General features: G+C 42.7%; 4 protein-coding genes and 1 pseudogene across 8 annotated transcripts in view; 3 read left to right on the forward strand and 2 right to left on the reverse strand.

The window, feature by feature from the left end:
- The window catches only part of Plekhb1 (pleckstrin homology domain containing B1), a 14,338-nt gene extending 2,857 nt beyond the window's left edge, over nucleotides 1-11,481 (forward strand). For 2 of the 3 annotated variants that reach the window (XM_059270436.1, XM_059270445.1), the window contains exons 3-8: nucleotides 179-331; nucleotides 870-972; nucleotides 2,133-2,172; nucleotides 5,752-5,856; nucleotides 9,902-10,001; nucleotides 10,531-11,481. In XM_059270436.1, the coding sequence (XP_059126419.1) occupies nucleotides 179-331; nucleotides 870-972; nucleotides 2,133-2,172; nucleotides 5,752-5,856; nucleotides 9,902-10,001; nucleotides 10,531-10,667 (638 nt within the window). In that variant the 3' untranslated portion in view covers nucleotides 10,668-11,481. The remainder of the gene's footprint in view (nucleotides 1-178; nucleotides 332-869; nucleotides 973-2,132; nucleotides 2,173-5,751; nucleotides 5,857-9,901; nucleotides 10,002-10,530) is intronic. The other variant, XM_059270454.1, reaches the window with a different exon arrangement.
- Nucleotides 11,482-14,955: 3,474 nt separating this feature from the next.
- Nucleotides 14,956-51,455, reverse strand: Rab6a (RAB6A, member RAS oncogene family). 3 transcript variants are annotated; one of them, XM_059270475.1, is made up of 8 exons: nucleotides 50,953-51,455; nucleotides 33,489-33,547; nucleotides 31,935-31,988; nucleotides 30,525-30,630; nucleotides 27,982-28,093; nucleotides 23,215-23,308; nucleotides 18,911-18,977; nucleotides 14,956-16,969 (listed from the first exon to the last, which is right to left on the reverse strand). In XM_059270475.1, the coding sequence occupies exons 1-8, from the start codon at nucleotides 51,020-51,022 to the stop codon at nucleotides 16,905-16,907; spliced, it is 627 nt and encodes a 208-aa protein (XP_059126458.1). In that variant the 5' UTR covers nucleotides 51,023-51,455; the 3' UTR covers nucleotides 14,956-16,904. The 3 variants fall into 3 exon arrangements, with proteins under 3 accessions (XP_059126458.1, XP_059126448.1, XP_059126468.1); XM_059270465.1 differs by lacking the exon at nucleotides 30,525-30,630 and adding an exon at nucleotides 30,353-30,458 and having other exon boundaries at nucleotides 50,953-51,450; XM_059270485.1 differs by lacking the exons at nucleotides 30,525-30,630; nucleotides 50,953-51,455 and adding exons at nucleotides 30,353-30,458; nucleotides 46,473-46,497.
- Nucleotides 38,686-39,350, reverse strand: LOC131895229 (cytochrome c oxidase subunit 4 isoform 1, mitochondrial-like; annotated as a pseudogene).
- A 21,340-nt stretch (nucleotides 51,456-72,795) lies between the features above and the next one.
- On the forward strand, nucleotides 72,796-116,158 carry Mrpl48 (mitochondrial ribosomal protein L48). Its single transcript, XM_059270513.1, has 8 exons — nucleotides 72,796-72,924; nucleotides 80,819-80,871; nucleotides 82,655-82,692; nucleotides 90,896-90,984; nucleotides 104,800-104,969; nucleotides 112,886-112,988; nucleotides 114,250-114,339; nucleotides 115,895-116,158. Exons 1-8 carry the CDS (start codon nucleotides 72,904-72,906, stop codon nucleotides 115,967-115,969), a joined length of 639 nt encoding a protein of 212 aa, XP_059126496.1. The 5' UTR covers nucleotides 72,796-72,903; the 3' UTR covers nucleotides 115,970-116,158.
- LOC131916883 (ADP/ATP translocase 2-like) lies at nucleotides 100,691-101,903 on the forward strand. The gene is given in 1 exon segment (XM_059270498.1): nucleotides 100,691-101,903. A coding segment is annotated over 1 exon segment (897 nt). The 5' UTR covers nucleotides 100,691-100,752; the 3' UTR covers nucleotides 101,650-101,903.
- Nucleotides 116,159-119,348: the final 3,190 nt, after the last annotated feature.

Raw genomic sequence — 119,348 nt, forward strand, 5'->3', positions numbered from 1 at the left:
CTGGCAGGGCTGAGAAATATAGAAAAGAGGCCTTGTCCTCATTTTAGAGGGTAGATAGACAAGAAAGAAGTGATAGTCATGGGGGCCAGAGCTGAGGGGACTTGGGGAGCCCATCTGGGGCTCTTGCCCCTAGCAAGGTAGGGTTCAGCATCCCTGGTGGGTCCGGAATATCACGCAGGCTCCATCCTCCGCCGCTGGAAGCGGAATTGGTTTGCTCTGTGGTTGGACGGCACGCTGGGTTACTACCATGACGAGACCGCACAGGACGAGGAGGACCGCGTGCTTATCCACTTCAATGTCCGAGATATAAAGGTCGGCCAAGAGTGTCACGGTGAGCAGACGCACTTCTTTGATGGACCTCTGCCCATGTCGGGGGAGAACTGCAATTGAAAGGCTCTGGGTTGCTTTCAGAGAGTCCCCACAAACACCGCTCTGGGCTTTTGCCCACTGTAGGTCAGTTAGCTATGGGTCTGGTGCTTGGTTGAGTTCCTGCCCTATGCTTTACCCCAGAGGTTAGTCCAGATAAAATACCTGCGGGTACTAGAGAGTGGTGGAAGATGAAATAAGGGAGCTCAGAGAAGTGGTGTAACTGGCCTAGAGTCACACAGTGAATCTAAAGCTTCAACCAAGACTGAAGCCATACTGTAGTACAGTAACAGAGATGCTCTCGGAAGGTGGTAATGTGGAAAGGTTGAAAGGGCTTGGAGGGTATAACGGACAGATTCTCAAAGTATGTGGGATCAGAGGTTAGCAATGACCAGCAAACAGGACCCCAAGAGTCAATTCCTACCACTGAGTGTGGTTTCCTGGGGTGGGGGCAGCTAGGGCCTATGTTTCTGGAATCCTCATGTATGTGTGTCTTCTTTCAGATGTGCAGCCCCCAGAGGGCAGGAGCCGAGACGGCCTGCTGACAGTGAACCTCCGGGAGGGTTCCCGCCTGCACCTGTGTGCGGAGACCCGGGATGATGCCATGTGAGTGGATTCACAGGATGTGTGGAGCGGGATCTTGGGGTGCAACCGGAGAGGGGATTAAGGCCAGTTAGCAAGGTTTTGTCACACAGGCTGAGCACAGGACAATGGTATAACTACTGGTAAATGGTGCATACGCAGAGAACTCGGAGACAGAGGCACACCTGTCTCGGGTAGTGGGTCCCTGACGTTTGGAATCAGACATTTGGCAGCCGGTGAAGTGATTGATCCCTCACTCAGACTGATTGAAAGGAACAGGCATACCCAGTGGCATCTCAAAAGACCTGCTTGTAAGAGATGCCCTGATGGTGGGATTCTGAGCTGAGGGGTAGGCCTAGACCTGCCGTCAGAAAACGACTGGCGGTGTCTGAGCAGGGCACCCCAATATTAGATGCAGCCCATCCTGGGAGGCTGAGGGCATCCTCCTCAGTGCCATCTATTCCCTTACATTCTTTCCCCTCCTACCCTCAGCCTGAGCAGCTGGGCCTCTGCCCTGGAGGAGAAGGAAAGAGATGGGTGTGGGGGTGTGGGGGCAGCCAAGATCTGGGCAGATAGCACAGAGCGGCCTTGTCCACCCCAGCCAGATGCCATGGCAACCAACAAAGGCCCAATTGTCCTGGATCCACTGGACATTCCTGAGGCTTGGGTCACAGCTTTGGGAAACTGGGAAAGTTAGAATGTAGAGGTGGGTTGGAGACAGAGCATCACTCAGACATGCAAGACTCAGAAGTCTTCTAGGACACCCCTGCCCCAACTCACTGGGATAACTGAGGAGAGGAGGCTGGACTAAGAGTAATTAGCTTGCCAGGTGGTGCTGGCACACACCTGTCATCCCAGCACTCGGGAGGCAGAGGCATGTGAATCTCCGAGTTTGAGGCTAGCCTGGTCTACAGAGAGAGTTCCAGGACAGCCAGGGCTACACAGAGAAACCCTGTCTCATAAAAAACAAAAACAACAAAAAACAAACAAAACAAAAACCAAACCCAACCACCAACAAAGAGTTACTAGTTTACCTGAGGGCCCACCCACGTGACTAGGGCAGTAGAGCAGTTGCCTTTGTTTACCTGAGAGTTGGGAGAGGTGGGGGCTAGGGGCTGGGTTAGGGATGAGCGTCTACAAGGTGGGAGCCCCATAAGCCTACCCTGCAAACCTTTCCTTTACAGAGCATGGAAGACAGCACTGTTGGAAGCGAATTCCACCCCGGTGAGCCCCTCCTCTCCTCTCCCCGCCTCCCCCCTGCCCCACATGCCATGGAATCATGGGTGACTCAGACTCGGTCTCTGCCTATTAGTTCAGTCTAGAGTGGAGAGATTTGTGCAGCCACAGTCCCCTGGGGTCCCCCGTGGAGAAGGGAGGAGTCAGCAGGGGCTCCCAGGAGGGAGGGAGAGACGCCTCCATGAAGACTTGCAGGATTGCAGGGAGGCTAGAAGAGAGGGACACGTGTCAGTCAAGACGCCACTCAGAACAGTCCTGTGAGGTGGCCGGCTATTGTCCCCTCTCTGGAGATGGTTAAGACAGGTTCATTCGTCCACACGACAGATATGGATTGGGTTCTTACTATGTGTCAGGGGCCACTCCAGGAGCCAGGGATGGAAGCAAACCAAGGCACGTAGTCTCTGCCCTCCTGCACACAGCCTGGAAGGGGCTAGATATAAACACAGCTAATAATTCATTATTCCATTTTGATATCAGCCACTGCTCTGATGGCAGAGGCACGCAGTGTGTGACCCTTTCGGTGGTCTGATCCAGGTGTGAGTTCACTTGAAGCTGAGACTTGAAGGATAAACATAAATTGGGTGAAAGGTGGGGCTATGGTGAAGGAACCAGTATGTGCAAAAGGCCCGAAGGGGTTAAGATGTCAGGTGGGCTGGGGCGATGGTGGCGCATACCTTTGATCCCAGCACTCGGGAGGCAGAGCCAGGCAGATCTCTGTGAGTTCGAGGCCAGCCTGGTCTACAGAGCGAGATCCAGGACAGGCACCAAAACTACACAGAGAAACCCTGTCTCAAACAAACAAACAAACAAACAAAAAAAGGATGTCAGGTTGGCTGAAGCCCAGGAATGGGGTGAAGGATAGTGGGGAAGGAGAGCTTGTGGGGGATCAAGCCTGTGCCTTGTACTAGAATGTTGGTTATATTATTTTTTACTTGGAGTATGACTTTGAATTTCAAGCTAACCTTGAACTCATGTAGCTCAGACTGACCTCAAATTTGCAGTGATCCTCCTGCCTTAGCTTTCCAAGTGCTAGAATTATAGGCATAAACTGTCATGCCTTGCTCTAAGAGTACTGGTTTCTGCTAAGAGCACCAGTAAGCTGTTGACAGTTTCTAAGCAAAATGAAAGAAGGGGCTGACCAGATCTGAGCTATCTTTTAAAATCCTTGAACTCATTTGTTTGTACGTATGGTGTGCCTGTGTATTTGTGGGTGTGCGCACAGGTGTGTGGAGGCCAGAGGTCAACCTTGGGTGGTGTTCCTCAACAGCCATCACTTTATTTTACTTATTTATTTATTGTTTGGATTTTGGAGACAGGGTTTCTCTGTGTAGCCCTGGCTGTCCTGGAACTCCTCTGTAGACCAGGTTGGCCTCGGACTCACAGAGATCTGCCTGCCTCTGCCACTGCCACCACCACCTGACTCAGCTGTCACCTTATTTTATGACTTACTGGGCTGCTCACTGGGACCTGGGGCTCACCAGTTTAGTAAGGGCCGCTGGCCAACAAGCCCCAGGGGTCCTCCTGTGTTTGCTGTCACGGCTTTTTACATGGATGCAGGGGATGGAAGTCAGGTCCATCTTGTGCTTGCAAGGCAAGCACGTTACAGACTGAGCATTCTCTTCAGTCCCAGACTTGTATTTTCAAAAAGCCATCCTGGAGCTGGTGCGGCAGTGTGGGCTTGTGATCCCAGCACTCGGGAGGCAGAGACAGTATAACTACAAGCTTGGGGTCAGTCTGGACCAGAGAGCCAGACCCTGTCTCAAAAACAAGCACAAAAAGGCCGACTGGTAGGGAGGGAGTGAACGGAAGGGTGAGAATGAATAACCAGGGACCAGCTGGGAGCTGGGGCCAGTCTCCGGGCAACAGGCTGCAGGTCTGGATGAAGTCTTGCTGGCCGCCAGGCTGAGGAGCCCTGGCATTTAGGAGATGCAGGTAAGAGTGCTTAGTGGCTGGTGGAGGTGAGGGTCTGAGGCATTGCCTGAGGCTCAGCATGGGCCCCCACCTGCCGGACTCCAGACTCTGCTTGCCGCTTCTGCCTGTGGCACGGTTGAGACTTCTCTCACCTGCAGAGTGTCCACTGGGAAGTAGCAGAGAAGACAGTTAGAAACCCTCTTGAGTATATCCACCTGCGGAGGGCCAGACACTATGCTAATTACCTGGCATGGTTATGTCATTTCATCTTCCAACAAGGGCTGGGGTGGGTGGCAGTTGGTTTATTAGTCCCACTTTACAGATGGGGAAGCTGAGGTTTAGAAAGGAGAAATGGCCCGTTCAGAGTCTGACAATCCTAAGTCATTGGAGGAGGCTTCACTGGAGACTTGCTTAGTGGGCTTAGTAAGGAGGCTGGCATTGGTAGGAGGAGCTATGTGAGCAGAGGCAGGGAAGATGGATTTGTGTGTGCGTGCTTGCAAATGTGTGCATCTAAGGGCTGGAGTCTGGCCTGGTTGGAAGGTTTACCATGGAGGGAGTGGCATTGGAGAAGTGACATCTGAGGTCATCAGGGTCAGGTCATGAAGGGTCTCAAAGTCTAGTTGGAGAAATAGATTTTTTTCCCCCGAGGCTGCAGTCAGACACTGGGGGCCGCCTTGGGTTTTCAGGTGGGAGGTGGTTGTGAGAAGCTAGAAGTAAGGTGGACCAAGAACCATCAGGGGCAAAGAACCAGGTCGGCTAACCATCCTCTGAGCTCCGAAGTCCCGTCTCCCCTGCCCTCCCCCACCAGCAGGGCCAGTCAGAGGCACTGAAGACTCAGGAAGGAGGTGAGGGCTGACCGTTCTGCACTCTGTGACTCTATGAAGCTGTCTTGCTCCCCTCTGCCTGTCCACCTGCCTGCTGTACTGACCCCTCACCTCTGCCTGTCCACCTGCCTGCTGTACTGACCCCTCACCTCTGCCTGGCCCTCCATGCTCCCTTCTCTTTGCTCCCCAAATACACATTCATCCAGACTCTGGCTTGCTAGGGCTGGTGCTTGTGTTTGTATTTGTGTCTGTCTGTCTGTTTACATCCATGTCTGTGGGCTTCTTTGTCCCTGAGTCTATATAGGAGTGGCCTGTGCTTTGTATCTCCACATGCCCCACTCTGGGAGGAGGCTCGTGGGGATATAGTCACAGATGAGGCTGGAATTATGGGGGTAAAGAGCCTGGGATCCGCCGGGCGGTGGTGGCACACACCTTTAATCCCAGCACTCGGGAGGCAGAGCCAGGCGGATCTCTGTGAGTTCGAGGCCAGCCTGGACTACCAAGTGAGTTCCAGGAAAGGCGCAAAGCTACACAGAGAAACCCTGTCTCGAAAAACCAAAAAAAAAAAAAAAAAAAAAAAAAAAAAAAAAAAAAAAAAAGAGCCTAGGATTCCCATGTGCATGAAACGGAGGCGGGGGAGCGAGAAGGAGGCCATTGTTCCTTCTTCCTGAGTGGTTGACACCCCTTTCCCCGGCTCTGACCTTCCCCAGCACATGAACAGCTGGCATAGGACACTGGTAAGGGCCTGGTAACGTCTCCCAGTCTCCTAAGGTGTAAAGGGCATCTGACATCTCCCTCCCTCTCCCTTCTTGGGTTTCTGTGGCTGGAGCAGGCCCCAGCTGGAGCCACCGTCCCACCCAGGAGCCGTCGGGTTTGCCCTAAGGTCAGGTGTACGACCCTCTCCTGGAAGCCCTGTAAGGTTGAGAGGCGGATCTGGGTAAGTGCAAGCTCAGCCCTTCCTGCCTCCTTTCGGGCTATCAGGATGAGCCTCCAAAGCCACCTGTCCCATCCCTTCCCTGTTCACGGACATCAATGGCTTCCTTCCTCACTGGACCACAGCTGGCTTTCAAGGCCCATGGTATCCGCCCAGACTTGCGGGCCCCATCTCCTCACCCCTGTGCTTGCTCTGCCCTCTGCTGCAGCTGCCCTAGTTCTCACCTCCTGCGGATACCCATGCTGTCCTCTGCTGCCCGAACTCTTAGCTTCTTCGTTCACCTGGCCAGTTGATGCTCACCCTGAAAGAACTACCTCAAAGGCTGCCACCTCCTTAGTGAGGACAGCACTGTCACTAGTTCTTAGCACTGGCTTCATTCTACCTGGCCTAAGAGTCACTTTATTCCCTTCTGCTTAGACCCTCTGAAACTGGAACTTCCTCCAAGGCAAGGACCAGGACTCATTTGCTCTGCCCAGGGAAGCCCAGCACAGGGCTGGGTGAACAGCATGTGCTCAGTCAGTGCTCAGTGATGGGGACAGTCTGTTCGTACCCCCTTTCTAAGGAACTGGTATAAACAGGTCACAGAATGAGTAAGGAAAGAAAGGAAGGGACTTAGTTTGGGTCTATCCTTGCCCTGGATGTTTCTTGGAATCAGAATGTAGTACTTACTTTTCTTATTGCTGTGACCAAGTATCTCACAAGAAGCAACTTAAGGAACGAGAGATTTATGTTGGTTTATAGTTTGAGGGTACACTCCTCTGTTGCGGGGAGGGAGGCATGGTGGTGGGAATCTGAGGCTGCTTGCTCACATTCAGCCAGAGGAAGGGAATGCCAGTGTCTGTTTGGCTTTTTTATTTCCCCTTTTTAGTTTGTCTGGAAGTCTAACCCATACCATAGGGGGGTGCTGTCCTATTCAGAGGAGTCTCTCGTCCTTAGTTAAGTCTCTGGAAACACTGCACAGACACACCCAGAGGTGTGTCTCCCAGGTGATTCTGAGTCCAGTTAAACTGACAATGAAGATCGGCCAGCACACAGGTTCTGGATCTCCACTCTGTCCCCAGGGCTCAGCATAACACCTGGTCTAGTGCTATGTGAGTGGACATGGGAGCTTGTGGTCTTATGTGGTCAATTGCAAACTCTTTTTCTTGCTCATTGATGCTGTGTTTTAGACTTGCTTAGGGACTTCCATGACAGCAACAAATGTTGGTATCCTCTGCGTGCTGAAACCTCCTAAGTCTAGGGTGGGGCCTAGGAACTGTACTATATTTATGTAAATATTTTTTGTGGTGCTGGGGATTAGATACAGAGCTTCACACATGCTAGCAAACACTGCTTTTAACACTGAACTATATATACCCCTAGCCTGGAAATCTGCATGTTCAAGACTGACTTCTGGGGTTGGGTTTGTGTCTCAGTGGTGGAGTACATGCTTAGCATGTGGGAGGCACTGGGTTGATCCCCAGTACTGGTGATGGGGTGAGGCTTCTGGTGATTGTGGCATGCAAAACAACTGAGCCCAGAAGTACTTGGTCAATAGATGCCGTTTTGCAGGAGTCTCCCAGGATTAATGAGCAACATGTTCTGAGAGGTTAACTTAGCTTGATCAGTGTTACTCAGTTCATCACAGACAGGCATGGGACTTCAAGTGGCAAGGCCTAAAAAATGGGATTTGAAAGACCATAAACCTCAGAACACAACACCTTTAGATGAGGCCAGGTTATTTACATGTAACTCACTGATCGGACAGCACTGTCTCCGCCGACAGGAGGGGCTGGACCATGGGAGAAGCCCTCAGGCTTCTCTTCAGGAGGTCTCTGGGGTGACCTGCCTGTTGCCAGGTGCTCTGAGTTTTCTTCTGGGCCTCCCAGAGCTGGAGGGCAGGGACAGGAGCCCTGGAGAGACATGAGGTTGTATTTTCCACCCACTCCAGAGCCTCACAGAGGCCAGCTCACTGTAGCTAGAGGGCAGGCTCATGGAGTAAGGTTGATTCCTCGCCCTCCTTAAGGATTCTTCAGTCTTCTCTGACTTCTCCCCACTCATTCCTTTGAAAAACACCCCTCCCCACCAAGATCACTCTAGTGTCCCAGCTGCTAAAGCCAGTGGCTTACTCTCTCGGCATCAGCCAATAGGCTGTTGGAAGAGCATATTGCGAAGATAGAATCCTAAGACCTTGTGTGAAAGAGAAGGGTGCCAAGAGATGGAAATGCAGCCCAGTGGTACGCGCCTGCCTAACATGCATCAGGCCTTGGGGTCAAACCCCAACATCACACGGAAGAAAATGCTGGGTTTGGTGGCATAGGCCTATAATCCTAGCATCCTAGGCTGTGTATCAAACACCCACTCGCCCCAAAGAGCAAAGGTTCTAGAGTCAGGCTTAGTGGTGCATTCCTGTAACCCCAGCACTTGGGAGGCAGAAGCAGGAAGATCAGGAGTTCAATGTCATCCTCACCTACATAGTGAGTTCAAGGTCAAGCTAGGCTGCATGAAATCCTGTCTCAGAAATGGGGTGATGGCCCAGTCGGGAGAGTTCTTGCCATGAAAGCATGAGGACCTGGTTAGACCCCCAGCACCCAGGTGAAAACAGCAGTGCCTTGCACTATCTCAGTGCCAGGGAAGCAGAGACAGGAGGGTGCTGGGGGCTTGCTGGCCTGGCAGTTAGGGTGAACCAGCAAGTTCCAGGTTCAGTGAGAAACTATCTCAACAATAAAGTTGAAGTGATTAAGAAAGACACCTTGCATCAACCTCTGACTTCTACATACACACACACCTCCATATATACAAAAGGGCAAAATGGAGAAGGAACCCTTTAATTAAGGTGCCCACATGATTTCTTGGTTCAGGTGCATGGTGGTGGCATTTACAGACAAGAACATTTCCAGAACAGCTGTGAGATGGAGAGGTAGCACAATCTGTTTGTGTTAGTAAAGCTGGACACAAACATACCTTTTTTCTGTTTTAGTTTTTTGAGACAGGGTTTCTTTGTGTAGCCTTGGCTATCCTGGAACTAGCTATGCAGACCAGGCTGGTCTCGAACTCAGAGATCCACCTGTTTCTGCCTCCTGAATGCTGGGATTAAAGGCGTGCACCACCACCGCAGGTACGAACTTCTAGAGAGTTGTGACATTCTGGTGTGAAGCCTAGTGAGAGACACAAAGCCAGAAGGGGGCTAAGAGGGAGTGTCCCAGGAGATAAGGGGGCCCTGACCCCCTCCAGGTCTGCTACCCCATGAGTAAAGTGGCAGGTATGGATTGGCAGTTACTGTTAATCACGCATGTATTTACCAACTCCTGTCATGTGCTATCTCCTGCTGGTGACACAAACTGAGGGCCTTGTCCTTAAGTGGCACACATCTGGGGAGCAGGTGGAAAGGTTAAGACAGAGGATAAGGAGGAGACTATCCAATTCACAGAGAACCCAGGAAGAAATACTTCTGAGACCAGGAGGGCTTCCTGGAGTGGGTGACTTGTGAGCTAGGCTCTGGGAGGTTGGTAGAAACCTGGAGGGGAGGGCAGCACTCCCCCCACCTTCTGCCTCAGCCCACTGGGTACTGGAGACAGCAATGCCTGTCTTTAAGGATCAGAGGTGGTAACACAGGACAGCACCTCCCTTGGGACCCGCTCTGCAGTAGATGCTGGATGGTAGTTATTTCAATTACTTCTCTTTCCTACTCTTCCTTTCCTTTGCTCCAGTCCTCCTTTACTTGATGCCTAGGGCTCGGCCACAGTTCTCTCTCCCTGTGACTAGGAGAGTAATCAGGTTTCTCCAAGTGAAAGGATGGTAGAGTTGTTAGACCTATAAAGGGAATTTGGGGGCCATGGAAAATTTGAGCAACGTAGGAAGCCAAGGTAGGAGAAAAGGCATCATTGGGAGCTGGATGTAAAGGTTGAAGTTTTAGAGGAGGAGGGTTATGGACTCTTATGGGGAGGCAGTGCCTTTTCCATTAGCTTCCTGGTACCCGGGGAGGAGGGCGGCCACAGGAGAATGAAGGGGTCAGGACCAAACCCAGACCAGGAAGTTCCTGGGCATTTGACCTGACTGGACTTCCCAGGTGCGCGTCTACAGCCCGTATCAGGACTACTACGAGGTGGTGCCCCCCAACGCGCACGAGGCCACTTATGTCCGCAGCTACTATGGGCCACCTTATGCAGGTAAGTGCCCCCGGCATGCCTACCCTCTGCCCACCACAACCCTGCACCAGACCTTGTCCATGACCTATCAGTGAAGACTAGGCTTCGCCCTTTTAGGGTACATGTACTTTTCAAATCCTCAGAATCCCAAGATTCTAAACAGCCATCCCTACTCCTGCTCTGATCTCCCAGCCTCCACAGACCCTATTCAGCCAGACTGCCCAGCAATGACATTCCTGTGCTGCTGGCGACCCCAGGTGGCTATTGCAGGAATGGCAATCACCTTCCTATTCCCAAGGTCTTGGTTACTAGTGTCCATCCTCAGATATTGCAGAGATCCCCAGGCGCCTAGGGATCCCGAGGTGTCCTGTAGCATAGTCCCAGCACCATGGTCACTAAACATCAGTGTTAATGTTTGACCTGTAGGACACAGTGACAGGTGCGCTCAAAGTCTGTTCCTCTGGCTGCAGAGCAGAATGAATTCATACCTCAACGTGGGATTGGATTAGGATCCCAGGGGCTGACCCTGACCCTCTGGCTCTTCTTACAGGCCCTGGTGTGACACACGTGATAGTGAGAGAGGATCCCTGCTACAGCTCGGGCGCCCCTTTGGCCATGGGCATGCTTGCCGGGGCTGCCACGGGAGCTGCTCTTGGCTCCCTCATGTGGTCGCCTTGCTGGTTCTGAGCCCTGGGGCTCCGACCTCTGGAAGTGCATGCAGAACACAAGACCCCTTTATGGGTCTTGGACTACCCTCTGCTACCTACCATTTAAACCCTGTCTCTCATTTTGACCTTTTCCCTTCCATTAAGCTCTCCACTCTAGCCCATTCCTCTCAGCACTTAGCCTCCTTCCCTCTCCGAGGAAGCTAACATCTTAGGCAGACTTGGCTGAAACTCTCACCTATTGCCAAGCACCCCCATAAACCACACGCAGAGATATTTCTTCTAGATACAGCAAACATGACTTCATTTGGCTCCAAGTGTCTGAGGGATGGAGATCACAAGAAAACAAACAACAAAGCTAGTTACTAGTCTGACAAGGACACGTGGGGGCAAGGAGCAAGGTAGTCTGGGTGCCGTTGGCAGCAAGAATGAGCAGAGAACATCCTTACTCGTCTAAAGAATCAAAGAATACAGTTGGCTTGGTGTTGAGGCAGGGTTTGGACTGTGGTGTCCTCCAGGCCAAGGAGCTTGCTGGATAAAGGTGATGAGCATTTTATGGAGGAAAGTTTCATGATTTGAACTATAATGAGTATCTTGCCTGTTTTGTTAGTACTGGCACATATCCTTTCTCCATACACGAAGTTTGGCACCTTCTTCCCACTACTAGTTTCCCCATGATAGTTGAGCTAACCCCCTGGGTTTCCTGGCTGTGGGACAGGTGAGCTCCTTGGGACCTCCAGCCTTAGGAAGTTGCTTCCATTAGGAAATGCCTTTCTGATCCCAGGAGCTCAGCTCTACTGTGACTGTTACCATCTGAGGCTTTTTCTCTTCCTTCACTCTGGGGGAGGTGGCATTATTTCACTCTGGTGCCTGATCCACCTTGGCACCATCCTGGGGAACCCCTCATGTGCCTGCCTGTATGTGGCAAGCAATCTCTCCATTTGATCCTGTTCCACACTCTTCCACTACCCTGTCCCAGTTGCCAAGAGAAAAGCTACAATCCCTCGACCGGTGGCTAGTATCCCCACTAGCATTCCCTGTAGATGAGGGTAGGCTCCATTGGCTCAGCTGCACACACTAATAAAGACGTGACTGTCCCCAGAACTGGCTCTGCTTCTTTTGTTCCTCCAGGGGATGTCCTGTTTCCTCAGGGCATCTCTGTGACCCACCATTTACTGATAGAGCACATTATGAAGTTGGATGGAATTGGTGACAGCATGTGTGCAGAAGAATTTGTGACAACTCAATTCTTTTTTTCTTCAAGACAGGGTTTCTCTGTGTAGCTTTGCGCCTTTCCTGGAACTCACTTTGTAAACCAGGCTCGCTTCGAACTCACAGACATCAGCCTGCCTCTGCCTCCCAAGTGCTGGGATTAAAGGCATGTGCCATCACCGCCCGGCTGTGACAACTTATTTCTAGACCTCACTTTCCCTACCCGTAACACGGCAGATGGAAGCTGGCCATCTCTGAGGACTCAAAAGGAGAGGCTATGCTAGGGTCTCTGTTCTATGCTCTGAGCTGATGGATAATCCAGAGCTGGTACTGCCTGCTGAGACCTCTGATGTTAGAATATTTGTATGACTGTACACACACGCATACCATAGTCAACAGCCGGAGTGTCTTTATCAATCTTCACCTTATTTTTGACATGTCTCACCAGTTTGGCTAAATTGCCTGGCCAGTAGGCCTCAGGGATCTTCTTGTCTCTGCCTTCCCATGGCTGAGATTAAAGGTTCATGCTGTGTCACCCAGCTTTTTACCCAAGTCCTCATGTTTGTGTGACAAAGACTCTGGTGACTGAGCTACCCTCTCAGCTTCCAGAGTTAGGATTGTTTCCACAGTAGCTTCCCTACCTTAGCAGGACCAATTAATTGTTCTCATAGAAACCTGGTGGCTAGGGACAAACAGAACCGCATCAGGCTTCTGGAGGCTGTCAAGTAGCAGAAATCGCTGCTAAACGGATTTAAGCTAAAGAATGGAACACACAGGGCAGCCAGGGCTGGAAGCTAGATTCATGAATTAAGAATGAGACACCTCTACACTGAGGAAGCTGTCATCTGTCTCAAGCATAGGCACTGAGAATGAACATGTTGTGGGGTATTTGTACACTGTGTGAAAATGTATGCTGTGATTGGTGTAATAAAAAACTGAAGGGCCCATAGCTAGGCAAGAGGTGTAGGTGAGAAGGCGGAGTCGCCAGCCAGGGACCAGGGATGGAGAGGAGACAGAAGAAGCAGGATGGGTGGTACGTGATAGAATGTAGATTAATAGAAATGGGTTAATTCAAGTTATAAGAGCTAGTGGGACAAGCCTAAGCTAAGGCTGAGCTTTCATAACTAGTCTCTGTGTCATTATTTGGGAGCTGGTGGCCCAAAGAAAAATCTGACTAAAACCATAACATCAAGTTGAGCAGGGGCAAATCTTAGAGTTCCATGAACCACAGGGCCAATCCCCCAAGCCTCATCTCACTGCAGTAACTTCCGTTTTCATCAACACTTCCTTCTCGTGGCAACTGTAGTACACTAACGCTAGCTCTGCAGAGAGCCGCACTGTAAGTTCTCCGGCCTGTGGCCTCTATTTCTGTAATGGGGCAGCAGAGTCAGATGTGGCTGATCCAAGGCAGGGATCTCCTTTGTTCTGTACATGGCCAGAGAGTAAATACTTCAGACTTTGGGGTCATAAGAACTGTTTTATGCGTTCAATTCTATCTGAATGGTTTAAAAATATGCTTGAGTTCCAAAAAACCTTAAGTTGATTTAATTTTGGCTTTTCGAGACAGGGTTTCTCTGTGTAGCTCTGGCGGTCCTCGAGAGTGCTGGGATTAAAGGCGTGTGCTGCCACAGCAGGCTAAAGCTCAAGTTTAAAACCAGCAATGGGCTAGTGTGGTTAGAAGCCCTGCTTGCAAGGTCATGTGCCCCCCCCCCCCCAACCTATGACTTTATAACCCATGCCAACCTTGAACTCACAATCCTACTGCCTCAGGCTTCTTAGTACTGCATTTACACATATTCATCATTGTGTCAGCTAAAAGTAATTAGTCATTCCTTGCCTAATAGCAATATAATCTCTTCACCAAGTCAACATCAGAGTATACATGGTATAACTTATGACACAAACCTAGGCTATCAAATCTGTGTGTGGTACAGTCTACTCCCTGCTGGTGTCATAATCAACAGAACACCACAAGCTTAACAAAAAAGAACGTTATGACCAAGAGACATAGTAACCACATGTGGAAGGGTCTGGCTGGTGTAATTTTGGTAAGCAGAACTACATTTAAAAATAACAGTTGCCAGGTGGTGGTGGCACACGCCTTTAATCCCAGCACTCGGGAGGCAGAGCCAGGCGGATCTCTGTGAGTTCGAGGCCAGCCTGGTCTACAGAGCGAGATCTAGGAAAGGCGCAAAGCTACACAGAGAAACCCTGTCTCGAAAAAACAAAAATAGCCGGGCGGTGGTGGCGCACGCCTTTAATCCCAGCACTTGGGAGGCAGAGCCAGGCGGATCTCTGTGAGTTCGAGGCCAGCCTGGACTACCAAGTGAGTCCCAGGAAAGGCGCAAAGCTACACAGAGAAACCCTGTCTCGAAAAACCAAAAAAAAAAAAAAAAAAAAAAAGAAAAAACAAAAATAAATAAATAAAAAATAAAAATAACAGTAAGTAAAACAGCAATAGATATTTATTATTGCCATCATGTATTATACATAATTGTATATACTCTACTTTTATGTGACTGAAAACACAACAGATCATACTAACTTTACCACAGACAACAGATGTTTTGTAGAATCACCCGGCATCATTTTTGAGCTCAGTTGGAACTGTTTGATATGTGGTCCATCACTGACCAAAATGTCATATCTGGTGCACGACTGGTTTACCCTACCTACTGCTGTCTCTCTTTCACACCTTAAAAAGATTTCAGACTCCCTGTTCCCCTTACGTCTGTTCTTGTTATTCATTTACTTATTTTACTTCAAGTGCATTTTATAGCTCTAGAAGGGAAGAAGCATATGCATACTTAGCACACTGGCAGGAATGGGAAACCAAGTCAGTAACGTTTTTGTGTGTTTTATTTATATATATACTTGGCAGCAAAATTGTGTTTGTTTAAAAAAAAAAAAATCTAGACTGTGAACACACTTTACTGCTTCAGCTGAAGAACCCCAAGCCAAATAAAAAGAGCAAAATGAAAAGCTGCAACTGGTTACTTTCAAAGATAACATAAGAAGAATCAAATGCAACAGTTAGGAAGACAATCACCCCCCTTTTCAGAAATCATAATTCCTTCAAATAAAGAATGTGAACCATCTGCCATATTGAACTGATATTTATTTCAGGACATGCCATGTCAAAATAAAACAAAAGAGTCAATCCTTGCTTTAACAGTAATATGTATTATAAAAGCACTTTACAACTCCATCCCATCTTTGAGTATAAGTTACAGGGTATGTGGGCTAATGATTATCTGAAAGTATTTCTCTATTCAGATCCATAATCCAAGTGCTCTCCAAGTATTACAAGGTGACAGTAAGTGAGAAGAGGAGAAAGAGGAGGAGAAGGGGTCAGGTTTTCCCAGTTAAGGATTTTGTTGCAATGAGGAGGTGAGGAAGTGTGAAGTTATTTTTGTTGTCTTTTCATCTTTATACTGTGTTAATGCTTACAACATAAACTCAGCAGGCTTCTCCTGAGCTAGAACTCAGAATGTTTTCCCTGCAAACAATGTATTTACAAATGTGTTTATTAACTTACACAGCAATCTCACAATAACTAGTAAAGATTAAAAGGGTGTACTCCTAGTATATTTGTTTGCAACGTTTCAAGGGAAATACATATTGCCATGGTGATGAAGCTCTAAATACTCAACAAAACACCTAAAAATTCAAAGTTAAAAAAAAGGCAAAGAAATAAATATCACCAAAGAAAAAGATTAATTGTAGCTTAAATACAAAACTAAATTGCTAGTTAACTTATTTATATAGATCTAATAAAAAGCAAAAACAGCTCGAAAGACCCAACATTTTAGAAATGCTAAAAAATAAGGCATAAATCTGCATTATAGTGACTTTTATATTCATTCTCTCCTTTCCCTCTTAATGCAAGCTTTCTTTGATCTGCCTATAGGGGCTTGCAAGGAAATTATTTCCATATTCAAATTTGAACTCAAATGTACAGAGCAGAGGAGTATTTGCTATTCTGTGAGGGTTCTTTTGTTGGTAAACTTTAGATATCATTATGTCTACTAGCTACAACAGTTTTCTTCATGTTGTCAATTTATTTTTTTTCGGTTGGTTCTTAAAGGAAATTGATTTTTACAATGCCTTCTCTTCATAGCATTTTTTAGAAAAGAAACCCAAGTGAAATCTATTGCTTTAAAAGGTGTTGATTTTTTTTTTTAAAGACGATTAAAAAATTTGGGGAGAACTGTCTGAACTTTTATAAATTCTCCATGATGAAATAAATATTGAAAAACAGTTCTGAAGTACTTGGCTGCTTTTCTCTCCCAGAGTCTAGTAAAGCTCATGTGAAAGGGTTACCTGTTCTGGTCAGAAACATGTTTTATGCACCTTTACCTGTAAGCACTCAGTCAATTCATTAGGAATCATTTTGAAGACACAACAGAACCCTTTCCTCATTCAGGCACTGCCCATCATTAATAGCAATAGCTGAGTTCTGACCTCAAAGAAGGTCTAAGTAGTTTATATCAGTGCTCAAGAATAATTTTGGACATTGTGGCTCATGGCCTGGAGCCAATGGCATCTATAAAACTAAGGAAAATTCCAAAGGGCTTGGTTGGACTGCTGTTTGCCACCTCTTGTTTGTTTGGGGAGGGTATGAACAGGGAAAGGGAGAAGCAAGAGATAAGAAAAGCTGGGAGACAGAAAGAAGGTAGCAAATGCTGCTGTGAACACACTGCTCCTTGACAAGCCATACTCACACTGCTGAGATTTTCATCATTTTAAAGTACATTATCATAACATTAAAAAGGGAAAAAATGTTAAGAAAATGTATCATCCTCAAAGTTATCACGAATATGCTGAATTGTTTGGCTTTTAAAAAATATAAATAATGAAGACACTGACTTTTTTGTGCTTGTGAAGCTAATAGATCATCTCCACGAAACAGGCAGCAATGATGAATTGCAATACATTATTACTGAAGGGAAAAGGTTCAAGCCAATATTCACACTGCAGTCAATGAAAGAATATAGGGGCCAAAGCAGTGAGCTTCTGCAGAAGGGTTGAAGATGCCAGGGGAAGATTAGCAGGAACAGCCTCCTTCACTGACTGGTTGCTCCTGAGGCTTTTCCAGTTTTATGTCAATCACTGAAACAAAAGTTAAGGAGTCATATACAGAAAAGTACAATTCTAACTCTGCTGAACTCTGACATCTCTGGCAAGCCCTTTCTACTTGTATTTGACCTCAGACCTATTCAATCATTACTTTTTAGATATATGTATCTCTTATATGTAACAAGATTCAATGAAATGAGCCCTATTCATGGTAATCTATTCTGAGAAAATTATTCTGTATGAACAAGAAAACTATATGAAGATGATATTCCTTAAAGAATTATATATAATAAGAGTTTGACCATACCCTACAAAATAATTCAAATAAGGGGGAAAATTTATAATGTTACTCCAACTCAGTAGAATTTATATTAAAAGTAATAAAAATACTAAAGACTTGAAAAATATTAAACATTTAGAAATGTGAGTCACAGAATACAGTGTCATGAAGTCTTCAGCTTAATAAACTTGGCTTCATGTGAAAATATCCAATCAAAACTCTTAGAAATAACTGATTGGGCTGGAGAGATGGATGGCTCAGTGGTTAAGAGCACTGACTGCTTTCCCAGAGGACCTGGGTTTAATTCTCAGCACCCACATGGCAGCTCACAACTGTCTGTAACTCCGGTTCCAGGGGACTGGACACCCATGGCAAAACAACAATGCACATAAAATAAATTAAAAAAAAAAAAAAAGGAAATAACTGATCATAAGATGTGTTTTGTTATGTCCTGTTCTTACAATAAGACGCTACAACAGTTTCATTCTGAGTTATTTCTTGTGCCAAGTCTGGAAAAACCCAGAGTCAAAGGGATTTAAAATGCAACATCAGGAGACTGGGAGTCTTCAGTTAGTTTGCTTAATAAAAAGCAAGTGAGGAAGTCTGGAGATAAGTTTCAGCAGTTTAGGGTGCTTGCTACTCTTCAGAGGATCTGAGTTCAGTTCTGAGCACTCACACTGGGTGGCTCACAACTATCTATAACTCCAGCTCCAGGGGACCTGATGACCTCCTCTTCTGGCTTTTGTGGTTCTGCAAGCAATCTTAAAAAAAAAAAAAAAAAAAAAGAGAGCAAGAGGGATGGAGCTGCAGCTTTAGTTGGCAGAGTGCCTGCTCTGCAGGCAGGAAACCCCGGTAAAACCCCCGGTAACACATGAAGACATACTTAGCCAGTACATGCCTATAACCTTTATACTTGGAAGGTCAAGGGTCAGAAATTCTGGGGCTACCCTGAAATCAAGCCTGTCTCAAGATCAAAATAAGTAAATAAATAAAAAAAGAGCAAGTGAGCAAGCAACAAAATCTGAATTACAATAAGAAGCTAGGTCCATCTGGATAACTGGGCCTAATTTGCTACAGAAATCCTTTGAGTTTCTGTGCATCTAGGAAACCAATTTCTACATTCAAGATAATAGCCAACTGTGACAGTTAATCTTGATTGGCAACTTGACCAACTTCTTAACATCCAGGAGATGAACGTCTGAGTGTCTGTGAACATTTCCAGAGAGGTTTGAGGTGGAAAGACCCACACTGGATATGGATGACATAATTTCACAGGCTGGGGTCCTGGACTGAATAAATACCAGCATTTCCCTCTGCTTCCTGACTCAGAAGAACATGGCCAGCTGCCTCGCCCTCTTGAGTGAGTGACTCTGCTGCTGTATCTTCCCACTGCATCCTACAGCGAGGCAACACAAACCCTTCCATCCTTCCTGCTTTTGTCAGGTTGGTTTGTCCCAGCAACAAGTAAATAATAACTCACCTAAGTAAGGCTCCAAAGAGGAGTAGTAACAGTAAATTTTGTTTTTTGTTGTTTTTGTTTTGTTTTTTGAGAAAGAGTCTTTCTGCACAGACCTGGCTGTCCTGGAATTCACTGTGTGGATGGAGGCCTGCCTGCCTGCCTCTGCTGGGGTTAAAGATGTGTGCCACAATGCCTGGCTAGCCAGTAAACTTTCCTTAAGAAACAAAAAGGATACTGTCTTCTCGGCTTCTGTCCTGCGTGCTTTCCATTCCAGGTAAAGCTGCAGCAACACGTCGGAAAAGCTGTGGAAGAGAAAGTATTAAGATGATGACCACAGGATGGCAAGGAGAGGATGCAGCTTTTAGGTTAGAAGACAGCACCAAGAAGGCAAACTAACAGGCGGTGGTGGCACACGCCTTTAATCCCAGCACTCGGGAGGCAGAGCCAGGCGGATCTCTGTGAGTTCGAGGCCAGCCTGGGCTACCAAGTGAGTTCCAGGAAAGGTGCAAAGCTACACAGAGAAACCCTGTCTCAAAAAACCAAACCAAACCAAACCAACCAACCAAACAAACAAAAACACGAAAGAAGGCAAATTAAGGCCTTCAAGATAACTGTTAGTAAGGATTTATTACTGTCATCTTAGAGCTACTATACAGTGATAAAAAGTCAATTCATAAAAAAAGAATTATAAGTATACATACACCCAACATTAGCACACCAAAATATAAAATGTTTAACAGATCTGAAACAATATACAGTAACACAATAATAGGACAAGGGAAACTATGTTGTTGACATACACCAGATCTGCAGGACCAGAAAAGGCCATAGTGAATGCAGGGACATGAGGGATCTATTTTATTCCCCATCCCCCTTTCTTTTTTTTTGGTTTTTTGAGATAAGGTTTCTCTGTGTAACAGCTCTGGCTGTCCTTGAACTCACACGAGATCCTCCTGCCTCTGCCTCGAGTGCTGGGATCTAAGGCGTGCGCCACCACTGACCAGTCCCATCTCAATTTTCACCCCCAGGCCCAAACTCATCTAATATGTAATCCTTATCCTTATTCACCCAACGTCTCTCCCAACCTTACTAACTAAAATTAAAGTCTACTCCATACTACTTATGGTTGTTTATCCTTAACAGTTATTGAAGTCAATGGCTATAAACTATGAACTAGATAGTATGACTTCTGCACAGTGGTGTAAGCAAACAGCTACAGTTTCTAAGTCAATATCCTACTCAGGGAACAATACAGAGTTTACACCAGACACCCTGAGCTTCTGGACCACACACTCAATTCTAGCATATCCAAGTCCCATATGAATATTGCAAGTAATTCAACTGGAAGAATATAGAAAACAAACAAACCCATGAAACAAAATAATACCATTTGTAAAACCCCTAAGCAGTAAAACTATGGAAACCCAGATGGCATAACTCCTCTAAAAATTATTAACCCTATAGTAAATGGCAACTAGTAAAACCAGATGAAACCTCAGAGAACTCAATGTAAGATATTATGTTCAACATGCAAACAGCTGAACAAAATAGGTAAGGTGATGGATGATATAAAAGAGGGATTCAACAAAAAGATATACTGCTGTGAGATGTCTTTCTGTATGCTGGAAATATGTGTTGCTCTGATTGGTTGATAAATAAAGCTGTTTGGCCTATGGCAAGGCAGCTAAGAGGCAGGTGAGAAATCCAAGAGAGAGACAAGAAGAAGAAGGGAGAGGCAGAAAAGATGCCATTCCACTGTCCAGGGAGCAGCATGTAATGGCACACAGGTAAAGCAAAGAACACATGGTGACATATAGATTAATAGAAATGGGCTGAGTTCAGTTATAAGAGCTAGCTAGCAAGAAAATTGAGCCATAGGGCATGGCCATGCAATTTGTAATTGATATAAGCCTCTGTGTGTTTACTTGGGTCTGAGCGGCTATGGGACCAGGTGGGGCTGGAGGAAACCTTCCAAATGAAGAAAAACCAATCTGAAATGCTGGAAAAGTATAGTAAAAGTCAAATAAAAAGCTTCACGGAAAGTGTCAGTAATAGAATGGATCAAGGAGAGGACAGAATATCTGAGCTTGAAGAAAACAATGGAAACTCTAGAGTGCACACAAACTCATGGAGAATAAACAACATAACCGAACAATAAATGGGTTCTTGAAGAATTCAAACAATAAATAAAAAGAAGTATTCCTAGAATCAAATGAAAATGAAAACACAACATACCAAACCCTTGAGATACAACGAATGCAGTTCTAAGAAGGAAGTTTATAGCTCTAAGTGCCTACATTAAGAAATCAGAGACTCAAGTGACTTAATGATGCACCTTAAGCTCCAGAAAAAGAACAAGAAGCCAAATTCTAAATCAGCAGAGGGAAAGAAATCACTAAGATCAAGGCAGAAATTAATGAAAAGGGAAAGAACAAACAATGCAAAGAGTTGGTTTTTTTGAAAAGGTAAGACGCTGGGCATTGGTGGCATGCCTTTAATCCCAGCACTCAGGAGGCAGAGGCAGGTGGATCTCTGTGAGTTCGAGGCCAGCCTGGTCTATAGAGCAAGATCCAGGAAAGGCGCAAAGCTACACAAAGAAACCCTGTCTCGAAGAACAAAAAAAAAAAAAAAAAAAAAAAAAAAAAAAAAAAAGGAAAGAAAAGACAAACCTTTAGTCAAACTGACCAAAGGGAAGACCTTTGTAATTAGTAAAATTAGAGACGAAAAGGGAAAAGGGATTTGTTACAACAAATGTCAATGAAACTCAAAAAATTATTAAGTCTTACATAAAAAACATTCCACTACAATGGAAGAGCTAAAAGAAATGAGTAAATTTCTAGAAGCATATGACCTTCCAAAATTAAACCAAAATGAGACAATTTAAATAGATCTGTAACAAGCAGTGAGACTGAAGCAATAACTTATAATCTCCCAACTAGGCTGCTTAAACAAGGATTGAACAATTCCAAAAACAGCTGACATCACAATGTAGATGGGGAAAATCTTATTGGGCCCCACTCCTAGAAGAGCTATAAGCAATTAACAACTTCTGAAAGAGGGAGGATTAGTCTTCTCCAGAAATGAGCTCCCTAAAGGTTATCCAATACCAGGTAGTCAGCCCTAGAAACATATGTGCAAGTAACACTGAATGGACTCAGTAAACTGTATTTATATATTTAGTTGTTTTATATGTGCGATGGTTTGAATGAGAATGGCCCCCATAGTCTCATATATTTGAATGCTTGGTCTGTAGTTGGTGGAACTGTTTGGGAAGGATTAAGTGTTGTGGCCTTATTAGAGGAAGTGTGTCCCTGGGGGTGGGCTGTGGTTTCAAAAGCCCAGCCATTCCCACTTAGCTAGCTCTCTTTCTCTTGCTCAAGGATCAGATGTAAGGAAGTTCTCAGATACCGCTCTGACATCATGCCTGCCTGCCTGCCTGCCTGTTGCCATGTTCCCCGCCATGATGGTCACAGACTCACCTTCTGAAACTACAAGCAAGCCCCCAATTAAATGCTTTTTCTCCCCCCGCCCCCCAAGACAGGTTTCTTTATGTAGTCTTGGCTGTCCTGGAACTCACAGAGATCTGCCTGCCTCTGCTTCCCAAGTGCTGGGATTAAAGGCGTGTGCCACCATGCTCAGCCTAAATACTTGTGTTTATATCCATAGATTATTCATGCTGCTCTGAGCCTTGTTCACAAAATTTTTTTGCAGCTGGCAGTGGCTATAGTGGCTAATACAGAGACTAATAACTGGTCAAACTGCTGAGAATAAGCGTGTGAGTGCTCACTAACTCACCTCCACCCCCAAGGCTCAGTGAACATCTCAGAAAAGGGGTTGAAGGAATGCTGTGAATTGCTCTCTTCTTGATGTGATATGGCCTGTGCATCCATGAACTAACATTAACTGTGGGTGCCTAGATTTGTACAAGTACAAGCCAGTCAAAATCTCAGCATGGGTTGGGGAGGAGCTAACAAAGCCCCACTCTTAGCTGAGGAGCTATTCCCACCGATGGTTGTTGGGGACAGAGAATCCTCCCCACAACCTTTGGGGATGTGGTCACTGGTACTTTGCCATGCCTCTGCCTCCAAAGTTCTGGGATTAAAGGCATGCACCACCACTGTCCAGCTGCCTTTTGTAAAATTTAAATACCAGCAGTTTATAAAGAATGAAGTAATCAGAATGTACTTTTATAGCAAGCAAATACTAGTTTTCATGTATTAGTCTTGACTACCAAATTCTGAAATAAGGAAAATCCACATTTAAGACAATAAAGCAGGGATGTAGTGAGACTATGGGAAGTTCAAAACTTTACACTCAGAAATATTGCAATCATAATGAATTTGTTATTCTGTGTATAATCTGAATAGTTTGTAAATATTTTCTTTTTATAAAAACTATGCCAGTTTTTTTTCTCATTCTCTGAATTCTAATTGCTGTTGCTAAGGGAAATAAAACCTTATACTAAAGATTAGCTTACTAACAATTATTTTACATTTTCTTAATTTAGGATCAAACATTCACACTCAAAAAAAAACTTACCTGCTTTACATTGTATCCTGCTTTTGCACTGGTTTCAATAAACATAACGTTCAGCTCTTTGGCTTTCCTCTCTCCTTCTTCAATTGACACTTGCCTATAGAAAAAAAATTTTAAATGATAAATGCTTATTTATTCATTTGTTTTTTGAGACAGGGTTTCTCTTTGTAGTTCTGGAACTCCCTTGGTATACTGGGTTAGTCTCAAACTCAACTCACAGAAATCTGCCTGCCTCTGCCTCCCAAGTGCTAGGATTGATCAAAGGTATGTGCCACCACACCTGGCAACAAATTCTTATTTTTGAAATATGAAATCGTGAGATTATAAACAAAGTTCTACTGATGTTGGTTATATAAACAGCCATTAGTTTGAAAACTTAACTGTCTGTAGCGTTTGTGTGTATATTTATGTTCCACTGCCATACTGGGAACTGAACTTAAGAGTCTTTTTTTTTTTAAGACACTTTTTTTTTTAAGATTTATTTATTTGGGCTGGAGAGATGGCTCAGAGGTTAAGAGCACTGGCTGCTCTTCCAAAGGTTCTGAGTTCAATTCCCAGCAACCACATGGTGGCTCACTACCATCTGTAATGAGATCTGGTGCCCTCTTCTGGCCTGCAGGGATGTGTGCAGGCAGAACATTGTATACGTAATAAATAAATAAGTCTTTAAAAAAAAAAAAGATTTATTTATTTATTATGTATACAATGTTCTGTTTGCATGTATTTCTGCAGGCCAGAAGAGGGAGCCAGATCTCATTACAGATGGTTGTGAGCCACCATGTGGGTGCTGGGAATTGAACTCAGGACCTCTGGAAGAACAGCCAGTGCTCTTAACCTCTGAGCCATCTCTCCAGCCCAAGAGTCTTTTTTTTTTTTTTGAGACAGAGTTTCTCTGTGTAGTTTTGGTGCCTGTCCTGGATCTCAATTTGTAGACCAGGCTGGCCTTAAACTCACAGAGATCTGCCTGGCTCTGTCTCTCCAGAGCTGGAACTAAAGGTGTGCGCCACCACTACCCGGCAAACTTAGACTCTTAAACATGCTAGGCAAGAGCTATACAAATGAGCATATACAGCTTAATGACTTTTTTAAACTATATTTCATGTGTATAGGTGTTGTGCCTGCATGTATGTCTATTTGCCACATGCATGATTAGTACCTACGGAAGCTTTCAGAAGAGGGCATTGGAGCCCTTGGAGCTATAGCTACAAATGGTTGTGAGCATCATATGGGTCCTAGGTATTGAACCCAGGTCCTCTGGAAAGAGCGGCCAGTAGTCTTAACCTCTGAGCCACCTCTCCAGCCCCTTAATGACTTAAAAAGAAAAAAAGACAAGTGTCTCAGGGTAGGTGTGGTGCATGCCTTTAATCCCAGCACTCAGGAGGGAAGGCAAGAGTAGGCTGATCTCTGAGTTCTAGACCAGCCTGGTCTATAGAGTGAGCTCCAGGACAGCCAGGGCTACACAGAGAAACCTTTTCTCAAAAATAAAAAAATAAAAAATAAAGAAAGACAGAAAGACAGATAAACAGGGTCTCTTGTAGCCGAGGATGACCCTGAACTTCTGATCCTCTTGCCTCAAACCTCACAAGGTACTAGAATTATATGGACACACTGCCATGGCATTATACAGTGCCTTTGAGTGAACTCAGAGCTTTGTGCATGTTCCAAGTTAAGTCCTCTACGAACTTAAGTACATTGTCAGCCCCAATTTAACAATCTGTGTGTAGCTGGCAGTGGTGGCACACACCTTTAATCCCAGCACTCGGGAGGCAGAGCCAGGTGGATCTCTGAGTTTGAGGCCAGCCTGGTCTACAGAGCAAGATCCAGGACAGGCACCAAAACTACACAGAGAAACCCTGTCTGGGGGAAAAAAAAAATCTGTGTGTGTGTATATGTATGTGCAGGTGCTGGTGACTGTACCTGGGTGTATATGTGCCAAGATGAGAAAAGAACAAGTTATGCTTCCCTACAGTTATCTATTACAGGCGCCTGAACAGGGTCTCTCACTACTAGGCAGGCAGTCCTAGCAATCTTCTTGTCTTTGTGCCCCTAGTGTTGGAGTTAACAAGGCATGGATACATCTGGCTTTTTAAGTGCTAGGAATCTGAACTCAGGTCCTCATGCTTGCACAAGTGCTCTTTTTTAAAAAAATTAATCAATTTTACATCTTGACCACAGCCTCCCCTCTCTCCTCTCCTCCCACTGCCCGCCTCTGTATTTGCTCAGAAAGGGGCAGGACTCTCATGGCACACCAAGCTGCCTTGTAAGACCAAGCACTTCCCCTGTATTCAGGCTGGGCAAGGCAATCCAGCATGAGGATGAGGTTCCCAAGAGGCAAACCACCAGGGCCAGCCCCTGCTCCCATTGTTACGAGTCCCACAAATAGAGCAAGCTACACAACTGTCACATATAAGTAGAGGGTCTAGGTCAGTCCTATGCAAGGTGCTTTGGTTGTTGGTTCTGACTCTATGAGTTCCCATGAGCCAGGGTAGCCATTTCTGAGGGCTTTCCTCTGATGTTCCTGATACCCCCAACCCCCAGCTCCTACAATCCCTCCTCCCTCTCCTCAGCAGGACTTCCCGAGCTTGGCCCAATGTTTGGCTGTGGGTCTTTGAACCTGCCTCTATCAGTCAGTCACTGGACGAAGGCTCTCAGCTGACAGTCAGGGTAGTCACCAACCCGATCACAGGGGATGGCCTGTTTAGGCTATGCATCCACTGCTGCCAGGGGACTTAGCTGGGGCCACCATCATTGTAGGCTCCTGGAAGTTTCCTTACAGCAAGTGCTCTTATCCACCAAACTATCTCCCTAGCCCCATAAAACTAAGATTTACTTTACTCGTTTATTTTTACTTGGCTGAACTCTTTGGATGCTTTTGTTTAGAGGTAGAATCTCATGTATCCTTGGCTGGCCTAGAATTTATTAGCTCAAGATTTCTGATAAATGCTGGGATTACAGGCATATCTTAACACACCTGGTTTTAAGCAGTGCTGGGGACTCAAATGCAGGGCCTTGTGTATGTTAGGCAAGTACTCTACCAACTAAGTGATACCTTCAGCCCCAATCTTTTCATTTAAAAACCATTTGTCTGTGTACCTGTGTGGGCACACATGCGGAAATCAGTTCTCCCCTGTCCCCACTTGGACCCCAGGGATCAAACTCAGGTCATCCAGCTTATGGCAAGTGCCTTTACCTACTGAGCCATCACCAGCCTGCCCTTCTTTTCACCTTTAGAAAGTTAGTGATTGGGCTGCATGTGGTGGCTTATACCTATAATCCCAATTCTCAGGGAGGGAGGAAGATCCTGAGTTCAAGGTCAGCCTGGTCTATATGAGTGCTAGGCAAGCCTGGGTTTAAGAGTAACACCCTATCACAAATACACATCCAAAATAAATAAAACAAATCTTAAGAGGCTGGGATGTGGCTCAGTGGTAGAACACTTGTTTTACACACTGTCCTACATTTAGTACTGCCCAAAACAAAAACCATCTACAAAACAAAACCTGCTTTCCCCGCTTAATACCAAATCACAAAGGGGCTGGAGAGATGACTCAGTGGTTAAAGGGACTTGTTGATCTTGCCAGTGACCCAGGTTTGGTTCCTAGTACCCATATTGGGCAGCTCACAACTGTCTCTAACTCCAATGAGTCTGATGCCATCTTATGGTCTGGGTGGGCACCTGAACACATGCAGTAGGTACACACATACACATTAAAAAAAAAAAAAAAAACTTTAAAAATATTAAACCATATGCATTTAGCCTTGTGACTCTAAATTTTACATAAAAACTTTTCATGCCAATTTGCTGCTGTAATTTATGTAATGATTTACCAACTGTTAAAAATGTAAACTGTGTAGTCCAGGCTGGCCTCGAACTCACAGAGATCCGCCTGCCTCCGTGTGGTGGTGGCTCACGCCATTAATCTCAGTACTGAGGCTGAGGTGGGCAGATAGGTTTCTAAGTTTGAAGTCAGCCTGGTGGTCTACAAGAATAAGTTCCACGACAGCCAAAGCTACACAGAGAAACCCTATCTCAAAAGCAAACAATTTTTTTTTCCCAATTATACTACCAATTCTATTTCTGCTACTGGGCAGAAGTAGGCTTAACATCTCCACAATTCTTTATACACAGATCACATTCCAACATTTTAGTTAACAGCACAAGTTCATCACCTGAATTTCAATATTCAACTCACAAATGAGTAAGTAATAAATAGTAAAAGCTCCACTAATTAAACAGTGTGGTCAAGACTAAAGCAGAAAGAATATGCAAAAGACTACTTATGAATGCTGAAAGCCATGCACATGAATTCTACAGTGAATGTTAATACATTTTGCATCTTGTGACTTGAATGAGCTTTGCTCATTTGACTAAGGTGTTACAATCAAGCTATTCATACTCAGCTAAGCCTGGTGCAACCACACAATCAAAAACCCCACATCACTGAATTATAATAAAATTATATGAATGTTTCTAAGAAGACAAGTATGTGTTTTTAATTATTATGAATATTTTTTAAAGATAAGTTACTTGATGTAGTTTGCTCTTTAACAAAACACTGCTCCATTTATTAAACCTTAAGAAAACAGAAAATATTTGCTGGCTTCATTTGTAACAATTCTGTAAAAGAGCTGTTTATGGGCTTAGACAAAACAAATGTATCTCCCTTAAAAAGGGGGGGGTATAAAATGAAAGGTCTGCTTTTCAAAAACAATTTTTAGTAAACAAACATGCTGCTTAACATAGAAACCAAACATTCAGTTATTTCATACCTCTTATCAGCAAGATCTGTTTTATTTCCTACTAGCATGATGATGACATCACTTCCTCTTTCTGTTCTGACATCGTCAATCCATTTTGTAGTTTGCTGGAATGAGTTAACATCTGGCATTGAGAGTGGACAGAGGGATTAGTGTCATTGAAAATGCTACCCCAGTGAAGGACAACACTTCCCACAAACACTCTGAAAGAGGGAGGGGGACAGCACATTAAGACCCCATTTTTAATGTGCCTGCAACGTAACTCCATTTTATCTGATTACAACTGTCTAAATCTAAATGAGTCTGAAGAAGAAAAAAAAAATCCTCAAAGCTCATTTTAGAGAAAAGCTTTTTTTGGACAATAACCAAACTATTGTAAAGCACTACATAATTATAAAAACCAATGCTTTCTGACATCTAAAGACAGCTACAGCAGATAATATGGTGTTACATTGCCACAATGCTTTTTTTGATCACTTATACTAGTACATACCAAACATGACAAAGAAAGCATTTCAAAATGATGTCAGCCAGAAGTCCCAACACATCCAGAAAATTCCTGAAGGCTTTCAACACCACTGTGCTTGCACTGCTTCCTCAGTTTGTGATCACTTTAACCGCACTTAAAAAAATCCTTTCTGAGCTGGGCACGCCTTTAATCCCAACACTCCGGAGGGAGAGGCAGGCGGATCTCTGTGAGTTCGAGGCCAGCCTGGACTACAGAGTGAGTTCCAGGACAGGTTCCAAAGCTACACAAAGAAACCCTGTCTTGAGGAAAACAAACAAACAAAAACAAAAAAACCCACACAAACCAACCAACCAACCAACAAAAACAAAAACAAAACAAAAACCCTTTCTTCTGCCTCTACCTGCTTCTTCCTGGGATTAAAGGTGTGCCACGGAGCCTGGTTCTTACATTTGTTTTATATTAGAGTCTATGTGAAGTGACCTTAAGCTAATTAGTTTGATGTATCAGGCTCACTTCTAACAGAATTCATTCTTGTTAAGTATTCTAGCTAGAATACTTCAATATATTTTTTAGCAGCTAAAGTAACAAATTTATTAGTGTTTTAACCACATTCATGGAATTTCAGAAGAAAAATATGAAAAGCTTTGGTTAAAGTAAACACAAACACTTTAAAGCTACAAAACCAGCCAATGCATTATAATGAACATTATTTTTTTAAAAAAGTAGCAACCTAAAGTAAAGCTGCAAGAGGAGAAAGACTGCATACAGCACATATCCAAAAAAGTTAAGAAAAAAGGAAGAAAAATACATTGTGGAATATAATTTTCTTAGTTTTGCCACTGTAATTACTGTTTAGTAACTATGACTTTTGAGTGAATACACAAAAAATTTCTGGTAATATGACTAGCTGAAATCAGCTGCTTAGACATAACAGTTTTTTGTTGTTGTTGTTTTTCGAGACAGGGTTTCTCTGTGTAGCTTTGCGCCTTTCCTGGAACTCACTTGGTAGCCCAGGCTGGCCTCAAACTCACAGAGATCCTCCTGGCTCTGCCTCCCAAGTGCTGGGATTAAAGGCGTGCGCCACCACCGCCCGGCTAGACATGATAGTTTTACACAAGTCCAAGATGCTGTATAACCTTGTTTTTTCCCTATAAATTATGGACTAGTCTATGGAATGATGTTAAGTATTGCCTTACATGTGTAATAAGACAATTTACAAAGATAATTTCAACCAGAGAGCAGTAACCAATGCCCCATGGAAAATTTATAGTCACTTAAAGACCAAAAGGCATTCAGGTTTTGAAGAAAAGAAAAATACTGTTTCATTTCCCATTTAAATTTTTTCTTGGAGAGAAATGAAAGTTTAATTTGTTAGCAACAAAGAAAACCAGCCACAGAATCCACATATTCTAACAAAAATGACTAACAGAAAAATACACATTATGCTTCTCTGTTTTCTCTACGTAAGAGAATGAGTGGAAGAGGGAAGCAGAGAAAACGCTAGCTGGTGGAAACTTTACAAAGCCTCAAAAGAAGCCATGTAGGATCTAGAATACTTGGCAAGAAGCTTAAATACAGATTATCTTTGAAATCTGAGATAAACTAATGAATAATATTCCTTTAACTCTAATTATGGGATAGTTTATGGATAAGAAAACAGTACAGAAGCCTTGAAAAAAATTCAAAAGTAGATCCAAAAGACAGTTTCTGAAGGTGGAAACACTGGCATAGAGAAATAAAGCATATTGGTACAAACATGGAGGCAAGTATTTCTGACTTGGCTAGTCTGTGATACAGTTTGCTATGATAAAACATTTTACATGCCAGTAAGGAAAACAAGCACGAGACAAAACATGCATGCAGCTAAGCTAAAGGTTGAAAGAAGATTAGAAATGCATAATTCCCCCCACTCACTTGTGATATCATAAACAACAACTGCCACAGTGGAGTCACGAATGTAGCTAGGAATCAAGCTCCTGAACCGCTCTTGACCTGCTGTGTCCCATAATTGCAATCGCACCTAACAACAAAATCAGTCAAACAAGCAAGAAAAGTAAGAAAGGTCAACCTATTGCAGTATACCTACTTGTGATATCGTAAACTACTACGGCTGCAGCAGAGTCACGGATGTAACTGGGAATGAGGCTACGGAAACGTTCCTGACCCGCAGTATCCCACAGCTGCAGCCTGATCTGTGGGATGGGAAAAAATAAATAAAAACAAAAAACAAAACAAAAACCCGAAAAACTAACACTTAAAAAAAGGAATGATTTTTGTAATATGAGTAGTAGACAACTCATGTAGAGTTTTAATGCAGAGGAATGAAAACAACACAAAACTCATTTCTGAGGAGTGAGCAGTATTATGAAGTTGCTTGTTCTGAAGGTACAATACTGAAAATGCTTTGTGAAAGATTTCACACAATCAGAAACAGGGCTTTCACCGCTCCCTGAACTTTGAATCCCAGTGTCTTCCAAATGACAAAAAGTAGGGTTGATGTTCAAATACTGAGCATAAAAGAGATGAAGGTAAATGTTAACAAAAGCTATCAGATGACAGAGTAAAGAAAGGAAATGCTTCTCTGAAAACCTCTCTAAAGCTAAGATGTGTGTTTCCTGGGTCTGTGACTACTATGTGTATGCTTCTTCTACACACTTCTGCCCGGAACATTATGGATAATGGGGGAGGAGAAAGAAAAAAAGAGAATATATTTTTGCAATCTTACATAAAAATGCTTTATTTTTTTTCTGCCACATCCACATTATAGAAAATCCTAAAAATAAGTTTTCTTACCCAGACAAAGCAGTTTCCAAGCTCTCAAATTTTAAGAAAAGCTATATTATATATGAAAACATCCAAAAGGAAAGAAATGACATACTTCAGAAATAAGAAAAAATATTAGAGGTAATGTACTATTTTGGAGTTATTTTGGATACATAAAGTTATTCACTATTTAAGTGATGATAGGAATCTCTTTAAGGAGGAGTAGGCCAAAATATAATTTTCTTTATGGAACACTCAACAATAAGGAAAATAAAAATCTGACAGATAAATATGTATTTCCCCTATTTAACCACTCTGTTACATGTTCTACTCAGACGGTCTTTAAGTTCACAAATTATGAAACCTTTCTGAATAAACTGAGTGGTGCTCAAAAGATCCTCAGTGGTGCTCAAAAGATCTTTAGTAGCTCTAATTTCTTCATGAAAATTCCTTTAATTCTCTTATAAATTGATCTGCTGTTCTTCTCCTAAATCAAGACAGCAAAATAAACCTAGGGACATCAGGATTTTACAAATTTTGACTTTCTTCCTTTGGATATGAAATGAAAGAAATCAGAGTGCCAAAAACAACTCTGTAATAAATTTTTTCTCAAGATCTAATATTGATGATTTTGCTAAGCACTTTTGATAGTGACAATTACTGACTACCGCTGTGATTCTAGTTTTCCAGCCTGGAGTGTTGCAGAAAACTGCACACTCAAAACATTACTCACTGTTCGATCCTCCAAGTACATTGTTTTTGATAAGAAGTCAATGCCAATTGTTGCCTATAAAACAAAACAAAAGAGTTAGCAAGTGATAATAGCTTGGTTGTAGCCAACAGTTTAGGTTATAAATAGGATTTATGAATTTCAAAGAAATAATGAATATACACATAACCACACTTTAGCCAAGTGAGAACTTGCTCTGTGTTGGAGACTAATTACTTCGAGCCCTTTATGTGATCAACTCTCATCCTCATTCATTAAAGATAACTCATACTCATATTAAATTTTTCTCATTTTATAGAGAACAAGACAATGGGGACAATTTCTGGTATATTTTTACCAGAATATTCAAATATTTGAATACAATCTTAGTCTGAATAACCTAATGTTCCCAAGTCAAAATGGCTTTATCTGCCCCCACAGCAATTTTATGATATACTGTTGATGCAAATGTAACCATGCCTAAACTTCCCACATAATGGCTTGTTCTGGTGCTACAGAGAGCCAGAGACCCAGAAGTATGATTTTCAAAGGGACATGACTCTTCTAATATATAAATAATGTATTAAAGTAAGGAAAACAAATTTTCTCTTTATCATTCAATGCTAAGTATTTCCTGTGATCCAAATACAGTGCAAAATATTGTGTGCTTGGTTAAATAATAAAGAATTTCAAAAGGCAAAAACTAGAAAAGAAGTGGACAAGTTAAGGAAGTCTAAAATTAAACAGGAAGATAAATTAAAAATAACTGGGACATGGAGGCTGCAGTGACAGCTCAGCAGTTAAGAGCAGTTCTCTTGCAGGAAAGCAGGTTCAATTCCCAGCACTCACATGGCTCACAACCATCCATAACTCCAGTTCCAGGGGATCCAATGCCCTCTTCTGACCCCACGGGCACAAAGCATGCACGTGGTGCACAGACATAAAAGCAGGCAAAACACTCACATATAAAATAAAATGAATGAATCTAAAGGAAAAAGAGGAAAAAGGAAAGAAGTGGCTGCATGATGGCATGTCCCTCCCTGCTTCTGATCCACTGACAAGTGAACTGAACTAGTTAGTCCACTACAACTGTCCTGTCATGATGGCCTGAATCCTCTGACATCATAAACTGAAATTAATTCCCAATCTCAGACTTGGATGAATTCTCTATTAAAAAAAAATCTAGTATTACTTCTAGTTCCCTCCAAGATATTAAATATAATTTTTCAATAGACTTTGAAAGAAGCAAACTGAGTAAGGCTAGGACTATGGACAAGATCATTTATACTTTGTGTTTATATAACCATTTACACATTACTGAAATTATTGAAAGCACTTTTCCCCCTTTTTTTGGTTTCTCTGTGACAGGGTTTCTCTGTGACTGTCCTGGAATGGAACTCAAGAGATCCACCTGCCTCTGCCTCCCAACTGCTGAGATTAAAGTCATAAACCACCATCGCCCATAGAATGCACTTGTGTATCTGTGATTGCATGTAAATAAATGAACTTTTAAAAATACCTTAACCAATTCTTGTAACATTAAGAAATAAATTGAATAAATTGGCAAAAACAAAATACCTGATAGGTGTTGTCAAAACTGTCATACATGAATCTGGTGATCAAGGATGTCTTTCCAACTATAATAAAAGAGAGAGATTTGAACATATTTAATGCATTAGGTTCCCAGGCACTGCTCAAAGAATTGTAATTACATTGAATGGAAAATATATTCAATGGTTTCATCCAAAGTTTGCTGACAGGGCTTTCTCAATAACAGATAATGATCTTTTCATATTAAGGGCACAGGCAAAAGTATTTACCAAAAGTTGAGGAAAATGAAATAAAACAATCATGTTGATATTCCAAATTCACAAAAGCAAAAGCAGGTATTACTTGAACCCAATGGGAGAAGAAACAAACAATAAAACTCACAGCAGCTCATGCTCAATTTTAGTGACTCAAACGTGATCCATAGGAGTAAAAAGCACTGTAGGATAAATAGTCCTGAGATGGGTCATTAGGATCGGTCTTAGGACCCTAAGATTGTTAAAATGGCATGTGAAGCTGTTCTGAAACTCATCCAGAGCTCAGATCAGTTATGGCCTGGCAGATTCTGTTTCACTGGTAGGGAAATTACACTGGGATTACAAGCCTGTGCCACTGTGTCTGACTATAACTCAACTCAGCATTGGAATTTTTAGGAAAAGTGTCACTTAGACTGAGTACTGTTGAGTACTGGGAATTTCCTCACTAATGACTGCATTCTCCAAGAACAAGAACCACATCTAATTACTTTTCTATTTCTCCTGTCACGTCACATAGACTCTAATATAAAACAATTGTAAAAGCCAAGCTCAGGGGCACACACTTTTAATCCCAGGAAGAGGCAGGTAGATCTGTGAGTCAAGCTCAGCCTAGTCTACAATGTGAGTTCCAGACTAGCCAGGGTTACAAAATGAGACCCTGTCTCAAAAATCTCAAAGCAACAAAACAAAACGTAATAAATTCTTTAAGTTAGAAAGGAACCAGGTAAATAAGCTTCTCAAATGCTCCCTAAATTGTAAATATTTTGGGCAAGGGTTAAAAACCACTCAGTCACTGACATTTCAGTATGATTTTAAAAAGTGTTTTCTTTAAAAAAAAATATTATTTTAGCTTAAATTATGTATGTATGTACCTGTGCATGGGTAGGTGGGGGTACATATATACATAAGTGTGGGTGCCTATAAACGTTAAGGTGGCAAATCTACTAGGAACTGGAGTTAATAGTTGTGAACAGCCTGAAAAGGGTGCTGGGAACCTATGGTGATTATTTTATTTGTATTAAAATGTTATTTGTATGTTAATAAATAAAGTTGCCCGGGGGTCAGAGCTATTAGCAAGCCATAGGAAAGCAGGGCAGTGGTGGCGTACACTTGTAATCCCAGCACTTGGTAGGCAGAGCTGGGTAAGTCTCTGTGTGTTCAGGGATACAGCTATTATTGGACACACATGCCTTTAATCTCAATACCAAGCAAGGAAAACCTGGAGGCCTATACAGACAGGCTGTGATGAGGCGGTCATGTGGTTGGGTTTACAACCAATGAGAAGGCAGAACAGGAACACTATATAAAGACTTTAACACAGGGGTAGCTAGTTCGGAGAGGTAGAACCACTGCAGGAGGAAGGGTAAGGTTTTAGCTCTTAGCTCTGACCTCTTGGCTTTCTTCTTTGCATTGGTTCTGTGTTTCTTATTTAATAAGAAGGTTGGGTACATCTACAGGAACCAAACTCAAGTCCTCTACAAAAACATATGTATTCTTAACCTCTGAGACATCTTGCCAGCCTCAAGTTTTTATTCAATACAATTTTTAGAGACTGGATCTTGACTTTTTTTTTCTTTTTCTTTCTTTCTTTCTTTCTTTTTTTTTTTTCTTGGTTTTTAGAGATAGGGTTTCTTTGTGTAACAGTTCTAGCCTTCCTGGTACTCTCTCTGTGGACCAAACTGGCCTCAAACTCACAGAGATCCACCTACCTGCCTCTTCCTCCTGAGTGCTGGGATTAAAGGCATGTACCACCACTACCCAGCTTTTTTTTTTTTTTTTAAGATAGTTTTTTTTTTTCTTTTTCTTTTTAAAATATATATAGCTCTGGCTATCCTAGAATTCTCTCTGTAGACCAGGCTGGCCTAGAACTCAAAGAACTGCTTGCCTCTACCTTCTGAGTACTAGGATTAAAGGTGTGCATCATCATGCCCAACCAAATAAAGAATCCTTAACAGCATGTGTAAGATCTCAACATTCAATACAACAGAACACTCTGAGAGAAAAACAAACAAAAATAATCAAGAAAACCTAAATAAATAGAAGGATATATGATATAGCTGTTAGGAAGAATCAATGGGGGCTGAAGAGATGGTTGCCCTTGAAGAGGAGGTTCCATTCCCAGCACCTACAAGGTGACTCCTATCCCAGGGGATCCATTTCCCTCTTCTGGACTCTGTGCCAGTCACACGTTCAGGCAAAACATATGCATACACTAAATAAACAAACAAACAAATAAATAAATAAATAAGAATCTATGCTAAAATGACTCCATTTCCCTCTTCTGGACTCTGTGCCAGTCACACGTTCAGGCAAAACATATGCATACACTAAATAAATAAATAAATAAATAAATAAATAAATAAATAAATAAATAAATAAATAAATAAATAAGAATCTATGCTAAAATGACTCCCCAAATCACACACAACACAAGCCCTGATATAACAACCTTTTGAAAAGACTACCAAATCAGTTCTAAAGTTTATTTAGAAATACTAGTAATTTTGAATAGTTAAAGCAATCCTGATAGCATTGAACAACTTCAAAACTGACTATGATCAACTATCAGAGTCCAGACAGTATGATAGTGGACACTGGCTTAAAGACAGAAAAATACAACAATGGAACACAACTGGGTTCAGAAATAGATAAAAATCTCTAGGCAGTTGAATAAACATCTCTATCCCTCTGAGACCAAAGCTCTATTTCCTCTGACTCACACTCTTCTCCAAAAGGGACAGAGATCAGACTTTGTATTTCCTTCCATCATAGCATCTTGAGAATATTAAAGAAAAGTTCTGGTTTTAAAAAGCACTTGTAGCTTAAACCATTTCCCTGAAATGAAACAACAGTATTTTTTTGCCAGACATGGTGGCACATGTCTTTATTCCCAGCACTCAGGAGGCAGATGTAGATGGATCTCTTTGAGTTTGAGGTCACTCTGGTCTACATAGTGAGTTCTAGGACAGCCAAGGCTATGTAGAGAGACCCTGTCTCAAACCCACGCTCATAACAGCATTTAATTCTCAACTATGATACTGTTGCACATACCAGATGTTTTTAGTATTATGAACTTTTATTCTTATTCTCACTCTACAGAAAACTGCAGGGAAAACCTTTGGTCTGTGTGGGTGACACACATCTACAATCCTAGAACTCAAGAGGCAGAGCCAAGAGGATTATTACAAATTCAAAGCCACTATGGTCTTCATTGTAAGTTCTAGGGCAATAGCAAGATTGTCTCCCCACTCCACCCATGCGTGAGCGAGTGCACACACATACACACTTTCTTTGCTCTCAATGAAAGTTAACAAATGGGCTAGAGATAGCTTAGTAGTCAAGAGCACTTTTGTTCTCACAGAAGATCCAGGTTCAGTTCCCAGGACCCACACTGTGGTTTACAAGTATCCCTAACTCCGCGATCCAATAATGTCCTCTACTGATCTCCATAGGCAGCAGACTCATACATATAAATATTTTTTTAACTTAAGAAAGAAAAAAAAAGTAAATTAGCAAATAATGTTACAACTAAAAAACTAGACAACCCTGAAATGTTCAGAAGTAAGGTACTTATCTATTCAGGTAGATGGAACCATAAAGTGCTTGCCACAGTACATACTCTATTGGTTTTGTTTTAATATAATCTTAGGAGAAACCAAACCATGATTCAGTCTGGCTCTATAGAAAATGGATTACTGTGGTTTTTTTTGAGACAGGGTGTCTCGATGTACTCCTGGCTGTCCTGGAACTTGCTATGTAGCCCAGGATGGCCTTCAACTCACAGAGAACTGTCAGCCTCTGCCTCCAGAGTGCTGATATTAAAGGCCTGTGCCACCATGCCCAGCTGTCTCATTGTGTTTTAAAATATAAGAGTAGGCTGGGCAGTGGGGAGGCAGAGCCAGGTGGATCTCTGTGAGTTTGAGGCCAGCCTGGTCTACAGAGCAAGATCCAGGATAGGTACCAAAACTACACAGAGAAACCCTGTTTCGAAAAAACAAACAAATAAAAAACAAACAAACAAAAAACAACAGACAGCCAGGCGGTGGTGGCTCATATTTTTAATCCCAGCACCGGGCAGGTGAATCTCTGTGAGCTCAAGACCAGCCAGAGCCACACAGAGAAACCCTGCCTTGAAAAACAAACAAAAAGACAAAAACAAAAAACCCAGATAAACAAACCCACCCTAGTCTCAGCTAGAGCAGTAAGAGAAGGATCATAGGAAAGGCAGAAACTCTCTCATAGATGACAGAATTCTATACTTAAAAGACTCTGGACTCCTTTTTTGGGGGGACAGAGTTTCTCTGTGGAACTCTGGCTGTTCTGGAACTCAGTATGTAGTCCAGATTGGCCTCCAACTCAGAGATTTAGCTGCCTCTGCCTCTTGACTGCTGGGTTTGAAGGCATGCGCAACTACCGCTTGACATGACATGACTATGGACTCTACCAGAAAACTCTTAGATCTTATACTTTCAGTGAAAGTGTAAGATACTAATTAACACACAGATCTGTAGCTTTTCTCCATACCAATAACAAATTTATTGAGAAAGAAACTAGGGAAATATCTTATTTAAATTGAAATTTTTATTTTTAATTTAAGTTTATTTTAAAAATTTAAAGGAACAAACTGTTTTCATCTTTTCTATTTACTTATTTTTATATATTTGGGTGTTTTGCCTGAATACATGTCAGTGTGACATTTGCATGCCTGGCACCCAGGGAGGTCAGAAGAGGGTACTGGATCCCCTGTGACCACAGTTACAGATGGTTGTGAACTACCATGTGAGTAGGTGCTGGGAGGTGAATCCAGGTTTTCTGGAAAAGCAGCCAATGCTCTTAACTGCTGAGCCAACTTTCCACCACCACCCCGCCCAAAAATTCAAGTATCTAGTAATAAACCTAAGGAAGAAAGTAAAAGATCATCAATAAAAAAAAGAAACTGAAGACACTACACAAAGACTTCTATGCTCTAGATTAGCGGAATACAATGAAAATGGATAAATTACCAGGATAGGCTGGCTCCAAAAGCTACACAGAGAAACTGTGTCTCGAAAAAAAAAAAAAATTCACATAAACTGGTCATTAATAACATGGACCATTGGACACAGAAGCTTCCAGAATGCCGACTGAGGAGAGGAAGCTGGCAAGCAGTGGGGGGGGGTCTCACTTCTTCCACTCGTTCTTATCACAGTCCCAGTTGGTGGAGAAGCCCTGAATGGGGTTGACCTTCACGTCCATCATCAGCTTGGCCACCCAGTCTCGATCAAAGGTAGGAGGGATGGGGCTGTACACATAGTGTTTCTCCCACATCAGAATAAGAGCTATGCCCACAACTGTCTTCCACTTGTTAATACTCCTGTTTATCTCAGCAAAGCTCTAGTTAAAACTGGATGTGGTATAATTGGACTTTCTCATCTCTGGACAAGCTGCCCCAACCAGCCTTCTCCTTCAGGGCTTTCTGGCTGGCAGAGAGCAGCCTAACATGGGCCACATCAGGCAAGGGGTAGTCATGCTTATCAACATAAATAGGGAGAGCATAGTCTTCACTCTTCACAACACTTTCATGTGCTCAAACACACACAGAGGTGGAAATGGCTCTCTTGCCAATTAGGCTAAGTACCCTGGTAGCCACCAACATTCTGCCACTGCTGTTCTGGTGACTATGACTACCCTCTACGCCCCAGTTGCCTGTGACTGGGAGATTTCAGACCCCCCTCCCCACCCCCCCAGACAGGGTTTCTCTGTATAGTTTTGGTGCCTGTCCTGGATCTTGCTCTGTAGACCAGGCTGGCCTCGAACTCACAGAGATCCGCCTGGCTCTGCCTCCCGAGTGCTGGGACTAAAGTTGTGCACCACCACCACCACCACCCAGCCGAGATTTCAGATTTTTAAAATCACCTGTTTCACGTATGTGGGTGTTTTGCCCGTTGAGGACAGAGAATCTGGAAAAGCAGCCGATGCTCTAACTGCTGAGCTTCTCTCCAGCCCTAGCATTTTATATTCTAAAAACATTCTGTATAGGAATCTAATATAGTCAGTTCCATAAATAGTATTTGAAAACCATTGCCTTTCATAAGAATAAATTCCAAGTGACTGATCAATTACCTTTAGCTTAGGTAAATACTCCTTCCTATGGAAACAAGCTTCACACAACATTAAATTCTGTAATGTTTTTCTTCCTATCCCATCATTATAATAGCTTATGTAACACCGAATCAAGTAAAAATATGTGATTAGGATATTCTAATTAAAAAAAAAAGGTTAAGGGGCTGGAGAGATGGCTCAGTGGTTAAGAGCACTGGATGTTCTTGCAGACGTCCTGAGTTCTATTCCCAGCAACCACATGGCAGCTCACAACTGTAACTCCAGTTCCAGGGGATCTGACACCTTCACACAGACAAATATGCAGGCAAAACACCAATGCACATAAAATAAAATTAAAAAAAAAGGAAGATTTTTTTTTATACTGAGGCAAAGAACACCAATTAAAACTAATAAATAGTGAATATTTAATTATCAATAATTATTCTATAGAGCATTATCTGTTCAATATTGAAGGGATATTCCTGAATCTGTGGAATCAGCTCTTCGAAAAAGAATTTGTCAAGTTGGGTGGTGATGGTGCACACCTTTGATCAGCACTCAGGAGGCAGAGGCAGGTAGATCTCTGTGAGTTCGAGGCTAGCCTGGTCTACAGAGTGAGTTCCAAGACAGCCAAGGCTACACAGAGAAACCCTGTCTTGAAAAATCTCCATCTCCTCAAAAAAAAGAATTTGTCTACTTGAAAAAATAAAACATTCTTCAGATGCTTTCAAACTCACTCTAGTATTTCCACAACTTCAGTCAGGAAATTCTTTCATATATGACTTATCTTCAGTGTTTCAACTTAAGCAAATACTCTGTTCTCAAACTCTGTCCACTAATTTTAGCTTTCATCAAAGGAACCTTATCGACAGCCTTTATTACTAGTGTTCTAATGGAAATTTTTCTATCTACCTTACTTCTAATCATATTTATTAATTAGAACTATTCTTAAATTTTTTTTTTTTTTTAAAGATTTATTTATTATGTATACAATGTTCTGCCTACATGTATGCCTGCACATCAGAAGAGGACACCAGATCTCATTATGGATGGTTGTGAGCCACCATGTGGGTGCTGGGAATTGAACTCAGGACCTCTGGAAGAGCAGCCAGTGCTCTTAACCTCTGAGCCATCTCTCCAGCCCCTATTCTTAAATTTTTATTTATTTATTTTTATGTGTATGGATGTTTTGCCTGCATGTTAGTATACAACGTGCATGCAATGCCCTCAGGGACCAGAAGAGGGTGTCTGATCCCCCGGACTGGAATTACAGATTGTTGAATCTATCCCCATGTGGGTACTAGGAATCAAACCTTGGTTCAAGGGCAGCCAGTGAGCTCTTGACCACTGAGCCATCTTGTCAGCCCTTAATTAGGTGTCTTTTGTAAGAATAAAACTTTCCTTTCCTCTTAAAAATTTAGAGTAACATGGACTCATAAATTTTTAATTCTGTAAGTTCAGACCAATACTATAATTATTTTGTTGCTAAAAGTATTTCAGCTTTTTCTACTGGGAACATTTTTAGAATGGCTCTAGTTTTGTTTTGTGGTGCTAAGATCAAACCCAAGGCCTTGCACATATTCAGTAAATACTTTGTCACTGCTCTTCAGCCCTCTCAACATGCTCCCTTCCTCTTTTAAGCACCTCCTTACATTTTGCCATGACCAGAAACTCCAGGAACATCTTATATTTTCCTTGTTCCAGTCCAGAAACCAATCACTCGGAAAAGCTCTTAGAATTAAATGAATTAAAATTGTTAAGCATTCACAACAGGACAGATAGACATATCAAATAACCGAATATTAGTTAACAGTATTACATATGAAAACAAATACACCAATACCTGAAAATAAGAACAAAGCTGGATTTAATTTTTTTAAAAAAGGGGGGAGGGGTCCAGTTTGACTACTTAAAAAAAAATGTTAGTAGTGAAGCTGGAGAGAGAACAGCTCAGCAGCTGCTCTTCCAGAGGACCTTGGTTTGATAGAAGCATGCACATGGTAGCTCACAGTCGACTCTAGTTTGATTCCCAGACATTCATATGACAACTCACAACTGTCATAGCTGAAATCCCAGGAGATCCCACCACACCTTTTTCTGGTCTCCACAGGCACCAGAGACATATATGGTGCAGACATACATACAGGCAAAACTCCCACACACATAGAATTTTTTTTTAATGTTAGTTTTACAGTAAATGAAGATTAAATATTTACTGTTACAGTTGTCAGGAAGTGCTAAGATGGGGTTTTTGTTGCAAAAATAACATTACACATAATTTGCTAGAGATGCCATAATAAAGAACAAGTAGCTTAAGCAATAGAAATTAATTTTTTCACAAGTTAAAGTATTAGCAGTGTTGATTCCTTCTGAGGGTGAACCTGCTCTAATCCTTTTCCAGACCTTCTTCTGTTTTTTTGGCCAATCCTTGGCCTTCCTTAGTGCACAGAAGCTTCAATATGATCTCAAACGTCTGGTATTTCCCCCTCAGTACAAATGTGGTTAAATTTCTCCAGTATTAGCTTAACTATTTCTCCAAAACTCCTCACATGCTAAGACACTGCAAATTATGACCTTAACATGAACTTAGGGATAGAACATAAATTTTAAAAATGTGTATTTTTGTCTTCTTCCAAGTTTAAGGTACATAGCTTGTAAAGCCCTTGTATTTTTCTTATGACAGAAGTAATAAAACTGAATGGACCATTTTTTATTATTTGTAATAAACCCTAAACCCTAACTTAATGTCAATAAGGTGACTTCTGAGAATCCCAAGGATGAGAAACTAGTAGCCAGAACCAATCATATGATTAGAGTTGGAACTTTTAGCCCCATCTTTAGGAAGGGAACAGAAACAGAGGGTTAAGCTAAACAGTAATAGCCAAAGTAGAGAATCTTCCTTATAAAAATTTTAAAAGACAGGAACTGGAGAGGCTCTGGATTGCTAAACACATAGAGGTGTGCAAGGATTGGAAAGAGCATGGTAGCCTTAATCTCAACCCTCTTCCCCACATACTATCCTATCTATCTTTTCCACATAATCTGTGGGGCTATGGGTAAAGAGTTCAGTAGTATGCTATGTGCCTAGCATGAGCCAGGCCCTAGGGTTTAATCCACAGCACTAAAATTCAAGGAGGTAGAAAACACACACACACACACACACACACACACACACACACACACACATTAATTTATAAGCTGGCAGAGCTAAGATTTAGTTTCCTTTTTGGCTAGTTGTTTTGGTTTTGAGACAGGGTCTCTCTCCTTAGCTCTGGCTGGCCTGGAACTCACTATCTAGACCAGGCTGGCCCATCTCTATTTACCTCCTTAGTGCTGAGATTAAAGGCATGGGCTGTCACGCCCAGCAGAGTTTAGTTTTCTTAAATACAATGATGATGCTGTCATCTTTGTTTTTCTATTACTTTTTATGGTGCTAGAAATAAAAAACAGATCAAGAACTCTATTCTGAACTATATTCTTAGCTTCTGGCTTTTTGAGACAGGGTCTGACTGTATACCTGAATTTGAGTCATTATATTCCCCTTTCTTAACTTTGATCAATTAATTCATATTAAGTATGAGTTTTTTGTTACTGTTGCTGTTTTTAGAAAAGCTCACTATATAGCCAAAGCTAGCACTGAACTTGAAATCCTCATGCTTCAGCCTCTGAAATGCTGGAATTACAAGTGTTACAATTATCTTAAGAATGCAAAACACATATGGCTAAACCACAAATTAACTTAAAAAAGACCCCCATAGATCTCACACTGTAGACCAGGCTGGCCTCAACCTTGTGAGCGCAGAAACTACAGGTATTCTTTTTTAAAAATTAGTATTTTATAAGTATAGGTGTGTTGCCTACGTATATGTCTGTGCGTCGCTTGTGTGCCTGGTACTGGAAGAGTCCAGCGAAGGCTGGTGAATCCCCTGGAAATGAAGTTAGAGATACTTGTGAGCTGCAGTGTGGGTGCTGGGAACAAAACCAGGGTCTTCTGAAGAACAACTCTCTTAACCACTGAGCCATCTCTCCAATCCCTGACTTTAACTATTCAAACACACCATACATTGAGTAAGTCTCCATTTTCTGCTTTTCACTACTTTAAAAAAAGGTAATTAAATTATTAAAATTCTTTTGAGTGCTGCTATTCTCTACACAATAAGCTAAAAGTATGGCTATGAACAAGAAAGTCATAACCCAAGCATGGTGGCTCATACTGGTAGTACTAGCACTCATGAGACTATGGCAGAAATATCCCAAGTTCCAGATCAGCTTGTGCTACATGTGTACGTGGGGAGACTGACAAAAACACAGGGACAGAAATCCATTTGCTGGGGCTGAGAATATGGCACAGTTAGGAAAACACTTGCCTAGTTAGTATGTATAAAGTCCACGGTTCAACGTTCAGCACTACACAACAGTGAGACACTGCCTCCTCCAGCCTACCTCCCCAAACTGACAAAAACAGTAATAGTGGGCTGGGAAGAAGCTCACTCAGTAAAGTGCTTGCACAAGCAAGCAAGAGGATCTGAGTTGATCCCCAAAAGCAAGGTTTAAAAGAGAAGAGGGGCTAGCCATGTAGGCATCTTATAATCTTAGCACTGGGGAGGAAGAAGCAGGTGGTTTCTTGGTGCTCCCTGGCCTGTCAGCCAGCTTAGCCTGACCAGAGAGCCAAGTCAATGAGAGACCCTGTCTTAAAAACAGGGAGGACAAGACCTGACAACATCCAATGTTGTCTTCTGACCTGCGGCATGTGCATGCACACGCGTGTACACACACACACACACACACACCCCCCACACGGGGGAAGAGGGGGGCATGTGAGAGAAACAATAATGTCAACCAGGATTATTCTGTCCAGAAAGGTAGTAATTCTACAGGAAATATGGCCAACAAGAACTAAAGACCTAACATTAGAACCTGCACTGCAAAAAATAACTCAAATGGGCCTACAAGTGAAATCCAATATTATCTATAGAACAGGTAAAAAATAAAAAAATTAGTGTTTATCTCTTAAATAGAAGCAAGACAGTCAAAAATCAGTAATTTTTTGATTACTGTTTTTGAGGACTTCAGACAGGACACAGACAAAAAAAAAGGAGACGAATTTACAAAAACCTATGTGGCCAGACAGATGGCTCAGTGGGGTTAAGGGCACTTGCTGCTTTTTTAGAGGATGAAGATTTGGTTTCTGCTACCCACACGGCAGCTCCCAACTGTCTGTAACTTTAATTCCAAGAGATCTATCACTCTCTTCTGGACTCAAGAGGGCACCAGACATGCCCATGGTTTACATATATACATACAGGCAAAATATTCATACACATAAAAATAAAATTAGTGGCGCATGCCTTTAATCCCAGCACTCGGGAGGCAGAGGCAGGCGGATCTTTGTGAGTTCGAGGCCAGCCTGGTCTATAGAGTGAGATCCAGGTAAGGCACAAAGCTACATAGAGAAACCCTGTCTTGCTAACCACGCCTCCCCCCCCCCCCCCCCGCCCAAAAAAAAAAGAAAAAAGAAAATTAGCAGGGCATGGTGGGGCATGCTTTTAATCGCAGCACTGGAAATGCAAAGGGTGGACAATCTCTGTAAATTTGAAGATAGCCCAGCATATGTAGTAAACTCAAGGTCAAACAGTGCTAGGCAGTGAGTTCCTGTCTCCAAAAAAAAAAAACAAAACAAAGGTGCCTCCTGCAATCTAAATTCACTATGTACACAAGACTCCCCCCCCCCCCCCCCCAAGACAGGGTTTCTGTTTGGTCTTTGCTGTCCTGGAACTCACTCTGTAGACCAGGTTGGCCTCGAACTCAGAGATCCACCTGCCTCAGCCTCCCGAGTGCTGGGATTAAATAAAGGCATGTGCCACCACCCAGCTGAATTGGTAGTTCCTTTTTTTTTTTTTTTTTTTTTTTTTTGTGGTTTTTCGAGACAGGGTTTCTCTGTAGCTTTGGAGTCTGTCCTGGACTAGCTCTGTAGACCAGGCTGGCCTCGAACTCACAAAGATCCACCTGCCTCTGCCTCCCGAGTGCTGGGATTAAAGGCGTGCGCCACCACCGCCCGGCGAATTGGTAGTTCTTAAAAACTGTTGAAGACACTAAAGAATTCTGTTCATGTAGATTGCATCAGTATTCACTATACTGAAATCTAACTATGAAAAATTAAAAGTACTTAATAGATCTAAAATAGTAATAAATCTCATTGCATGTCAATATAATTTTTATGAAAAGAACTATTTTACAAACAAAAACTTAATGAGAGTGGCATATTTTAAATTATTTGCAAAATTCCTTAATGTTTAACTCAACAGAAGACGGTTATATTCTTACAGCTGCTTCTGACATGTGTCACATACCAGGTAGGCTCTAAGAAACCACACTATTTACTTATAAGGTAATAAGAGTGGAAAAGCATACAATATCTTAATATTCTGGACCCCTATGGGGTTTATGGATTCCCTCCCCCTTGCAGGTTCTTGTGAGATCTCTGGAGGTCAGTAGATCAGTTTGAGAGCTACTAGATTAGATAGTTATCAGGCCATTTTGTCCTTCTTGTAGCTTCATTTTGCAAATTAAAGAGTCCCAATGGAAATATTTTCTGTATCTTATTTTTAAACCTTAAAACTTGATAGTGATTAAGAGCACAACGTACAAGTTTCCTATGTTAGTACTGGCCACTGACCTTTGGCAAATTACTCAACATCTTTTTATGTTTCAGCTTCCTTATCTATAAAATAAAAACAATAAACAGGACTAATTGTATATAGTGCTACTATGAAAATTAAATGTAAAAATTTTTCTAAGACGTCTGGAAAATAGAGTGCTTAATAAACACTTAAGCACTTTACTGAAAAACTTTAAGTGGTTTAATAGACCCTATCCATAAGGAATTTTCAGAGAATACTCAATACCCAATGCAAGAGGGTGACCTATACTATACTATTACAGTGTTCAATATCACTAGCCTCTTGACACTTTTTCCCTATCTAATACATTGTAGTTAAAAATGTTGACAGAAAAAAGGTATTATGAAGTGAAAAAAGCAGTATTAGGTATGCATGTCTCCTTGCCATCATATTTCCTAATAATCAATAACAATTACATTTGCAGTAAAAATCATTGTAAACCACTTAATGACATTCCTAAAAGTCCCTCTGGACTTCCAGACAATAGCCTGATAATAACAAAAGATTCTCCTGAAGGAGATTTTAGGACTTATGTAGTTTAACATTCCTTTATCACATACTACTAAAATAAAGAGAAAATTGTCAAGATTCATGCCATTAACTAGATCTGTCAAGTACTGAAGCAATTCATCTTCATTATAGAGCAGAATATCTTTCATTTGAAAAGCTAAATAAAAATCATGTGACTATATCATCTGCATTATGTGACATACTTCTACAAATTATACTAACAGCAAATAAATTAATAGCTTTAACAAAAAACTTTAACCCAAAAAGAAAAAAAAAAGTGTAATATGCAGATAAATGCTTTTTTAGTGAAATGGTTAAGCCTCTAAATTACTAGTTCCCCTATCCAAACTCCAGCATTTGGAGTATCCTTGTATATAATCAAATAATGTGAGTATACAACGTTATTACTAAACTATTAACTGCACGAGGGGGAAAACACAGATTTTACCATAACAAAAAATATAGGCAATTAGCTTTGGCTGCTATTACATTTAACTATTGTCCTGTCACCCAATATTTCTGAGCAGCTACCATGAGACTAGTTATATGCTAGGCAACAGGGGTTCAATGAACAAACAAAGATGATAATTTTTATTTATGGAACTTGCATTCTGTTCTGCCTTGGAAAACAGACAAAACAAACACACAAAATATTATAAACGTGGTAAATGCTATTAAGGAAACAAAGAAGGCTATGCCAAAGAGTACAGTCTTTAGAAGCTGAATTGTGAATTCTAACAGACCTAAAAATAAATAATTCATAGCAAGTTACATCAATGTAACATAGACTCTACAGATCTTTGCTAATGCATAAGAAAACTACAGACACTGACCGTGAAGACAGAAATCAATCTTTCAGTGTCAAAACTATTGGATGGCACTACTTAGCAATATGATGACCTCAAAAGATAATTAACCTCACAGTTCTAAACAGCAAAAAGCATGCAAACATAACTCTAAAGTAAGCAAGTGAAATCTAAGGAGATATAACAACTTAATTTAATGTGGTATCTTGGAAGGAAAGCTGAAGCAGAAAAAGATGGAGTTTTTAAAACTAAGGAAATCCAAATAAACAATGAATTTTAGTTAATAAGAAATCAATATTGAGCCAACAATTTTACAAATGTACCTTACTAATGTAAGGCATTAGCTGAAAACAGGGTGCAGGATGCATAGGTATCCTCTGTACTATCTTATTTTCTGTAAATCTAAAACTGTGCTAACATATAGAAACACACACATACATACATAGCTAAATCTAACAAGACATTTATTTAGTAGCCACTTGGGAAGGCAGGGAATGCATGGAAGAGAATAGTTGATAAGTTATCTAAAGAAAGAAATGACAGAACCTGAGAGGCTGATGCAAGATCTCATACCTTCAAGGCCAGGCTGGGCTACACAGCAAGACTGTCTCTCTCTGTCCACACACACACACACACACACACACACACACACACACACAAATATGAAAAAACTGTATTGAAACACATTACTTTGTTTGCCAACTTAAAAAAAATTTCCTAGTGGCTGAGGATATAGCTCAGTATGTATAGTGCTCATCTAGTACCACATAAAACCAAACATAGTGGCAAACATCTGTAATCCCAGCCACTTGGGTGGAGGCAGGAGCATCAGATATTCAAGGCAAGCCTTGTCTATATAGTTTATTGGCTAGCCTCATTACATGAGACTGCCTAAAAAAGAAATTAATTTCAAAATAGGAAAAAAAGAAATGAAAATAAAATGGATTTCGTAGCTCACCCCTGAAATCCCAGTACTCAGAAGCTGAGGCAGGAGGATTCCAAATTTGAGGCCAGCCTAAGCTACCAGAATGTAAACTCTACCTTGAAAAAAAAAAAAGTAATGAAAAAGAAATTAGAAGTCATAAAACTCTAATACTTACAACATAAACACTCAAGAGATTCAAAGGATACCTGGACATAGTACAAGTTAAGATCTCTCATCATGCTAAAAACTTCAATAGAAAGATTAACGGATTTTATGCAAACTAAGTAGTCCAGTACACAATATGAGGCGGGTCAACAAGCTCCCTAGACTGCACAATAAGTACATTCAAACCTATTTATTAATAATGACCAATGAACTTCATTTTATGTATGGGACTGTCCTGAAACTGCCATGTAACACTAACTGAATCAGGATCAGCTTCATAGGTTTCATCAAGTTACTCATCTAAGGAAATGTGTATTTTAAAAATTGTAATTTTATTTTATTTTTTTTAATTGTAGGTGGGTGTTCATGGAGATCAGAGGACAACTTTTGGGAGTTAGTTCTCCCCTTCTTTGAATTTAGGTTGTCAAGCGTGGTGGTGAGAACCTGTTTTACTCACTGAGCCATCTTGCTGGCCTGGAAACATCTATACTTAAATATCCATAAGTAAACAGGAGGGAGACATGATCTTTCCATCTTACAAGGCTGTAAGGAAGTCAAAACTAAACACACAAGAAGAAAAATTATTTCCCAGGTCCAGCTGAAGGCAAAATTACCACCAGTGTTAACTTGCTATAAAGCTCCAAATTGGTATAAATAGTTTAAGCTAATAATCAAACCTAAGAATATTTTCAGTTTCCACTCGAAATAATGTTTTCCATAACTTCATCTAAAATACCAGTAGGCATTCCATGTTTGATTACTTGGAACTAATCCCCCAGTGTCTGAATTTTAATGGTTGTCATGAAAAAACATGGAGGGAAAAAGGAAGATTATAATATCTGAATCGTCGTTTGTATAACACAGAATAAAGCTGTTGGCACATATAATCTTAATGACAACCATCACAAAATTAGGACCCTGTAGCTAATAGGAAATACAGTGACTGCAGAACCTTGACCAGGTAAATGACACTACAATTTCACTCACAAGACCCTACAAAATATTAAGTATAAAATAATCAGTTAGCTCAAATGGTATTCAAATCTAATTTAGAGAGCTAGACGACGGATCTATTACTACCCTATGACCCACAGGCAAGCCTACAAAACAAAGATGTTTATTATTTGAAGCCTTTCTCACATGCATCATAAATATGTAATTGGAAAACACTCAAGAAAAAAATAATTAACATTTCACCCGTTGATCCCTGCTTGTATCATCATGAAGATACTCAAATGATGTTTCATGTTGAAACGAGAAAAAATGGAAGTCAGGTGAGAAAAATTCGAAGTAAACTGATCATGACATAGCATCTGGCAGAGATCGAAAAGGCATCAACACTGCCAAAAGAATCGTCAATGATGAAAATCCAAAGAAACAGGGTTTTCCAACCAGTCCCTACCCAAGGGGCAAAAATCGTCACTGCCAACGCCACCTCTTTTCAAGTCGCTTCGAGTTGAATACATTAACTCTCTGACCCTAACTAATTCTTCATTTAGGTGAAAACTGGGCGAGAATTGTTTTTTTCTATGCCCACCACTTCCCACCTTCCGGGAGACCGGTACAACTCGGAGCAAAGCCTCAGGGGAAAACAACGCCCAGATCCCACCCTCCTTCAGCCAAGGTGGAAGAGGGGCCTGTTCCCCAGAGTGGGGGGGGCTTCCCGGAGTGGGACCTCACTTGCAGCTCCAGTGGGAACCGGGAAAAAGAGCAAGGCATAAGGGTGGGGCTCCAGAAAGCCGGCAGGGGTGAAGGAGACCACGCAGAGCCGAGGAAGAAAGGGATGGACAGGGGGCTGGGCGGGGTGAGGGCTGCGGAGGGCAGAGCGGCCCGAGAGGGCCTGGCTGCGGGCGGCGGTGTCGGGACGGCGACCGGTTAGGGTCCAAGCTAAAAGCCCGATGGATCCTAGCGAGGAGGAGCTGGGGGCGAGCAGGCAGGCAGAGGACCGCGGAGAAGGGCCGGAGGGGGGAGCGAGGCCGGCGGGGAGCCTCAGTGGCCAGAAGGGCCGCACCGGGGGCGGTGCGGGGAAGCCGCGGCCCGCTGCCAGGAGCGGGGGAGCCGCGCACTCACCGCTCTGCTCCCCCAGGAACACCAGCTTGAATTTCCTCAGCGGATTCCCGAAGTCTCCGCCCGCGGACATGATGGAGCCGGAGGAGCCGCCGCCGCCGCCTCAGCCCACAGACCTCTCCCAGACCGCTGCAGCTCTAACCGGCTGACGAAGAGGGCCGAGCGGAAGGGCAGCCGCCGAGTCCTCTCGGCCCCTGCAGGAGGGCCAGGCGGAGGGGCGAGGCTGAAGGGAACGCGACTCTCCACCGACCGGCAGCCGCCGCCGCCGCCGCCGCCCCGCAGAGTCGCCTAGCACCGTGCGAGGCCCGCGGCCGCGAAGGGACGCAGGGCGGTGTCGGAGGCAGCCAGGGGTGCGCTCGGGCTTCGCTAGCCTAGCGCCGTTCCTTCCCTCAGAACGCGGCGCCGAGACGGAGGTGAGAGAGGAGGAGGGTGGCGGGGCGAGCGCCGCAGACGCGTCTGGGACCTAGCACGCGCAGCGCTCGGACTCCCACCGCCGCCGCCGCCGCCGCCGCCACCGCAGCCCAACCCGCTGAGTGCGCGAGCCTCTGGCGCGGTGCGGGGCGAGTCCGGGCGCGAGCCTGCCGCCCCGCCGGCCTCGGGCGTGCGTGCGTGCGTGCGTGCGTGCGCGTGCGCGCCCCCGGCGCTGCCTTCCTGGTTTCCCCGGCTCTCCCTGCTCCTCCTGTGCGGCGGAGAAAGGGGCCGCTTAGGTTTCGACTGGCGTCTGGAGAAGCCAGGAGGAGGCGGGACCGAGTTCCGGGTAAGCGAGGGGAGTGGGGAGGGGGGGGGAGGAACGCTTACGTCACTGACAAGAGGAGCCAATCAGAAAAAGCGGAGAGCGGGCAGCCGCGGAGTGAGGTGGCGGCGCGAGAGCGCGCGCGACCTTCGCGCAGGGAGGGGGAAGGGGGGGGAAGGCATAGGGCCCCGGCGGCCATAGGAAGTGTGGCGCACGATTGGAGGAGGGAGGAGGGAAAAGGAGGTGGGACGGAGGCGGAGCCGGAACCAAGGTGAAACGACCGCAGCAATGCGTGGGTGGGGTGGGGTTGTGCAAAGGTGTATCATAGGTGATAAACGTTTAACGTTGGTTCTTCGCCTTTCCTCAGTTCTGCCTTTCACCCACTTGCTCTGTCTTTCTAAACGTAATTCCCTGCTTGGCGTCTTCCTATATACATTCTCTTCCGTTGCTCCGTGGAGTTTCATAACTACCAGAAGCAGGTCTTCTCCATTTTGTGGGTGAGGAAACTGGAGCCCAGCAGGAGGAAATGACTTGCAAAATCCATATAGCCATGAAATGAAATCCAGGTTTTCTTATTTGAACCTCTGTTACCTCCTTATTGTTAAGCCATCTAATTCTCTGGCGTCTGTTGGCTTGATCCTCTGTTGAGTGGCCCTTGTTCTTAGGTGTCGGTAACGTCACTTGATGACCATCTTCTACATGCTAGAAACAGGTTTAGATGTCATATAAACCAAACCCCTCATATTAGAGATAAACGACTGCCCACATAGGGATGGCCCTTTGGAAAAGGTCACACAACATACTAGTGGGGAGCCTCAACAAGATCTCATATCTGGGGAAGGAATGTTTAAAAGATCATTTCCCCTTAAAGCAGGACCTCTGCCTATGCTTGAGTGGACCTCCCTTAAATTAGCCACTCGAAACATTTCCATTTTTCTGCAGATTGTCAACCTGATTCACGATCCAATAAGATAATGGTGAATGCCATAAGAAAACGTGAACTAAGCATAATGTGGACAATTACATAACAAATATAATTAAATGTAAGTTTTCATCAAAATGGAATCCCTGAAAACAGTATCAGACAGAAACAAAATAGAGTAAATTATGAATTTAAAAATTAAGTAAAAGTGTTTAAGTTAAAAACATATCAAAATCTTCTCAGGCTTTAATAAAAAAAGTCTATGTATAGTATCTTATACACGTTAATGACAAGGCTAAGCAAGAACCTTTCCAAATGCAGGATGTCTGGCTGACCGAAAATAAATTTAGAGAGAAAAGTTCTGAAAGTGTCATCTATTCTGACCTACCAAGGACAGGGCTATATCTTAGAACCTTCTCTACCAAAATGTACTGTCTGGAGCTGGGAATAGCTCAGGATAAAGCACTTCCTTAGCATGCTTAAAGCCTTGGGTTCAACCCTAGCACCAAATCAAGCAATCAATAATAAAGAATTAAAAATAAAAAGAATTACTTCCGGGCAGTTCCTCTCAACCAAGAGGCAGGATTTTTTGTTTTGTTTTGTTTTGTTTTTGTTTTTGTTTTTTAGGGACAGGGTTTCTCTTTGTAGTCCTAGCTGTCCTGGAACTCACTCTGTAGACCAGGCTGGCTTGAACTCACAGAGATCCACCCACCTGCCTCTGCCTCCTTAGTTCTGGAATTAAAAGCGTGCGCCACACCACCTGGCAAGTGGCAGGCTTTTTAATATATATCTAAAAAGAAAAAGTAAAAACTGAGTCATAACATAGATATTTGAGTTTTAAAAATATTTTAAATCACATGAATGGCTCATACCTTTAATCCTAGCACTCTAGTGGCTGGTACTGGATGATGGAGAGTTTGAGACCAGCCTGGACTACCTGGCAAAACCTTGTCTAAAAAACAAAACTAGTCAAGTCTGGTGGTTCTTGATATAATCCCAGCAGGAGGTCAAGCCTGGGTTACATGATTAATAATATTAGGTGGGCCTAAATTTCAGCAGAAGACACTGTCTTAAAAGAGGAAGAGGAGGAGGAAGGAGAAGAGGAGGAGGAAGAGGGAGAAATTGAAGTTGTTGTTTTGATTTTACAAGTAGCTTGGCAGGTTAGATAGGACACCCCCAACAGTAACCCAGAATCCTAGCACACAAAGAACAGTTAGTAACAAGACACTCCTTCTCAAATGCTTTTGCACACAAAAGTGAGAGTGGCTGGTCTCTGACAAGTACCAGGTTTTCTTTGTTTCCTGAAATAGCCTTTAGAGTAACATCTGAGGAGTCTAAGTGCTTTGTACTTCCTCCAGAACTTTATGAATCAATTCCTTCCTGCTGCTTTGTTTCTATAGTCACCTGGACAGCTGGGCTGTTAGGAAGAGAGGCTGGTATAATAGAATTCTGACCTCAAATATTTTAAAGGTTGATGCCTCTCTTTTTGTCCCCTTTCTCTGTCTTCCTGGATCTCACAGTGTTGTCCTGGCTGAACCAAAATTCAAGCAATAATGTATCACTCTAAAGGAGATGGGACTCAGGTGCATCCAGCTAAGCTTTCATTTTCCATTGATGCATGTATGGCTTCATTCTCCTCTGAAGCTTCTGTCATACTTACCAATTACTCCATGTAAGTCACAGATTTTGCCTTCGGAGATCCCCCTCTCCTGAGTATGGGGAATTGAACCCAGGGTCAAGAGTATCCTTAACCCATCTGCAGAGATCTTTCTTTCTTTAAATTTAGTTTTTGTTTCTTTCTTTTTTCTTTTTTCTTTTTTGAAGATTTATTTATTAATGTGTACAGTGTTCTGCCTGCATGTATACCTGCAGGCCAGAAGAGGGGACCAGATCTCATTATAGATGTTTGTGAGCCACCATGTGATTGCTGGGAATTGAACTCAGGTCCTCTGGAAGAGCAGCCAGTTCTCTTAACCTCTGAGCCATCTCTCCAGCGCTGGTTTTTGTTTCTTTAAAGCAGAGCCTCACTGGGTAGCCTTAGCTGGCCTAAAACTCACTATGTAGATCAAACTGGCCTCAAAATTACGGAGGTCCACCTGCTTCTGCTTCCTGGATGCTGGGATTAAAGGTGTGTACCACAATGCTCAGACAGAGATCTTTTTTAAAAAAATTATTTTTGTTATTGTGCATGTGTGGAGCACAACTTTCAGGAGATAGTTCTCTCCTTCCACTGTGGGTTTCAGGAATTTAACTCAAGTTGCCAGACTTCCCATGGCAAGGATTTTTACCTCCTCAGCCATCTCGATGGCTATAGACATCTTAACAGTCTAAAAGGTGCCTGTGTGCATAGTAAGAGCTATAGGGTTCAACACTTGGAAAATTACTTCTGAGAAGAAGGAATTAGAGGTCTGTATTTTTTATCTTTTATTTTTATATATTTATTCTTGGAGAACTGTAATCTGAGACCTGTAAGTATGTCCAGGAATCTTATATAGCAATTGTAATAAAAATGTAACTCACTTTCTTCACCCAGAGAGGAATTTTCTTCCTCCACACCATCTTTTCTTTCTTTCTTTCTTTCTTTCTTTCTTTCTTTCTTTCTTTCTTTCTTTCTTCCTTCCTTTCTTTCTTTTGTTTTTATTTTTGTTGTTGTTTTTGAGACAGGGTCTCTTTATGTAGTTCTGGCTGTCCTGGAACTCACTATGTAGTCCAGGCTGGCTTTGAACTCAGAGCTCCACCTACCCCTGCCTCCCAAGTGCTGGGAATTAAGGCCTGTGCTGCCATGTCATATGAAAGAGGTCTGTGATTTCTTTTTTTGAAACAGGGTCTTTCTGTGTGGCTCAGGCAAGCCTGGAACTCCTGATCTTCCTGCTCAGTCTACCAAGTGCTAGGATTCGAGGCATGTACCTCCGCATCCAGTGATCTTGTATTATTCTTTATGGTAGACACTATTAATTGCCCACCTGAGAATAAACAAAACACACATACTTTTCTTCAGCTAAGGTACAGGCACATGACATAATCTGAAGCAATCAGAAATGAAGGAGATGACCTAGAGGGTTTTAAGACAAAAATTTATTCCTTAATAAAAAGGTGCAGTTGAAGAAAACCTGCTGTTTTTCTGCCTTTGGATATGACTGTTCAAGAAATCGATAGTTATAGTTAATACAGTTCTTGTGAACATTCATATGTAACTGAGTGTAAAACATCAACCCATTGATGACAGCTATCAGGGAGGCCAGAGGGATCATGAGCCAATGTATCAATTCTGGAACTTGCCTTTCTCTGAATTTCTTTTTAGTAAAATGATAAATGTCCTTATAATTAACAATGTCTTTATGGTATATAGATACTTTACATTTCTTTGTATTATGAGAGATGAAATTGTCATCTTTTTTATTTTTTATTTTTTTTTATTTTTGGTTTTTCGAGACAGGGTTTCTCTGTGTAGCTTTGTGCCTTTCCTGGAACTCACTTGGTAGCCCAGGCTGGCCTCGAACTCACAGAGATCCGCCTGGCTCTGCCTCCCGAGTGCTGGGATTAAAGGCGTGCGCCACCACCGCCCGGCTGAAATTGTCATCTTTGATTCTCAAAGCCCTAACACAGTTTCTTGAATGTTATGCCTGTGATGTTGTGTACATAGCTATACTATAGTAGTAGTTATCAAGATGGAACTGCCTTTTCCTGTTTACTACTCTCTAAAAAAGATTTATTGCTCTTATAGAAGCAGGAAATCAATAGAAAGAGAAAAAATGTCCAGGTAAAAGGACTGGAACCACATTGCTCGTATTTGAAACAAATAATAATAGCTCTGGCAGGAATTCAAATTCCATCAAATGTGATGGCCATCCAACCCACTCTACAGTGGTAATCATTGCTAAAAAATAATAGTGGTTCAATAAATAGCATAAAAATGAAGGATGCTCAATAACTCAAGGAGGCCAATTAAAAGAGTACAATTACTATATAAAGTGTGTTTAAGTTGTCTCATTTCAAAAGGACCATACAGAAAAAAAGAGTACCTTATATTAAAACCTTTTGTCAGTAATTAGCATGCGCAAGGCCCTGGGTTCAACCTCTAGCATCCAAACAAACAGACAGAAGCCCCATAGAGGGAAAAGAAACCATCCTCTTTTTCAAGTATATTGAACTGTAGAGTAACCTATAATTATGTACCATGAGACAAGAATAAAGATTATTTAGTGGGAGTTGGAGAGCTGGGCCCAGCAGTTAAGAGTACTGGCTGCTTTTCCAAAGGACCTGGGTTCAATTTCCAGCACCCACATGGCCCCTCACAACTGTCTGTATCTCCAGTTCCAAGGTATCTGGTGTCCTCTTCTGGCCTCCCCAGGAATAAGGCATGCAAGTGTGCACTGATACACATGCAGGCAAAATACCCATAGACATAAAAAAGTTTTTAAAACATTTTTTAACAGATTATTTAGTCAAAGTGAAGGAAAGGGTGATAGAACTTAAATGGAATGACCTTTCCTATAATTATAGCCAACTCACGGCTAAGAAGATATTTCTGCTACAGATTGATCTACAGAATCTATTTTTGATAATTCAATTTTGTTCTGTTCATGTGAATCATGGCCATGTTATGAATAATGTGGTTTTTCAAGCCTGAGAATTGGGGTGTTGCTTCCAGGTTTTGCCATTTCAGCAGGGAAAGATCTTGCTCCTCATTATACTAGGGCCAGAATGTGTAAAACTTGACACATTGCCGGAGCATTCCTCTCCCTGTTCTCTCCCCCACAAATAAAATCTCCTCTAAGACATCCAGGGGAATGAATCACTCCACCTGCTACTAAGAGATACTCACCCTCGCAGTGGAAGAGAACAACTGCTTTCCCTGCTGTTTATAGAAAGAACACAGCATCTCAGGACAAGAAAGTCAGAACAGCCCTGCCGCACTGAAATACCAGCAGGCAAACTGCAGCTTGCAAAGAAGCCAAGAGAACCTGCCTGTCTGTGCATGTGCACGCTCATGTGCGTGCGCGTGCACACACACACACGTTTGAACAGCACAAATTAACTAGGATATTATTATATTACATAAAAAATCAAAAGGTAGGCCACAAATGGTGGTGCAGGCCTTTACATATATTTGTGAATTAAAGACTACCCTGGTGTATATAAAGTGAGTTCTAAGCCAGCTAGGGCTAGACAGTGAGACCCTATCTCAAAATTAACTAACTAAATAGATGAATGAATAAGGCATCGAAATCATTATAGAAATCGTAGCTCGAACTATCCAATGACGTAATGAGCAACAACATCTTGGGAGAAAAATCTGAACAAAGTTGCAGTTCTAAGATGATGAATTCAAGATATTTCCACCTCATTCCTTTTCTGAATCTATTCCAGTTTTTCAAAAAAATAATTCAGCTGCAAACTCAGGCTCTGATATTTTTTACCCAAGAGCCGTAATATTTTACATTGAGAAACAAAGACTAAGCAGAAGTAACTAACTAGAGGGTAGAAAGTGCTTACTGAAGGGGAAAATAACAAGAAGCAGGCCAACTGGCTAAGACAGGCCCAGAAAGGATCAGGAGTGTGAAACACCAGGTACCATGTTAGAGAATTCTCACGTCAGGCTGAAAATGCAGTCAGAATAAGATATTTTCATCTCACTGATCCTACTTTCTTTCTTCCTGGCTTCACTTGACATATAGGTGCTATTTCTGTTGTCCTGGTTTGAGACTGTCAAAGTCAGTGTGTGGGCTGGATGTGGTAGCACACACCTTTAATCACAGCATCCAGGAAGCAGAGGCAGGTGGATCTCTGTGAGTTTGAGGCCAACCTGATCTAAATAGCAAGTTCTGAGGATAGCCAGGTCTACATAGGGAGACCCTTTCTCGACAATAATAATAATAATAATAATAATAATAATAATAATAATAATAAGTAATATAAAAGTGGAGTTTAAGAACTCAAAAGGGAAGATAATTGCTAAGTCTCCTTACACAGTGTGGTATTTGCTTTGCACACACTGTCTGAGTCCTCTCACATGCTCTGGGTGTTTTGTTGTTACTTTGTACTGTTAGAAGGCAGAGAGCTCCATGAATGCGCTTTTCTATAAACAGAAAGAGACCTTCTTCTCTTCACACATTTCTTTTCTTTTCTTTTTTTTTTTTCTTTCAAGACAGGGTTTCTCTGTGTAGTTTTTAGTGCCTGTCCTGGATCTCGCTCTGTAGACCAACCTGGCCTCGAACTCACAGAGAACCGCCTGGCTCTGCCTCCCGAGTGCTAGGATTAAAGGCATGTCCACCACCACCAGCCATTTTTTATTTTTTGAGAAAGGGTCTCATTACGTAACCCTGGCTGGTCTGCAACTTGCTATGTAGACTAGGCTGACTTAAACTTAAAGAGATCTGCCTGCCTCTGCCTCCTGAGCGCTGGCATTAAAGCCTGACCTCCACAGGCTTTTAATGATGGGGAAAAAAAAAAGACACAGCTCCCTCTTTCCCATACACACATATAATCCATTCATGAACCTCCTGGTGGGAGCTTTTCATCTGGAAGAAACAGAACACTTAACTCTAAATGGTGTGAAGAGTAGGGTTAATCACAAGTCTCTGGCTAGGACAACTCCAGGGGTGATTAATGACCCTTAGCCATGTTGATAAGGATCAAGATCTATCTTTCTGTCTTTCTGCTTGCCTTCCTCAGAATTGTGACTTGGATGTTAGGTTCTGGCAAGATGATTGACGTAGCTCCAGTTGAAACAATAAAGTACTATCCAGTCCTGAGAAAGGAAAAGCCTCTATATCTCTAAGTGAAAACATTTCCCAGCTCCCTCTAGGAAACTCCCTATTACATCTCATTGGCTAGATTAGGTCATGTATCTATCCTACAAATATCACTGCAAGAGAAGTGTGTGGAGACCGGAGAAAGATGGCTTGTTGCCACAAACCTGTGACTGTGTCAAGAGGAAGAGAGAAAAAGAAAAGACCCCTTGGCAGCCCAGCACCAGTGTTCACTCTGCTAAACCTATCAGTTTGATTTCCAACATGAGGCTGTGCCCTGGAATATGTAGTTATTTCCTTATTCATTCTACAAACACTTTGATCGCTGTCTACTAACACTCCTGTTTGCACTTAGAGACAGCAAAGAGAAAAAGACCTGGCCCTTGTTCTTGAGTGTCCGTCAGTCTAATGGTGTGACAAAAAGTCTACTGTGTGAAAAAAGTCAACTAAATGTGACACTAAAATGAATATAGAGGTAAAGCCATTTGATAACTTTATTGCATCTGCTTATTGTCCTTTGTTGCTCACTGTTGTACACCAGACTAGCTGGCCCTCGAGCTTCAGGGCTTTTTCTGTTTCCACCCCTATCTCACTGTAGGAGCTCTGGATTATAGACCTACACATCCTATTTTGTGTGGTGTTTGGAGATCCAAACCCAGGACCTCATGCTTCAGCTACTAAATCATGGCCACAGCTTTGACCATTTGAAATGCATTGCTAGTCTCTTTGTTGTTGAGTCCTGTCACACACACACACACACACATATACACACACACTCAGGAAGATCAAGAGTTCATGGTCAGCCGTGGCTGTATTTTGAATTTGACCAAGTCTAGGCTACATGTAACACTGTCTCAGAAAAACAAAAATAATTAAAATAATAATTATATAATTTATATTTCCAGATTTGCTTTATCGTATGATTGTAAATCAATAGTAATTTGCTATGCTTGTGCTCTTGTTTTGCCTCCTGTTAAGAATTTAATGGAATTTAATGATCCCCAACAACTCTTGAAAAGACAATTAAAGGAACTCTGGGACCCTTCGCATCGCTAAGTCAGTTTTGAGGGGTATTATATATTCTGGTAGCAGATGAAGGCATGCTTTTCTGTCCTTGGCTCAACTGTATTTGATATCTCTTTCTTTTTGATATTTTGTCCTTCTGTGGCTTTCTTGTCACCATTTTCCTCTCCTGACTTTACCCCTAATCTCTTGCGATTTCTTCCCAATTACTTTTTCTCAGACTATTCTTTTTTAAAAATTATTTTATCTCATTTTGTGTGTATGAGAGTCTTGTATGTATGTATGTATGTATGTATGCCTATGTACCATGTGCCTACCTTGTGTCTACAGAGGCCAGAAGAGGACTCAGATGCTCTGGGACTGGAGTAATAGACAGTTATGAGCCACTGTGTGGCTTCTAGGACTTGCACCCCAGTTCTCTGTAAGATAAGCCAATGCTCTTAACTGCTGAGCCATCTCTCCAGCCCCCTCTTAATGTTCTTAGATGTGGGGTAGCAGCCAGGTACAGTAGCATGCACCCGCAGATCTAACTTGGGAGGCTGAGGGTGAAGGATCACTAGAAGTCAAGAGTTCAAGGCAATGCAGAGAGCCTCTAAAAAAGATGTTGTTCGCCAGGAGGCAGTGGTGCACACCTTTAATCCCAGCACTCGGGAGGCAGAGCCAGGAGGATCTCTGTGAGTTCAAGGCCAGCCTGGTCTACAGAGCGAGATCCAGGACAGGTACCAAAACTACACAGAGAAACCCTGTCTCGAAACAACAACAACAACAACAACAAAAAAAGATGTTGTTCTATAGGAGACCATCCTGTCTTTCTTTCTTTTTTCTTTCTTTCTTTTTTTTTTTTTTCCGAGACAGGATTTCTCTGTGTAGCTTTGCGCCTTTCCTGGGACTCACTTGGTAGCCCAGGCTGGCCTCGAACTCACAGAGATCCGCCTGGTTCTGCCTCCCGAGTGCTGGGATTAAAGGCGTGTGCCACCACCGCCCGGCCCATCCTGTCTTTCTTAGCCTACCCTCTACCTAGGTGATTATCATTTATCCTTATTACTATAACTGCCACTGACTCACTGATGACTCCAGAATTTCCATCTCCAGCCTACACTTAAGCACTCATCCCCAAGCTGATATCGGATAGTAGTAAAAATACTTATTATCAACAGTGGTTCATCTTTTGGGCTTTAGCCACCATGAAATGCAAAGAGAAAACACATTAAATTATAACATAAATTTTATTCTTATGGAGAAGGGAATTATGATTCAAGCATATCTTACTAAGTTTTTGGGATACTACATGAAATCAGTTATATGCATGATCTCTGCATCTACAGATCATAATATCTCAAACAAGGTAGAAGATAAGGACCAACACCCAAAGTTGTTCTCTGACCTCCACACACACATGCCATGGCACATGCCCACACTTAGATACACAAATATGCAAGCATACACCACACACAAACATAAAATTGAAAAAAAAAACAGTCAAAGGCCTTACACAGACATTTCTTCAGAGAAAATATGTAAATGTTCAATAAGTGCCTGAAAAGATGCTCAATATTGCTACTCATCAGGGAAATGCAAACTAAAACCATAAGATAGCATTTCAAAATACTAGGGTGGCTTTAAAAACTAAAAATAAAGCATTAGCAAGGATGAGGGGCAAATGTCTGTCAAAAAATATCTGTACATGGAGCTGGAGAGATAGCTCAGTGGTTAAGAGCACTGGCTGCTCTTCCAGAGGACCCGGGTTCAATTCCCAGCACTCACATAGCAGCTCACAACTGTCTGCAACTCTAGTTCCAGGGGGTCTGACACCTTTGTACTAATGCACATAAAATAAAGTTAAATAAATTATAAAAAATCTGTACACATTGTTCACAATAGTCAACAGGCAGAAACCACCTAAGAATCCACCAACAAATGAATAGATAAACAAATATTGGTAACATAGTGATGCATGCCTGTAATCCCAGCAGGAGCATCAGGGGTTACTGGTCATCCTTGGCTACACAGCAAGTTCTAGAGCAGCCTGAGCTACATGAGATCGGATCCTAAAGGGAAAGAAAAATAAAAAAAGAAACAAATAGAGATATATACATAGAAGGGAATATTGTTCAGCCATAAAATTGAATAAAGTGTTGACATATTGCATGGATTAATCTTGAAAAAAATGATGCGAGGTGAATAAACTAGAGATTAGTCTTCATATAAAATGTCTACTGTAAGTAAATTCTTGGAGGCACAAATTGAAGATTATCAGGAGCTAGATAAAAGGACTAGTGGGGAGCTAGTGTTTAATGGTTATAGAGATTCTGTTTGCAGTGATTGAAAAAATTTAAAGTATATTATGGTGATGGTTGTGTAACATTTTGAATGTTACGCTCAAAATGGAAAATTTTACATGTATTTTAAGTGTGTGTGTGTGTGTGTGTGTGTGTGTGTGTGTGTCCATCCGTCCGTCTTGTCTGTCCACGGTTGGAGGGAAGATGCTTAGAACTGGTAGTCTCAAAGTCGTGTAAACCCTACAACAAAGAAGGGTTCACTTTGGTGCATCTTGCACTGATTGGCTTTTATTATAAACTTTTAGGCTCTCTGGCTTTGAATAATGAATTATTTAATTGCCCCTTCTCTAAAGAGCTCTAATTTTGAGTGGGCACTAGGACCTCGAAGAGGCTTTGGGATGACATCATCTCTAAAAACTAAAACCCACTGGCCTGCAGGGGCAGTACCAGAGACGTGCACTTCGTATGAACATTAGCTCCCAATTAACCATGATTTTGGTGGTAAATCACATCTTTCCTTGGGTACCGAGAGCTGTGGCCAAGAAGAAGCCCGGGCAGAGTCCGCAGCAGTTAGAAAGAACTGCCCCACCCACTTCTGCCGGCCACACTCAGCATGGCCACCTCAAGTCCCAGACAAGGCGGCGGCCCCTCCCTTCCCTAGAGGGGCGGGCCTTCGGAGACTAATTGAGCTTCAGTGGACCAATGGAGAAGCGGGGAGGAGCCAGCCTTGTAGGGATGAGGGCGGAGGGTGGCTTGTCCAGCTGAGCGGTGGAGGGGTGCAGCTGCCACGTTATCATCCGCCTCAAAGGCTGGATTTTGCCCGGTGTTGTGCCACCGTCAGCGCTTCCGGGTTGGACTCCAGCTGAGCAGATCAGTCTCCACTGTGACCAGGGACTGTCCCTCCCCCTCAAACCCAGACTAGTAAAAGCCTCTTGTCTCGCTCCCTCTAAGATGACTCATCTCCGCGTTGCAACTCCCAGATGAATTGGCAACGCCAGGTGTGACTTGACACGTTTGAACTTCATATATGTATATTTTCTGGTTATGAACGTACGGGCATATTCTAGGAAGTTGGGAAATTATGAAAAGCGATGGAAAAAATAACATATTATTCCATTAACGGAAACAATACTAATAACCTTTGTCACCCTTTTATTTATTTTTTCCTGTTTAAAACAATGGGACAAACTGATTTTGTGTGTTTTTGATGTATACTGCTTATCATTTTAATTGAGTGCATGGGACGCACTTGGGTGACTGTGTCACAATTTTTATGTTTCCTAATTAAGTACTAAGCAGTGGACTCGTCAGCTAGCAACTGGCTGACTGTTCATAACTTCACCACCCCTTTGTAAAGTTGTTCTACAAGAATTACAAGATTTGAGATCCTTTAGGACTTTATAATTTCAGCAGTTCTAGACTAGAAGGATCTTGAGGAACTGAATCATCATGTTTTGGGGGTGGTAATGACCTTTGAAGAAAGAAGGGAATTTTCACCTAAAATTAGGAGTGTCTAACAAACGAGTGGAGCCTTTTTCAAAACTGAGGCTTTTCCATAGAGCATCACCTCTCCTTGCTGTACCCAGTCCATCCCTAGTCACAGGAAGAAAGAAATAACAATTTTGAGCTCTGATCTTCCCAGCTGGGTTTTCTAGGTGTCTGTATGTGGTTTGACTTGCATTACACTTTCTAATTAGGCAGACAGAAGGTTAGGAGACTGAGTTTTCTTTTTTTTCTTTTCTTTTTTCTTTCTTTCTTTTTTTCTTTTCTTTTCTTTTTTTTTTTTTTTTATGTAGGGGATGGAACCCATGGTCCCATGCATTCAATGTATGCTAGTGCTCAATAAATGCTCTACTCCTGAACTACATCACCACCATTTTTTCCCCTTGTTGAGACAGGGTCTTTCTGGGTTTCTCAGGTTGGTGTCACACTTTTGGATTCAAGGGGTCCCTCTGCCTCAGCCTCTTCAGCTTCTGGGGCTATGGGTATACACCATGATGTGCAGCTAAATGGGGGCTTCCCATGGGTTTATTCACTTAATTGACTGGAGAGAAATACTTACCACCATAGTACCGTACCTTTTGGCACTATGATATTAATTCTTAGTACCTTAATACTTAACACCTTTTGGTCCCTTCTATGTGGCCCTGTGAATAAAGGAACCAATAGCTCGGGGTGGTTTTGTTTGTTTGTTTGTTTCGTTAAAATAGGGTCTCATGTAGCCCAAAACTGGCCAAAACTGGCCTCAAACTCACTATGTACCCACGTTTGTCCTTGAACTCCCAATCCTCCTATATTACATTCTTATTTTATTTCTGTTTTAATTAGCTTGTGTGTAACGAGATTCATTATATTTTCACATATATATGTAGCTAGAGTTTTCCTGGTCCTGCCTGGCCCACAGTCAGGACAAATCTCTCTCACCCACCAGTCCCGCAGCTGCTCAGACTTAACCGAGTAAACACACAGAGACTTATATTGCTTACAAACTATATGGCCGTGGCAGGCTTCTTGTTATCTAGTTCTTATATCTTAAATCAACCCATTTCTATTAATCTATAAGTTGCCACATGGCTCATGGGTTACCGGTATCTTAACATCTTCTCATGGCAGCAGCTGGCAGTGTCTCTCTGCTTCAGCCTTCCACTTCCCAGAATTCTCTTCTCTGCTTGTCCCACCTATACTTCCTGCCTGGCTATTGGCCAATCAGCATTTTATTTATACAGAGCGATATCCACAGCATATATATCATGCACTTTGCTCAGAGTCACCATCCATTAGGCAATGGATTTTTAATAAATGAGCAAATTCCTATGTCATAAAATACAAAGAAGTAGGAAGAACATTTCATTTAAAGTTGTTTCCAGACTTATTAACTAGCCCCTCATAAATAAAAAAAAAAAATGGGACGGGGCAAGAGAGATGGCTCAGTGGTTAAGAGCACCCACATGGCAGCTCACAACTGTCTTTAATACAGTTCCAGGGAATCCAACACCCTCAAACAGAAACACATGCAGGCAAAACACCAATGCTCATAAACAAATGAACAATGGGGCTGGATGCATAGTTCAGTGGTAGAACGCTTGCGTAGCATACACAAAGCTCTGGATTGCATCCTCAGAAACACACACTTGAGCACACAGAGTACCTGTGACTTCTAGTCTTAGGCTGTCACACAGGTGATATATGCTGGAGGCTCTGAGTGGTTTGCTGTAGTATGATAATGACTTTTTTGTTTTTGTTTTTTTCAAGACAGGGTTTCTCTGTGTATCCCTGACTGTCCTGGAATTCACTCTGTAGACTAGGCTAGCCTCAAACTCAGAGATTGGCTTGCCTTTGCCTCTGAATTCTGGGATTAAAGGTGTGCACCACCATGCCTAGTTATGATAATGACTTTTATGTTTCTATTTTTCAGTATATATGTGGCTTTGGGGCCTTAGATGGCAGCAATACAAAGGATTCCTTTTTGTTTGCAAGAAATATTTTCATTGGCATGGAACTCACTATGTAGATTAGGTTTGCCCCAAATTCGCAGCAATCTACCTGCCTCTGCCTTTCAAATGCTGAGATTAAAGGCATGAGCCGCCACCCTCAGCAAGAAAAATTTCCTTCTGTTGTAATGTGTAAGGTGTAACCAGTGGCTTAGTGCAGGACCGCCTGAACCAGGTGGGTGGAAGGTAGATGGAGATAGCCTCTCAGATGCCCTGGACCTAATGTCCCTCTGCTGGAGGAGCTCCTTGTGGCAGAGACTCTCAGTGCCCTCACACTGGAGGCTGAATTCAGGTTCTGGTTGTCCAGGAAGACATTCTCTGAAGTGCATAGGGAGCTTCCGTGCTAGTGGTCCTCTGCACCCTTTGTCCTTACCAGTTCCTATGAGCCCACTTGAGCTTCCCTCTTGCAGCCTCTTTCGTCATTTGGTTCTCTCTCCAGGGTGGAGTCATCACCATCACCCAGCCATAACCTGAACAACCAGAAACTCGCTGGTAAAGCAGGGGCTGGCCAGCTAGTGCTGTCTCTTTCTGGCTTTTCTTAGGTAGCCAGCTCTCTTCCCATCTCTGGGCTTTTATATAGACATTTTCTTGTTAAGTATGATTTCCTTTGTGCCAAAATATAGAAGCAGAAAAGCCTTACTGAAGATAATCTTGTTTGTAGTCTGAGGTAACCTTAAATATCTTCACTAAAGCCATAAATTAGAGCTTTAGGGTACCATTGCAGACTTTTTTTTTATTGTAGGTGGCCATAGAATTACTGCTTTAGAGGAAGTTTCACTTGAGATGAAACATCATCTTTTAAAGGGCCTCCCTTTGTTCTTTGTTCCCTAAGGCTTTCTCTGATGTGGTTGTGCTGAGGACCAGAGCAGGTTTATTTTTAAAAGGACCTTTTAAAGGAAAGCTAGCTTGTAAAAATAAATCCAGAAAGGCCTCTTTTTGGTATGTGCTGGGAATGGAATCCAGGGCCTTGCATATGCTAGGCTAGTGATATACCATTGAGCTATATCCCCAGTCTCATAACTTTTGTGTCTGCATATGATTGAAGTTCCTGGGAAAATCTAAAACCTTTAGTTATAGCTAAGAACTTTAAAATATTCACATATGTGTAATTCTATTCAACATTTATTGAGGCCTCATTATGCTCTGTGGCCAGTGGCAAGTGCTAAAGACACCATGAACATGAAGACTAGTCTTCCTCAAAAACTGCTCACAATCCAGTGGAGAAGGTACACAGATGAGCAGTACCCTGCGGTAGAGACGTGGGGAAAGGACTGAACGTGCGTGTGGAACAGGGACCACAGCAGTCTTGGGAAATGGCCGTAAGATGATAGCTAGGAAAGACAGCATCTGACTTGGGTTTTTTGTGTTTTTTTTAAAGATTTATTTATTTATTATGTATGCCAGAAGAGGGCGCCAGATCTCATTACAGATGGTTGTGAGCCACCATGTGGTTGCTGGGAATTGAACTCATGACCTCTGGAAGAACAGCCAGTGCTCTTAACCGCTGAGCCATCTCTCCAGCCCCTGACTTGGGTTTTGAAAGAGGAGTGGGGATTTTTCAGGTACATGAGTACAGAAATGTTATCTTGGCAGAGGAAATTATAGGGAAAAGCAGGGAGAAGTGACAGAGTATATTATGCTTGGAAAACGTAAGATTTTCTTTTGGCTGAGGAATAGTATTTGTGTTGAAAAGTGTGGGAAACAAAACTAGATAAGTATTCAGATTCATGGAAAGTGGCCTATGTTGTCTTGATTACCCAAGAAAAAAAATTTTTTGAGACAGGGTTTCCCTGTGTAACAGCTCTGGCTAAGACCAGGCTCTGTAGACCAGGCTGGCCTTGAACTCACAGAGATCCACCTGCCTCTGCCTCCCAAGTGCTGAGATGAAAGGCTTTTGCCACTGCCTGGCTGAAAGCCTTCATTTTTATTTATATATTTATTCCTTTAAATTTTCTATGTACATATGTGGGGAAGGGAATACATGTACTACTACCTCTCTCTCTCTCTCTCTCTCTCTCTCTCTCTCTCTCTCTCTCTCGTGTGTGTGTGTATGTGTGTGTGTGTGTGTGTGTGTGTGTGTGTGTGTAGAGGTCAGAGGACAACTTTTCAGATTCCTCCTCTCTCCTACCACATGAATTCTGGGGCTCAGACTCAGGTTGTCAGGTTTGACATCAAGTGCCTTTAGTCACTGAGCTGTCCTGCTAGCCCTTTCATTCATTTATTTTTTGGAGACAAGGTCTCATGTATCCCAAGCTGGCCTGGAACTTGCTATGTATTGAGGATGACCTTGAATGGCTGATTCTCCTGCCTCTACTTCCTGAGTACTGGGATTACAGGTATGTGTCACTATGGTGCTGGGGACAGAATCCAGGACTTGGTGCATGCTAGGTATGCATTCCACCAACTGAATTACATCTCCAGCCCAAATCTTAAATCTTAGAGGCCAGACACAAGTAAGTCAATATCTCAAAAAATGATGGATATGTAGGAATTTTCTGGTTATAGATATATGAAAATGTCTTTCTGGGACTTGGCATATATATTTAGGTGTTTGGATTTGATCATATAACCTACTATAGGAATCCACTTGATATTTACATTTACATTAAAATTAGGTTAAGTTAGGAATCCAATCCCTCATTCACATTTCAAGTGCTCAGTAGCTATCTGTGGCTGGTAGATACCTGGTGGGCTCAGCAGATATAACAGATTTCTGTTGGATAGCATTGCTATAAATTTTGGGAGTCATTAGACAATTTTGGGCCAAGGGGTAACATGGTTACATTTGTGTTTAGAAATCACCCTGGTGGCAACAGGAAGAGTAGTGTGTAATAGAATAAGAAAGAGAAGATATTTGTACAATTGTTTTTTTTCTTTTACTTTTTTTTTTAACACATGGTCTCATGTAGTTCAGGATGGATCCAAACTCATTATGTGGCCAATATTGAATTTGAACTCTCCCTCTTTTTTAAAATCAAAGTTAAATTTAAAGATATTTTGGTTACAATTAGTGTGTGTGTGTGTGTGTGTGTGTGTGTGTGTGTGTGTGTGTGTGCTCACAAATGTACATGTCACAGTGCTAATGTAGAGGTCAGAGGACAACTTGCAGGAATCAGTTCCCTCCTCACATGATGTGGGACCCAGGGATGGAACTCAGGTTGTCAGACTTAGCAGCAAGCACCTTTACCTACTGAGTCATCCCACTGACTTAAACTGGCTTATCTACTACCTACTTGAAGACGATACTTAATACTTACCTCAGAGTATAACTCAGAATGTCCTTCATTGCTCATACCTAACCTAACACCAAAGTCTTCCTATTTTACCTGTAGCAATTCTCGTATTGATACCTCTGTATCTTGCTTAAATCACCACCTTACTCTTCCTGGTAGACTCCGTCTCCACTTTCTCCTCCTCTATTTCACTCTTCACTGGTCCTAATTAATCAAAGCCTCTCCAACCCTTTGATCTGTACTTCACAGTTTGACTCTGTCCTGTCTCTCTAATCTCTTTTCTCACCAGTTTTCTCTGTTTATAGTTTAGCCAAACATGGAAGTCTCCTAAAATTCCACCACTCTTTAAACACACACACACACACACACACACACACACACACACACACACACACACACACACTGGATAAATGACAGAGGCAGAGGCAGGATTATGCCTGAGTCTCTATTCTGTGTACATGCACCCATTCCTATATCTCTATTGTGCTACCTATGGAGGTGCAAAAAAGAAATATGTTATAGCAATGGGTTATATGCAGGAGAATGAAGAGAAAAGAGGAAGTGAAAGGTCACCCTCACTACAGAGCAAGTTCAGGGCAAGCCTGGAATGCATGAGACCCTGTCTGAAACAAAACAAAATGACAATAACAACAACAAACACCCATCTCTAAGTAGTTCACCAGACACATATTGCCATAAACCCATCCTGGACTAAATGCTGAGGATGCAAAGATTAAGATACAACCTGTTCTTAGGAGCTCATAGTCTATAAAAGATTTTTCTTTGAGACAGGGTTTCTCTGTGTAGTTTTGGTGCCTGTCCTGGATCTCGCTCTGTAGACCAGGCTGTATAAAAGATCTTAAGGACTTAGATCCTGACTGCTTTATTTCAGCATCTAGCAAAGGATTTATAAATCTAACCTCTAACCTCAATTTTCAGAGCTGATTGACTCTATGTGAATTACTCTGACATTCAATTGTCTAATAATAACTGAGAATAGATACCTTCTATTGAGTGACTACTATGTGCAATGTATAATGCTCAGTGCATCATTTAGCCATGAGCCTGTCTCTTTAAATAATCTTGTGTTAGTTGGGGTTCTCCAGAGAAACAAATCTAAAAGGATATGTATATACACACACACACACAAATGTGTACCTTTGTATCTGTATAGATATCTGTCATGTACCTATTGAGAATTTATTGTAAGGAACCAGCTCATATTATTATGGAAATTGAGAAGTCTCAAGATCTGCAGAGTGAATTGGCAAGCCGGAGACCCATTAGGGACTGAAGGCCTGAGAATCATGAGAATTGATAAATGTAGTTACACTCCAAAGGCTGGCAAACAATATAAAGGTCTTATATTTCAGCCTGAGTTGGATGGCAGGAAACAAATGATATCCCATGTCAAAGGACATCAATTAGTAAACATTCTCTTATTTGTAGGAAGGTCAACATTTTGGTTCTATTTAGGCTTTCAACTGATTGGATAAGGCCCACTCACATTAGGGAGGGCAATTTGCTTTACTTACTCTATTCATTTAAAAGTTAATTGCATTCCAAAACATCATAACAGAAATATGCGGAATATTTCACCAAGTATCTGGTTGCCACATTGCTCAGGAAAGTTGGCACATAAAATTGACCATAATAGTCTCCTTGTCTTCTGCACCAGATGGGAGAAATAGATTTATCTACACAGCTGTTGGTGGCTCTTTGGAATTTCATTCTAGGAAGCATAGATGAAGCACTAGGATCTTGGAAGGAATGCTGACAACAAACCACACTGTCACTGAAGCCTGATTCATATTTACCATGTTTTTTGTCTTTTTATGTTTACCATTTTAAAAAAGAATTTTGTTTTTGAGACAGGTTTCTCTGTATAACCTTAGCTGTTCTGGAACTTGCTCTGTAGACCAGGCTGGCCTCGAACTCACAGAGATCTGCCTGCCTCTGCCTCCATACTGCTTGCATTAAAGGCCAGGATTTTATTTTTATTTATGCTGCATGTGTGTCTGTGTTTGTAAGTATGCACATGTGAGTGTAGGTACCGGAGGAGGCCAGAGAGCGTGTTCAGCCCGCAGAGGTGAAGTTAAAGAGGTTGTGAGACTTCTGATACAGGGGCTGCAACCTAGCTCAGGTCCTTTGCAAGAGCAGCAGGAGTTCTTAACAGCTGAGCAGTCTTTCCAGCCCCTCGTCACAACAGTAGCCAGCCTGCTCTACGGAGTGAGTTCCAGGATAGCCAGGGCTGTTACACAGAAGAAACCAAACAACAAAACAAAGCAACAATAGAAAAAATAATAAAAAGAGATCACTACATATTTGTTATTTCACTCAATGCTGACTTTATTATGTACTCACATACTCCCTCTGCACACAGAGTTTATATGCCTAGCTTGGTATCTTGAATTTCTTATTGCTCTATAATAGTTTATATGTTCCATTTGGGGGCAGGAACCATGAGATATTAATTTTTGTGTTCCCAGGATTCTATCCAAGGAGCAAAAAGCATTTCTAGGAAAATAGTTGGTAGCTGGGTGTGGTGCCATAAATTTCTAATCAAAGCACCCTGGAAGCAAACACAAATTCAAGTCCAGTCTGGTCTACACTGGAGACCCTGTCTCAAAAACAATACAGGTCTGTTTTTATTGTGTAAATAAATGAATTGGTACGTTGACATTATCTCATGTAAGAAGGGGTGTGTCAGAGTGAAAACATTTCACATAAACAAGACTGCTTGAAATTCAGCTCTCAGTTCATAGATCCCAGACAAGTCTCTTAATCTCTTGATTTCTCAAATCTTTATCTGTAACACCGAGTAACATTTCTCTAGGAGGCTTGTGAAGAATAAAGTGAGCACAAAGTATCACACACAGTGGCCACTCAATAAAAGAAAATTATTCTCAATTATTATGAGGGAATGGAATGTTAGGAAGGTTCACACGGGGTTAATCAGCTCCCTAATTCGAGGTTGCAAGTCAAGATTTATTTTTCTTTCTTTCTTTCTTTCTTTCTTTCTTTCTTTGTCTTTCTTTCATAAATCCAGGTTTAATAAATAGAACAAAGCAACTCCAGGGTGACTCTCCGGAAGTCAGGAGAGGAATCACCACAAGTCAAGATTTCTATGTTCTATATTAGACGCTGGAATGAATTAATCAAATACGAGTCCTAAAGGATTTCAATCATATGGGGAAGAGACAGTAAATAATATATAGTCTCATAGGTGAAATACCAAAATTATATGAAAAGCACTCGAGTAACAAAGAATGGCAACTAATACTGCCCAGAGAAATCACAGGGAGCGTGACACACCCTGGAATGACAGTGGAATTTAGGGAGAGTTCTATTCCTTGGGTTTTAAAAACTGCCGGAACCAAGTTGCTGCGGACATAGAGAGAATCTCGGTCGGATTTTGTAAACGGACCAGATTAAGACTTTTCCGGCCGTGTTTCAGAAGCCCAGGGGTCGTGACTGCTGGGGCTGATCTTCGGTTTGCTTAGAAGCTGCAGTAAGCAAGAATGAGCGGAACCCTGGGAAAGGTAACGCAGATTCCACGCACGCTGGGCGCTGGGGAGGCGGAAGAAAAGCAGAGCTGGAAAGTGGCGGCGAGCAGATATCCGGGCCTAGAACTCTGCGAACAGGCCCGTCCCAGCAGTCCTTGCGGTGCTTCACTGTCAATTCCTCCCTCCGCCGACCGTGAAATTTTCAGTCTCGCGCCACGCCCCCTCCCTTGTCACCTGGCTGCTCTTTGGCCAGGAAGAGCCCACTTACGGAATTAGGACGCCGGGATATAGCCCCCATAAATTGTCTGACCTTGGGCAGGTCATTTCATTTTTACATTTAATCAACTTTAAGAGTCTTACCATGCTGAAGTGGTTGGGATATAAATGAAGTTATTCGGTGATAAGAGGAATATGATAATGATAAAGTACATTAAAAAAAAAAAGCCCTTATTTAAGAGTCTGTCAAAGAACCAACCATTTGTTGTTACTCTTTGGCTTCCAAAATCTTATTTAAGAGGCTGTGGAAGAACTAGCGGGAGCCTTCATTTTTTTGTTTGTTTGTTTGTTTCCCCTTTCTTCCTCTCCTCCCAGTCCCTCCCCCACCCAGCCTTCATTCTTTTTATGAGACAGGGGTCTTAACATGTAGCCCACACTGCTCTTGAACTTACAGTCCTTCTGCCTGAGCTTCCCCCAGTGCTGGGATCACAGGCATGCTCCACTGACCTAGCCAAGTCACTATTCTTAAATCCGGTCCCTATTTCTCTCTTACCATAACAAATTTAACAGATCTCAGTTGAGCTTTTCATTTGTATCATGCTGCTTAGATTTTTGATATTCTCTTTCTCTCTCATCATATTGAGATTTTATTTTAGGCATTAATTGTAGACATTAAATGTAAGTATAAATCTGTCATTGCCATTTATGGATATGGGACTAAACTTGAGTTTCTCTCTTCATCCTTTATGGAAGGACTCACTGGTTCTCTAGCCAGTTTGTGAGAACAGGTCTGGTGCAAGGATAATAGAAATAAGTCAATTTCAGCATTCCAGTCTATTCTCTGGTTCTGTTTGTCTTTCTTCCAAGGAATCCTGGAAGGGAGGATCAATGTTCTAAGAATGTGTTTCCCAACTATCCATACTCCAGAAGAGCCCTTGGAAACATGACATTAAGACCATCGTCTGACAAAGTCAGGCATTGGGATAGTGCCTTTAATCCTAGAACTTGGGAAGTAGAGGCAGGAGGATCAGGAGTTCAAGGACAGCCTTTGTTACAGATTGAGTTTGAAGCCAGCCTAAGCTACTTGAGACCCTGTCTCAAAAAATAAAAAGTAAAAAAAATAAAAAATAAATAAAAAGAAAAACAAACCCAATAAGTATGATAGCGGATACTGTAAGCAGACTGAGTACTTTGTAAGGGATGAAAGATGGTGCTAATAGAGATATTGGTATTTTGTAGTCATCTGTGTAGTTTTATTTGTTCTTCACATATTATTAAGCAATCCCAGCAGACAGAATAGATGTGGACATTCAAATGTCAGTGGTTAGAAAATCTGTGCTCCTAATGACCTATAGGAAAATAGATTTTGATGGTCAGTACAGTCATGTTGGAAGAAGACAGCCACGGGAAACACTAGACACAGCAATATTTGAAAGAACTTAGACAAACTTGAAAGCATTGATCATTGTATTAAATATGGAGGTGCTAGTGTGAAGAACTGTGTTTATTCTGTTATACAAGAGTGGGGAACTAGGTTCAAACCATGGAAGACACAGGGAGATTGGTTTGGATTTTCTAGATGTGAGACCCTTCTGATAGTAAGAAGTGTCTGCAAATGTTTGGGTTCTGAACCAGGATGGTGTTTAAGTAGCAGATGCATTGTTATGGATGGGGCACAGGGGTGCTGTTAGCCCTCTGGGTACTGGCTAAGGACAGCGAGGAGAAAGTGAAGCTTCTGGGTTTCTTTTTTATTGCCTCCTCTTCTCTTCCTCCTCTTTTGAATTAGGCTACTTTGTTTTATTTTATTGAGATAGTATCTCACTTTTTGCCCAGGCTGACCTTGAACTTCCAGGTTTAAGTGATCCTGCCTCAGTCTCCCAAGTAGCTCAATCTCTAGGTATTTGTCATTTCACTCAGTTCAACTTGAAATTTCTAATGGATGAATCCAAGCAAGAACTACCCAGGGCAAAAGGAATCTTCCTGGAGAGGTGGTTCAGTGGTAGGAGAACTGGCAGCTCTTCCAGTTACAGGTTCACTCCGGCATGTAACTTCAGCTGCAGGGGACCCCAAGCTCTCTCCTGACCTCTGGGAACTACATACATGTGGTACATACTCAATATCAATAGAAATAAAAAATAATAAATCTAAAAAGCTACATACCCTTTGTAAGAACTGGAATGTATGTCGGGGTATGGTTTAGTCCAGGAAAGAGCCATCATGTAATAGCAGAACTTGCTTTGCAATGATAGGATATGCTAGATCAGTGGTTCTCAACCTTCCTAATGCTGCAATCCTTTAATATGATTCCTCATGTTGTGGTGACTCCCAACCATAAAATTATTTTCAGTGCTACTTCATAACTGTAATTTTGCTACTGTTATGAATTGTAATGATATGAGTTGTAATGATATGCAGGGTATCTGATATGTGACCCTTATGAAAGGGTCATTCAACTCCCCAAGGGGTTGCAACCCATAGGTATTCACTTATATAGTATACAACATATGTTTTTCTTCTCTATGAATGAGGGTAAGGATATCCATCTCACAGAACGTTTATGAGGATTAAAGGAGAGGATGTTAGGTATATGGCTGTGGTGGTTTGAAAGAAAATGGCCCCCAAAGGGAGTGGCACTATTAATAATGTGGCCTTGTTGGAGGAAATGTGTCACTGTAGGGGCAGGCTTTGAGGTCTCTTTTTCTCAAGCTTCCCTCAGTGTGAAAGTCAGTCAACTTCCTGTTGCCTGCAAGATGTAGCACTCTTAGCTCCACACCACATCTGCTTGCATGCTGCCATGCTCCCCTTCATGATCATGTTGGACTAAACCTCTGAAACTGTAAGCAAACCACCCTCAATTAAATATTTTCTTTATAAGAATTGCCATGGTCATGGTGTTTCTTCACAGCAATAGAAAACTCTAACTAAGATAACGGCTATTCTTAATGAATGGCGAGCTTGTTGACTAGTATTAACGTGTAAACTTCACTAGTATAAGTTGTTTTAAATTTTGACAGGTAGTATGACAGAATGGAAAACATGGGCATTGGGCATAATCAGACCTGGGTTTGCACCTATTGCTAAACCTAAAACTTTAATCAGTTGATGTAAACCTATGTGTTTTTTTTTCCATAAAATAGAGGAAGTTATATTTTTAAAATTTATTTATTTAGTGTGGTATATGTGTGGTCACATGCATGCTATGGCACACATGTGGAGGTCAGAGGACAACTTAAAGGAATCAGTTCTCTCCTACCACGTACATCCTAGGCCTTCAGGCTTGGCAGCAATTATCTTTGCCTGTTGAGTCATCTCACCAGCCCGAGCAGGTATCTTAGTAGGGTCTCTATCAGAGAGCTAGAGTAAAGATTAGAACATGTGGAATGCTTGGCACAGAAGAGGCACTCAGTCATTGACCCTTTAGTAATAATATACAAACATTCTTAAATTTTCATAACAGCTCTTAGCTGGGCATGGTAGCCCATGCCTTTAATCCCAGCACTCGAGGCAGAGGCAGGCGGATCTCTGTGAGTTTGAGGCTACCTTGGTCTACATAGTGAGTTCTTGGACAGCTAGGGCTATATAGAGAGACCCAGTCTCAAAAAACTAAAACAAATGTACATAAAACAGCTCTCATTTGCTCACCTAGGGCCCTGAACAACTGTATTCACAACCCAGCCCAGATTGTCATTTCAAGGTATTATACACTAATGGATTTTTCCCTGTGACGGTTTCTTTGGTAACTCTGCACTTCTTTCTTGGTTGCTGGCTCCAGAGCTCATGGGACAAGTATTTTTGTAACCCACTGCAGCAGCTGTGTCCCCATTCATTCATTCGCTGGTGTCACTGTCCTCCTCTTCTGTTTGCAGAGCCAAAGCTGTTCATCTGCTGATTGTGCTGGGTGGGGAGCAGAGGGGGTAGGGGTATTTGTGGATTCAGTCTCAAAATAGACTACTTTTGTCTTGATAAATAATGCCAGGCACTGCAGGAAAAAGAAAGCTCATTTCCCAGAGCTGAGGAGTTCACACAATTTGAATGTCTTCCAGAAAGTTGTCAACTATTTAAGTCTGACTTTTAGATAATTAAATCCTTAGCTATTGTAGAAACTCAGAATTCTGAACAGTCAAAAGAGAAAGCAGTCTCATCATCTAGATCTTTCTTTCCACCCAATGCCTCCTCTATTTGAAGTGACCCATTTAAAAATGTGTTCTGTTCACCCTGATTTCTATTCTATTTGTCATGTGAATGGATCTTGGGCCATCAGGAAACTTTGCATTGTGTGCTGTAACTTTGTGGTCAGTGATAGGGGAGCCAACTCGAGCTCTCCAAAAGCTCTTAGTTTCCTATTTCCTACTCTGGCCCATATTAGGGTAATCGTATTATACACACACTTTATACGGTTTTTAAAAAGTTTTAAACTTAGTGTCTTAGTTAGGGTGTCTATTGCTGTGAAGACCATGGCAACTCTTATAAAAGAACATTTAATTGAGAGTGGCTGGCTTACAGTTTCAGAGGTTCAGTCCATTATCATCATGGTGGGGAGCATGGTGGCATGCAGGCAGATGTAGTGCTGGAGCTGAGAGCCCAACATCTTTCAGGCAACAGGAAGTCAACTGAGACACTGGGTGGTATCCTGAGCATAGGAAACCTCAAAGCCCGCCCCCAACAGTGATACACTTCCTCCAACAAGACCATACCCACTGCAACAAAGGCATACCTCCTAATAATGCCACTCCCTATGAGATTATGGGGGTCAATTACATTCAAACTACCATACTTGGATTTATTTATTTTTAATTTTATGTATGAGTGTTTTGCCTGCATGTGTGTATGTTCACCACATGTGTGCCTGGCTATTATGAAGGTCAGAAAAGGGTATGAGATCTCCTAGAACTGGAGTATGTGGGTGCTGGGAATCAAACCTGAGTCCTCTGCAAGAGCAACTAGTGCTCTTAGCCACTGAGCCATCTCTCCATCCCCTACATAGTCTTTTGTAATAGCATGAGATATAATTATACTTTTAAAGACCCTCTATGCACTTTGCCCTTTGTTCTTTTTACATCCTTCATAATTTTTACGGCCTCACGTTCTTTGAGAGGCTTTTCCTAAAGTTGACTACCCCCGCCTTTTTAAAACTATTTATTATGAATGTGTATGCATGTGATGTGTATGTGTTTCATACACATCACACTAGGAGTTTCAGGAGTCAGTCAGGTCATCAGGTTTGCCTGGCAAACACTTTTACCCACTGGACCATTTCATCAGCTCTCCCTCTGATGATGTACCACTAAGTACCATCTCTTCATGGGGGAGAGGAAGTGTAGCATGGTGGAGAAATGATGGACTTTAGAGCCAGAAAAACTCCACCCCCTATGCTAGCTTGGGGAGTTACTATGTGATTTTGAGGTAGATTTAATATCAGTTTCCTGCACTATAAAATAGGGTTAGTAATACTTACCTTGTTGTGATTTAGACACAGGATAGGCATTCAACAAAATAGATATGGATGGTTAATATATGGCTGGAAGGAATTCCATTTATTCATTTCTTTCTGAGTTTCCCCCAAACAAAACTTGACTGTGTACATTGTACCTGAGAGGAACAGGACATGAACCTCCCTGCTGAGGATGGCTCAGCGTAGAGCTCATTGGATGATACTGAGCGTCTCAGTGAAGTAGCAGTTAGTACTGTATGCAAACTGAAGTAGGCTGTAAACATTTTGTTCATCAGGCTTCTTCTTTTTTTAGATCTTTATTTTTATCTTTTTTTTTTTTTAAAGATTTATTTATTATGTGTACTATATTCTGCCTGCATGTGTCCCTGCAGGCCAGAAGAGGGCACCAGATCTTATTATAAGTGGTTGTGAGCCACCATGTGGTTGCTGGGAATTGAACTCAGGACCTCTGGAAGAGCAGTTGGTGCTCTTAACCACTGAGCCATCTCTGCAGCCCCTCATCAGTGCTTCTTAAGCACTTGTCTCAGGAGATGGTTCTTGATTTTGAACAGATCTGTAAGCTGCAAAAGCTCCGAACTTCCAGCCCTCTTCTCCAGGAAATCCTGCCAGGCATGTTTGCTGTTAACAACATACATTTTTCTTCATCATATAATACTTTTAGCTGTTTAATACAAGCATATCATTCCATCAACTCTAGAACAAACCTATGCTCCTTAGCTGGCATCCCCACCCCACCCCCACTCCAGCACCAGTTAATCTACTTCCTTTCCCTATAGACTTGCCCACTCTGGATATTTCACAGAAAGGAATCTGTCATACAGTATTTGGTCTTTTGTGACTAGCTTGCTTCTTTCACTTAATATAATGCCTTTAAAAAGTTCATTGTGTTTGTTACATTTTGTTTTTATATTCCTTTTAATGTGCAACACAGTATTTGGCACTTAGAAGGCTTTTTAAAGAAACTTTGTTGCCAGGAAAAGTGCACAAAGGCCTGGCACCATAGCAATAGCAATAAAATAAATAAATAAATAAATAAATAAATAAATAAATAAATAAATAAATAAATAAATAAATAAATTGCTGTTTTAGACTAGCTTTAGATTTACAAAAACAAAACAAAACAAAACAAAAAACCTGTTAATGACACGGAGAGTTCACATAAATCTCACTGTTCTCTATTAACATTTTAGGGCCAGTGAGCTGGCTCAGCAGGTAAAGGCACTTGCTGTCAACCTGAGTTTGCTTCCTGGAACCCATGGTGGAAATAGAGAACCAGTTTCCTCAAGTTGTCCTCTGATTTCCTCATGTACTCTCTAACCTTAAAATAAATAAGCACATGGAAAAAATTATATTCATAGTATAATTTCCATGATTAACCAGTATCGATATCCTATTATTAACAAAAGCCCATACTTTATTCAGGTTTTTTTTGTTTTTATCTAATTTGTTTCTTTTTCTGTTCCAAGATCCATCCTGATATTATATTCCATTTCGTCATCATATTTCCTTAGGCTAGTCTTGACTGGGACAGTTTCTCAGATTTTTGCATAATATTTTTACATATACATGTCAAAAGAATTGAAATTGTTGCTCATGATGAGCAGAAATTCAGACATTTAGAATTTATGATCTAGTTTATAAACAAAACTTCTATATGCCATCTTCTTCCTTAGTAAGACAGTACACTGATCTTTCAGATGGGTGCTAACAGGGCAGCGTGAGATTAACATATCGGTTGCCTCCTCTCTTGAGTATTGTTTTCTCACATGTGGTAGTATGATTATTACTGTTGCTATAGAGAGAGTAGTGTGCTGTAAGAACAGTATAGTATCTGGTGTGAGACGGTCTTCTTAGTCTCTTATTAGCTGTAACTTTTAAAAAATAAAACCTCTCTGGGCTTTAGTTGCCAAAAATTATCTTGCAGTCAGTATTTGAGAATTAGAGAATATTTATGAAAGCCCCTCTTACTATGCGGTGAATGGCAGGTGTATACTATGTTATGGTTGACGTTAGAAAAAAATGTATCAAGTTGGAAAAGGGAAACAGGATGAAAAATTGTGGGAGAGGGGTTCTGTTTTCTTTTAAGCATTTTCTGAAGTGGGCAGAGTAAGGAAAAAGGACCTTGGTTTGCTTGCATGATAGGTGTTTGCTAGGTAAGAACCCTTTGGTACATTTTGGTTTGTATACTGTGGGTTTTCCTCGTGAGAAGAGGTGCTTGGCGTTCTGAAAGGTTAAGATCCTCACATGACTGTTGTCTTGTAGGTGCTGGGCCTGTGGAAAGATGCTGTTTCTAAGCAAGCCTTTTCTCTCCTAAGGTAAGGATATTAATGATAAATACAGCTAACAATAGATTCATAGCTGACATGGATGTAGCTTTCATGTCCACTGTGGGTCTGCAAAGCATCTCAGGTTTTAATTCCCTGCCACATTGCTCCCTCACCACTTTCAGCAAAAGGGGGTTCCATCCATTTCATTGCTCATACCTTGGAGTTACCCTTGATACTGTTATTTCCCTTGTTCCACCGTTTATCATCAGAGCCTGTTGGCTCCACTTTACTTACACAGAGGCAAACAATTTCTTATCCCCCTTTTCAGCCTCATGCTTCCAGTTTTGCTAAACCCTGGGGAATTGGCTCCCATCTTCTCCCCATGTTTACTTTTTTCTCTTATAAATTATAAGCCAATAGCTTAGGCTTGTTTCTAACAATCGAATAACTTAACCCATTTCTATTCATTTATGTGCTGCCCTGTGGCTTTATTACCTTTTCTCTGTATATAGCCCATGCTGCTTTCTCCGTGTCTGGCTGTCGACTCTGCCTTCTTCGCAGAATTCTCTGCCCTGAAAATCCTGCCCATTGGCCGTTTAGCCTTTTATTAAACCAGTCATAGTGACATACCTTTGCACAGTGTAAAGGAATATTCCACAACAGGTCGACCTCCTTAAGATTATCTTTATGACTGTTTCTCCCTCCCTCCCTCTCTCCTTCTCTCTCTCTCTCTGTCTCTTTTTCTTTCTCTCTTTCTCTCTGTCCCCCACCCCCTTCTCTCTCTTGTGTAGCCCTGGCTGTCCTGGAACTTGCTCTGTAGACCAGGCTGGCCTTAAACTCAGAGATCCACCTGCTCCTGCCTCCTGAGTGCTGGGATTAAAGGCATGCGCCACCCCTATCCACCCACCCTCCCCCAGCTGTGACTGGGGTTTCTTGATGACATTTCTGTGCCATTTTGGGGATTGGCTGTGTGTGGTGTGGTTCTTGAACTTGGCCATGTCTGCATGGTAACCTGAAGCTCCCAAAGCACCTGGGATCAGAAGAGGAAGAATTTTTTTTTTGAGATTTATTTATTTTTTATTTTATATTATGGGTGTTTTGCCAGCATGTAGAGGGCATAGAGTCCTCTTGGAACTAGAATTAGAGACAATTGTTCGCTCCCATGTGGGTGCTGGGGATTGATCCCAGGTCCTCTGGAAGATTAGTCAGTGCTCTTAACCTCTGAGCCATCTCTCCAGCCCCCAGAGAAAGAATTTTTTTTAAAAAACATTCTATGTATATGAGTGGTTTGCCTGCACATATATATGTGTACCATGTACGTCTTGTCCAGAGAGGCCAGAACAGGGCATTGAATTTCCTGGAACTGAAGTTACAGACAGTTGGGAGCTGCTGTGTGGGTGCTAGGAACTAAACCTGGGTCCTTTGCAAAAGCAGCAAGTACTCTTAACCTCTGAGCTATTTCTCCATCCTCTAGTTCCTAGTTTTAAAAAACTCAGTTTAAATGATTCCATTTCCCTATTTCCAACTCCCTGGTTGAAGAGGTCATACTTCTTTCGACTCTTGTACACGTTTCTGTTCTGGATCAATGCTGTCTCATGTGTTTATATTTACCATTCCCAAGTCGACCTCGTGAGAGATACTTTACTTAGTTTGCATTCTCAGGACCACTTTAACTAGTATATATTAGGTGCTTAATAATGTTTGTGCAAGGAGATAGTAAGGAAGTATCTACTGTTAGCATATCCTAACATAGAGCATAAAGGCTATAGTAATTTTGCAAATATATGTGAATATCTAATTATATTCAACATACTTTTCTCTCTCTTTTTAGATTCAGAATTTTGGGAGAGAATCCCATTTGTTCTGCAGGTAAGTGATTATTTCTTGGTTTGATCTACTTTCTGTAATTGACCCTCTAGCACTCTACAGTAATTTTGTCTAGAATGTGAAATGTATCATTTAGGAGGGTGGCAGGGCCCAGATCCTTCCCTTCATAGACTAGAGTCATGGACAAGAACATGAAGTAGTTACAGCAAGAACCCTACAGTGAGTTTGGGTTCCAATTCTACCATTTCTTTCTTCAGTGATTAATTACTTGTTTGTTTGTTTGTTTGTTTGTTTGTTTTTGTTTTTGTTTGTTTTGAGACAAGGTTTCTCTGTGTAGTAGTCCTGGCTGTCCTGGAACTCACTCTGTAGACCAGGTTGGCCTTGAACTCAGAGATTCACTTGCCTCTGTCTCCTGAGTGCTGAGATTAAAGGTGTGCATCACCACTACCCGCTTACTTGCTTATTATTTTGAGACAGAGCCTTACTGTGTCATCTAGGTTGGCCTTAAAGTTAGAGAGTCTCCTCCCTCAGGCTTATAGGTGTTAGGATTAAAGGTATGCCTCATGCATGTCTGGCACATTCTATGACCTTTGACAGGCTTACAGGTGTTAAGATTAAAGGCATACCCTGTGTCTGGCACATTTTATGATCTTTGACTATCTCTCTGGAGCTTGGTTTCCTCAATTTAAAAAATGAGGATAATTCTACTATAAATTGTAGTGAGGTATTTGAAAATTCAATGAGATAAAACATATGCATTTTTTTTCTAAATAACTAGCTTCTCTGCTTATTATAAAACTGCTATTGTCTCAAACTTGATTTTCAAGTACACACTTAACCAGGCTAGGGCTTTTTCAGTCTTTCATCCAAAATGAGTGTCCATTCAATTTTACTCACTCAACTACGCTTAGTCTGTGTCAACTCAATTACTTTACGCGTTTGCATTATCTGTCATGACACATTTCAAAGCTGTTTGTGTGACCATTGGGCCTGGCAGAGTAATGATCCACCTGAGGCAAGAAGGAACTCTGTTTTTTGTTTTTTTTTTTTTTCTTCCGAGACAGGGTTTCTCTGTGTAGCTTTGCGCCTTTCCTGGAACTCACTTGGTAGCCCAGGCTGGCCTCGAACTCACAGAGATCCGCCTGGCTCTGCCTCCCGAGTGCTGGGATTAAAGGCGTGCGCCACCACCGCCCGGCGGAACTCTGTTTTAACATGACTCAGTAGCCAGTGTTGGTTCAAACTTCTGCAGTCTGACACTGGGCAGTTTATTTTAGGCATATATAAGTACAGTGCAATTTGGAACGAAGTTTCCTGGTGTAACACAATCCCATGTGCACATGGGGCGTAATTACTTTGAAATGCTTCTCAAAGTACATGGCACTTCTTCCATGAAGATGGGTTCTACATGCGTTATCTTAAGGGCCTGAAAGGAGGATGTGGTGTGGTCTCGGTCATACAGATAGCTCAGAGGTTACCTGGACTGTTAGCCACCTCCAGCCTGCTTGCGGGAGCTTGGTGTGGCCAGGCCCTACAGATAATGCAAGGGTCACCACCTAGGCTGTTAGCCACCTCCATTCCCAGTCTTCTGGGCAGAAAACAGGCTATATGTCTTTTCCCTTGAACAGACAACTCTGCATGTTTAACATTCCTGGTTTCCCTGGTGCTATCTGTGAGCACAAGGACCTTTGTGCTCCTAACAGCTGTTTGTCACATAACTAATGAGTACCAGAGATACAGGAATAAGGAAAAGAACAAATATGAACTCAGTGTACAAGACAGTATGTAAGAGACTTGAAACATGGTAGTAATCAGAATGGTTACAGGAGTGGATAGGCACTGCTTCAGTACTGGACCCAGAGCTAGGTATCCCCAAATACCAGCTTCTGTGTGTGTGTGTGTGGGGGGGGTGAACACATGTGCACCAAGTGTGTATGCCAGAGGTTGGCATTAACTGTTTTCCTCAAGTTTTGTACAGTTTTGAGACAGTATCTCATTTTACCTGGAGCTCACTGGTTTCAGCTGAACTATTAGCAAGTCCTAGGGACCCTCCTGTCTCCCCTCCCCCTCCCCACCTCAGGGATTACAAGAGTGTGCTACAATGCTTCATTTTTTATTTTTTAAGTTTTATTTTATTCTTATTTTTGGTTTTTTGAGGGTTTCTCTGTGTAACAGTTCTAGCTATTCTGCTGTTCTGGAACAAAGTAGACCAGGCTAGCCTCAAATTCACAGAGATCCACCTGCCTCTGCCTCCCGAGTGCTGGGATTAAAGGTGTGCACCACCACCACCACCACCACCACCACCACCACCACCACCACCACCACCACCTGGCTAGTGCTTCATTTTTTGTGTGGACACCAGGCACCTAAACTTCGGTCCTCAAGCTTGCAGGACAAACACTCTATTGACAGAGCTGTTGTCCAGCTTGAAAACATGATTATTGTGGTGGGGCTGGAGAGATGGTTAAGAATGTGTACTACTCCTGCAGAGGACCTGGTTAGTACTGTAACTCACTACTGGGTCTCTGGGGCCCAGCTTTTAAGAAGTTGGAGACCAAATAAATCAAGAAAAAAATTGTCAGGAGGTGAATTTATTAATTATCTTGTAAGATTACAAAGTATAGAAAATTTAAAAGGTCCTACGTCAGCCAGGTAAACTGGTGTGATCTCACATAACCGTTATCTCAGCACTTTGAGAGGCAGAGGCAGAAGAGTTGCTCCAACTTTGAAGCCAGCCTGTTCTAAATAGAGAGTTCTAGGTCATCCAGGGCTACATAGTGAGACCCTGTCTCAGAAGAAAAAAAGAAAGAAAGAAAGATAAACTCAAAAGGTTGCAGCACTTTTTAAAAAAACTTTTTTTTTGTAAAGCCTGGTAAGCATTGATGTGTTAAGGAAAAATGAGAAAGAACTCCCAAGAGGGCCATTGGATTCCCTGGAACTAGAGTTACAGATGGTTGTGAGCTGCCATGTGGGGGCTAGGAATTGGATCTGAGTCCTCTGGAGAGCAGCCAGTGTGGAGTCATCTCTCCAGCCCCTGTAAAAGCTTTTAATGGAAGAATTAGCATTTTTCCATTTCATATACTTTCTGTGTTTTCCAGTCAACTGTGCCATGACTTTGATGACCAGAAGTTTTACATTTTCATATAGGTAAATTTATTAGTCTTTGATTTCTAAATTTTGTTTCATGGTTAGTGAGCTCCCCTCTACCCTAAGATTTGTCTGAAACAAAGGCTGGCCTTTTAGATTATGTAGCCCAGGCTGGCCTTAAACAGAAAGAGCTCCTTATACTTCAGCCTCCTATGTGCTGAAATTATAGGTCTGTGTCATCACACCTGGCAGACAAGATGATGATGATTATGATGATGATGCTGTCTTCCATTTTGGAGCTGGAGATGTATTTTAGTTGGCACAGTGCTTGCTTAGCATACACAAAACCCTGGATTCAGTCCTCAGCATCTTATGAACCAGTGGTGTTCAGTGGTGTGTGGTAGTGTGTGCCTATAATACCAGCACTTGGGAGATGGAGGCAGTGGGATCAAACATTCAAGGTCATCCTTTGCTACATACTAATTCCAGCCAACCCAAGCTATATACAGTTTCAAAATTACATTATAATGGTGTTCAGAAGAATAAGGAACAGTGTCCTGTTTCTGCCCTCAGTTACCCACTTAATATATGGGCTTTGGGTACCATCTCAGCTGCCTCTGTCCAAGGAAAGGCCTGCTTATGGTCACTATCTTTTTCTTATTTATTTGGATATGGTAGTTCAAAGTAAATATATAGAAAGGAAGTAAATAAATGGAGCTCAGAGTACTCTTGACCACAGCATGAGCAAAAGGTAGAAGGAATATGGTATATTCAGGTCTAAGAAGCATTGAGGGGAGGACAAAAAGATATTTTGACAGAACATTGTGGGCAGCTACCAGGAACAAATCATTGCAGACCACTTTGGTAGAGTATGTGGAGAACCGTTTTTATTTTGCTTTTTAAATATACATTGAGCATATATTGTTTGCCAGGTGCTAGCATTTTCTCTGTCCTTGAAGGACTTGAGTCTATTGAGTAGAGAGAATACCCTGTAATTAGATTCTCGGCTGGTGCTATTCCAGTTTCATCCCCATTCTCTGCTTGCATAGCTCTGCTGAAAATGCTTATTCCAATTTCTAAAGAGAAATAATTAAAACAGAGTTGTTTACTCTTTTTTTTTTTTTTTGGTTTTGATGCCTGTCCTGGATCTCGCTCTGTAGACCAGGGCTGGCCTCGAACTCACAGAGATCCGCCTGGCTCTGCCTCTGGAGTGCTGGGATTAAAGGTGTGTGCCACCATCGCCCGGCCCAGAGTTGTTTACTCTTATCCTAGGTTGACAGGTTTGGTTCCCCTGTTAGTAAACAAGAATTCTGAAGGACAGTTAGATTTGGCACAGACAGAGTAAAGGGGAGACGTCAGTGTGGCTTTACATCTTACAACTGTGACAACTGAATGATTTTTAATCTGAAACAAGGGGTTTGGTGTCTTCGTCAGTGAAGGGTGGCCTTTCCTCCCAGGAGGCTGGGATGTTAGTGAGACAGCAGGAAATCCAGCTTTAGTGATACAGACCAGAGGGAGAGAAGCCAGTTGAATTTCCTGGGAATAAGAGGCTTTCAGACTTACACAGTTTACAATAAAAACAACTGGTTAATTAAACAGCTTAACCACTGACAGTTTGACCCAAACCTTTCATTTAAGGGGGAAATGGTTAATTTAACAGTAGTTTGAGCCAGCTTTTTAATTACCAGCAGCTCTAATTATAGGAATTGCCCCAAAGTGAATTTAAGACTGTCTCCTTGCCAAAGAATTCCCGCAGATGAGAGACTGAGGCAAGCATTTGCAGCCCTTGCAACTTGGACTGTATCATCATCTCAAAGATCACCTTCCTGTCTACTTTTTGAAGTCACTGAGGGGTGATTGAGTTGTCTCTATACTTAAGCATGGTGATTGACATCTGGGTTTTTAATTTACACAATGTTTTATTATGTAATCAGGCAGGCATGAGAGAGCTCTAACTCTGAAGCCGATATCTTGATCTTTGTGTGTTTAGAGCCACAGAAGAATGTCACCAAGATGAGGGGACAGCCCCACAATGCACCAAAGACATGGCAACTAAAAGCTTCTGTAGACCTTTAGTAGAACCTACAGAATAGGAGATGAGATAAAGTAATTGGACCTGGATTATAAAGTCAGGGTCCTTAAAATTCTTAGCTAAGAAGTGTCATCATCGGGCAGTGAAAAGCCATCAGGTATTGAAAAATATGGCAAAACTCTTCTCTGTCTCATTCAGTGCTGACTGTATGGTATCTGGCCTATAGTGAATACTTCTAAAATTGCATGTATAAAATGGATAAATGGCCAAATTATTGAAAAAGAGTAATAATTTTAAATGTTTTAGAAGGACTGTTCTGTAGCTGTGGAGGGTGGAGTAAGAGTGTGAGGATGTGGATCAGCAACATTGACACCTAGTGACATTTAGTCACCTATGGCTCTGTCTCTACTCCTTCCCACTCCCTCCACACAGCAACCAAAGTGATCATTTAAAAACAAACAGAGGGCTGGAGAGATGGCTCAGCGGTTAAGAGCACTGACTGTTATTCCAGAAGTCCTGAGTTCAATTCCTAGTACCCACATGGCAGCTCACAACTGTCTGGAACTCCAAGATCTAACACCCTCACACATGCAGGCAAAACACCAATGCACATAAAATAAAAGTAAACTATTAAAAAAATAAAATAAAATAATAAAAACAAACAGAGGGGGCTGGAGCAATGGATCAGAAGTTAAGAGCTCTTGCTGCTTTTGCAGAGGACCTGGGTTCAGTTTTCAGCACCTATATGTTGGCTCACAACCATCTGTAGTTCCAGTTCCAAGGAATCTGATGCCCTCTTCTGGCCTCTGCAGGCACTGCATGCATGTGGTGCACATACATACATGGAGACAAAACACTCATACACATAAAATAAATATGAATAAAATCTTTTTTAAAAATAGCATAAATATAATTTTTTGTTTATTGCTGTTCATGATGAGATCCAAACCCCTGACAAGGGCCAGCTTTGCTGGTTTCAGCCCTCCAGCTCACTGTAATATCTTCGGCGGGACCCACTCCATGTCAGCCACACTCACAGCCTTTCTGCTTCTTGCGTGTGCCCCATGTTAGTGTCTATGTGCTGTTCCTTCAACTATACACTCATCTTCCATTTTTCTCTAATAAACTCCTATTTGCCTGTGAAGTCTATGTTATTATATTCTACTATGTTTAGCATATTATTATAGAAATTCAAGTGTTATTACCTAGTGGGTATCAGCGTAAACTACATAGTCAGATAGACCCAAGTGTAAGTGGTAATTCTACTTGTAGAATGACTTGGTCATTTCACCTAGTTTTGTGAGCTACTGTATTAGTTAGTTTTTCCACTGCTCCAAGCAGATACCTGACAAGAAGCAACTTAAGGAAGGAAGGGTTTGCTTGTCTCACAGTTGGAAGGTACACAGTCTGGCATGGTGGAAGGAACAAGAGACGTCGGTCACACTGTTACATAGTCAGGAGGCAGAGGAATGATGCTGGTGCTCAGCCTGCTTCCTCTTTTTGGTGTAGCCCTCCACCCCAGGCCATGGAGTGGTACCACCCACGTTTAGGGTGGGTCTTACCACCTCAGTTGACCTAATCTAGAAATTCCCTCACAGACTTGCTCAGAAGCTTGTTTTTTTGGTGGTTCTAGTCCTGTCAAGTTGACAGTTAATACCAACTATCACACTGCCAGAATGATGACTCAAAGAGACTACGGAGAAACCAACAAAACTATGTGTGTGTGTTTGCAAGCAAGATATAGGCAGTAAGTAAGTCTTCCTCCTGAGCCCACTGCAATATGCATGTGTAGAGAGACCCCTGCTTTTTCTTTTTCTTTCTGGTTTTTTTTTTTTTTTTTTGGTTTTTTTGTTTTTGTTTTTTGAGACAGGGATTCTCTGTGTAGCTTTGAAGCCTGTCCTGGAACTTGCTTTGTAGACCAGTCTGGCCTCAAACACACATGCTTTTTCTTAATAATGGCATATATGGCATATATATATATATATATATATATATATATATATATATATACACACACACACATATATACACACACACATACCTGTACCTAGATTTTTTTTGGTTGGGTGTGTTTACTTAAAATATATATTGACTATTGTGCTATAAACACAAACACAAATAAATCAAATCACATTTTTTGTTTGTTTGTTTGTGGAAGCTGGGCCCAGACTTGAGTTTGGAGCATTAAGCAAGTGGTGAGCAGCTGAGCTGTGTACAGTACTGCATGATTTTTTTGTTTCTTTTTTTTTTTTTTTTTTTTTTGAGACAGAGTTTCTCTGTATAGTTTTGGTACCTGTCCTGGATCTCGCTCTGTAGACCAGGCTGGCCTTGAACTCACAGATATCTGCCTGGCTCTGTCTCCTGAGTGCTGGGATTAAAGGCATGCGCCACCGCTGCCTGGCCGTACTGCATGACTTTAAGAGTTAATAGAAGTTCCTAATCCATTTTTTGCTGCCTGCTTCCTTCTCTTCATAGTCTCCATGAGAAAACCTCCAAAGGTCTGGGCATGGTGGCTCATACCTGTGATCTTAGCACTTTGAAGGCTGGGTAGGAGGAGTGCTGTGAGCTCCAGGGCAGCTTGGTCCACATGAGTCCCAGCCTGGGCTACAGAGTGAGACCCTGTCTTAAAAAGAACTTTTATTAATTATGGTCTGAGGTATGTGTGCAGGTATGGAGGATTTGTGGTCTGTGGTGTGTGTGTACATCCGGAAGACAGAGACAGTTCTCAGGAGTCATTCTCTCTTTCTACACGTGGGTCCTGGAGTTGGAACTCAGTCATCAGGCTTGGCAACAGCACCCTTACCTGCTGAGCCATTGCCCTCAAAAAAATAAAAACCAACAATAACAAAACCAACCAAACCAAGAATTAAAAATGTCCAAAGAATGTTGTTTGTTGAGGAACAAGAAGAAATGGGTCTCACTAAAACATGTTTGTCTCCTTGACCACCACTGACTTTTTTCAAGAGAGAATTTCCCAAAGGAAGCTGAGTGTGTGTGTGTGTGGGGGGGGGGGGTGAAGGTATTTCAGGAGCTAAAAGGAGAGAAAGAAAGGGAAAACTGGGAATAACCAAGAATTACCTCCCTATATCTGCTCTGTCTGTCTCTGCCTTTGTCTTGTTTTTCTCTTAGGTGGTATTCTCCTGCGGGCCAGTCGGCACTACAAGACAAAGCCCACTCATGGCATTGGCAGATACAAACACTTGGTGAAAGCGCTAGAGGTAAGAGGCGAGGCAAGTCCTCTGTGAGCAGAGATGCGAAGATCACATGTGCACACGGCCCAAGAGCTGCAGAGGATATAGAGTCCTCCGTCACCTTGGGTGTTTTAGTTGAAATCATACAGGCTGAAGACGGTCCTGCCAGCTGCTGATCTTGCTCCTTGGCCAGAAATAGTCAAACCCCAATTTTCAGGTTTTTATTACGATATTTTGGGGATAAAAATCTTCTTAGTACTTAGTTCAGTGTAGACCTCAGAGTGGAAATTAGAAAGTGGCATTAGTTGAGGGGCTGGAGATTTCTCAACAGTTAAGAGCACGTACTGCCACCATGTGTGGTGGCACACACGTTTAATCCCAGCACTCAGGAGGCAGAAGCAGGTGGATCTCTGTGGTTTAAGGCCAGCCTGGTTTACAGAGCGAGTCCCAGGACATCTAGGGTTACACAGAGAAACCCTATCTCTAAAAACTGGAAGAAAAGGAAAAAAAAAAAAAAAAGAGCATGTACTACTCTTGCAGAGGGCCCAAGTTTGGTTCCCAAAATCCATATCTGCTGACTCATAACTGCCTATAACTCCAGCTCCAGGGGGATACAATGCCTGAGGTCTCTGTTGGTACCTGCAGTCATGTGTGCATGCAAGTGTGCATAATTAAAATAATTAAAAATTAAAATAGAAACACTTATACAAATTACTGTAATTAAAAATATTGATTATTTTAATAAAAATATTTTAATTGGTTAATTAAAATAAAAGTTTTAATAATAAAAAATGAATTAACATTAGTTGAATGAATGTTGTGTGGCAAGTGAGAGATGGATTGCTATTTTCAGCCTAATAGCTGGTTTTTAGAGTATTTGCAGATGTAAATATGTATGCAAACCTTGGGTCATTGCAAGTGATGACTAGGAAGCATTACCAAACATCATTCAGTCATTTCACCTGTTTCTCTGGCCCTGATGCTTGATAGCTTCTGTAGGTGGTTAAACCTCTCTGCATGTGAGGAGGCTTTGGCTTTGAGTTTTGAGTCTGTGACTTTCTATAGGCAGTAAAATTGAGAAGATTTTGTTGGTCTAGTTAGGGAATCTTCAACAGCTTTTGTTCTTTGGCTTATTTTAATTCTCCCATACAACTATATACCTGCAACTGCCTCTCTAGGGCAGAGAAGGTCTGTTGGGACCTCACAGCTGCTGAACTTGTCACCAAAGAATTTCATAAGAAGAACATTCACCCTTGAGACCTGTGTCAGGCTCCCCACAGGAAACATGTTCAGGTTCAGTTCTGCCACGTTTAAGCTTTGTGACTCTGGGCAGTTACCTTCATCTGTGTAAGCATGATAGATCCTGAAGTTATATGTAAAAAGATATTGTGTGCAAATTTTTCTGAGAGTTGGAATTACAGGCCCGAGACACCATGCCCAGCTGAGTCCATAGCTTTTGTCTGAATTATTGGTATGGATCAAAGCTAGAACCTTACACATGGTAGACAACTGTTCTACCACTAAGGTGCTTCCCAGCCCTCATAGCATTTGTCAGACTCTGTAAAAGTTAAGAAACTTTGGATTTGAATAACCCAACAGTCTGGGGGGGGGGGGCGCAGGGGAGAGTGGAGTGTGTGTTTCAGATAGCATGAAGCTTTGAAATGTTTAATGAACAGATACCTATTATTTAATATGCCCTATTGATGACTTGCCTATTTAAAATTGGTAGGAAAACAATTTCTTAATATTTTCGTTAGTATGTATTAATTATATATAACAGTATTTTTTGTTTTGTTCTGTTTGTTTTTGTTTTTGAGATAATTTCTCTATATAACCCCAGCTGTCCTGGAACTCACTGTGTAGACCAGGCTGGCCTTGAACTCACAGAGATCTACCTTCCTCTGCCTCTGAGCACTAGGATCAAAGGCGTGCACCACCATGCCTGTCCATAACAGTGGCTTTATTATGACATTTTTATGCATGTACATACTTTATTTCACTCATATACACCCCACCCCACCCCGTTTCCCTGGATCATCACCCTCTTGTTCATACTTCCACTACTATTCCCATTCTGTCTTCAGGGTGTGTGTGTGACTCAATGAGTCTCATAAGAGTAGCTTACAGGAACATGGGTGAGAATTTATTTACAGGAGCATGAGTACCTTACTAGTGGCTATATTACTGAAGAAATGGTCTCTCCTTTTTCCATCAGCAGACTGTATATAAGTCTGTGGGGTGGGTGTTTCCATGACAGCTGTGGACAGGCCTGGTCTTGTGTGGGTAACCACAGCTTCTGGGATTCCAGGAGTGCAGCAGCCATATCATGCCTGGAAGTCAACACCCCACATGTCTCCCCACCTCCCTTCTGGCTCTTCCATTCTTTCCACCCTTTCTTCTATGAGTTTCCCAAACCTTGGAGGGGTCGTACAGGTTTCCCCTTTATGACTGGGCATTCAGTAATCATTTATTTTCACTGCTTTGGCTAGTTCTGAGTTTCTGTAGTCAGGGCTGACCACTGCAAAAAGAAGCTTCTCTGGTCAAGTGGACAGCAGCAGTGATACGTGGTGTAAACAGTTACTTAGGAGGCGATGCGGCAGGACACCTTGTTTATTTCACAGAACACTGGCAGTGGCTTCCTCACCCGGGGCTATGAGCTCCCCAGCCATGGGCTTTTGACTAGGTTTACAGGATCAGAAAAACAATTTTTTTTTTTTTTTTTTTTTTTTTTTTTTTTGGTTTTTTGAGACAGGGTTTCTCTGTGTAGCTTTGCGCCTTTCCTGGAACTCACTTGGTAGTCCAGGCTGGCCTCAAACTCACAGAGATCCACCTGGCTCTGCCTCCCGAGTGCTGGGATTAAAGGCGTGCACCACCACCGCCCGGCTCAGAAAAATAATTTTTGTGGAAAGGATGAACAGGACCTGGTTCATGCCCACAGTGACCTCTGGTCAGCTGGCAGAGACACTGCTCCCCAGAGGGTGCTAAGAGGATGCGAAATGCTATTAAACCAGAGTGACTTACACTCCTTTTGAGTCATGGCACTTAGAGTATATTGTTAGGGTTGTTTTATTTTAGTACATCCCCTTTTAAAAACATCCTCTTTCTGAAAAGCCTCACATAAATAGTAGAAAAATAATTCATTTTGTTTGGGTGGGGCTTGAGGTAGCTTTTCCCCCCTGTTCCTTGGGATCTTTCCTCTAAGGAATTTCTACACATACCATATGCTGAGCAGCCCCATAGCTTGATCAAAAAGGAAGCCGAGTGCTGTCTGTCTGTCTCTCTGGCATCTCCAGCTCACCGGTCCCTTGGCTTACCTATATTATACCTTTTGCTTTTTATGCACGTTTGCCTGTTTCGAGGCCTCTCCTGTGCTGCTCCCCTTCTTCATTTAAAAAACTTCTCAGTCTTTTTTTTTTTCTTTTAATAAACTTATGATTTTCCTGCCATAGTCTTCCCAGGACTGGAGTTACAGCCATACACACACACACACACACACACACACACACACACACACACACACACCCAGCTGTCTTCAGCCTTTAAACTGGGGCAGAAATGAATCATCCCTTAGAGAAACCTTCTTGGATTTCCTGCATGGAGTTATTTGTCCTTCTGTAAGCTGCCATAGTTCCTTGTGTTCTCTGTGTCCCAGGACTCACTGTCTGTGACTGTCTCTTTTGATGGCTCTCTCCTCTTCTAGATTTCGAGATACCTAAGGGTAGAGGACACGTATCTCTTTTCTTTGTGTCCTCTGTGTCCAGCATAGGGCATGGCATCAAGCAGGGACGATCAATATTGATCCAGTGGAGTTGAAATGTGGTTATTGGAGCTGCCCCGAGGCTTCGTAAAGCAGAGGTGGCAGACAGCCTGCAACTGGCAGCAGCTGGCTCCAGACAGCCTTGGTGGTTTGGAGGGAGTGGTGCTGCCTGGTCAGGGCTGGAGGCTCCTGCTCCGGGACTGTGCAGTGCCCACCATGCCTGGCACAGTCGTGCTGCCTGGTCGGGGCTGGAGGCCCTCGCTCTGGGACTGTGCGGTGCCCACCGTGGCTGGCACAGTCATGCTGGATGGTGTGGACACTGCTCTAGGAGCCTCTGCTCTTCAGGACAGCACAAGGAAAGCTTTCATCCGTGGCTTCCAGAGCTTTCGACCCGTCCTGCAGGCTTGTCACTTTGCACCCCTCTGGGGACCTGGCCTAGGGAAACTAGTATCCCTGTGTGGTCTCCTTGAAACCAGAGGCAAGGAAAAAAAAAAACAACAACACAAACAAACAACAGCAAACAGTAAGTAGGCAGGTCCCCATTTTTTCCTTTCCTGGTGTCTTTCTCATCCTCTTGGAGTCTAATGTCCCCAAGGAGATGTTAGTCAGTTTTCACACTCATGCTTGAAGTGCCTTTGTCTCGTTTTTATGTTCTCCCTTCCCTCCTTTCAAATGCACTTCTCAGTCTTCTAAGACTTTTGTTTCTTTAGAGTTGTTTTGAGACAGAGTCCAAAACTCACAGAGATCCACCTGCCTCCTCTGCCTCCTGAATGCTGGGATTATAGTGTTCCACTATTCCAGCTGCCTTCTGACTTTTAAACCTTTTGGAAAGAAGGGGCGTCTAGTTCACCTCCTCTTGTCAGTGCTGGTTGACCCAATTTATAACTCTTCCCTTGGTTTCCACCCTAATCATGTGTCCTTGTCCCTGAGGAGGTAATGAGGGGGGATAGAGTGAAGCTTCTGGGGAGGCACACAGGAGGTAACACCGTGATCTGGGGAGGCACACAGGAGGTAACACCGTGATCTGGGGAGGCACACAGGAGGGAGGTAACACCATGATCTGGGGAGACACACAGGAGGGAGGTAACACCGTGATCTGGGGAGACACACAGGAGGTAACACCGTGATCTGGGGAGACACACAGGAGGTAACACCGTGATCTGGGGAGACACACAGGAGGGAGGTAACACTGTGATCTGGGGAGGCACACAGGAGGGAGGTAACACCATGATCTGGGGAGACACACAGGAGGGAGGTAACACCGTGATCTGGGGAGACACACAGGAGGGAGGTAACACCGTGATCTGGGGAGGCACACAGGAGGTAACACCGTGATCTGGGGAGACACACAGGAGGGAGGTAACACCGTGATCTGGGGAGGCACACAGGAGGTAACACTGTGATCTGGGGAGGCACACAGGAGGGAGGTAACACCGTGATCTGGGGAGACACACAGGAGGGAGGTAACACCGTGATCTGGGGAGACACACAGGAGGTAACACTGTGATCTGGGGAGGCACACAGGAGGTAACACCGTGATCTGGGGAGGTACACAGGAGGTAACACTGTGATCTGGGGAGGCACACAGGAGGGAGGTAACACCATGATCTGGGGAGACACACAGGAGGGAGGTAACACCGTGATCTGGGGAGACACACAGGAGGGAGGTAACACCGTGATCTGGGGAGGCACACAGGAGGTAACACCGTGATCTGGGGAGACACACAGGAGGGAGGTAACACCGTGATCTGGGGAGACACACAGGAGGTAACACTGTGATCTGGGGAGGCACACAGGAGGTAACACCGTGATCTGGGGAGGTACACAGGAGGGTGGTAACAAACCAATGAGAACACCTCTTACACCACAGGCCAACCTCTCTCTTGGTGATCTTCTGCATACTTTCTCACACACCCATGTGTGCCTTTGCACATACCATTCCCCTCCATGAACTCATCTTCCTGTTTTCACCATGGTTCTCCTCCTGCAAGATCCAGCTTGACTAACGACAGTGAGGGATCACTTTCCAGGGCACATCTCTGCACCCAGCACTTACTTTGTCAATCTCAGCTTTCTCCAAATGCCTTGTATCCTTCTGTTGAATTTTAAATGCTTCAGATTCTTTGGGTGTGAGTTTTCTTTGACAAGTTAAAAGTAATAATAGTCTGGCTGTTGGGGAGACCCCATTCCAGCTATTAACTGTTGGTCAGAACTACAAGAAGCAGCACCAACCACTAAAGTCAAGTTCTCATGGAGCCAAAATCGTGTTAAACCACTAAACTGCATGGGCTCATACACACAGCCCATAATCCTGTCAATTCATGGTACAGTTTATTCAAAGGCCCTTTATTTCTCTGTTAGCCACTTTTTTGTTGTTCTACAAACTGAAATTTGGGGGCATATTGTACCAATAAAGTTTCTTTATTCACCACTTTATTATTTAAAATAATAATAATAATAGTCTGGCTGCTGAGGTGGCTCCGTGGGTAAAGGTGCCTGCTGCACAAGCTGACTTTGATCCCTGGAACGCATAGTGGAAGGAGAGAACTGATTTCTGAAGGTACTTGTCCCTTCACACACACACACACACACACACACACACACACACACACACACACACACACACACACACACACAGAGTACTTGTCCCTTCACACACACACACACACACACAAAAAGGCTTCCCAACTGTCTGATTTACTGATTCTCACTCACTCACTTGCCCTTAGCTGTTGTCTAGCTTCCAATCTTGAGGTAGTAGCAGCTTAGCAATCAGAACTGTAAAGAAGGTAAGGGAGGATAATATCAGAGGCAGCGTAAACGGCTTTGCAGGCTTTGGGGCAGGAGAGTAATCTGTGACTCTCATAACTCAGTTGATTTCAGTCTTTACCCAGTGGACTTTAGCGATCAAGATACCTCTTCTCTAGGAAACTTGATGCTGTTTTTACTGTTGACACAAAAGAAGTGACTCCCATTTTTGACATCTTTATTTTGTTTAAGTATCTTTAGATATAGGTCAGTACTCATGGCCACAAGTCTGAGGAGACTACAATCATTTCCAGAAAAATCAACAAGTTGGAATGCTTTACAGCTAATAGTCCTAGCTAACTGGAAACAAGATTGCTTTTGTTGTTCTGGTGACTGCAGGTCTAGATGTGGATTACAGGAGTGCCTTGGGGAGGCTTGTTTTATACTAGGACCCATATTCCCCCTTAAGTCTGCTCCTTGTAACTCAGTGACAAGAAATGCCCTCGTTGATTATCCACTGTGTGCCTGCTCTGTGCTGAGCGTTGATGCTCAGGTGAGTAGGACTCGGTCCTGCAAAGGCAGTCAGCTAAGGAAGTTCTCAGGTCTGACTAAATACATGTGGTGATGCTTTACTGGAGGATTACATTAAGAGAGCAGAGATGCACAAGCAATCCTGTTATGTACGTATGCATATATGTGTATGTACATGTTGAAGTACAATTTTACCTGTCAATTTCAGATACATCAATATGTAAAAGAAGTGATATTTCCTGCAAGAGTCAATAAAGAAGTTATGGGGGTCGGCACAATAGAGATTTGTTAAATGCCATCAGTATTATTAGTACTGGCTGTGTAACAGACATCTGAGAGTATCTAGTTGCTTGGGGTACCTTGTAACACCGAGCTATCCAGAACATAAAATAGTTACCTGGGGATTTTCCAGACTCAGAGAGGCCTTTGGTCTCCAGATCACTAGGAGTCTTGCCCTACCTCACGTATTCTTTCAAAGTATAACCATATTGATTTTCAGACTTTACATGAATAGCAGTAAAGATGCCTTTCAGTTTTCAAAGTCCTTTCACACCCATTGTCACAGTGCTTTACAAACCATGTTCACTGGACACCGGTGTCCTGGAGCCATTCCCTATCCAAGTCTATTAATAGCAGTCTTCCCCATTACAAACAAACCAAATGAATAAACAGGGTTCCCTAAATCCCCAACTTTTCACCTCTCTGTTTTACTTGTTGAAAATAAAGTTTCAGCCGGGCAGTGGAGGCACATGCCTTTAATCCCAGCACTCGGGAGGCAGAGGCAGGTGGATCTCTATGAGTGCAAGTCCAGCCTGGTCTACAGAGGGAGTTACAGGACAGCCAGGGCTACACAAAGAAAGCCTGTTTTGAAAAACAAACAAACAAAAAAAGGAAAGAAAAAAGTTTCACAAATAAAATTGGATATGGATTTTTTGAGATGCAGAGGGCTTTTTATAAAAACCATATTTGCTCCTAGTAAAGTCTGCTTGTTATGTACAGTGCAGTATTACATGGAGTTTCAAAGATGAACACAATTCTCTTAGACTCTGCAGTTTTAGCCTCAGAGCAAGTTTGAACACCCCATCTTTTGATTCAGTAGCTACTCTATGAGGTAACCAGGGCGGAGAGGAGACTGACTAATGGAGAGATAATGATGTGTCTGTGGACATGGGGCTAGTAAGTTCCCCAATTCCAGTCAGTTCAACTCTGCATTTAATATTAGTGGGCTCCAGAAATAAAAGGAAGAATGAGACACAGCACCTATTCCATGAATTGAGTTAATGATCTGCCTGCCATCGTAGACCCACAGTAAGGGCTTAAACAAGAGAGAAGTCACTTTCTCTTTCACAGAGAATCAGTTAAATATACCATCATTTGTTCTGCCATACTTCTCCTCCCGCTTCTCTCATCGACTGTGATGGCAGCTCCTTCCGGAACCATCATGTCCACAGTCTAGCCGTCAAGGGTGATGGGGGAGTAGCCGGCATGCTTCTTCCCATTAAGAATATATTCAAGGTGCCAGTGGTGGTGATGCACACCTTTAATCCCAGCATTTGGGAGGCAGAGGCAAGTGGATCTCTTGTGAGTTCGAGGCCAGCCTGGTCTACAGAGTGAGTTCCAGGTCAGCTAGGGCCACATAGTGAGACTTTGTCTCAAAAAAAAAGCAACAACAAAAAAACATACAAAATAATTTTTTTAAGCAGGTGCTATAACTACTGGGCTTTACAAACATTTTATTTTTACAGTATTAAAGCTGATATATTCCATTTAATTCTTATAATATACTGGTTGTTAAAGATGTAGTTTAAGGAATCAGAGACTTAGATTATTAACTTACCAAGTGACTGGTGATTTCCAGAGCTAGTATTTGAACTAAAGATGGTCAGAACCCATCTAACATCAACGCTATTTACATTTTATAGAAACTCATCAAAGGTCCCTGTGGTTGCTTACACCTTCACCACAATTTTGCTGTTCCAAATGAGGAAACTGTGTCTCCATTTTTGACACTGAATTATAAACATGCCCACCCACTGAGCATGCACCCCTCAGATCATTACGGACTTTTCAGAGAACCATCACCAAATCATTCAGGCACTCGTCTGTCAGCCTCATTATTTTCATCTCCGGAACTTCTGGAAGCTGAATGCTGTGGTTTATCAGGGTGTTAGCACTGAGATGTTTGATGACGCACGTCTCCCCCAGTTCTCCTGCTCTAAAGGATGCCTCCTGCACTGGCAACAGACGCTCTCACTTTACAGTATAGAACCTGGGCTCGTGCCCACAGGCCTAGCTTTCTGCCCAAATGACAGACAGTACTTAACTTTGCCATTTCCTTACTGTTGAAACCCTAAACAAGAGTTTTCTCTCTATGTCAGGGGATGAGAGACAAAATTATCTCTAAGATCTCTTCCAACAGTAAGAGAACCTTGATTCTAATTTACTTTTCTGCCAGTTCTTTGCCAGTGAGGGTGGGCAAAACCTTGCCTCCAGAATACCTGTTTTTGCCGGGCAGTGGTGGTGCACGCCTTTCATCCCAGCACTTGGGAGGCAGAGGCAGGCAGATCTCTGTGAGTTCGAGGCCAGCCTGGTCTACAGAGCGAGATCCAGGACAGGCTTCAAAGCTACACAGAGAAACCCTGTCTCAAAAAGTCAAAAAAAAAAAAAAAAAAAAGAGGTATGCCCAGAGCCCGGGAGTCAAAGCCGGTTGTCAACCCAGTCCTGTCCCGCAGTCCTCTGCCTTTTCTTTTTCTTTCAACATGACAGATGCCGCTGTATCCTTCGCCAAGGACTTCTTGGCAGGTGGAGTGGCTGCGGCCATCTCCAAGACGGCGGTAGCGCCCATCGAGCGGGTCAAGCTGCTGCTGCAGGTGCAGCATGCCAGCAAGCAAATCACGGCAGATAAGCAATACAAGGGCATTATAGACTGCGTGGTTCGTATCTTCAAGGAATAGGGAGTCCTGTCCTTCTGGCGTGGTAACCTGACCCATGTCATCAGATACTTCCCTACCCAGGCTCTCAACTTTGCCTTCAAAGATAAATACAAGCAGATCTTTTTGGGTGGTGTGGACAAGAGGACCCAGTTTTGGCGCTACTTTGCTGGGAACCTGGCATCAGGTGGTGCCGCTGGGGCCACATCCTTGTGCTTTGTGTACCCTCTTGATTTTGCCCGTACCCGTCTAGCAGCTGATGTGGGCAAAGCTGGAGCTGAGAGGGAATTCAAAGGCCTTGGTGACTGCCTGGTTAAGATCTACAAATCTGATGGGATTAGGGGTCTGTACCAAGGCTTTAATGTGTCAGTACAGGGCATTATCATCTACCGAGCTGCCTACTTTGGCATCTATGACACTGCAAAGGGAATGCTTCCAGATCCCAAGAATACTCACATCTTCATCAGCTGGATGATTGTGCAGTCTGTCACTGCTGTTGCTGGCCTGACTTCCTATCCCTTTGACACGGTTCGCCGTTGTATGATGATGCAGTCGGGACGCAAAGGAACTGATATCATGTATACAGGCACGATTGACTGCTGGAGGAAGATCGCTCGTGATGAAGGAAGCAAGGCTTTCTTCAAGGGTGCATGGTCCAACGTTCTCAGGGGAATGGGTGGTGCCTTTGTGCTTGTCTTGTATGATGAGATCAAGAAGTACACATAATTATTATGTCTTAGGTGTTCTCCTGAGAACAGGCATGTTGTATAATACACCATATCTTGAACATTCTGGACCGATTCTCTGGGCTTGTCTGTTTTATCAATGGCAACTATTTACCACTTGAAAAGTGGGAAGCAATAATATTCATCTGACCAGTTTTCTCTTAAAGCCATTTCCATAATGACAATAATGATGGGACTCAATTATATTTTTTATTTCAGTCACTCCTGATAATAAAAATTGAAGAAATAAAAATATCTAAAGACAAAAAAAAAGAAAGAGATATTCTGCTGCTGTTTGTTTGTTTGTTTGTTTGTTTGTTTGTTTGTTTGAGATAGGGTTTCTCTGTGTAGCCCTGGCTGTCCTGAACTCACTCTGTAGACCAGGCTGGTCTTGAACTCACAAAGATCTGCCTGCCTCTGCCTTCCGAATGCTGGGATGAAAGGCATGCGCTACCACTGCCCAGCATCAGTTTTCTATTTGTGAAATAAAGGATAACAGTGTTAACATTCTTGTACAGATGTGGTTAATTTCTTTTGTGGTCCATTTGGAGGATCAGAGTACAATCCTGTGGGAACGGAAGGTCGGCCACATGTCCCTGTGCCGCGTCAATAAAACCAGGCTAGCCACAGTGCTGAGGTTTGTCGAACAGTAACCATTGTCCCTGGCACTTTTCTCCTAGCCTGCCTTCCTTTCTTGCCTGACTATTTATCCTTGTGCTGTTGGGGTAGGCTTCCAAAGCACAGCTCTATTCACTTACATCCCTTTCAGATGTCTCTGATAATTCCCCATGGCATTCACTAAGGCCTGAACTCAAGCAGTACAAATAGAGGAGAGGATCGATGTGGAGGGTGGGGGAGAGTGCTTTGAAATTACATAAACCAGGGAAAGGAGGTATAGCTCAGTGGTAGAGCGTGTGCTTGGTATGCACAAGGCCTTGAGTTTAATCCTCAATTACCCCCCAACACACACACACACACACACACACACACACACACACACACACACACACACGAGCAAGCAAGCAAACAAACAAAAACCATAAAAGGTTTTTTAATAGAAACTAGCATCTGGTATTACATGCAGTTAAGCTCTTGCTGGCTGTGCTGTGGCTCAGAACTGAAGTATAATATCACAATGATCTTCTGATAATGTAGTCCAGGCAGATGTAGGCCAGCATGGAAAAGCAGAGGAACCTGCTCTAGATACATATCTATTGCTGTTCAACAATTCTGGATTTTAGTTCCTGGAGTCTATCTTTTCTGGCTATGTAACTCTGGAAGACAAACCTTAATATTTCCAGCTTCATATTTTTCTCACACAAAGAATTAGGATTGAAGTCAGGAGGATGTGCTGCTCTGTGTTAACCACTCCCATACAACGTTTTGTTCAGTGCTCAGAGCATTGTGGGATTGGTTCTGCTGTCAGGATTACTGTATTTGGAAGTCCCTTCCTCTGTCCTCCTCCCGCTTCTCCACACTGGATGCCTGCTCTCTTAGGCCGCCCTGGAAAGTGGTGCAGCTCTGTCAGGAGCAGTACTGTGGCAGCTGCTCTGCAGAGGCCGCTGATGATACAGAAGTCTTAGATTTTCCTTTTGGAAACAGGGTCTTCTTACTCTACAGCCTGGGTTGGCCTTGAACTTGTGACCTTCCTGCTAGTTTCCTGGGTGCTAGGATTATAGGTGAGCACTACCATGATTGGCTCCCTCCCCCTCCTTTAATGCTGAGAATTCAGCCTGGACCCTCTTGAACATTAAGAACATGCTTTATGGGCTGGAGAGATGGCTCAGTGGTTAAGAGCACTGGCTGCTCTTCCAGAGGTCCTGAGTTCAAGTCCCAGCAACCACATGGTGGCTCACAACCATCTACATGAGATCTGGTTCCCTCTTCTGGCCTGCAGCCATACATGCAGGCAGAACACTGTCTACATAATAAATAAATCTTAAAAAAAAAAAAGAACATGCTTTATGACTGAGCTGTATCCCAACCCCCAATAGTCTTTAAAAATGATTTTTACCAGCAGCAAGACGGAATGAATCCCCCGTTACTATTGGAAACAATGTGATGTTGACGCAAGCATGGACACAGCACCCAGCAGGACAGAGTACAAGTCCAGAAGCATCTTACCTGTGGGTGTTTAGTGTATGACAGAGGTGACCATGCACTGCTGTAGTGTTGGGTCATGTGACCTGGCTGTTCACATGAAAGCAGGTGACCCTGGACTCCTGTTTCATAACATACTAAACATGCTGCCAGCCTGGTCCCCAGAATCACTTGGTGGGAAGAAAATCAGTTCCCTCAGTTCGTCCTCTGACTTACACTCATGTGCCATGTCATGTGCATAGGTACACATACACACATACACACACACACACACACACACACAGACTAATTTCAAGCAAACAAAGCATCTTAGGCTGAAGATGTAGCTAAGAGATAGAGTACATACTGAATTTAATAACCAGCACCAAAAAGAATAAAGAAAAAGGAATTTTTTTTTTTTGCTTATAGCATAACTATCGATTTTCAAGTTGAGAAACAGCACTCGAGATGGGAGGTGAGCCTCAAAACAAAGTAATGACAGAAGACAGTCACATTCAGTCTTGTTAAAATAGTGCTTGCTTTGTTCTTGTACTGGCCACTGGTAAGGAAAACTGCCTGTTCCTTCCTATGAGAACTTTAACATCTCAAAAGGGTAACCTGAGGGAAAAATAGTAAACAATTAGACTTGAAAGGTTGCTCTTAAAAAATATGAACTCACTGGGCAGTGGTAGCACACACCTTTAATCCCAGCATTTGGGGGGCAGAGGCAGGTGGATCTCTGTGAGTTTGAGGCTAGCCTGGTCTACAGAGCAAGTTCCAGAACAGGCTCCAAAACTACACAGAGAAACTGTGTTTTGAAAAAAAAAAAAAAATGAACACATTATGATTAAATTTCTTCTCTCTCTCTCTCTCTTTTTTTTTGGGGGGGGGGCATAAAGTTTCACTATGTAGCTCTAGATGGCCTGGAACTTCCTATGGAGACCAGGCTAGACTTGAACTTACAGAAATCCACCTGTCCCTGCCTCCTAAGGGCTGCTTACTACCATGCTCGGCAGATTAAATTTCTTATACAGTCCTTGGACTATTTCCTTTCTCTTTGTTTTCTATTCAGCCTAAAAAGAAGAAAGCCAAAGTGGAAGTGAGAGCCATTAATCTGGGGACAGATTATGAATATGGTGTTTTAAATATCCACCTGACTGCTTATGACATGACTCTGGCAGAAAGCTACGCCCAGTATGTCCACCGCCTCTGCAACAGGCTCTCCATCAAAGTTGAGGAAAGGTAGGAAGGGCGCCTTTGTTTGGGATGTGTCTGGGTATCGTGCTCCACTTTTCTGTCAAGTTAGGTTTTGGAAAAATAATGTACATGTAATAAAAGTTACTCCTTCGTTACATACCTGCCACGACCGAAGTATAGAACAGCTCATTGACCTCAGAAGTGCCCGTACAGCCAGTCTCCTCCCCTCCCACTACTCAGCTAACTAGCCCGGTTTTTAAGTATTTACTTATGTATTGTGTATGTGCTGCTCACACAGGCCTCAGCGTGCATATGGCACAATGTGTGCGTGGAGGTCAAAGGTCAGTTTTCAGGAGTCAGTTCTTTTGCTCCCTTACATGGGTCCCTGGGATGGAACTCTGGTCATCAGACTTGGTGGCAGGTGCCTTCTCAGCTGGGTCTTCATCTCACTGCCCCTTGTTCCTGTTGTTTTAATGTCTTCAGAATATAGAAATGGAATCACACATGGATAGCTGTTTATATCTGACCTTTTCACTTAGCATAATGTGTTTAAGTTCACACACGCTTTTGCAAGTTGTTTTTAAAAATATATGTAAAACTAGTCATTTCACTACTTCTAAAATTTTTTATTGCATTCATGTATTTATTGTGACTATGTAGGTCTGGAGATGAATGTGCCAGAGTACAAGAGTATGGCGGTCAGAGCACAGCTTGCAGGAGTCAGTTCTCTCCATCCGCCACGTGGGTCCGAGGGGCTCAGTTCATCAGGCTCGGTGGCAATCACCTTTACCTGCTGAGCCGTCTCACCAGGCCCATGTTAATTTTCTTTACATGTGTATGCCAGTGATGTTATACACATCTGTAATGTGCAGTTGTTCCCACCGCCCGTGTTTGTGACTTTTCAGCTTGTAAACTGAAGTTCCGCACTTAGTAAGCAGTAATTCTGCTTTCCCTCCTCTGCTTAGCCCAGGACTGTTGCCCCTCCCCCCCCCGCCCCGCGGGCCCTCCAACACCCCCCCCCCCCCGTAACAATCTGCTTATCATCTGTTTTTGATTACCCTGTAGAAGTAGAACTATACAGTATCTGTGTGTGTGTGTGTGTGTGTGTGTGTGTGTGTGTGTGTGTGTGTGTGTGTGTGACCGGTTTATTTTGCTGAGCATAATGTCTTCAGAATTCATCCATGTTGTAGAATATGTCAGAATTTCCTTAAGACTGAATACTCGATTATATACCATATTTTGCTTATCTCTTCATCCATCAATAGATGACTCTGTTCAGTTTTGGTTTTGAGATGGAGTCTCACTATGGTAACCTTAGCTGGTCTGGAACTCACTATGTAGACCAGGTTAGCTTCTCAAACTTGTAGCAATCTTCCTGCCTCTGCCTCCTAAGTACTGAGATTGTATGCATGAGCCACCACATCCAACCTGTTTTCTTAAGTGTTTCTTTAGAAGGGTAGTGTAGTGTTTTTTAAGTTTGAATTATCAATTTTTTATTTCATGGTTTATGATTTTGGTGTCATGTATAATAACTTACTGTCTAATCCAAAGTCACAAAGCTATTTTACTAGCAGTCTCATTTTAGAGTTTTACATTAAGTGGTCCATTTTGTACTGTATATGGTGTGTAATTTGTGCTTGTCCCTTCCTCTTAAGAGGGAGTTGGTTTCTTTTCCTCTTTTTCTCTCCTTGCCTTTGTGGGGGTGTTTTGTTTTGTTTTGTTTTTATTTTTTCACAACAGGGTTTCTCTGTGTAGCCCTGGCTGTCCTGGAACTCACTTTGTAGACCAGGCTGGCCTGGAACTCAACAGAGATCCACCTGCCGAGTGCTGGGATTCAAGGCGTGTGCCACACCCACCCAGTGCCTTTCTTTTCTAATATGGCTCTTCAGTTGTTCCAGTACCATTCGGTGAGAAAAAAAATTTTTTTCTCCACTGAATATTTCATTATCTTTGTTGGAAGCTAGTGTACCGTGAGTGTGTGTGTCTGTTTCCTGAAGTGATTTATGTTACATTGGTCTGTATATCTAACACTGACGCTCCACTGTTTTGATTACTAGAGCTTGATTATGCTTTGTTCTTTTTATTTATTTATTTATTTATTATTATTATTTTTTTTTTTTTTCTCGAGACAGGGTTTCTCTGTGTAGCTTTGCGCCTTTCCTGGAACTTGCTTTGTAGACCAGGCTGGCCTTGAACTCACAGAGATCCACCTACCTCTGCCTCCCAAGTTGTGGGATTAAAGGCATGGGCCACCACCGCCCGGCGCTTTGTTCTTTTTAAAATTATTTTTCTGTAATGGTCTTTTGTTTTTTTCATTTAAAAGTTTTATTAATTTGTTGATATTTGATTAATTTTTTGATTATATGTGGAGCCCGTAGGTCAGTTTGGGGGGAATTGAAATCATAATAATTTTCTCCATTGATACAGACATTTTTTTCTTGCTCTCCTTTTCATGTATTCTCTGGAAAACTTTCAGAGAAGGAAATGATATTTACTAACTGCCTATTCCAGGGCAGGTTCTTTTCATATCTTATCTCAGTGTTTCTGTCGGCATACATGTCCTGTGCTTTGCCTTAAATAACATTAAGTCACTTGATTAGAAATGGCTTCCCTTTTAAGTTCTTATTCAACTTAATTATGCCAAGGAGCCATTCTCAGAGTGGCGCTGGTGTGTCCTGAACACTGATCTAGCACTTCCTAATCTTTGCAACAAAGAGGGGACCTCGGGCTTGGAGTCTTTGGCAAGATACCTTGCTAGAATTTGTGACATGGGTTTTGTTTTCATTGTGTTTATTTTTAACTTGCCTTCTGCTTATGTCAGCTAATACGGGTTTTCCTTAACAATCATGACATAAAGTCTGACTTTCTGGGGTATCATTTACTTTCAGTAAACATGTTCTGTGAGCTTTGACTAATGTATACAGTAGAATCGGTTCCATTATAATCAAGATATAGAACATTCTGTCATTTTGAGTTCTCTGCTTCTGTAGTAGTCAACTCCTTTCCCACCCCAGTCCATGATAACTTTTAATCTATTTCCTTTCCCTGTAGTTTTGACCTTTTCAGGATGTCATATAAATGAAAAAAAATACAGCATTTTCCCATTTAAAGATGGAGTAATATCGTCACGATTTACCCATATTTGCCTGCATCAGACACCTTGCTCCTTTTTGCTGCTCAGTGGCATTTCATTAGAAGAATGTGCTGCAGTTTGTCCATTTACTAATTGAAGGGCTATTGCACTTTCAGTTTTTGACAGTTATGAGTAGAGCCACTATAAATAGGAATGGGTTTGTGTGAGAGCACAAATTTTCATTTCTAAGTAAGAATGTGGTTTATGGTCATACCATAAGTGTAATATATGTTTGGTTTATAGGAGATTCTGCAAGCTTTTCTAAAAAGGCTACACCTTTAATCTCTCACCAACAATGTTTGACTTCCACATTGTTCTACATCTCACATTCCTTCTTAAATTAACTTTTTAAGTGAGATGATTTTTTTTTAAGAAATTTGCTTATTTTATGTATAGGAGTGCTCTATCTGCATGTATATCTTTATGCCAGAAGAGGGCATCAGATCCCACTATAGATGGTTGTGAGCCACCGTGTTTCTGGGAATTGAACTCAAGACTTCTGGAGAGCAGCTAGTGCTCTTAACCACTGAGCCATCTCTCCAGCCCCGAGATGATTTTTTAAAAGAGTTAATAACAGCTTAGGTAATTTGTTGTTATGACAAGGTTGTAAGTAGATACATACCATGTGGGTACACAAAAATGACCATTTCTTTTTTGATATTAATATATTCCCATTTTACAGACCAGGAAACCAAGGATCTGAAAGACTAAAGTCACAGAACCAGGAAGATCTCAGGACTCTAAATCAGTTTTGTCTGATTTCCATATTTCCAATTATGTTAGGTCTAAGTTTTTAAGCCAGATTTGAACTTTTACACCTTCACAATGTAGAGTGCAGCTGTTAAAGTGCCTTAGAGACTTGATGAGAAGCTCTGACTTTAGCTCTCGATGGCAGGAGCATTGCTGTCATTGTTTTAAGCCTGAACACTGAACGCGGGATCTAGGTTTTTCTTAGGCCTCTGAGGATTGGATGTTCTTTAGCACTCAGCACACACATCTGCCTTGTGGCCTGGTGTGCTATGCATTCATCAGTTCCCCTTCCCTGACTGTGTGCTCCTTGCCGATGGGGACTGTGGTCTTTGTTTCTTTAGCAGCTAGCAAGGCCTGTCACATGGGAAACATTCAGTCATTGAAGATTGACAGGTTCTTGAATGTGACTATACAATCCAGTTGTGTAGGACACAATTCCTAAAAATTAGGGAAAGGGCTTTTAATTAATAAAACACTATTGCTGGACCCCTTTTCCCATATGTGGTAGGCTCTGTCCTAGACATTCTGACTAGTGCACATAATGGTTAGTCTTTGCAATAATTCTGACTCCAGCTAGGTGAAAAGGTCCTAAAGTACTTTCAGGATGCATACACAGCTTACCTATACATGTACATGCACACACACTAAGAGAAAGATTCATAGCATGGAATAGGGTACATGAAAAAGTGTGCAATGTCAACATAATGCTTTGCTTCAGCCTGGGAAGATGGCTCAGCAGGTAATGCTTACTGTGCAAGCCTGAGAACCCCAGCACACCATGTGTGACAGCACATGCCTGTAATCTCAGCACGGGGAGGTGGAGGTTGATGAACTGACGAGAGACCCTGTCTCAAAAAATATGTTGGAGAGTGATAAAAGAAGGCACCTGACATCAGCCTCTGGCTTCCACAACCGCCCATACGGGCAACTGCACCCACACACAGTGCCTATGCATGCGTACACACACACACACACACACACACACACAAATAATAATGAAATTGAAGCTTGTCCATCATCCTAGATTTGAACCCATTTTTCCCTGTCTGGTTCCTAGTTCTTCTAACAGGCACTTCATGTAGTGTTTGGTATAATTTTTCTATAATGGAAATGTGATTGTGTCCTTCCCTGCTTATGACACTTCTCATTCCTTCTCACCTCATTGCTTCCCACTCTCTTAGGATTAGCTAATATCTTCTGTGGCTTCCTAGGTGCTCATGGCCTGGCACCCTTCCCCTATTTTAACCCATCCTGCCCTTCCCTCCTCTCTGCTTCAAGGTTGAATTTCTACTTCAAGACCTTTGCTTAGACTCTGCAGAGCTTGACTGTTCTTCTGCCTTCCCTCACCCACTTTCCTTTCTCTTTTCATCCCTCCCTCCCTCTTTGTCTTTTCTTCCTTTATTTTGAGGTAGGGTTTAATGTAGCCCAGGTTGGCCTTGATTATGTAGTTGAAGCTGATCCTTCTGCCTCCCTCTCCAGGTGCTGGGGTTAACGGTGTGTGCCGCTTTGTTTTAGTCAATTCTGTGCTGGGGACTGAGCCTGGGGCTTCAAAGCTCTCTACCAACTGAGCTACATCCTCAGCCAGCCCCAGGTTTTTCTTGGGTGTCATCTTGATTATTACTTCTTTAAGAAAGCTTATTAAATCCTTGTGCTATATATTCAGGAGAAATAAAGGGTGTATATGTTCCCTTTCATAACACACATTCCTTATTCTTGTATTTATTTCACAATGACTTTCAGATTATGTTCTGTATTATGTTAAGTTCTATAAGGCAATGCTGCTTCTCTCTTCATTAGTGGTCCAGTCCTAAGAGCTGGCCTAGTCTGCAGTACGTTCTAGGTAAATGCTGCTTGATTTGGGTTGTGTGCCAGCCCTCATGGACAAGCTTCTTAGAACAGCAGGATGGATGAACGGCATCCTGGTTTTGGCTTCTTTCTTGGCTCTTTGCTGCAATAGCTCAGCATAAAGAGCTGTTTTACCGATTCATTGCTCTGCATTGGGTGAGGTTTTCCAACTCTTGTATCACTAGGATTCACATCGCCCAGCTTTTCAGAGATGACTCTGTTTTCTGGTGATTCTCATTTCATTTTGGTCTCTGGGGTGGGGCTGGAGGTGTGGGGATAATAGCTGTGACCTTGAGTTGGAATTGGGCTAGAAGAGCAGCCTGCCAGCTTCTGTTCCAAACGCCTGCGGTCTGAATTGTGCAGCTGGGCTCCTCCTGGTTTGCCGGCTTCCTTTGCTAAGCAGCTGCCTGGGGGACAGAAATATTCATCAAGGAGCGGCTTCAGGCCTGGAGCTGACCAGCCTGTGTTTCATGGAGTGTGAAAGTACCACTCAGCATCACCGGCTGTGAGGCCACTCTTTCTTTACCTTAAAGAAAAAGATTCATTTTCAAAAAAAAGTTGAAGTCTAGCTTTGTGTGTTTCTGACTGTTTGGGCAGCACTGAGGACTGAATGTGGGGTCTAACGCATGCTCCACAGGCTCTCTTCCCCAGTGTTCCCTGGTATTTGCTGTGCTGAGGAGGGAGTCCAAAGAGAGCACTAGCAACTGGGTTGACTCTGGGTTTTCACTTCTCCCATTCTGTGTCTGACTAGCTCTTTATTCAGTGTGGAGAACTGGAAAGTAAAGAGAATACAGATAAGTGAAGAAAAATTACCTGGACTTTAACTACTTAAAGACATCATCTACTTTGAAATGACCAGTTTTCTCAGTTGTCCTTATTTATTCTTAGTTTTCTCATTTATTCATTCAGATGGGGACTCACTATATAGCCAAAATGGCCTTGAACATCTAATCACCCTGCCTCCCCCTCCCAAGTGCTGGTATTACAAGTGTGTGTGGGGAGGGGGCAGCTGTCTTCCTCAGTTGGTCTCCACTTTATTTTTTGAGGCAGGGTCTCTCATTGAACCTCGAGCTCAGTGATGCAACTAGATTGGCTGGTAAGCAAGCCCCGGGGATCCCTCTGTCCCTACCTTTCAAACTCCGGGAACCCAGGCACTCACTGCTATACCTGAGTTTGAAATGGTGCTGGGGATCCGAACCCAGGTCCTCATGCTTGCAGAGCAGGCACTTTACTGACTGAGCCAACTCCCCAGCTTCTTCTGGTCTCTTTGAGCAGCTCTAGGTAAGCGGTAAGCGCCTGAATCTTTTTTTTTTTTTTTCTTTTTGGTTTTTCGAGATGGGGTTTCTCTGTGTAGCCCTGGTTGTTCTGTAGAACAGGCTGGTCTTGAACTCAGAGATCCACTCTCTGCCTCCCCAGTGCTGGGATTAAAGGGGTGTGGTATCACTGCCTGTCGTTATTAGTATTTCGTTTCTCTTTAGTTTGATGAGCTTTTTGGTGAAATAAATGCAACATTAATACCTTATTTCTGCGTAGCCATTAGTTCAGTCTCACCCCCGTATCGGATCCTCAGAATGTGCTCACAGAGGCTCAGATTGTAATCTCATTTACTTATGAAGCTCAGAGGGGAGAGTGGCTTACCCAAGCTCATATTGTTGATAAATGGCAGACTCCAAGCACACTGCTCTTTTCCCTGTAGAGCTTGGCCTGCTGAAGCTAACAGAGTAGTCCCAGCCTAGGTGACTGAAATCATTCTGTCCCACTGGAGGAACCCTCATGGCATTCAGTGGGTGGAGGTGGGAATACATAGAGCAGCACCCACAGTGAGAATTGCCTGGTCTGGAATGTCACTAGTGCTGACGTTGAAAGAGCTCTTCCAGAACTCTTGGATATAACACCTTATTTCTGCGGAGCAAGCATGGTGATCAGGGCTCACCTCCAAGTATACCTAAGTGCTGGGCTGGATTCCCTTAGAACAGGCTCTTGTTCGGTAGCAGCAAATACGTGTTATCACCAGGGTTATACTCAGGGTCTTGTGTCACTCAGTGTCGAGGGGGCACAGAAAGGCTGTATTCCCTCAGAGTTCAGAGATGTCTGGAAAAGGTAAAGGTGTCTGCTTACCTTGACACTGGCTGCAGGAGATATGACATGGAGCAGTGGTCGTACTCACAGATGACCCTGGTAGAGGGGTGTGCTGGCCTGAGTGAACACTCAACAGCTAACTCTTCTTCTGCAGTTACGCGATGCCCACCAAAACCATGGAGGTGATGCAGCTACCAGCCCAAGGCAACAAAATGGTCCTAGACTCAATCCTTACCACCCATGAGCGAGTGGTTCAGGTAGGCACTCTGGGGGATCCCCAAGGGCTTTCACTTCTCTGGTTCCCACCCTCCCTCTTTCTTTCCATTTGTCACACATTTTTTTCCTCTTGTCCTTCCTGCCCTTAAACGATGGTGTACTCCAGAGCTGGGTTCTTGACTCCTCTACCTCTCCTGTTATGAAATTGCATTTGTTCCCCAAGCTTCATTGTCTACCAATACCCCTGGGTGTACACACACACACACATACACACACCCGATCTGTTGGCTGAGCTCAAATATAGTAGACCTGGTTGTCCAGTGGACTTTTGTGGATGTTCCACAGTGTATTCGCTGACCTCATTGTATGGAAAATTAATTGTTCAGGACAACTTCTCAAAATCCTTTCAGTCTAATCTTTAATCCTTCTTTGTCTTCTGACTTGTTCAAGATGGCACTTCATTATTTTTTGTGGCCAAGTAATATTCCATTGTATGGAATTTTATTTACATTATTTCCATTGTATTCCCCTTTTAGTCCACCAAAGAACCTTATCAGCAGGGTAGTAAGAATGTTGAGGGAGCAATACCCAAGTCTAAACATCTCATTTTAAAATGACTTTGAAATGTTTAAGTCTTTAACTAGTAATTTGCTTATGATGTACGCTAGGTGGCTGTCACTTGCTGCTGAGGCCCACAGTGAAGTAGGACGTCTGTAGCACTAGTGCATTGTGGGTTCCTCCTGCTGCTCCTTGATGGCTGTCCCTTTCACTCCAGCCACAGGAGCTTATCTGGATTTCCTAACACTGCTATACAGTTCCCAGTTTACGGAATGCTGCCCTTCAGCCCTGAAAACTGACCATGCTACTGTCTTAAGTTTCCTGATTTAATCCCATTTTCCTCCAAGACTTCACCCAGACATTATCCACTCCTGAAGCTTTCTTTGACTTTCCCTTGACTGAGTTAAGTTGTTATGTCTCTTGTGGCCCTCATAGTACTCTTTGTGCCTTTCCACCACACATCTGACTCACCTCTGGATTCTCAAGACAGGTCTGACACCAGCACACACACACCTGGCCAGTGTGGTAAACCCGAATTGCATCAGAAAATCAGTATTGGTCTGGTTGTGACATTCCCTGCCTACAGGAACATTGGCAAGCAAACATCTCAACAAATAGCAAGAAGTCCTGCAGGGACTGGGCTGAGTGTCAGCCTCTCCCTACTGGAGCTGCAGGGAGCCTTGGCCCTGCTTGCCCATCACCTGGCCTTCAGCATCCTCCTTAGGCATCTTTCTTCCTTTGCAGATCAGCGGTCTGAGTGCTACGTTTGCAGAGATTTTCTTGGAAATACTCCAAAGCAATCTTCCAGAAGGAGTCAGGTTGTCAGTGAGGGAGGTAGGTACCAGTGTGGAAAGAGGCTCCTGGTGGCCTACGCGTGCTCACAGTGAGGGTAAAGAAGTCACTGCTGCTTGGCTTTTGAGACAACAGAGGAATGTGTATCTCAGCTGCTGTAGGAGATCTGTGCAGCCTGGTGGCCCTGTGACCATACTCTAAAGACTCTGACGTGTCAGGGATGATGCTGTGTGTACCACAGGAACTGGCCTCCATCACAGCATCCTGACGTTAGGGACTGAGCCCATTACCTCCAGATTCTCTCCTTTCAGGTAGCTGAAAAGCAGAAACATGTTTCTAGATTATAAACAGTATAATGCAATGGTTCTCAACCTTCCTAACACTGTGACTCTTTAATACAGTTCCTCATGTTTTGGTGACTCCCAACCATATAATTATTTTTGTTGCTACTTTATAACTATAATTTTACTACTGTTATGAATCATAATGTAAATATCTGTGTTTTCTGATAGTCTTAGGCAACCCCTGTGAAAGGGTCATTTGACCCCCAAAGGGGTCATGATCCACAGGTTGAGAACCACTGCATCAGAGCATTACCTTAGACATTTTCTAGACTGCCAAGGCACGGTTATAGCTCCATTGAATGTATCTGGTAAAGAATGTGAAGCATGCAGAAATTAGCAACATTAGCCCAAATACTGGGTGTTAAGTCTAGTTGCCATGACAATCCTTCTCATGACACAGTTCCCATTAGGTCATGTTAGCCTGGTGTCATTGCTTCATCCAGCTCGCCTTGTTCTGTGCATACCTGTCTGGTAGTTATTTCAGTTTCACAGAGATCTGTGTATGGGGTAAGAACGTGCTGGTTGTGCTAAAAAATACTACAGTCCTTGTGCATGTAATCCCAGAACTCAGCAGGCAGAAGCAGGAAGATTAAGGTTTGAGGCTAGCCTGGTCTATGTAGCAGATTCAGGGTCAGCCTGGTCTCCATACCAAGACTCTGTCTCAAAAAAGCAAACAAGGCTGGTGAGATGGCCCAGCAGATAAAGGTACTTGCCGCCAAACCTGACAGCCTGAGGTCAGTTCCCAGGACCACATGGTGTAGGGAGAGAACTGACTCTCAAATGTTGCCCTCTGACTTCCACATGGGTACCCGTGCACACACACTCTATACACATACACACACACACACACACACGCACGCACGCACGCACGCACAAAATATAATAAAACAAACAAACAAACAAAGTTTCTAGACCATATGGCTCAGTGGTAGGTAGTGTTACCTTGTATGTGGAAGGCCCTGGTTCCCAACATGATGTAAAACCAAATAAAAAGAAAAAATAACTAGAAAACTTCTGTTGTGATACTTAGAGCACCCTGTTTTCATATCTGTCTTGTTTCAGCACACTAAGAGGAAGTGTGATTCAGCCATGATTCCTGGTACTCAATTCAAGTCTGGATCATGCTACACACTCATTGAGAAAGGGCTGGCTGTGAATGACCCTGTGCAGAGCTGCCCAAGGGCCCTTTTTGGATGTGTATGGGTAATAAAAGTTCTGTAGTGATTGCCATTTTTTTTCTTTTCTTGTCCCAGCACACCGAAGAAGACTTCAAAGGAAGGTTCAAAGCTCGGCCAGAACTGGAAGAATTGTTGGCCAAGTTGAACTAAACACTGTGAGCCCTTTCATGCCATCATCGGTCTCAGAGAAGTTCTTCCTGCTTGATCAGAATAAGCAGGAGAATGAATGCTTATACTGGGAATGCCTCCTGTGTCTGTGACATGCTGTGCTTGCCAGTTACCACTTACCTTAACAAAGCCTAGGGTATTCTCCACCTAATAAAAATCTGCTGTAACCACTGTGTGTGTGTGTGTGTGTGTGTGTGTGTGTGTGTGTGTGTGTGTATGTGTATGTGTGTGTATGTATATGTGTGTGTATGTATATGTGTGTGTATGTGTGTGTGTATGTATGTGTGTGTGTGTATGTATGTGTGTGTCAGTTATCCTGTAAACTGTCTTTAAGGAATTCTGTTTCTCCTTGTCTAAACATATTCTTATTCCACCGTACTTTTTCTTTTTTTTGTAGCCCAGGCTGGCCTCGAACTCACAGAGATCCGCCTGCCTCTGCCTTCCGAGTGCTGGGATTAAAGGCGCTGCCACCACCGCTTTTTCAATTAGAGTGAATCCATCCTTTAAAGCAATCTGGTGTAAACTAATTGTTTATTTGTTTGTCTGAGTCAAGGTCTCTATGCAGTCCTGGTTGTTTTGGAGCTTGCTATAGAGATTAGGGTAGCTCAAACTCACAGAGATCCACTGCCTCCTTACCCCCAACTCCCACCCCCTAAATGCTGGGATTAAAGGTGTGTGCCACTGTGCCCTGTAGGAACTCATCTTTTGAAAGAACATGGCATGGAGTTTTATAATGAATTAGGGATTACAACTTTAGTGAATTCTGTATTCATCTGTTTTCTGTTGCTATAGTGAAGTTCCTGGGGCTGGGTTCTTTATAAAGAAGAAGATTCAACCAGTTGTGATAATACACACCTGTACTCCCAGCATTTAGGAGGTAAAGGCAGGAGGATTAGGAGTTCAGGGTCATTCACAGGTACATAGTGAGTTCAAGGCCAACTCGGGTCACATGAGACTGTATCCACATACATACATATGTACATGCATACAAGATATTTGCTAAGTGTAGTGGCATGTATCATCCCAGTGTTCAGGAGATTGAAGCAGGAGTATTGCAAGTTAAAAAAATTGACCTTGATCAGGAACCAATAAACTGTGATCTATTAATCAAATCCTGTCTTTGCCTATAAGGGGATTTTTGTTTGTTTTTTCAAGACAGAGTCTCACTGTGTAGCTCTGGCTGTCCTGGAACTCACTCTGTAGAACTCACAGAGATCCACCTGCCTCTGCCTCCCGAGTGTTGGGATTAAAGGTGTGCGCCACTATACTTGGCCCTATTTTTGTTCTGTAATAACTTATTGTGGTAACATTTACATACCACAGAACTAGTGATTGTAGGCCTAGAAAGATGCTCAGTGGGTAGGGATGCTTGCTGCCAAGCCTGGTGACCTTAGTTTGGCTCCTGGGACTCAAAAGGTAAAAAGAACCAACTCCTGAAAGTTGTCTGCTGACCTCTGAATGCTACACACACATACCCAAAACAAGTAAGTGTAATAATGCGATCTAAATCAGCCATTTTAAAATGCACACTTCAGTGTTCTGTAGCATATTCACAGAACTGTGTAACCACCACTTCTTGTGGGGTCCAGCTTCTGTTTAGTCAGTAAAGGTAGTTGGGAGAGAGCCATGATCATCTCTCCACTCACTGCTGCCTCCCGCTGCACTGGTGCTGCAGTGGGGGAGCCGGGCCGTTACACAGACACCAGCTGGCTTGTCCATTGGAAACGTCAAATCTTTGGCTAAATCATTGCTTCTCAAACTGTGCTCATCAGGGTCTCTGCGTCAGGGTTTTTGAACACTATTCACTCAACTGCCATAGGGTTTTTCCGTCCTGTAGGTGAGGAGCAAAGGTTTTGACTTTGCATCTTCCTGTTTCCCAGACGATGATGCTGTTGCTTGTCTGGGAACTTCTAGTCTAGGTGACTCCAGTGTGCCTGCTCCTCTGAGCATCAGTGTCTTCCTGAAGAAGGCTGTCTTTGTTTTTGGTTTTTTGAGACAGGGTTTCTCTGTGTAGCCTTGGCTGTCCTGGAACTCACTTTGTAGACCAGGCTGGCCTCGAATTCACTGAGATCCGCCTGCCTCTGCCTCCCGAGTGCTGGGATTAAAGGCATGTGCCGCCACCACCTGGCTTATCTTATTTTAAAAATAGGTTTATTTTATTATCGTACTGTGTGACTGTGTGCTGGTACCCTTTGTGGTCAAAAGAGGATTTCAGGTCCTGTGGGATAGGAGTTACAGAGGGTTGTGAGTACCCATGTAGGTTCTGGGAATCGAACCTGGGTCCTCTACAGAGTATCAAGTGCTCTTAACTGCTGAGCCAACTTTCTGGACCCTAGAATAACTTACTGAGCCAGATCTTGTGCTAGGTACACTGTAGCTCTCACCCCCTTACTAGGTTCTCAGGGTATGCGTGTGCCTGGGATCCCAGCTCACAGGAGGCAGAAGCAGAAGAGTTTTGCCAGTTCCAGGCCAGCCAGGGCTACATGTCAAGACTCTTAGCTCAAAACAGAACAAAACCAAAAACCGAAAAATATAACTAAGGGTAGGCTGTCAAGATTGCAGGAACCCTTAATTAAAATGTTCTGCTAGAGGTGTGGAGGTGGGGCTTGACGCCACTTCTAACAACCTGAGTTTGATCTCACAGTAGAGGAGAGAACTCCCACAAATTGTCCTGTGACTTCCACATGTGTGCTGTGACACACACTTGGCCACACATATGAATATGCACATGCATGCACACACACAAATCAATGTAATTTAAAGGCTAAAAAAAAGGATATTGGAGAAAAAAAGCTCTGAATTTAGATACTGTGCTCAGCCAGTCAGGATTTCCCAAGCAAACTCCGCTGTGAGTATAGGCAGAATTTCCCAGTGAAGATTGATGTTCTGGTTGTAAATTGCTTGTTGCTGAGTTCTATCAGGGGAAATATAGTAACAATATCTAACAAGGAGTATGAGGTCAGGGGTATATAACAATGTGAAGATTCACAGGTAAATAAATACATGCACATGTACACATACGCGTATACACACACACACACACACACACACACACACACACACACACGCTCTGCTCCCATAGCATGTGGGCAGTGTCACATGCACTCCATTTCCAAACCTGGCAAACAGACTTCTGGGTGCCCAGACTTCCTATTTACCAGTATGTGGAAGCAGGACTCAGGATTTCATTAATTGACAAAAAATATTGTCACCAAAATCCTTAGGAGCCAGCCAGCAGCCCGTGTGACTCAGCAATGTCAGGCTAAGGGCCTAGAAAGCACGCTTTGCCCAAGGTCACAGGACAGCTCCTGGCAGAAGGCAGCAGGCCTGTTTCCCAGTCATTCCTTGGTTCCCATCAGCA

This window comes from Peromyscus eremicus, chromosome 1, assembly GCF_949786415.1.
Source record: "Peromyscus eremicus chromosome 1, PerEre_H2_v1, whole genome shotgun sequence".
Taxonomy (NCBI): domain Eukaryota; kingdom Metazoa; phylum Chordata; class Mammalia; order Rodentia; family Cricetidae; genus Peromyscus; species Peromyscus eremicus.

Excerpts from the sequence above, each read along its gene's own strand:
- Rab6a (XM_059270475.1), bottom strand. The coding sequence starts at position 51,022 with ATGTCCGCGGGCGGAGACTTCGGGAATCCGCTGAGGAAATTCAAGCTG. Across the intron at positions 31,989-33,488 it reads GTTTTGACAACACCTATCAG|GCAACAATTGGCATTGACTT; the intron begins GTATTTTGTTTT and ends TTTGTTTTATAG. Across the intron at positions 23,309-27,981 it reads ACAGATCTTGCTGATAAGAG|GCAAGTGTCAATTGAAGAAG; the intron begins GTATGAAATAAC and ends TTTTTTCTATAG.
- Mrpl48 (XM_059270513.1), top strand. The coding sequence starts at position 72,904 with ATGAGCGGAACCCTGGGAAAG. Across the intron at positions 82,693-90,895 it reads GAATCCCATTTGTTCTGCAG|GTGGTATTCTCCTGCGGGCC; the intron begins GTAAGTGATTAT and ends TTTTTCTCTTAG. Across the intron at positions 90,985-104,799 it reads ACTTGGTGAAAGCGCTAGAG|CCTAAAAAGAAGAAAGCCAA; the intron begins GTAAGAGGCGAG and ends TTTTCTATTCAG.